The sequence below is a fragment of the Panthera pardus genome, unplaced genomic scaffold (assembly GCF_024362965.1).
Source record: "Panthera pardus isolate Hobbes unplaced genomic scaffold, ASM2436296v1 HiC_scaffold_8, whole genome shotgun sequence".
Classification (NCBI taxonomy): Eukaryota; Metazoa; Chordata; class Mammalia; order Carnivora; family Felidae; genus Panthera; species Panthera pardus.
In genome coordinates, this window is record NW_026527013.1 from 52899162 (window position 1) to 53011636 (window position 112475).

Consider the following 112475-nt stretch of genomic DNA (forward strand, 5'->3'; position numbering starts at 1 on the left):
CTGCTCCTTCTGCTGCTTCTTTCTCACCCCAGCTCTAGAAAGCTCTCTGCTTTTAACAACTCATGTAATTAGATTGGTTCCACCAGACAGTCTCCCTATTTTAAGATCTGTACGTTTAACTACGTCTGCAAAGTCTTTTTGCCATGTAACATAGCATAGTCACGTGTCTTTGGGATTAGGCCATTGACATCTTTGGGAGCCGTTCTGCCTTCCACAGTTTCTTTTGTTCCTTTATGCAGCGAGTATTTATTAGCTTTGTAGCAGATACCATCAGGTGCTGTCAGTGCATGGCCAGCCCAGCTCCCCACCGCCGGCACCCACATCAGCTGGCTGCAAGCTTTTTCCAGATGCCAGAGTGACTTCGTGGAGTCCATAGAGTAGGACAGAAGTGCTGGGGACCTCACACCCACCCAGGAGCAACCCTCAACCTATGGCTGGTGCAATTAGTGGCTAAGCCCCAACTCCATCACTCTTCAGATGGGGTAACTCGGAGGGGTGCATCTATACTGGCTTCAGACAGGTTTCATCTCCAGCTGTCCACACTGGTAACTTAACAGAGCAGTTTCCTGGGTTCCCCCTTTTTCTGCTCACTCCTTATTGCCTACCTCCGATCTTGCCAAACAAACTATTTCTGCTGGTCCCTCATCTCAGGGTCCCCTTCTGGGGCAACCAAGACAAGCACTTGCAACATGACAGACACTACTCTAGGCAGTTTTAATATCTCTGTTTTACAGATGGGGAAACTGAATCACAGAGGAGTGGTTTGCCCACACAGGTAGCATCTGGCAGTCAGGATTCGAACCCAGGCAGTCTGGTTACAGGGTCCCTGCTCTTATTAGACCATGCTGGCTTTTCCCTCAGCCATAAGTTAAAACCATGTTCTCCATCTCATAGTGTCACTGAGGAATTAAATGAGATAGTGCCTGTAAAGGCTCCATTGTAACAATGGCACACAGTGAGCACTCCGTAATTGGCAACCAGAAACAACACCACCACTGCTAATAGTGGTAGTAATAATTCCCTCAGACGCAACTCTGAGGCCAAAGGCTGGGCCAGTGGCTGGCCAGTTTAAAGGGGACCGGTCACTGTACAGGCAGATCCATTATCCGGCAGGGACTAAATAGCCTGGTTAAGTGCAGAGGAAGGTGGTAGGTGTTGTTATAGCAACTGATGAGTCTTTCTGTGTGCTCACAGCCAAGTGGGCGGTGGAGCAGGGGAGGAGAAGCTCCAGATAGGAAGCCAGCAAGGAAGCAAAGTGGGGGGGGGTGCAGACCAAGGGACATCCCCCCTCCTTGCCCCATCCTGGCCTGACAGCCGTGACTTCTATGCCCTGAGACTAGCAGGGCGCTAGGCAGGCTGCTTCCCTGCTGGGGCTGGGGGCACAGAGGTGCTCGGAGGCCAGGCACAGGGGAAAGCACAGGAGCCGTACCTTCAGGCCCTCAGCTCTGAGTAACCACGGGTAGTCAGTAAGCTTTGTGGAGCCAGGAAAGCAGGTCCCTCGCCCAGGGCGGAGTGAATGCTCTGGAAGCACTCTTCCGAGAATAGAATCTGGCAGCTTTGACAAGGGACCGGTCTGGTCCTTGTGGACGTGGGCAGAAGAGCTTGCTAATAATGCCTAATGGTGCAGCCACGTCCAAGCTGAGAAGCCAGACAACCTCTCTTCCCTCTCTCCCTCCCTCTGCCTGCTATGGTACTGATTCATATCTTTGCACTGTCATCCTCCACGAGTGGTGTGGCCTCCCTCCCATCTGTCAGTCCATCCATCCATCCATCCGTCTGACCACCCACGCACGTACTGAACTCTGCTGCATGCCAGGGAGTGAGCAAGGTGTGTGGGATTCAGCTGTAAACAAGAGAATCATGATGTTGACCTTCTCAAAACTCATAGACTTATGGGAGAGGCAGACAGACAGGCAGATGATGACCCCACAGAGAGGAGAGCACACAATGTAGGTGGTAGACCAGGGGTTCCCAGCTGATGGCCTGTGGGATGAGTTCATCCCATTGATCTGTTTTTAGAGTATTTTGAAAATAAGAACACTTAACATGAAATTCTTAGTTTTTAGTTTCTCATGAAAAATAAGGGGATCTGGTCCCTGAGGTTCATGGTGGCAGTTGCTAGAACCTAGCAGCAGAACCCCTCAAGTTCTCTCCAGCTCCCGCTGCTCCATGTTACCCTACACCTGGCCTAGCTCCTCCAGGCATTTCAATCAGCCTGCCAGAAACAGGGTCAAGAGGACTCAAGACAGCAAAAAAATACCTCAACCTCAAAGGTCTATCCTCTGAATAGCTAACAAGGCTGCGCCACGGTGGAAATCACAGCCCTTGCTCTGGTGATGCTATAGATGGAAATGTATACGCTGGGGAGAGATGGGGTGAAGGCTTCAGGGAGCACCATCCTAAACACAGGCTTGGGGACCCTCAGGCTGATATCACCAGGTGGGGGGCCCTGAGGACCATCAATAACCCGGCCAAGCCTCCAGCATAGGTGTCCTGGCTGCCGCATCTGCTTCTGTAGCTTTGCCCAATTCAGGGCATTCTCTAAGCTCATTTCACCCCCCAAGATGGTTCTGAGCTCTCACTCTAGGCATGTCTTATAGGAACTTGGATTAAGGAATTCACTGGAGATCTGTGCTTCAGCTAGGGGTCTTAGGATGCAAACAACAGAAAGGGACTCAAGCTAACATAAGCAAAAAGGAACTTAGTGGATTCATATCGGGGGATCAGAACTAAGAGAAGGCTGGAGAACTTGGCTGGGATGGAGGCAGGAGCCAAAGCAGTGCCAGAAGGTGAGGATGCTAGGACCTCCAGAGTGGGACTGTAGTGAGGGCAGTCTGGTCAGTGTGCCACCACCGATGAGTAAAGTCCAGCTACTTTCATGTCCTTGTCCTTCTGTTAGAGTTTCAGATTCCAAAGAGATATGATCAATGCGCTTGTTGATGGGTCCTCGGTCAACCTTCCAGGCAGGAGGAGGTTTCTCCCCCTCCCCCGCCTTCACTCCTATTAGCTATACCAAAGGGTAGAGGGAACTCCTCAAAAGAAAATTGTCAGGGATTGGAGTAAGACTTTTTTGATATGCCTAATTTTGTAGATTTGACTCGGGAAACATCCAACTACTTTACATGATTATAAAATAAAATTAAAGTTTAAAAAATCACTAAAAGTAAAAAATAAAATAAAACAAGCCTTGAAAAAACCATTGTTGGGGGACCTGGGTGGCTCAGTCAGTTAAGTGTCCAACTCTTCGTTTGGGTTCAGGTCATGATCTCACGTTTCATGAGACCAAGCCCCGTGTCAGACTCTGTGCTAACAGTGCAGAGCCTGCTTGACATTCTCTCTCCCTCTCTCTCTGCCCCTCCCCTGCTTGGTCTCTCTCTCGTTCTCTCTCTCGCAAATAAATCAACTTTGCGATAAACCACAAAGAGAACCATAAAAAAAAAAAAACTTTGCTGATATAACCACAAAGAGAAGAATTATGATTAAAGATAGAGTAATTTGACTGTACACCTCCAGTGGGATATACCTGAAGAGCCCTAAGGAGAGAAATGACTGCAAAAGACAAACGTGCTCAGTGCCTACCATGTGTCACCTTCATGGGAGATGCTAGGAAACACTGATAAATAAGGCAAACATCCCTACCCTGTGGAATCTGTTGTTTTGTGGCCTCTGCTATCTGCAACCTTTTCCAATATCATCCCAATCTCCTTAAAAATTTTTTTACTATAGGTGCGCCTGGGTGTCTCAGTCGGTTGAGCGTCCAACTTCGGCTCAGGCCATGATCTTGCGGTTCAAGTGTTTGAGCCCCACACTGGGCTCTGTGCTGACAACTTGGAGCCTGGAGCCTGCCTCAGATTCTCTGTCTCCCTCTCTCTCTGCCCTTCCCCTGCTCATGCTCTCTCTCTCTCTCTTTTTTTCCTCTCTCTCTCAAAAATAAATAAAAACATCAAAAATTTTAAAAAAATTTACTTATGGAAAATGTCAAACATATACACAAGTAGACAGAATAGCATAACAAGACCCATGTGTCCTTCACCTGGAACCCCCCATTATCATTCCTGTTTTGTTCCACCCCACCCCCCCTTTACTCTGTTACCTCCCATATTACGCTAAAGCAAATTCCAGATTCCATATTATTTCAACGTGCCTTCATAAATATTTCAGTATGTCTCCCCAAAAGATAATAACTCTCTAAAAGAATAAATAACCACAATACCATGATCACATGTAGAACAAATAACTCTCAGTAGCATCAAATCTTCAGTGTTCAGATGTCCAATTATCTCATAATCACTATAAAACATTTTGCAGATTGTTTGCTTCAACAGGATCAAATAAGGTACACACACTGTGATTGGTAGATATGTATGTTTCTAGAGACTCTATTAATTTATGGGTTTTCTATTACTTTTCCCCTTTAAAATGTATTTTAAAAAAAACTGGATTGCTTTTTCTGTAGAGTTCTCCAGAAAATCAGAGTTTGTGGATTTTGGAGACTGCATCAGCGTGGTGATATTCACACATTCCTCTGTCTTCTGAATTTCCTAGGAACTGGTAGTTGATCAGAGCTGTGGTGTCCAAGATAGTAGCTGCCAGCCACACGTGGCTGCTCAGTACTTGAATGTGGCTTGTCCAGGTTGAGATGTGTGTAAAAGGATGGAAAAGAGTTCACTGATCATTTTTTGTGTTGATTATATGTTGAAATGATAATATGTTGGGTTAAATAAGATCTATTATTAAAATTAATTCCACCTCTTTCTGTTTACTCTTTTTCAGCATACTTTCCAGAAAACTTAAAATTACATATGTGACCTGGGTAACTCGCATTTGTGTGTATTTCACTGAATAGTCCTGAGCTAAGGGCTTGATCAGATTTAGGTTCAATTTTCCAGCAATTTCAGGGCAATGCTGTGTTCTTCCATCTGGAGGCACTTAGTGCCTGCTGGCCTCCCTTTTTGTGATGCTTGCGGCCACTGACGCTCAAAGCCTGGTGCGTGAATCTACGAGCGGTTGCAAAATTCTGATATTCTCATGCTATTGTTTCATCTTTCTTTATTAGCTGCCATCTATAAAGAGAAACTTCTTGGGACACCTGGGTGTCTCAGTCAGTTAAGCGTCCGACTCTTGGTTTTGGTCAGGTCATGATCTCACAGTTCATGAACTCGAGCCCCACATTGGGCTCTGTGCTGACGGCTCAGAGCCTACTTGGGATTCTGTCTCCTCTCTCTCTGACCCTCCTCCCCCCTCTCAAAAATAAATAAATAAATAAATAAATTAATTAATTAATTAATATAAATTATACACACACACACATATTTAAGAGAGAGAGAGAAACTTCTTGTCATCTTAGGGAATTTAAGTCATCTCTTCAGAGAGGTTTCCCCTGACATCCCTGTATAGGGTAATTCATGGTAGTCCTTTTCATTGCCCTATTTGTCTCCTTCATGGCCCTTGTTACCGTATGCCATTATCACTGTATCTGCTTGCTTGCCCGGTGCTACAGGAGTATAAGCCCCAGGAGGGAAAGGACCAGTTCTGGTTTCCTCATCCATGAAATCCCAGTGTCCCACCCTAAGGAGGTGCTAGAGAAGGGTCTGTGGAATGAAGGGAGGGATTCTGAAATGGACAAAGCTCCAAATCATAACACAGGAAACCCGAGCTTGAATCCCAGCTCTGCCACAAGCTGAGGGTTGGTTCCAGCCTCTTCAGGCCTCAGTTACCTCCAATGGGGCAAGCAGGTGGGCAGTCCAGTCACTGGAGCACAGTTTCAGCCCTGATGGGCTCTCATTCTGCAAATCTGGCTTCTCCTCAGCTCATGCTTCTAGAGGCCTCTCTCCCACCAGGGCTGAGCTGGGGCCAGGTGGCAGATGATTAAAGCGACACCCCACAGCTAAGAAATCCAAAAGCTAATTAACTGCAGCCCAGCAGACTCAAAGGAAGCCAGTCTGGCCGCTGCACTGATGGTGGGTGGCATTAATACCTAATGGTCTATTCTAATCGCTGTCTTTCCTCAAGTTCCTCCTGTTTCCCAAAGCACTTTCAATCAAGCAAAGAGCATCCACAGAGTGAGTGCTTCTGAGCCCTGTCCCCTGGAGGAAAGAGGCCAGGAAACAGAAAGCCACCCCACCAGGAGCTAACAAGTAAGCTGGCCAGACAAGATGTAACATTCAGGGAGGGGGGAAAAAGCTATCAGGACAGGGTGAGGGTGTGCCACACCTCTCTAGTGTTTGTCCCTCACAGCATGCAGGGTCATTCATCTCCATGAATGGGATTATCCCGCCTGGACTTTGGGGAAACTGAGGCTCAAGATCAGGACCGCTTTGGCGAAGGTTATACAGGTAGTGAGTGGCAGGGGTGGGAAGGCAACCCACAGTGATCTATTCATTCACTGATGATAGTGAGGGGGCACCTGCTGTGTGCTGGACAGTATGCCATGCATGGGGACTACACAGACATCTTAGGGCAGGTTCCCGGGAAGGGGAGCCCCAGTCGGGATACTAATGTACATGTGGGGTGGGAGCTAAGTGAGGATGCGACCTTTGCAGGGAGGCCGGCTTTATTCTGGCCCTTCAAGGGTGCGTAGCTGAGCTGGTCCCACCTTGAGGCCAGGGGGCAGGATTTTGGACCTGTATCAGTCATGGGCCGCAGACCCTCCCAGGGGTGGAAGGCAGGACCTCGCAAGCAAGGGGGCTCCCATTTGGCTGAGGGAAATTCTCAGAAGAACTGGGAGGGACACCAAGGGGACACCCTATAGTAGGTAGTACAGGAGGTAAACACGGTTCCTACTTCCAGGGCCTTGCAGTTGCAAGGGACCGTTGTATCAAGGAACACCCCTAGACCTGCTGATGCCGCCCTGTAAAGATCCTTGCACTTATGCTTCTCATGGGAAGTAGAAGAGATTAACGGTCGTTATGACAATTTCGTGAGAACTACTATGTGCTGAGCACCGTTCTAAGCACTTGAGATAGAATAGTGGAGTGGGACACCGGGGTGGCTCAGTCAGTTAATGTCCAGCTTCAGCTCAGGTCATGAGCTCAGGGTTTGTGGGTTCAAGCCCCTCATCAGGCTCTGTGTTGACAGCTCAGAGCCTGGAGCCTGCTTCTGATTCTTTGTCTCCCTCCACCCCCTCTCTGCCCCTCCCCTGCTTGCACTTTGTCTCTCTCTCTCTCTCTCTTAAAAATAAATAAAATATTCTTTAAAACTTAAAAGAATAGTGCAGAGAAAAAAAAGTCAGAGCTTCTATTCTGATGGGGGATGGTGCCACCCTGCTACACAACTCTAGGAGGTGCCATTGTCCTATCACATTGAAGTCTGTGTGAATAGTGACTTCTGGAACTGTGCAGTGCACACCCTGTGCCACAGACCACAGCTACACCACTTGGGGGAAACAGATAATAATAAACAACATAGGGAAGTACAATATGTGTCACAGTAGATGGCGAAAAATGCTGAGGAACATAAAGCAGAGAATACAGAGAGGGTGTGGACATGTGGGAGGGTGCAATTTTATGCACTGCCAGGGACAAGCTCACCGAGAAGATTACTGCATCCGTCAGCATCCCAGCAGGGAACAGCTGGCACACCGAAGTGGGTCATTGGAGGAGAATTAGCGGAGGGACTATTTACCATGATGTGAGCAGGATGGGGAGAAACCAGGAACAGTGGAGTGAGACTACTATGACCCTGAGGCTGGCGGCAGCAGTAGGAGGAGGGGAGGGACACATGACAGAAGGCAGAGACTATATAGGGAGGGCACCTGACAGGGCCACCACCAGCCTTCAACAGTCACCTAGGAGGGAGCCCTGGGAATAAATACCTGACCTCGCTGCTTTTCATGGTGCCCTCTGTAGGCCAAACACAATGGAAGCCAGTGGGTGAAAGTTCTGTTGATTTAGTCCCTACAGTCAGCACCCAGGAGATGGAGCAGGGTGGAAGTCGGTAGAGAGTGGATCCAGGAGTGCAAACAGAAGCTACACAATGACATTAGAGCAGAGCCCTAAAGAGGATAAATTCCAGTGGACATCTGGGAAAGAGTATTCCAATCAGAGGGAAGAGCATGAGCAAAGGTCCTGCGGTGGAAGGGTGACTGGGGCGTCTATGCCACAGCAGACTGGCCTCTGGCTGGAGCGGAGTGAGGGCAGTGGATGAAATCAGAAGGTAACAGGAGGCTGGGTGGAGGCGATTGTCTAGGTGTTTGAGATGAGGAGCCCTGGGAGGGTGCTGAGCAGAGGAGGGGCCCTCTCTGGCTTCTGTCTTGACAGATTCCTCCAGCTCAGTGCAGAGTTGAGGTGCAGCAGGGCAGAGGTGGAGGCAGGGAGAGCAGAGAGGAGGCTCTGCATCAGCCCAGGTGAGAGACAGTGGAGGCTGGGACAGAGTGACAGGAGCAGAGGTGGTGACATGCGGTTGGATGTTGATTCTGTTTTGAAGGTAGAGCGACAGGCTCTTCTGATGGATTGGTTTGGGGGTCTGGGAGCAAAAGAACTTGTTAGTCTTGTCTGTTATCCTTCAGCAACTTATTCATAGCTGATGTGCACTCTTGCTAAGATGTAGTTTCAGGAAGGAGAAGCTACAATATCTACAAATTCCCTGTGAAGCTCTTCTGGGGGTTATTGTTGGTCAGGGGCAGGGGATAGAGCATAAGGGTAGTGTTGTGATTCTGCTTAAAAGTGATGTCTTTGTTTCTTAGAGTTATTTTCTGAAATGCTTGCAGTTGAAGCCATAAAAAGACTAGAATTTGCTGCCTAATAATATGGGAGTGGGCAAGGCTACAGAGAAAATGGGTTGCCACAAATTGGGAGTTACTGAAATTGGCTGGTGGCATGTGGGGTCAATTACACTATGCTCTCTATTTGTGTGTAGTTTTTAAAATTTTTTTTTAACATTTATTTATTTTTGAGAAACAGAGTGAGACAAAGTGTGAGCAGGGGAGGGGCAGAGAGAGAAGGAGAAACAGAATCTGAAGCAGGCTCCAGGTTCTGAGCAAGTGTTCAGCACAGAGCCCAATGCAGAGCTCGAACCCACAAAACGTGAAATCATGACCTGAGCCGAAGTCAGTCACTTAACCAACTGAGTCACCCTGGCGCCCCTTTCGTTTTTCTAAAATGAAAGGTTTTTTAAGATCTATACTGTGGATCCTTGTGATGGAACTGTTCTGTATCTTGACTATGGGGTGGGGGGGGGAGAGTCATATGAATCTACATAGAGGATAAATTTGCAAAGAACCAATTCTGCACGCACACACACACACACACACACACACATTAATGAATGCATCTAAAACTGTATAGTCAGAAGATTGTATCAATGTCAACATCCTGTCAATATCAATATTAGGCTATCCTTGTGAAAGGTGTTGCCATGGAGAGAAATCCGGGGAAGAGTATAACAGACCTCTCCACAGTATTTCTTAAAGCTGCATGTAAATCTACAATTATCTCAAAAAATTTTTCAAGTCCCCATAAAAGATTAGAGGAGAAATTAACAAGTGTTGGAAAGGTTGTGGAGAAATTGGAATGCTTGTAGATTGTTAATAGGAATGTGAAATAGTGCAGATGCTGTGGAAAACAGTAAGGTAATTCCTCAAAAAATTACACAGAGAATTACTATATGATCTAGCAACTTCACTTTTGGGAATATACCCAAATGAATCAAAAACAAGGACTTAAAGAGACACTTCTATACACATGTTCATGGCAGCATTATTCACAAAAGCCAAAAGGTGAAAACAATATATATCCATTGAATGGATAAATAAAATGTGGTAAATTCATGCAATAAAATATTATTCAGCCTTAAAAAGGAAGGAAATTCTGACACATGCTATAATATGGATGAACGTTGACAACACTGTGGTAACTGAGATAAGCCAATCACAAAAGGGCAAATATTGTATCATTCCACCTCTGTGAGGTCCCTAGAGGAGTCAAGGTCATAGAGACAACAAGTAGAACGGTGGGTGCCAGGGGCTGTGGGGTGGGGAATGGGGAATTCATGTTTAATGGGGACAGAGTTTCAGTCGGGGAAGATAAAGAGTTCTGGAGATGGATGGTGGTGATGGTTGCACAACAGCGTGAACATACTCAATGCCACTGAAATGTACACTTAAAAATGGTTGAAATGGCGAATTTTGTGTTATGTATTTTATAACAATTTAAAAAAGAGATGAGAGGAAAGCACGTTCATTGATGTTTCAAAAAAGGTAAAAATGGGTTATAATCAGATGTCAACAGATTCCCTCATTCTCTGACTAGAATGACATAATCAAAGGCAGAGGGAGCCATTGACAGATTCTTCTACGTGTCCTATGTTTCCATTAAAATGCCGTCAAAAGAATCCCAGGCAGTGCTCTTCCAGACAGTGGTGACATTCCCCAATATGGGAGTCACTAAAACAGTGAGAAATCAACCACCAAATGACCAACCAACACCTGTGTGCCAACCATACAAGAGGGGTCACCAGACTCTGATAACATATATTGGAGGCCCAAGCAACTGGTTAACTCCTACATATCCTTCAGATCCTAGCTCCAATGTCCCTTTGTCAAGGAAGTCTTCCCTGATTCCCTGGGATAGATGGTGCATCTCTATTTCAAGATCACTACGTATCCCAGTTTGCCCAAGATAGTCCCAGTTTATGACACTTGTCCAGGCATAATTATTAATAGCACTCACTTTCACTTACAGAAGGGTCCAGATTTAGATGGTAAATCAAATGGTCATCCACCCGTTGCAAACCTTTCTAGCATCCCTTAATTGTGACTAGTTCACTGGGTAATGTTGTCTCTCCAGCTGTGGTGTAAAAGCTCCCAGAGAGCAGGGACATGCCTGCCTTGTTCACTGCCAAAGTCTCACTGTCTCTCTGTTTATTAGGAGCTCGGTAATACTGATTGGATGAATGAATGTTTCCACTGCTTTGTGAGTGTCTGTGGTGGCCGTGGAGCTGCCCCTATAAGACTCCCTAAGAAGGGGCACCTGGGTGGCTGAATCGGTTAAGCATCTGACTCTTGGTTCCGCTTAGATGATTTCACAGTTTGTGAGTTTGAGTCCTGCATCCGACTCTGCACTGACAATGCAGAACCTGCTGGAAATTCCCTCTCTCTCTCTCTCTCTCTTTCTCTCTCTCTCAAAATAAATAAATAAGCTTAAAAGAATATTTAAAAATATTAAAAAATTTAAAAGGACTCCCTGCTAGGAAGAGTGTAATTGGCTGACCGCCTCCAGTGGCTGCCCCAGGTGGCTCCAGGACATGGTGGTGGTAAGAGAGCTTGGTCTTCCCTCCCAGTGGAGACCCTACAGTCAGCCAGTCTTTGCCCTGGGGCTCTCCATCGGCCTGGCCTCAGCTTTCTCAGTGCCACTAAAAGTCCAAGGCCTCTTCCTACTCAGCTTTCACGGGTGTCCGAATTGCACTTGGACATGAGGCTCTTCTGTTTCCTTCTGTTCCTCCTCCCCTTTATTATTCCTCACAAGCAGCTCCCCGCAAGGTCCTCTGCACACCTCTTGTCTTGGGGTCTGCTTCTCAGGGGACCTGGACTAGTGTTCCGTCACCATAAGACCATGAGGTGGTAACATGGGTCTGATTCTCTTCTCATGAAAACACACCCCCACCTCCTCTGGAAGGAGAGGAGCCGCTGCCCAGCCCACTCTCTCATTGCTCTTGTTCTGGCCAGAGCTGTTTTGCTTCCACAGATTTTTCTTTGCCATTTTCCACTTATTCTTCACCAATTAGCTCAAGAAAATGTCTCCATCCCTCTCCCTCCTTCCCTCTCTCTTTCTTTCTTTCTCTTTTTCTCTCTGGGTCTCAACCTTTGAGAGTTTCTCTCCAACTCTGACTTTAACTCCCTCTTTCAAACATTGGCTTTATGCACATGAGTTTCTCCCGTGACATAAGCTAAATCAAAACGAGTAAGAGTAAGATAAGAAGACCTGTACAACTTGCAAGGGCCTTGACAGTGTCCAGACGTTGTCATCAGCATCTCCACAAATGTCTCGTCTCCTCTAATTAAATCTGCCTTTCTCCAGCTGCAATATTCAAGATCAATTAAACAGATAAGGGGTGTTGATTCAATGGCTCTAGCTCCAGCAGCACACAAGCTTGGCTGCACATTAGAATCCCCTGGAAGCTTCTTAAAAACAGCAATGCCCGGGCCCCACTGCCAAAGGATTAAAATGCTGATGCCCGGGCCCCACTCCAGAAGGTTCAGATTTGATTGTTTGGAGGTGCATCCTGGGCCTCAGCTTCCCGAGGGATTGGATTGTGCAGTCGGGGTTAGGTACCACTGATACAAGAAGTTTCCCATGTGGGTTAGTTAATTCTGTCTGGTGGGTGCTGCTGTCTCATTTTGCAGGTGACGACACTGAGGCGCTGAGACTTGGAGACTCTGAGAGGCTCTGAGACTTGAAGGAGAATCCAAATGCTCTGATCTTTTGCTGGGAAGAGGGAGCATCAAACAGAGACGGGAGAAGGGCCAGCAACCTCCCTCTTTTCTCCCCCCAGTCTATCTCCACCCAAGCAATTCACCAGCTGTCATTTATGGTGTCATTCTCTACTATAAGACTGGAGGCCCTGTTGTTATAAGAGTTTTTCTTATGCAAACATCCTGTAACAGTTATTTATCTGATTACCCCCACCTCAGGGGTCAGAGTCTTATTGTCATGGATTTGACTATAGAGCCCAGCACTGTGCTTGGCCAAAAGTAAATGCTTTAAAAATGTTGAAAGATTATTTGGACATATGTTGAATGGGATGAATGGATAGATAGACAGATGGACAGATGTGAATGGATCGTGATAAGCAGATATACGGATTTGAATGAATGAATGGGCAGTAGATTGGATGGACGGATGAATGGATGGATGGACGGTTAGATGGGTAAATGACTGCAAGAATAAATTTGTCTATAGCCTGCCTTGTGTCACAAAGGATTTGAGATGCTCAAAAAGATTCAAGATACTTATAATAAAATTTAAAAGTAGAATTTTAGTGCAGTCTCTGTACCTGGCTTCACTCTAGGCATTAGAACGCATCTGTGAACAAGAGACAAAGATTCTTCCCCTTGTGACCCTTATATTTTGGCAGCATGAAACAGACAATAAACAATAAACATAACAAATGAATAAATTATATGGAGTATGTTAGAAGGCTAAGAGCTATTAGTGAGAGAAAAGAGCAGGGAAAGAGAGACTGGAAAAGCCAAAGAGGGGACACCATTCTAAACAGGGAGAGGAGGGAAGGACTCATGGAGAAAAGCAAAGACCTCTGAGCAAAGACCGGAATGAGATGAGGAAGGGAGCCCTGCAGGGACCTAGGGGGAGAGCATCCCAGGTGGGGGAGAGGGCCTGTGCAAAGGTTTTGAGTGGGAGTGTGCCTCTCTGTTTGAGGGATAATATCAGAGGCCAAGCACCTGGAGCAAAGTCAGTGGACGGGAGAGTAGGGGATCAGAGGTCACAGAGTGGCCAGATCACATAAGGCCTTGTTCATGATGGTGAGAACTTTGGTGTTTTTGCTGAGTGATGTGAGAGCCACAGGAGGGTGTTGAGCAGAGGAGGGATGTGACCTGGCTTAGATTTTAAAAGGATCCTTTGGGCCACTCTTTTAAATCAGTAGACCACCGGAGGTTGGACTCAAAGCAGCATGAGCAATGAGAGGGGCGCCTGGGTGACTCAGTGGGTTGAGCATCCAGCTTCACCTCAGGTCATGATCTCACTGTTCATGGGTTCGAGCCCCATGTCCGGTTCTGTGCTGACAGCTCGGAGCCTGGAGCCTGCTTCGGATTCTGTCTCCGTCTCTCTCTGCCCCTGCTCACGCTCTGTCTCTGTCTCTGTCTCTGTCTCTCTCTCAAAAAGTAAATAAACATTAAAAAAAAAAAGAAAGGGCAATGAGAAGTCAGCCAGCTAAGAGGGGATGGGGGCTCACACCAGAGCGGGGGCAGCAGAAGCGATGAGAGGTGGTTAGAGTGTGGGTATCTTCTGAGGTGAATCTAGCAGGAGCTCATGGCAGTTTGGGTATGGGTGTGAGAGGAAGAGAGGAATCAGCTTTGCTGCTGGCAGTTTTGGCCTGAGTAACTGCAAAAAAGCAGTGGCCACCAATCTAAATGGGGACAGTTGGGGTCAGGCCAGGATTTGGGGAGGGGCACAATCAGGAGCTCAGTTTTGGACATGAGAGGTTTCGATGTGCATGGGCATCCAGTGGAGATGTCAAACAGGCAGTCGAAATTCAAGAGAGGTCTAGGCTGCAGACATAAATGTGGAGTCACACACACACACACACACATAAATGGTATTTAAAGTGCTGACGTTGGGTGAGGTTAACAAGACAGTGATACAGAAGAGAAGAGCCTCGAGGACCAAGCTTGGTGTCATCCCAGCATCAAGAGGCTGTGGAGAAAAGAAAATCAGTGAAGGAGAAGGGGAGACCAGTGAGGTAGGGGGATGAGTGGGAGAGCACAGGGTCCTAGAAATCCGATAAGAGAAGGGAGCGGTCACCTGTGCCAACCCATGTAAGAGACGGAACTGAGGATTGGGCATGGATTTTGCCACGAGGAGGCCACTGGCCATCTTCACTAAAGGTGCACCCGTAGTGCAGCAGGAGTGGCCGCCTAATTGGGATGGGTTTATGAAGAAGGGGAGGGAGGTATCAGAAGGACTGAGGATAGACGGTTCCTTTGAGGAGTTTTGCCGCAAAGGAGAGCGGTAGCTTGTCACTTGGGGGTCCCCAGTGACCTTGTCTCCTGGTATTGGAGTCCTTGTATAGTCCCTTCCCCTGGATCTAGGCTGTTCCTGTGACTTTACCCAACAAAATGTGACAGAAGCCACGCTGTGCCATTTCTAGGCCTAAACCTTAAGACAGCCTGGAAGCTTCTGCCCTGCTGGACCCCAGGCAGCATGCTGTAAGAAGCCCACGCCACACGGCAGGCCACATGCAGGAGAGAATGGAGGCCCTGCGCTCAACAGGCCAAACCAAGCTCCAGCCTGCGGCTGGCACCAACCACAGGCCTTCTAAGATCTCAGCCCAGTGGAGCCTCTAGAAGGCTACAGCCCCAGCTGTATCACCACATGTCGCAGGTGAGCTGCCCGGCAGAGCCCTGTCAATCCACAGCACGGAGAGATAATAAAATAATGGTGATTGTTCAAAAAGCATTAAGTTAGGGGTGAATGGCTACACAGCAATAACTAACCCAAACAGGGAGACACATAAGAGTAGTTACGGGGGAAGAGGAGTCAAGATTTTCTTAATGGTGATGGCATCACGATTTTTTTTTATTGAGTTATAATTGACATACAATATCATATTCATTTCAAGTGTACAAGACAGTGCTTCGATATTATTATATATTACAAAATGATCACCATTATAGACCTAGCTACCATCTGTCACCATACAAAGTCATTATAATATTATTGGCTATACTCCCTATGCTCTACATGACATCCCTGTGACTTATTTATTTAATAAGTAGAATTTTGTACCTCTTAATCCCCTTCACCCGTTTCACCCCTCCTTCTGCCCCCTACCCTCTGGCCACCATCTGTTTGTTCTCTGTGCCTATGAGTCTGTTCTGGTTTTGTTTTGTTTTGTTTTGTTTTTTGTTTGTTTTGTTTTGTTTGTTCTCTTTCTTAGATCCCACATTTAAGTGAAAGCGTACTGTATTTGTCTTTCACCATCTGACTTATTTCACTGAGTATAGTCCCACTTGTTTATTTTTGCTTTTGTTTCTCTTATGTGTGGAGAGAGATCCAAAGAATGTTGCTAAGACTGATGTCAAAGAGATTACTGCATATGTTTTCTTGCAGGAATTTCATGGTTTTGGGTGTTACATTCAAGTCCTTAGTCCATTAAAAATTTTTTTTTGATGTTTATTTATTTCTGAGAGACAGAGACAGAGCATGAGTGAGGGAGGGGCAGAGAGAGAGAGGGAGACACAGAATCTGAAGCAGGCTCCAGGCTGCAAGCTGTCAGCACAGAACCCAGTTCAGGGCTCAAACTCACAAACTGCAAGATCATGACCTGAGCCAAAGTTGGACACTTAACCGACTGAGCCACCCAGGTGCCCCAAGCCCTTAGTCCATTTTGAGTTTATTTTTGTAGACGGTGTAAGATAGTGATTCAGTTTCACTCTTGTGCATGTAGCTGCCCAGATTTTTGTTGTTGTTTTAAAGATGGGAGAAATAATGACATGTTTGTATGCTGATGAGAATGATCCAGAAGAGGTTAAAAATGATGCTGTGGGAAAAGAGAGCAGATGAAGGGGGATGGGGCCCAGGGCACAAGAAGAGGTACACAGCTCATGGGCAGTTCACCTGTGGCAGCAAGTAGGAAGCCTGAGTACGTGGGTGGAGACGCTGGTAGGGAGGTCAGTGCATGGTGGGTGTGTGAACATTCTGACTGCTTTGATTTTGTCAGTGAATAGGAAGTGGAGAGTGTGGGCGGTGGGGGTTGGGGGGAGGCACTAAGGGTGTAGGGGAGCAGAGGAGTGAAACAGTAGTCTAACAGGGCTGGAGAGCCAATGGATAGACAGGTACAGCCCAATTGCCAGGCAGTACCAAGGGCTCTCTTGACATTCAAGGTCACGAATTTTGAAGTGAGCACAGTCAGAGCGGCTGTCCAGCTGCTGCTGCGTGGGGGGTGGACACAGCATTGGCTGAGAGTGGACATGACCAGAGCTGTGGCTCTGCCAAGCGAGTACGGAAAACACAAATAATAAATGAAGAAAAGCAATTCAGTGGGGAGAGCAATTCAGATCAAAAGCTCAAGACGGTGGGGTGGGGGGGTGCAAAATTAGAAAGCCAGACCCTGGAAGGGTGGGGGAAGGAGGGAGGGAGGGAGGAAGGGAGGAAAGAGAGAGAGAAAATAAAGAAGTAGTATGATCCTGTTTTAGATTGGTATTGTTAGGCAACTGCACCTGAGTGGGGATGAGGTTCAGGTCCGGTAAGGAACACATCTGGATAAGGAGTGAGATGGACAGCTGAAGCCCTTGCCCCAGCCAATCCCCTCCTCACCTCACAGTCCCCACCCTGCCCCAAGACAAATTGTCTCCTTTCGAATTTGGTTCCAGTTCTATTTGCTGTAGGATGGAGCTTCCTGTTTCCCTCCCTCCCTAGACTTCCCCTTCCCAGCTCATTAGGGACTGCACCCCAAGAGGCTTCTCTCCCCAGAACATCCTTAATAGCCAAATCCAGCGGGGAGAAGTATTTCCAGCAGGGCAGCAGGAAAACCAGCTTTTGGCTTCCAGTCTGGGAAAGTGAGGTGGCCAGCCATACGCAGCCTGGACCTAGTGACCTCTCGCTGGAGGCACATCTCAGAATTCTGGGAGGAGAACCAGATCTCGTCAGAAGATGGGGCCCCCTCCCTCTCCCACAGCTTTCTGTGTATCCTCAGAGTCAGCGGCTCTCCTGGTTCTCGGCGGTCACTTGTTAAAAAAATACAGATGACAGGGCCCCTACCAGAAACCGGCAGTAAGATCCAGGGATCCTTATTTCTCACAAGTTCTCCTAGTGATCCTAAGCCACAGCCAAGGTCAAAAACTACCAATCTGTCTCTTTGGGCCTCGGTTTCCCCATCTGTTATAAAAGTTAACCAAAAGGTCTAGAGGTGCTTTCCAGGCACACACGTGGTTTGAGCTCCACAACAGCCCAGAGGGTGTCATTATTTCCAGTTATGAGGTGGGAAGAAGGGGGGTTTAATAGAGGCAAAGGGATGAGGGATGGGCCACGGAATCTCTGAGGGTTTTTTCAGTGTTGGGGTTTGAGGAATCTGGGAGGGTCTGGGTGGGCTGGCGGAATCTGCCTCCCAATACCTAGGGCTGACTCAGGCTCTCACACACCCCAGAAGGTCAGGTGAGTCCTATGAGCACCAGGTGGGGCTTGTGCGTCCAAGGAAAATCACGTCACTGCACATGCGTAAGTGAGGTTCCCTCCCCTCCCCCACACCCTTTCTCTTCCTTACACCCCCCCCCCCCAGCTCCTCCCTGACCTGTTGCTGCCCAACCCATGACGTATTTTGGAACTCTCCACTGCCATCTCTTTACTCTTTCCTATGTCGGAGTGAGTGATTTCTGCCCAGCGTGGAGATGAGGTGAGTTGGAAAATTGGGAAAAGGTTCAGTCTGGCTGAGTCACTTCAAGGAGGAAGGTGGAGAGAGCAGTCTGAGCCAAATGCCACTGCTTCCATGTGCGTCTTCCGTCTTGACAGTAGACATTGAGAAGTGGTTGGCGAGGGGAGCCCCATGACGGCATTCTCGGTTAAGAAAAGTCACTCTGCTCCCGTGCTGATGGAAGGGAGAATGTATTGGAAGAAGCAAGCCGGGAGGTCTACGTATAATTATGGAGCTGTTGAAATCCTTCAGGTAACCCTGGCCTAGACCAGGGAGTGGGAGGAGGAGAAAGGACAGGAGGTGACCGCTATAGTGGCAGATGATTAGCCTGAGGGGGCGCTGGTTTTTGGCTTGAGAGTCTGAATGATTGTAGGTATTGTTCACTGAGAAGGGGAACACAAGAGGGAGGAGAACATGTTATCTTCAGAATTATGCACTGAGTCCCCCTGGAACATGGGACTTTGTAAAGGTACTGAAGTGCTAACATGTCCTCTTGGGTGAGATGTCTGGGAGACCGTTTCTGTCTTCATGGTGGGAGAGTGTCTGGTGTTCTGTCACTAAGGTTAAGGTCCCTATCAGCCCCACAAGAGCCCTCCCCACCAGAGAATGGGAAGAAATATTTTCAAATCATATATGTGATATGGGTCTAGTATCTAGATTCTATATAGAATTCTCACAAATCACTACTTAAAAGCAAGCAATTCAACTAAAACATGGACAAGGTATCTGAATAGACATTTTTCCACAGAAGCTATACAAATGGCTAATAAGCATATGAAAAGATGCTCAATATCGTTAGTCATTAGGGAAATGCAAATCAAAATCACAATGAGGTATCATTTCACACCCACTAGGACAGCTATATAAAAAACAAGACAAGTGTTGGCAAGGCTATGGAGACTTTGGAACCCTGCAACATCGCTGATGGGAGTGGAAAATAGTGCAGCTGTTCTGGAAAGCAGCTTGGTGGCTCCCCAAAAGTTAGGCATAGAATTACTATATGACCCAGCAGTTCCATTCCCACATGTGTACGCAAGAAAACAAAATACATATATTCACGCAAAAACTTGTACAAGAATGTTCATAGCAGCGTTATTCATAACAGCCCAAAAGAAGTAACAACCCAGTGCCCGTCAACTGATGAAAGGATACAGAAAAATGTGGAATATCCATACAGTAGAATATTATTCAGCCATAAAAAGGAAAGAAGTCCCACTATAGCATAGGTATATGCTTTCTTTGAAAGCGTCATGCTAAGTGAAAGAAGATGGTCACATTAGACAACATGTGGTAGAGTGGATTCCATATATATGAAAGTGCAGAAATCTATAGAGACAGAAAGTGGATTAGTGATTGCCAAGGAATGAGGGAAGGGGGAATCAGGAGATATGGAATTATTTTGGGGGGTAATGGTAGGTAGTGGCAATGGTTGCAAAATATTGTGGATATACTAAAACCACCCAAGAAGCAAAATAAGCCCTTCTTCCTGCTGTAGGCACTGTGGTTGGCCTTGGCCCCAGCTCCAAGATCTCTCACTCTGCACAACCCTTTGGCTGCAATTCTAACACTCAAATTCTTCAGCCAAGCCTCTTCCACACACCCAGACTTGCTCAATCTTTCCATTCCAACTATGCTCCCTTTTTGCCTTCACATCCCCAGGAGCCTCCCAGGGGCTCACCCCACCCCATTAGCCCTCCATGCCCCTTCCTCTCCACCAGGCCACCTCCCCATTTCAGAACCCGGCTCCCTGCTCACCTCTTCCTGGAACCTCCCCTAGAGGGTCCCCCAGTGGCCTCCCATCAGCCCTTTGCATTTGTAAAGATACCAAATTGCCAAGTCTTAACCTGGGCTCTGCCACTGAAAGCCTCTGTGACTCTTCGAGAATCATATAACCTTTTCTGGGTCTCACTGTCCCCATTTGTAAAATGTACATTGCCATGTGTCTTAGTCTGCTCAGACTTCCATGAAATACCCTGAACTGGGTGGCTTAAACAACATAAATTTATTTTCTCACCATTCTGGAGGCTGGAAGTCTGAGATCAGGGTGCCAGCATGGTCGGGTTCTGGTGACAGCTCTCTTCCTGGCATATAGATAAGCCACCTTCTTGCTGTCTTCACATGGCCTTTTCTCTGTGTTTGTGCATAGAAAGGACAGAGAGGGAGGAAGAGAAAGAGAGAGAAAAGGGGAAGGAAGAGGAAGAAGAGGAGGAGAAAGGAGGGAGGGAGGGAGAGATGGAGAGAGAGAAGGGAGGGAGAAAGAAAGGGAGAGAGACAAAGTTCTCCTTGGTGTCTCTTCTTATAAGGCCACTAATCCTATCATGAGGCCCCACCGTCAAGACCTCATCTAGCCCACATTACCTCCCAAAGGCCCCACCTCCAAGGGGTTAGGGTTTCAACAAACAAATTTGGTTCAGAGAGGGGAGACACAAACATTCAGTCCATAAATCCGTGCTTATTTGCTGAGTGAGAATCCATGGAATTCTGTAGGTTTAAGGCTTTATATATGCAACATGCCAGGCCCTTGTGAAGGGTTATTATTTTTCATCAATCCCATATAAGCATGTGTGTGTTTCTTGGCAAGTGAATACCATATGCCCTTCATAAGCATATGACCTCCAGTCTGGTGCTCAAGGGCAGGGGATGTGTCTGCTGCTTTTGAATGTTCTCTTAAACTATGAGAAACTACCAGGAGCCAGAATCCAAAATTCTTCTCTCCCTCCTGGGATCCTAGAGCCCTATTGCCTTGGGTCATACATATTTGAGTTTCTGACTCTCAGGCCTGACCATCAGGTTCTTAAGTGCAGGGGCTCTGCAGGGAGACACTTCACCACCCTACACCTCAGTTTTTTGTCTGTAAAACAAGGATAAGAGTACCCATCTCACAGCATTCCTGGGAGAGTTAAATGAAAAACCACATTGTAAGCTCTCAATAAATGTCAGTGATAAAGATGAATATGATGTATTGGTTACCTATTGCTGCATAATAAATCACCCCGACACTTAGTGACTCGAAACATCAATAATCATGTGTTCTCTCTCGTGGTTTTAGTGGATGAAGAATTCAGGAGTATCTTGGATGGGGAATTCTATCCCCAGGTTCCTCATGAGGCTGAGGCTTTAGTCATCTGCAGCCTTGACGGGGCTAAAGGATCCAGTTCCAAGTGGCTCACTCACATGTCCCCAAATTGGTGCTGGCTGTTGGGGTGGGTGGGTGGGGGCCTTGGTTCGTCTCCATATGGGCTTTCCCACAGAACTCCTTGAGTGTCCTTATAACATGGTAGCTGGCTTACCCAGTGAACCATCCAAGAATCCAAGGAGGAAGCTACAATACCTTTTATGATCTAGATTCAGAAGCCACATGCTGTCACTCCTGCAAGACTCTATGGGTCAATGCAGGCCAACCCTAATTTAATATGGGCTATGCACAAACATAAATACCAGGAGGTGAATGTCATTGGACCCATCTTGAAGACCCAACTACCACAGATGATGAGAGTATATTCCTTCATGTGAGATCAGGTGTCCAACAACTAGAAAGTAGCATAGCCAGGATTTGAATTCAAGTCTGTCTAGCTCAGACTACAAGATCTTAACCACTATCCTTTGTTGACATCCATTTTCTTCATGCAAACAATCACATACTCATTCAGCAAACCTTATCTAAGCACCCACTGTACTATGAGTGCACTAGATGTTGGCAATGCCCCTGTTCTCAAGGAGACCCAGTCTAGAGGGGGTGTGGATGGCAGAGCTGGATCCAGCTCCCAAGTCCTATGGCTTCTCATTCGCTGTTCTTTCTGTTCTGGGATACTTGCATCAGAGGGGAAAATGACTGAAGCCTCACAACTCTTTTGGCAGAAAGAGGTGGAGGGGAATTATAGAAAATGAACTGAATGTGAAACCAGGAGTTCTGGGTCTAGGTCTTTGACATTGATTTGTAGGATGCCTTTTTGATAAGTCCCCTCCCCTCTCTGGGCTCAATTCCAGAATTGCCTGTAAGGAACCTACGTGTGCAAATAGTCCATTCAGTGTCATTTATCAAGCACATACTATGGACCATATACTGGTCTCAGTGCTGGGAACACAGCGAGGAACAAGATAGAGTCCCTGCCTTCCAGCTCCTCACATTCCAATGTAGGCTGAGAGACAATAAACAAACCAACAAAGAAAAAGACCACTTGGGAAAGCCATGAGAACCATAAAGGGTGAAGTGATAGGCAGGGGGGCGCTACTTTATCCAAGGAAGGCTTCTCCAAAGGGTGGGAACTGAATACAGACTGAATGATGGTGAAGTGACCATGGAAAGATTATGGGGGGGGTGGGAGAGAGGATGAGGGTCCCAGGCAGAGGAACCATCGAGTGCAGAGGCCCCAGGACAAGAGATTGCTGTGTTTGCCTGCATCAAGGAGACTAGAGTGGCTGAAGGATAGTGAGCCCAGGGAGGAGGGCAGCAGATGAGGACACAGGGGTGCAAGGGTAGATGATGGGGACACTTGCAGACCTCAGAGAGATGTGTGCACTGAATTTTAAGTGGGGTAGAAAGCCTTTGGACGATTTTCAATAGAATGATCTAATATGTATCAAAAGGGCGCTCTACCTATTGTGTGGGAGTGGGTTGCTTGTCTCTCTAATATATTCTTTAACAAGTTTTTATTAACTTTTTTATTGTGGTAAAATATACACAACATAAAATTTACCATTTTAGTCACTTTTAAGTTTACAATTTAGTGGCGTTAAATACATATAAAATGTTGTGCAATCATCACCACTACCCATTTCTAGAACTTTTACATCGTCCCTAACAGAAACTCTACACCTATATTAAGCGTTTCAGGGGAGCCTATAGTCATGTGAAATCTTTCAGCTAAAAGTGACAAAAAGCCCAACTCAAGTAGAATTACCCCAAGAAGAGAAGCTGTTGTTTCACAAAAGCGAAAAGTATAGGTTAGTCTTCAGGCATGACTGGATCTAGGAGTCCAAGCAATATAATCAGGAAAAGGGCTCTCTTTCTTTTGGCTCTGTTTACTCAAGTGCTGGCTTTATTCTCAGGCAGGCTTTCCCTTCTTGGTGGCAAAGAGGGCTGTCAGCATCACCAGGCTTCCATTTCACCAGCTCAGCAACCCCAGGAGAAAAGACAGGATTGTTTCCCAAGAATTCCAGCAAAATTTCCAGGGCTAACTCTCATTGGATCAATCTGGGTCATGTGCCAATCCCTGAACCAATCACTGCATTCCACCAGAGAGCTCAAACATGCTGATTGGTCAGGGTCACATGTCCTACAGCTGAGAAGTGGAGTCACCCCCACTTTAGGTGCACAGCTGGAGGTTAGGAAGGAACTCAGTTTTTGCAGGAAAAGCAGGGTTCTGTCACAAGAGAAAGGGGGAAACAGGAGCTGGACAGGCAAAACAACATCAGGCCAACCACCACAACACTTAAAGATGTTACCTCCTCCGATCTTTTTCTCAGCAAATGGCTCCACCCTAGCATGAAAGGAAAAATCCTGACAGTCTCCATAACTATTTCCCCTTCCCCCCAGTATTACCAGTTGCCAAAGCGTTTTTCCTCAACCCCTGGAAGCTCTTCTCTCAACCCCAATCCCTTTTACCCCTGCCAGAACTCAGACCACATAGCCCCAGCTCTTGGATTATTGCAACCCCCTCTATACCACTGTCCTCTCTTCTTCCTTAGAGAGCTTTTCTAAAGTCCAAATCTGACCACAACTTTCAGGACCTTCTTTGAGCTCTCCTTCAGCTTATAAGGCTTAGTCAGGTCTGACTGCTGCATGCATCTGCAGTCTCATCCCCCACCACACCCCCACCCCAGTCAAATTCTCTTGGAATTCACCCAGTGCCTTTGCATGCTGTTCCTTGTGCCTGGAATGCCCTTATTGAATCTTCTGCTTCACCTTCAGTTCAAATCTTTTGAAGTTCAGTTGAGCCATCACTTGTCCCAGGAAGGCTTCCTTGGGAACTTCTGCATCCCCACAACCACCCCACACACAGTGTAGTTAATACCCCTCCTGGGTTCCCACAGAGTGCTATGTGCTTACCTCTTCATAGTGCCGAGGGTAGCATATTACTTTTGAAATAGTAGCCTGTGTGTGTTTTTAACTAAAATGAAATTTTAAAAACTGAGGTATGATTTACATATAGTAAAATGTACAAATACTGAAATTTTTATCTATACGCTTGCCTGTGCTGTATCTCTCTCTCTCTCTCAAAAATAAATAAACATTAAATTTTTTTTTTAAAAAACGGGGCACCTGAGTGGCTCAGTGAGTTAAGCATCCGACTTTGGCTCAAGTCATGATCTTGTAGTTCGTGGGTTCAAGCCCTCCATCGGGCTCTGTGCTGACAGCTCAGAGCCTGGAGCCTGCTTCAGATTTCTGTGTCTCCCTCTCTCTCTCTGCCCTTCCCTGGCTTATGCTCGCTCTCTGTCTCTCTATCAAAAAGAAATAAACATTTTTTAAAAACTTAAAAATTTTACCTTTGTATATACCTGTGTCACCATCCCAAAGATCGAAGTGTAGAATTGTTCTAACACCTGCTTCCATTGCCCCTTCTAGGTCAAAAACAGTCCCGTTCCCCACCTCTCCCCCAGAGGCAACCACTTGTAAAACCATAGATTAGGTTTGCCAGTTACTGAATTTCACATAAGTAGAATTATATAATATTCACCTTTTTTTTTTTTTTTTTTTTTTTGCATTTGGTTTCTCTTATTCAACATAATGATTTTTTTCTTCTGTGTTGTTGTGGGCAGCAATCATTCATCCACTTTGATTACTGTGTGGTATCCCATACTATGGATTTACCACACTATTTATTCAAACTCCTATTTGAGTAGATAGTTAGGTTGTCTCCGGCTTGGACTATTATGAATAAAGCTGTTAAGATTTACGTACAGTTTTTGTGGACATGTTTTCATTTCTCTCAGAGACATACCTATGAGTGGAATTTCTGGATCTCAGGCCAATCTTTGTTTATTAAAGTTGCCAAGCAGTTTTCCAAAGTACCTGTGCCATTTTGCATCTCCACCAGGTGTGTATGAGAGTTCCAGGGGCTCCACATCCTGGCCAACACTTGATGTTGTCACTTGTCTTAAGCTTAGCTGTTCTGATGGCAGATGTGGGGGAAGCTCCTTGGGTTGTTTTTCATTCTTGCTAATTTCTGTTACCCGGAAGTCTTATCTTAAGATATTGTCTCAAGGCTACTTCCTTTTTCTGGCTCTGCCAAAATAAAATAAAAAATAAAAAAATAAAACAAAATATTTTCTTAGCTTTTGAGTTTCTAAAGTCTAGGATCATGAGAGCAACAGGAAAAGGTTGTTGTATACTGATGACATGATGAATATGGGAAAATGCAGGGTATTGAGGAGCAAGTCTCCCCTCCCTGAAACTAGATAAGAGCTTCCAGATGTAAAAATGTGTTAAGGAAACCTAACTCAGAATTGAAGTAGGGAAGCCATGGTAGAAGCTTGTGTAGCACAGCAGGAAGAAGAAAGCTTTCCTCTGGATGGGCAAAGGAGGGTGCCCTTGCCTGTAGCCCAGGAGAGGCCCCCACTTCTTCAAACTCTCATTTTCCTCCAATGAACTTGGGTTCAAAACACCCCCCACCAACTCCATTTTTTCCTTTATAAAGAACACTCTCCTCCTTTGTTCTGGAGATTTGCTTATGGTCCCTTACAGTTCGCTTGTCCTGAATTACAATTCTCTGCTATTTCTGAATGAACTGGATTTGGCTGGCTGAATCACTTACCTTTTTCTTTTAAAAGGTTGACACAGACAAGAGTAGGAGAGAGAGCTGGAGCAGCAGCAAAGGGAGAGATGGGTGGTAAGAGCTCCTGAGGAAAGGGACACTTGAACCTGCCCCTTCTCTGGACATATCCGAGCTTGGAGTAAAGCCCTAGAATCTCCAGATAAGTTCAAAGAAATTGAACGTAGAAAAGCCTGTGCTTACAGACAAATGGCTGTGTTTGGCTGGGCTGAAGAACCTCAAATGTCTACCAGAGTTCTCTGTACCCCAGGGGCCATGGGAGCTGAGCAATGGGTCCTGTGCATTTGGAAGGACCCAGGAGCAGCTGAGGGAGGAAATGAGACTTAGGGACAAGAGATAACTTAGCAGTGCCCTGTGCAGGTGGTGACCTCTCCTCGGACAGGAACAAAGATGTCTTAACAGATGCCAGAGTGGATAAGTGATGACGCACCCCAGATGTCCCCGCAGCAGTCCTCGAACTGACCTACTACCCCCAGAGAAATAGGAAAAACCTAACTTACCTGAGATTGAGGATTTCTACCCAAAATGGGTGATCAGAGCAGAGACTGAGCTCACCTAATAAAAACTAAAGTTACCTTTCTTGCTCACCTGAGTTCATGAACTGAAATTGGACCACTGTTGTACTTTTCACACTGTATTATATTTGTCTCTTTATTTTCCTTTCCTCTTCTTGAGACTAAGCAGCTGGAGGTCAGGAATAAGGTCTGATTTGTCCTGGAATCAGCAACCTTCTGTGCCAGGACCTGGCACACAGTAGAGGCTCAGTGAAGACTTGTCAAATGCTGATTGTAAGCTCCTTGAGGGAAGGGAAGAGGAAGAGAGCTAAATAGTTGAGCACGTCCTCTGTATAAAGCCCTGTGCCATATTGTACACATTGGCCACCCTATAAGGTTAGACTATGATTACCTCATTTTACAGATAAGCATATAACAGCCAACATTTACTGAGTACTCACCATGTGCTAGGCATTGCTCTTAGCATTTTTCATGTTAACTCATGTTCTCCTCCCAACTTCCTCTACAACCCAATGAGGTTAATACCACTATTATCCTCATATTATAGACAGGGAAACTGAGGCATAGAGCAATGAAGTGACTTGCTAAAAGTTGTGATAGGATTTGAGTCCAGGCTGATTGATTCCAACACATATGCGCCCATCTCCAGCCCGTTCCATTACCCATTTCCAGCCCGGTGCTCATGCTCCCTGCATGGTATGCCTGAAACCGTCTTCCTTCTTAATCCCTGCCCATCCTACTGGTGAACTCTTCACACCTTTTACACCTCCTCTGACTTCCTTGATGCTCAAGAGTAGAAATATGCATTCCAACCTCCCTTTACTCCTTTGTTCCCATAGCACTTTATTTTTGGGATTTGTGTGAGTTAGGATTAGTTTATCTGTATGAAAGAGAAGATCCAAAATAACAGGGTGATAAGCAAAATAAGTTTCTTTTTCATGTAAAAGAAGTATGGAGATAGACAGTGCAAGACGGATAAAGTCACATGACCACACCTTGCTGGAAGGGAGGCTGGGAAATCCAGTCTTGTAGTTTGATATTGAAAGAATGGTTGTTAAGAGGCAAAGCACAGTCTCTACCATGTCACTGCTTTAGCATTTACCACATCATCCCTGGGATGGTGTCTTCAGATATCTTTCTGCACAGCTAGATTATCTTGAGGGCAGATTGTTGTCATCTTCACTCTCTTATCCCAAAGTCAAGCACATGTGGAGATGCTTGAGATAGAGGAATAAGTGACTAGGTGTTATTTCTTTCAATGCCCCAGGGGCCCATAACATGGTTCTCTGCTCACAGTAAGCCTCCAATAATTGTTCAACTGAAATGAATTTAAATGTTCTCGGCCTTAGTGTCCACATTTTTAAAATGGGTACAAATGACTTCAAAACTCACTCCTAGATTAGACATGGTCAGAGTCCACTGTATAAACTTTGAAAAATACCAGCTAAACATTAAAAAATGAAAACTTAGCCAGAGATAGATGCTGTATGTAGCTTTAAGTCTTCCAGTATTTCTTCTGACTAAACACATATACATGTTCTGCATATGAATAGAATCCTATGGTGCATACATTTCATAACTAGCCATTTTCACTTAAATAACGTATGACCCAACTTCTGTTTCTGCTCAAGACAAACTAGCTTGCAGAGAGCAATTCTCTCAATAAACAACTCGAAATCCTGGCTAGAACTGTCAAAAAGAACATGAAAATCTGTTAGAAGGCATCAGAGAGCTCTCCAGGAAGCCAAGACCTGAAGGATCAAGATCCCAGAATGAAAAGAAACACATAGAGGTGAGCCCAGTCTTCTGTGTGACTTCCCCCAGGCCTTTGCCAATTCCTAGGTAACTAGATGGGGAGACAGAAGCTGAGAAATGGAGAAGCAGTCATATGGGGCTGGAGGGGCAAAAAGAGTTTATGCTGAACCCATTTCTAGGCCATATGTGTTCTCCTGGAGTATATATGAACGTCCATTGGAGTTCACAGACATTTTCCATACGTAGAGTTTTTGGTCTCTGCAGTTTTTGGTTTGCAGCTTTACTGCCACTGCCAGGCTTAAGCTCCCCATTCATCTCCACGCATCCTAGCCAGAGAGAGAGAAAGACAGAGACAGAGAGAGACAGAGAGAGAGACAGAGAGAGAAAGGCAGATAGGTCAATTTAATCTCACTTCTGGTTTGTGATCTTTCAATGAATGAAAGTGCTTTTCTAAAAGGAAACCAAACACAGATCCTTTTATAACAGTTATTTGGGCATTTTCCCTAATTACCAAAGTAATACAAATTTACTAAAGAAATATTAGGTAATACAGATAAATAAACACCAAAAGCACCTATCAATTTTCCTCTTCTTCCCACTATGCCTAATGCAACTACTTTAGGGTTTTTTTTTTTATACACAAATAGGTATATTTTTTCACAAAGTGAGTTTATGCATACCTAGTCTTTTGTAACTTGCCCTTTTAACTTTACATAGCATAACCCATTTTCACGTAATTCCATAGTCTCTAATATTACCTTAACAGTTGTAGAATGGTCCATTCTTTCGATATACCATAATTTATGTAACCAGTTCCCTATAGTTAGATATTTGGATTATTTTCCATCTTCTCCTATTGTATACAACACTGCAATGAACATCTTTATGTATATCTTGGTGATATCTAAATGATTATTTGCTCAGGAAAAACAGGGTATGGAAAAATAGACCGAACTTTTTATTTATTTTTATTTATTTTTCATATAATTTATTGTCAAATTGGCTTACATACAACACCCAGTGCTCATCCCAACAAATGCCCTCTTCAATGCGCAACACCCATTTCCCCTCTCTCCACCCCCCATCCACCCTCAGTTTGTTCTCTGTATTTAAGAGTCTCTTGTGGTTTGCCTCCCTCTCTCTCTGTAATTATTTTTCCCCCTCCCCTTCCCCCATGGTCTTCTGTTAAGTTTCTCAAGTTCCACATATGAGTGAAAACATATATCTATCCTTCTCTGACTGACTTATTTCACTCATAGACTGAACTGTCTTAAATGTTTATTTAATTTTGGGAGAGAGAGGGGGACAGAATCCCACACAAACTCTACACTGTCAGCGCGGAGCCTGATGTGGGGCTCGAACTCATGAATCATGAGATCACGACCTGAACCAAAATCGGTGACTCAACCGAGTCACCCAGACACCCCTAGACCGAACATTTTTAAAGTCCTCAACATTTGCTTCCAAAGTGCCCTCCAGGAAGCCTGTATCAGTTCCCACTCCACCAGCAGTGTGCACTCCTAACCTATGTGCTTTACTTAAGTGGGGAAGGAAGGGGTAGGTCTTATTCCAGCTTGACATATGCCATTCTTGCTCACTTTCCTTTAAATAGATAAGCTTCACGGTGTGCCAGTCTAACGACATTTATAATGGAGAAGTCACACTAACTGTCCAAGGCCAGAAACTCTGGAACTGCATCTGGGCCAAGTTGAAAGGGTCAATTGCGATAACTCTAAATAACATGCTCGATACTTGGCTGTGAAGAACTAACATCTGTTCTCACAAACTGAACTGGAAGTATAACAAGAGAAGGGCCATCTTGCCTTCTTTGGGCAGCTATCTGAAAAATGACCAGTTGGAGCTCTCAGCACCTAGAGTGCAGAGTCCCTGGAGGAAATGGCTGAGTTCATAATGTGATGGGTGTGGGGAGCTGGACTGAGCACTCTTCCCAGGTCCCCTGGGCCATAGCTTGTTGCAGTCTGGGAGTCCAACATAAGTGGCATTCATTTCCTCTGGGTCTTAAAGGCTTTGTGATTTCTAGTGTCCCTGGGCAAATGCAAAGAAAATTCCTTTGGTTAGTGAGCGATATAACACTTTTCAGCTGTTACTTTAACTGGGATTTGTTTCAGTTCAAGGGACATGGGTTCTATGACTGGGTTCTGTGGCTGCCCAGCACTAATGCCCCAATGCCCCATTATCCTGCTAAGAGCACCCTGATTTGCTTTTAGGGAACCATCCCCCACACAATCCTAGTCCTTATAACTTTGGAGGGGCTGACCCCACTTCCTGACTCTAGCTATAGATATGTAACTCAGGCTTAGCCAATCAGAGCAATTGTGATAGGTTCAGGGCTGGACATGTGACCCAATCCAGGCCAATGGGGGTCAACCCTGGGATTTTTGCTGGAAGTTTTAAGGTAGTGATCTCTTTGCTTTGAGGTGGCTTAATTGGCCATTTCTGCTTTCCTGTGGAAAGACTCAGCCTGCTAATAAAACAGACACAAAAGAAAACAGTCAAGACATAGAGGGAAACAGATTCATGACAACTTCCTTTGAGCTTCTGGCACAGACTATGTCTGAATCCAAAATGTCTTCTTAAAATTTTCAGTTCAGAACTCTTTTTGGCTGAACCTGGTTATAATTGGGTTTATGTTACCTACAACCAAAAGAATCACCACTAAAACCCTGGGTATGACACAAGTATTGTTAGTCTCATGTAACAGATGAGGTCATTGAGGCTCAGAGAAGCAAAGTAAGCACTGAACTAACAAGTGGTAGAACAGATACTTTTCATTTACCCCTTCTTAATCCATACCTCTAATCTCTACTCAGGGGCTCAACGAGTCCCCCTTTTCTAGCTTTCTTCCACCAAGCACACAAGTATGAACAGGCTCATGGAGCTAGACTGATCTAGGTTCCAGACCTGGTTCAGCATCTTCTTAACTGTCTGCTCTTGGAATGACTTGCTAGCTGTATATGCTGAACTAGTTTCTTCCCCGATTTGTGCCTCAGTTTTCTCATCTGCAAAATAGGAAGCTAACAATATCTCCCTCACAGAATTGTTGCGAGGAGTAGGTATATCAGATTATGTCTAATGATCTGAGAGCCTGGCACATGGTAAATATGAGAAAGGGCTTACTATTATTTTTCTTCTGCTGCCTGTATGTTATTAGTAAGTTGGTTACCCACCTCTGTCTCACACACCCAGGATGTGGCCTGAGTTATGATCTATCAGTTCCAAATGCTGCAGCAAAACAAACAACACACACCCTGCCCGCCAGGGGCTTCAAATAATGTCTGACCTGCTCTTTCTAAAATGCTGATGTTTCTAAAAGTGGTGATCACTATGGGCTTAGTAGGCCTAACACCAGCCTGGGAAGTGAAACTTTGGAGAGGAATTTCAAGTAAGCAGACTTTTGCTGAATTGCAGAAAGGAGAGGGAATGGAAGTGGACCCAGACTTTTCCAAGCTCCCCCCAACCTCTTACTTCTGTCAGCCCCACAGCTGTAGGGGATAGACTGCATTTCTCTTAGAGTTTGTAACAGTTGCTACCCCAAGTGCTAACTCAATTCCTCCTAAAGGGGCATTAGTCTGGTAGAGTGTAAAATATGCCAGCCCTGGAGATTCACCAGGGAATGGAGGGGGGCTAACTGTGGATTCAGAGTGAGTTCTGGTTGAGGGGTATGCTAATGAATAGAAGTCTGGTTAGAGGAACAAAGGGGGAGTCCCTTGTCTCTCTGATTCATGAAGGTCAGAACTGGTACCCAGGGTGGTAACATGGCTTGTCAGCTATCCTGAACCCATAGTCTCCTATCTCTGGGCATCACCATCAACGCTTTAATCCCTACCTTGCAGAGAGGTTCAATGGTCTATGAACTACCATTTATGGAGTACTTGCTAAGTCTCTTATGTAAATGACCTCATAGGACTTTCCAGCAGTCCCAGGGAGACGAAGATTACAGCCCAATAACCGTGACCTTGGACCTTGTAACCAGGTTGCATAGAGTGGATTCCACACTAGCTGTGTGACCTTGAGCATGTTACTTAACCTAGACTCTGTACCTCAGTTTTCTCCTCTGTGAAATAGGAATAATAATAATTCTTACTTATTCAGGGTGTCATGAGGATTAAATGAGTAAGCACCTGTAGCTCTTAGAAGAGTACATGGCACTATGACAGCTGTTTTTATTAACTCTCATTTTGCACATGTGGACCCTGAGGCCAGAAAGAGGGATCATTAACATACCACACACAGCTTGTGAAGCTGGGTCTCAAACTAGCTTTAAGTGATCCCACAACTACTGAGTGGAATTGCCTTCTACTCAGAGGAAGCTAAAACCCTCACCATGCCCCCAACCCACATCCTACACCCCCCCCCCCCAACAAACAGGTATTTTCCTCTCTCCCTCTGAACTTGGGTGTCTCTTCTGAAGTGTTGAGATAAGATCTGAGGCCATAACTGCTTAGAGGTTCAAAAGTTTTCCCGGTGCTGAGGAAAGAAAACTTTGGCACTCCTCCCCAGTTTTGGAACTGAAGGCAGCCGGTAAGAATTCTCAGGCTCCCAGAGTCACGGGGCAGAGGCTCCGGGGGACCTGTAGAAAAACCACCCTCCACCCCCGCCCTTGCAGTCTCCCGTGGTCCCAACTCTAGGTTCAATCTAGCACAGGATGCCAATGGAAACATCTTCATTTTGAAACTTGAGCTCATCTGGAGGGGCTAAGGAGAAATAGATGAGGGGTGTGGCGTTCTAGACCTTGGCGGGGGTTGGGGGGTGGGGGTGTCTCTCTAGTTCGCCATGAAACCTCTAGGGTGGCGTCTCTGTCAATCTTACAGTTTCTGCATCTGTCTGGCTCTGTCCATCTGTTTCTATTTTGGCCTCTCCAGCAGGAATAAGTGGAGGTGGGGGCATCACTAGATGTCTGTCGTTCAGTCTGTCATTGACTTTGCCAAACATCATCTCTCTGACTTTCTAGCTCTGCTTCTTTGTCTGGACTTACCTATTTCCGCCCGTCCGTCCGCCCTCAGGTGAGTGTGGGCGGTGGGGAGTTCTCGCCAGGGTTCTGACCCTTCCGAAACCCTTCTCTCCAAACCCGAGGAGCTGTCACGCTGCGCGGAGACCGAGGCCGGGGTGCGCGGCAGGAGGCGGGAGAAGGTGTCCGAACCGAGCCACAGGCGCCCCCTCGCGCCCCCTCCCGGCGTGGGGGCGGCCCTGGGAGCGCGGAGCCGGAGGCGGGGGCGCCGCAGGCCCGCGGGCCCGGGTCTCCGCCTCCCTCCCCGGCTGGCCCCCCTCGGCGCGCCTCCTCCTCCGGAGCCCCGCCTCCGCAATCCGCGCCCCCGCCGCCGCCGCCGCCGCCGCCGCAGAGCATCGAGCAGCTTGGCCGCCGCGCCCGCCGCGCCACCAAACTTTCGCCGGAGCCGGCGCCGGTGAGTCAGAACGGAGCGCGGGCAGGGGCCGCAGCGGCGGGGCGAGGCTGTGCGCTGGCCGCTGGGGTCTGGGCATCCCTGCGGAGCAGCACGGACCTCGGGAGCCGGCGGGCGCAGGGTGGGCGCGCTTGGGGGCCCTAGGGACACCGGCGGCTCGGGGAGGGTCCCGCGGCGCGGCTCGCTGCACTGCACCCGCCCTCATACTCCGTTCTAGCGCCTCGCCCCGACGCGCAGACACCTGTGGCTTCCCCGGGGTTCGCCAGGGCGCGCGCCCAGAGCGTCTGCCTCCGGGTTCTGGGGCGGAGAGGGCGAGTCCCCAGCTTTTCCAGAGCTGCCCCTGGCGCTGAGTTCGATGCTAACCGCAGTCCCAGCCCGTCTGTGGAGTGCGTTATCTGTGCCAGGCACTGGGGTGCGTTATCTGTGCCAGGCACTGGGCATCCGGTGCCTGTTGGGATTCTCCCTGCAACGCCAGGAACCGGGTGTTATTACACCCATTTTAGAGAGGAGAAAACTGAGGCTTAGAGAGGGAAAGTTGTGCCAAGGAGGGCGACCAAGTCAAGGAGAGAACCAGGGTTTTGAGCCCCAGGAGGCCTGACTCAAACCACATAACCACACGCGGAGAAGCTCCTGGTTCAGCGTCACCGGGGTCCTCAATGGGAAGCATTGAGACCACCGCCAGAGGTCTTCGGCAAGCCCAGGAGGGACGGACCACCTCCTCATTGTACCGAGGGGAGGATCCTTTGGAAAAATGGGTGGCCATTACTGCTAGGGAGTGGATTTTGGTGGCCGAAGCGCATAGGGGTTGCTCTTTCAGGGCAAGAGTGAGCAGGGACCAAATTCTGGAAGTTGCTCTGGATTTTTCTGGAAGGAGCCACCGAAGTCAGGAGCAGACACTGGAGAGCAGCAGTTCTTTATGGATGTCGCTTTCTCCCCCTGGGTGACTGTCCCCCTCACACCCACCTCCCACCCCCCTCAGAAGACCCCTTCCAACGCCTTAATCTCTTTAAGGTGTCCTCTCTGCCTGGCAGCTGGTAGTGCAGAGATGCTGCGGGCAGAGTCGCTGTCCTCCGGCAGGGGGCTCCCACCTCAGACCTGGAGTCCGAAAAGAGGGGACAGTGCTTGTCCTGAGCCTGGCTGAAAGGTGCTGGGGAATTCCTTCTTTGGTGAGGGGTGGGCCACTGTGAGTGGAGCACAGATGGAGTGTATTTCCAGAACAGGAAAGAGAGGGGAGTTGGGGATCTGATATATGCCCATTCTTGGCAGTCAGGAACCAGCATGGACTGAGAGGGGGAGAGAGAGCACCAACTGTAGTGTCATTATGCATTATCCCATTTAGTTCTCACAGCAACCTTACAAGGTAGGCACTATTACTACTAACCTCATTGGACAGATGCTCTGTTGAGGCTCAGAGAGGTTAAGTGACTTGCCTGAGGTTGCCCAGCTGGTCCGTGGCAGAATTGGGATTTCAACACAAGTCTTACCTGACTCCTTCCAGATTATCAGTGAAACTCAGGCTGCAGATAGGTCCCTCCTTCTTGTGGCTGGCAGAAGCAGAGTTAAAGAATGGGGTCCCTAATGCCTGCGCACCATTCTCCTTTTTCTCTCATGGATGTCCTCGAGGGGACCTGCTGCTGGGTGGGTCCTCATTCACAGGAATCCCTGCCAACCCCATGTAAATACACTAATATGATTCAGGACTTGCTAGACCCTGCTATAAGCCCAAGGCCACCTGAGGCTACCTGGCTCTATCAAGAGGTATTGCCCCTGGTGGAGAGAGAATCTGTGGAGAGGGGAGGGAAAGCCTGGTACCGTTTTCCAGTGTGATGCAGAATCCTTCTAAGGCAAGAGTTGGCCCAGCACTCCCTGTCTGTGATTTCAGAGCTGGGTGGAGACTGGAGCAGCCTCAAGAGGCGCCTGCAGCCCGGGGGAGTTTGGGCAGTCCTGAGCTGGGAGTGGTCCCTCTTGGCCCTCAAGTGTCCAAGGAAGGAAGAACTTGTATGTGAACCTCCTGCCATTGGAGTCTGTCAGAATTCCATGTTTGCACTTTCCTTTTCACAGTGGAGTTGTGCCTGGTGGAAATGGAGTGGCCTTTTCATAACAAAGAGGAGGGAAGCATAGCAAACGCTGCAAAAGTGTGGATCCCGGGGCTGGCTCAAATTCCAGTGTTGTTTATGAGCTCTGTGGCCTTGGGCCAGTTGCTACGCCACTCTGTTCCTCAGTTTCCCCATTTCTAGAATAGGAATGTTCATAGCACCTCCCTCACTGGATTGCTGAGAGAATTGCGTTCAGATGCACCAAGTACTTACATGGTGCCATGTCATACATAAAAGTGCTGTTTAAACGTTAGTTGTCATGAGTGTTAGTATTAAAGTCAAACAGGCCCAGCTTTATATCCTGGATCTGCCGTCTGCAAGCTGCCTCACCAGTGCAATCCTCTTGCTTTCTCTCATCTGTCAAGTGGGAGACGTAAGTGGTTTGTCCCAGAAATCTTAGTGTGGTCTTCAGCTTTAAATAGCCTGAAGCCCGATGTCTCAGGGCAGACTTACTGAAACTTCTGGCACTCCACTAGGAACTCATAAAATGCTAAGCGTTCCCATAATTGTCACTGTTAGGGTGAAGCCCACTGCTTCAAGCAGTTGCTTGAACTTCATTCTCTGGCTTGGTTCCGTGGGCCATGGGTTTGGGGCAATTTTCTAGTGTCTGTGGGCAGGACAAAGGTTCTTCCTATCTTTCCTACCTTCCTATCTTCTGTCTTAAAATCCTCTCTTCACAACATTTCCCAGGCCCAAGCCTGAGCCTCTTGGTGGTTATGGGATGGCAGAGGGTCGGTTTGAAGTTCGCTTCATAAGATCTGCCCCAGCTGCCCTGTCCTCACTAAGGCAAAGGCCTCAATAGAACACACTACTCAAGCCTGTCCTGTTGACTTGGGATATTTTGTGTACCTTCCAGGTAAGTGGAGTGGACACATCCAGAGTTCCAAAATTTTTTGCCCTTAAAGACAGAAAGTGAGGTAAAGAAACAAAAACAAAAACAAACAAAAACAAAACAAACAAACAAAACCTCAGGGTTAGAACTCCAGCCCTAGACCTTTGAACTGAGTGACCTTGGGCATCAGTCTTTTTATCTGCAAAATGGTCTTTAATCGTATTTCCCAGTGTCTGGTTCTCAGGATTAATACCAAGACGGAAAAGCAGAGAAAAGAAGGAAAAAAGCAGATAGTACAAATGGCAAAGAATTACATGCAATTGTAAGTAATTCTCATTAGCATTCAGGCCAAGCCTTAGCAGTAATTGCTACTGATCCAAGACGTTTTATCTGAAAGATGTACCTGGCAGAGGGACCATTCAAGCCTCAGTCACCTGCTGCCCTCCCTTTCACAGTGACGCTGAGCATTTCTGAATCTCGGGATGTAATTGTAATAAAGCTCCCGTATCTTATTTATAAGTGACTCACTTCTGCCATTAATGATGGCAGAGGACTCAGGCACACACTCATTGGGAACAATGCCGCTGATGCTGTGGGGGGGGGGGGCAGGATGCCTCTCCTCTTTTATGCATTCATCTTTCCTGCTGTAATTCTCCAGTGATAATGCAGGAAGATCACATGGGCTGGGATCGAAGCTGACAGCTCTCAATTTGTGTAGCAGCTTGCATGGCAAGGCCCATTAAAACTTGCCTCTGCCAGCAGAATGGATGTTAGAAATCTTTACATCACAACAGAGAGGATGGAGTAGAGGAGATTGAGGAAGGCATCTCCAGGGAGTGATTAAAAGCATGGACTCTGGTGTTCAGCAGACCTGAGTTTGAATCTTCATTCTGCCAGCTCATTAGTTGTGGTATGACTTTTGGCTATCTTCCCACTATCCATTCTGATAGAGCAGGGACTGTGTCTGTCTCATTCACCATGGTATTCACAGCTCCTGGTGCATAGGAGGGGTTCATGAATGTCCAATGAATGAATAAATGGATCTATGAATGACAAGTTGCTTGCTTGAACCTCAGCTTTCTCATATGTCAAATGGAGTTAATATAGCACCCACCTTGTAGGTTGTTGTGAGGACTGAATAAGGAAATGTTACGCACAGAGTAAGCACTCAGCAATGCCCTTAATGAGAAATTGATGAGCAGAGGCTGGCCTTATCTGGGAGGGAGAACTTTTTCCCCCACACTCAGACCAGTAAGAGGCAATAATGCTGGTCATAAGAATCCCTGTATTTACATAGCACTCTATAAAGTGCTTTCATATCCATTGACCCCTAATAACTAGGAGGTGGAATATAAGCCCAGTTCACTCCGATCTGCTCCCTCTTTCTGCTGAGCTCTCTGTTGCTCCATTGGGGATGGGAAGGTGTAGTATTTAGTCTTCCATGAACATGGTATCTCTCTTCATTATTTAGGATAGCTTTAATTTCTTACAATATAGTTTCTTAATTTCCCTTGGTGGTCTTGCACATCTTTGGTTAGATATAGTCCTATTTATTTGATATTTTGCATGCTATTATAAATTAAATATATATATGTATATTTTTGCATTAATATTCTGTTGGTTACATTTTGGGAAAATATGTTAGCATCTTGTATATTGATTTGTATCTAGAAATCTTACTAATTAAAAAGATGTATTTGTAGATTCTTTTGGAAGAAGTGTTTATAGAATTGTAGAAGGTGCAGGTAACAGTTTTTCTTCCTTTCCGGTCCTTTCAGGGTTTTTCTTTTTTCTTTTTCTTTTCTCTTGCCTTACAGTCCTTAAGACTTCAGTATAAGAATGAATTAAAGAGGAAATACTGGGCATCTTGCCTTTTTTAACTCTTATGGAGCAGCTGTCCACATTTGACAATTAGGATAATGTTTACTCTAGGGTTTTGGTAGATAATTTTCATCAGATTAAAGAAGTTTCTTTCTATTCCCACTTTGCCACATGTTTATTTTTTTTTTTCTTTTTCTTCTTCTTCTTTGTTTTTGTCTTCTTCTTAGGTCATAAGTGGAAGTAGAGTTTTTGACATATTTTTTTTTCTACATCTGCTTAGGTAGTCACATGATTTTTCTTTTTCAGCCTGTTAACATGGTAATCCACAGTGATTTTTGCACTTCTGGAATAAACCCAACTTGGGTCATCCTGTAGTATCTTTATTGCTGGATTATTTCTGCTCACCTGTTATTGAGGATTTTAGCATCATGTTTTCATACGTGAGATCCACTGGTGATTTTCCTTTCTGGTGCTTACTTGTCAGGCTTTGGTGTCAAGGTTACACTGGCCTCATGAAACGAGGTGGGCAGTGTTTCTACTTGTTCAGTTCTCTAGAAGAGATTGTGCAAGCTGGGTGGTGTTCATGTGAGGAGTTTGGTGAACTCAGCAATGAGGACTCAGAGGGTGGAAGCTGAAGAGAAGGGTGGGGAGGACAGCTGGTTTCAGCTCTGTCCAAAGTGGAACTTTCTACCAGTGGGAGGTTCAGGCTGCCTCAGGTAGGGGTTCAGGGACTCTGAAGCCGGCTGTCCTGAGTGCTGTGGGGAGAACCTAGCCTTGGACACTGGGTAGGGTTGTTGCAACCAGGGATCCTGGATGGATGGAGTTCAGCCTAGGGCAAGAGTCTGATGCCTGTGAGCTCCCCTTGAGCGTCTTCCTGCTACTAAAATTGATGTGGCTGCAGATAGTGTGCTCACAATGAATTATTACTCCCTGGTGCCCACAGATGGAGGGACTTGCCTCCACGGACCATTCATCTTCCAGCTGGTGGGAGAGGCTTTCCCTCTCTGTGATATCCATTTACTTGGAATCCCCAATTAGGACCTGGGGTCACACCCCTCCTACTGGTTCTGCCCCTCCCCCTGTCCCACTGCAGGTAGCTAGATTTGGGCAAACTTCTCTGCCTATTCTTCCCTCAATCCTCTTTCACAGAAGCTCCAGGCACTGTCCTAATTTGGATCCTGTATCTTAATTCCCATAATAATGCTACAAGGTAGTTACTAATATCTCCATTATTCACATTAGGAAAACAAGGTTTTTGGTTGTCATTATTTGAATGGTTTCATATTTCACACTAAGTTATCCTTCTCTAAGCTGTTTGAATTTGAGTGTAAGATACAGATCTGACTTAATTTCCCTTTCCCATATTTAACCAGTTGCCCCCATCCTGTTTACTCCATCTTTCTTCCTTTCCTCACCTGTGTGCCCCCTGTATCAGATACCAAAGCACCCTGTATGGTCAGAGGCAGAGCCGCAGCACTGGGCACCTCCCAGGGGTGCCGTTTGCACGGTTTCCTGTCTTGGGCATCAGGGTGTGTGACCGGGAAATCCTGTCATTAGTAGCAGGTCTCTTTCCAGGCTGTCTATTCTGGTGTTGGACTTTCCACTGATTCAAGCGGCCAACCATCAGACAGGATCATGACAGTAAACGGTGGGGAAATGCCAACCAGGCACAGCACAGGTGGAGAAGAGCGGGGGAGGCTTGTACCATGTCACTTTGATGATTATCTGTGTACTGTACTTTTTAATAGCTGGCAAAGGCGTCTGCTTCCCCCTGGCTTCTTCTTCTTTTTCTCTTTTAAACTTTTCTAGGCAATTTTCACTCGGCTTATTCTTTCTGAGACCTTCGTTTATTTGCTAGCTGGCTTTTCTGTGTTCCTGGAGAAAACCATCATTAAATACATCCGTCGTACTGTCGCTCTCCCTGCCCTACACGAAACACTGTCCATCGCCAGCCCACACATGTGGTCTGGAACATCTGCCAATGACTGTTGATCCTGAGCCCATGATGGAAGCTTCATTTTCTTTCCTCTGTCCACGGCACCTAACTGCCTAACTGGATCCACCATAGTGGGCCTGACATGGGCCTCTGGCGGATCTAGTTTCCGCCTCCCTGGGGAAGGATGGTCTTAGGTCTTTAAAGTACTTCCCACGAGCTCCCCAGAGCACACTGGGGGGAAACCTGAATTCTGCATTTAAATCAGATCATCACCATCTCTTGAAAGCAAGTTCATGTGAGACAGAAAGAGATAAAATGTGGTTGTGTATGTACATTAAGTCATATAAATGATCCTCAGAATTCAGCGCAGGGTAAGAGCAAATATTCTAGGGCCAGATGATATAGGTTCGATTCTGGGTCCACCACTTTCCAGAGTGTGTCTGGGGCAAATCACCCCCCCATCTTTCCCTTGATCCCCTCAAGTATAGAGTGGGGTTAGTGACCATATTAACTTACAGCATCACTATGAGTAATGAACAAGTCATGAAGTTTGAAAGAATTAATATTTAAAAAGGATTTACCACAGTCTGGCAACTCATAAATGTTTATTAAGTACCAATTAATAAATATACTATATGGATTTCTTTTCCCCTAAGAAATTGGGAATCATTTTGTCGTGTTCCAAAACAAACCCCACTGGGTTTTAAAAGTTGAAATTGAGTTCATCCCATATATCAATTTCTGACTCCTTGTGTGATTGGTGCTTTCTGTGTGAAGATATGTTCTCAGATTAGACTGGAAGCTCCTTGAGGGTGCTTTGGGAATCTACTCCCGAAGCCAAGAGCACACTGTATACACTGTATGTTAGCTAACTTGACAATAAATTATATTTAAAAAATAAAAATAAAAAGTGCTAGGGGGCGCCTGGGTGGCTCCGATAGTTAAGTGTCCAACTTCGGCTCAGGTCATAATCTCACATTTCATGGGTTTGAGCCCACATAGGGCTGTGCTGACAGCTCAGAGCCTGGAGCCTGCTTTGGATTCTGGGTCTCTTTCTCTCTCTGCCCCTCCCCTGCTCTCTCTCTCTCCCCCCCCCCAAAAAATAAATAAACATATAAAAATAAAAAATAAAAAATTCTAGAACTCAGAGGCAGTGAGTTTAGTGCCAATAGTTGGGGTTTCACATCCTGGTTACCTCTCTGACCTCAGAGGAGGCATTTTAACCCCCCTGGCCTTGGTTTTCTTATCTGTAAAAGGGAATAATAATACTAGTAATAATAATTCTCACAGCATTATTGAGAGTCTCTTCTCCCAAACTTGCAGTGACTATGCCTTCTCATCACTGAGGACTCAGATATCCCTTCCTTAGAGAGGCCTTCCCTCACCACCTTGTTTGGGTCACCACCCCCCACCCCCACCCCAATCCAGTTCCTCACCATTGATTTTCTTATAGGTCCCCATCAGACTGCCAGCTCCAGGAGTGTCAGGATGTTATCTGCCTCGTTTACTGCTATACCTACAGTGACTCCATTGACTGGCACAAGTAGGTGTGCACTGAAAAACATATTGGATGAAGAAAGTGAGATCACAGCTAGAGCCGTAAAGACAAGGACATGCCCCAGTCATGCAGGTGGCAGTGAACACCATTGAGATGGCGAATGTCCCTGGTACTTTGTAGCATTCATACACCTAAAATTGCTTTTAGGCATTTCTAGAGTAGTAAGAAACACTGAACAAAGATGGGTTCTTTTCATGGTTGTAGCAGGAGCACAATCAATATTTGTCAGTCGTTTATTGATTGATTCTCACAGCACCCAACACTGGGCTTGACAGAGGCCATGAGAAACTCCATTGACAAGTTAGGAATGGAGGCAGGGTTTCTCTCGCTGTTCTCTCCTGTTGGGGCTAGAAGGGCCGATAAATAGCACTCCTTTGTCTGGCCTGACTTCAGGCCCAACTGAGAGTTGGCAACAGGAGGACAGCATGTCACCATTGGCACTAATTGGAGTGACCTTGGAGCAGTGGGGTGGGCTAATGCTGATGGCCAGAATTCAACGGGTGTCCCTGCCTGCCTGGGTGCTGGGCCCTGCAGAGGGCCCCTTCTCCCTCCTGGTGGGGAGCAGAGTCGGATACATGCTCCCTGCAGGTAGGCCAGCTCCTAAGGGAAGCAGAGAAGGGCATGAGTAACACTTGCCTTATTTCATCTCTCAAACTCCCTCATAAACATGTGGGAGATATCTCTGTGAGATAAGAATTAGTGTGCCCATGTTATAGATAAAAACAACTGAGGTCTGAGATGTTGACTAACTTATGCTAGAGTGGAACTGGGGAGACCAGTAAGGAGGCTATTGCGGTTGTCCAGATGAGACAGGATGATCTCTTGGACCAGAGGGCGGTGGCCGTGGGGAGGCGGGGACACTGTTTTGGAGCAAATGGATTAGGACAGACAGGTGGTTGAACGTGGGAAGTCTGGCCGGGGCACTACTTGGGGGTCAGTATTAAAGCGCCGCCATTGGGTAAACTCGTGGGTTTTTCTGCTTGCTTCTTGCGTTTAGGGTAGAATAGATGTAATCCTCCTGGGCAAAGATTATTCAGAGAATTAAGAATTCCACAGGCACCACATCAGCACATCTCAGAGGAACTGAAACTGATGATCGCTCACTTTTAATTGGAAGTGCTAGCTGGAGCGTGCTGGGAGAGAATGAAAACATACAGGGCTCAGGTTGGGGGCCAAGGGAAAAGACGCTTGGGTCTCTAAGAGGCCTTGTAAAGAAGTGGGTCCTTCACGGCCCCTCTCCCATTTCCTCCCTCCTTCAGAATTGACAGTTGCTGCCCCCACTGTCCTGTCATGTTCCCGGAGGCCCAGCTTGGGCTTAAGCCTTGCTCTCCCTCCCCAGGACCCCCTACTCAGCTTCCCTGCCCCCAGACAGCACCCTGATGTCCCCCCAAAGACTCTTTGCCAGGCACAAATCTGATCATGTCACTTCCTTGCTCAAAATCCAATGGCATCCTTTATAGCCATTAAGTAGAGTGAAACTCGAGTATCATCACTTGGAAAGATGGGAAAGATACATGGGAAATGTATCATTAAGTGAAAAGAGGATATGGCAGAATAGCTCTGACAACATAGGATGGCACAGTGTGGTAGTCAAAAGCATGGGCTCTGGGGTCACGCTGAGTTTGATCCCCAGCTCTGCCACTTGGTAGCTGTGTGACCGGGAGCAGGTTATTTTTCTAAAAAATTTATTTAGTGTGTATTTATTTTTGAGAGGGGGGAGAGAGCGCACAAGGGGGGACGGGCAGAGAGAGGGAGCCAGAGGATCTGAAGTGGGCTCTGTGCTGACAGTAGAGAGCCCAATGTGGGGCTTGAACCCATGAGCTGTGAGATCATGACCTGAGCTGCAGTCGGACGCTCAACCAACTGAGCCACCCAGGCGCCCCCAGGAGCAAACTCTTAATGCCTCTGTGCCTCAGACTCCTCATCTGAACAATGGGAACGAAAGCAGTACTCAGCTCCCATAGGGCTGAGAGGGCTACAGGTGGGCTTAGCCCAGTGCTTGGCTCCTAGCAGCACTCAGTAAATGCCAGTCATTATCATGGCCATAATTGTATATGTTCGCATGCATTTATAGGCACCTCTCTCTCTTTTCATCTTATTCTTCGGAACTCAGATTAGAAGTCTCCTCTTCCAGGGGTGCCTGGGTGGTTTGGTCGGTTAGGTGTCCAACTGTTGATTTTGGCTCAGGTCATGATCTCATGGTTGTGAGATCAAACCCTGTGTTGGGCTCCGAGCTGAGCATGGAGCCTGCTTAAGATTCTCCCTCTCCCTCTGCCCCTTCCTCCCATCTCTTTCTCTCTCTGTCTCTCTATCAAAAAAAAAAAAGTCTCTTCTTCCAGGAAGCCTTGCCTAAACACCCCTTTCCCCTCCACTTAAAGGCTAGGTTTGAACTCTTCTCTGGACTCACAGCACCCCCTGGTCTTACTTCTACTATGCATATTACTCCATACTGTAACCATCTCTGTCTACTCATGGCTGTAAGCGCCTAAGGACATGGCCTGTGGCTGGTTCCTCATTAGATTCCGGGTACCCATCACATTGGGAGGGACATAGGAAGCCCTCAGAAAATACTTGTTGGATGAATGAATGGGAGAATGGATGAATGTGAGCAGGGCTTTGAAACATAAGGTTTCAATGGGTGGAGGTGTAGAGGAAGGACATTTTGGGCAGAGGGAACAGCATGAGCAAAGGCACAAGAGGTGGAAAGATGCACTCTCCAGGAAGAGCAAGCAGGCTGGTCAGACCACATCGTAAAGTGTGACCAGAGTAACAGAAAGTCCTGAAGGTTGGGAGGTAGGTAGGGAGAATAAAAAATGTCTTGTGTAAACAAAAGGAAAGTCGATGCAATGAGGGTGGGCACAGAGAAGGAAGGGGTCTCTTGAGGGACATCATTTATACCCTGATCCTCCAGACTGGCTTAGGTGCCTTTGTGAGGCCGTGTATTCAGCATCATGTAAAATAAATACCTAGTTTATCTGTCTCTTTCCACCTCTAGACTGCACACCCCTCAGAGATGGAAATTTATGTTTTCTCTCTCTTTTTTCTAAGACTCTCCTTGCCCACGAAGATCAGCTATTTCCTCCCCCACACCTGCTTTCCTCTGCCACATAGGGCTCTAGATACGGTTTCTGTTGTGCCTTCCAGTATGTGGATCCTAGTACAAATCTCTCCAGGTTCTATGGGAGAAGAGGGTTTGTAGCTTCTCCCCTTAATAGAACCATTCATAGGACTCTGCTTCCTTCATGGGATTCTTGTATCAAGCCAGAAACAGAAGGGACTCTTGCAGTTCATTCCTCGGTCAGACGCGGACATCAGTCTTTTGACCAGAGGCCTGCAAAAGAAGAAGTTCTCAATTAAGTTCTTGGGGCTAAATGGGGTCCTTGCCAGATCCAAACAGGCAGTGCTGCCTGGGCCAGCAGCAGAGGTATGGGAAGATAAAAGCAGGAGTTGGAGTCTGTTTGGGGGGATTGTGCCCCTACTGTGTGCTGGGGATGTTGCAGTGGACAAACACACCCATTGCCTTTAAGGGATGGTGGAGAAGACGGATGCTGGACAAGTCACAGTGAAACAGGATGCAAGGTTCTCAGATGGGAAAGCGTAATGTTATGGGAGGCTCAGAGAGGCTAAGTGACTCACCCAAGGTTGCACAGCCAGGGTAGCCAAGCTGGCATTTGAACTGAGATCCTCTGACCTCTTTCCTTAGTGCCATGAAGCCCCTCGAGGTAACTGCCTAAAACATTTTTAGAAGTTGCTCAGTGTAATGCAATCCTGATTCTTTGCTGGGTACCTCAGGACGCATTCTTCCATTTGTGTCATCCATAAATATAGAAAGCATATCTTTCTAGGGGCAAGTTCCAGGCAAGGTAGCAGGAATAAGTCACAAAGCTAAACCCTGGGTTTCCTGTGTTAAGTCCTCACTAATACCCAGAGTTTTCACTGTTTTCTCTCTGTTACAAGCAGAAAAAACAGACAAGTAGGGAAGAAAACTCAAGGGAACATTTGGCTCCACGGATTGGAGCAGAGAGCTTGAATGAGGGACAGGGATTTGGACACCCGGGTCGCCCGTCAGTGCCGAGTTCCATAAGGGCGAGCTCACCATGGCTGTTCTGAACACTGAGGGCTTCCTCTGCGTCCCGGGTCGCTAGGGGAAACCAAGCATTTTCCTGATGAATGCATCTTAACTCCCTTTCATCCCAGACACAGAGCTCTGTGTTTGTGCACTAAATGTTACTTTGAAAACAGTGCAGTTGGGAGTGGATCTCGTCTTCTGGGCTTGTTGTTTTGTAATATTTCCCTCACACATCTTATTGGCCTCACCTAACACGAGGCACCGGTCATAATGGCATGCACTGAGCATTTACTCTGAGTTGGATGATGTGCTGAGCACTTTATATGTGTCACTTTATTTGGTCCTCTGAATAGCCTCGTGAGGTCAAGACTGTTGTTGCCCTGGGTCAGTGATGAGGAGCCCAGGATCACACAGCCAAAAAGTGGAGGAACTGGGATTCAAAGCCAGTCTAGAGCCATGACAGAGTTGGCCCCAGAACCCAGGTCTTGTGACCCCTGTGGGCACCACCTCTGGCTTTGGGCAGACCGTTCTCTTTCTGAGACTTCTCACATCAGTTCCAGACTCCAAGCCAGAGTTCCGTCCATGGGGTGTTTGCACACTGGCCCCATCTGCACTGGACAACTTACCCTTCCCCAGACACACCTCATGAGGTATGGTGCCACCAGCCTCCTGCTTCCCCTGCCCACTCAAGCCCTAAGTTCCCACTGAACTGTACACGTAAAACAAGTGAGTTTTATTCTAGGGATTTTTTTATTGTGATAAAATATGCATCCTAAAGCAAGTGAATCTTACGGTATATAAACTATGTCTCTACAGCTGTTCTAAAAAAAAGAAAGAAAGGAGTTAGGAATGCTGGTTCCATGGTGACTCTTCCAGGAAGGCTTCCCTGTTAGCAGGTTGTTTGGGGTTATAGGGACTAGAGATGCACCCTGTTTAACCTCAGTTAATGGGGTTTATTTTCTGTGTATAGCGGGATGTGAGAAAGACAAAACACAGGGTCACCACCATAGTGCCAGGCCCCACAGAGAGCTGGAGTGTTGTTTGGATCCACTGGAGACTCATTAGCCTATCCTGTCTCTACAGTAGTGTCCTCTGCTCTCTTCTCTAGGATGGAGACAACGAGGGGCCTGAGCTCCTTGCTGCTTACTCCTTGGCTTTGGCTCTTCCTGCTTATGCCAACTAATTCTTCTTTTTGCTCCACTGCACCTTTCATTCATTCAGTAAACATTTACTGAGCACTTACTGTGTACCAGGCCCTCCTCCAGGCGCTTGGGATACACCACAGACGAAGATTCCTGCCCAGGTGGGGCTTATAGTCTGCTTTCTGGATTCTGCTCACCCATGTGTCTGTTGTCCCTGGCTTCTGCTGGCCCGTGACGTGACATCTGTTGTGTTATCATTTCTGTGACCTCATAGCTTTTGATGTTTGTCCGTGATTTCTACCGACTATGGCTGCTTTGTATGTTTCACATTCTGCATTTTGAGAGGCAGTCTTCTAGTTCAGGTAGCCAGTATGTGGTTGTCCAGAAACTTTGCCCCAGGCCAGCCCACAGACAACCCGTGAATGCTGTCGAGGACCGTTCTGGGTGCTAAGGTAAAGGGATGAATGAGATGAAGGGTCCTGCCTTCTTAATACTTATGCTCTAGTGGAAGGACGGGCAAGGCGTAAATCAACAAATGAATATAAAATGCAGTGTTGACGAGCAGTAAGTGATAAGCAGGGTAGCAGATTGAGGGATGTCCATTTCCATAGGTAGGAGGGGTGGCATTCGAATTGAGTGAGGACCCGAAGCATGCTTATATCTGAGAAGGAAGCATTGTGGGCAGAGGAAACAGCAGGGCCCTGGGCTGGAAGTGGTTTGGAATGTTCTAGAAAGAGGGAGGAGGCCTGAGTAGCTAGAGCAGAGTATGCAAGGGCAAGTGTAGGGGATCGGGTCAGAGTCATGGGGCCAGACAGGCAAGGCCCTGTTGGCCACTGTGAGGACCTGGCTTTTGTCCAGAAGACTCCGGGAGCCTCCAGTGACATGATCAAATGTGCAGTAAAAAGCATCAACCTGGCTGCTGTGTGGACGATACACCGAAGGAAGGGAAGAGTAGTTCCAGGGAGGCTAATGCTGTCATACAAGCAAGGCCAGTGGTGGCCTAGACCAGGGTACAGTGTGGACACGAAGAGAAACAATGGGCTTCTGGGTCTCTTGTGAAGGTAGAACTGAGCGTAATGGTATACTTTCCTGATATACTTTCCCCCAGTCACCCAGGCGGACGCAAAGGTTGCCTCCTGTCTGCTCCTGAGGTGCTTACCTTGCGTGCCACTGACGAGTTTCCCGATCTATAATGAGAGGATGATAATCACACCTCCCTCCTGGGGTCATTATGAACGTGCAGGGCCCTAGCGGGGCCCATGGTGCAAAGTGGGTGCCCGGTGAGTGATGGCCATTATTGTCAGGAACACGGGAGGCGGGAAGCATGCAAGGGACCCCTCTGGGTTGGACTTCTCCCAGTGGACTTCAGGCAGCCCTGGTTCTGCTCTGACAGGCACCCTGGAGTCGGGACCTTTCAAGTTGAAAGTGGAGGGACAGACCCCTTTACTGAAATCCAAATAAGAGCCTGGGGCTTGCCCTAACTTATTTCAGTCCTCACGGCCCCTCAGAGCAATGGAACTCCACAGCCCCATTCTGCAGGGTCTCGGAGAGGTGAAGGGATTCACCCGAGGGCCTGTCGCAAGTGATGGGGTTTGGGCCTGAACAACTGATCCCTGGCCAAGAGTCAGGGTGGCATAGTGATGAAAGGCCAGGGCTTAGGGCCCACAGAAGTCTGAGTTTGAATCCTGGCTCTGCTCTGTATGGTCCTGAGCATGTCCCTTCCCCCTCTCTGTGCCTCAGTTTCCTTAGCTGTGAAAAATGGGACAACACTGGGCTCCTTGCTTGGTTGGGGTGAGGCCTAAGGGAGGTGCTGGATGTCAGGTCTTCAATGGGACCCACATAGAGCAGACATTCAACAGCTGAGACCTCTCCTATGTTGCCCCCAGGCCTGTGTCTCTGTGGCTCCTGCCTGGCATCCCTGCCAGCAGTTTGAAGTAGATGCCTCGTTGCCAGATGCTGTCATGGAAACCAAGAGATGGGGGAGTAGGAGAGGCCTGGAGGAGGTCTGGGGGGAGGGGACATCATTCCCTTGCTCACCCTCTGGCCCACCTCAGCCAGCTCATTACAGCAGTGATGGCTCAGAGGAACAGAGTGGGGGCGGGAAGCCAGGCTGTGATGGAGGAGACAAAGGCTGGCTGGGCTCAACTGGAAGCTTTGTTCCTGTAGGGAGTGTGGGACACAGGGCACCACCTGTGGGGCCACTCGAAGCCACCTCCCAGGCCCCCCAAGGCTTGAGCAGGCTAGAGCCAGGATGTGACTCACTCTGGAATCCCTTGTCTAGCCGTTCCTTCTGCTCCCTTCAAGAGGCAATACATTCATTGTCTTGCCCTTTGAAACAGCCTCCCCACAGCATCTCTGTCAAGTCAAAGCCGACAACCCTTCTGACTGTTTCTCTGAATTGATATCAAAAATCAGTTGCTCGCTGTCTTGCAGCAAGAACAGCTCCATTTGGAGACCGAGTCTCCCCATCCAGGTGTCCTTCAAAAATTAGATCCCTTTTGACACCTTGTCTCGAGGAAATGGTCCTCCTCCCCCTTCTCCATGCCCCAGCCCTCTGGAACTACATCCCACACCTCGCCTTCCCACAGCATGTGGATGCTGTTAGGGCTCCCCTCCCCTATTCAGAAGGCACACTTGGAGCTCTGCAGCTTTGCAGGAACTCGGGAGGAGGACCCCAGGGCTTGCAGTCATACAGAGCCGTGTTGGAATCCCTACTTGCTCTGCCGTTTACACACTGCGTGATGGGTCAGTGACCCCTGGGAGTCCCAGTTTTCTTACCGGTTCCAGGGGATTTGAGAGTAGGATCTGCCTCACGGGACTCAGTGAGTTGACCCAGGTAGAGCATCAGCAAACTGCATTACTGTGCTCGTCACTTCACACCTTTCTTTCAACTCAGGAGCAAGGAAGGAAGCAGAAAAAGACAACCCCTAGACACACTTTGTTTATAAAATTAAGCCCTTTCTCTTTAAGATGGATAGAATCTGCTAAAGGCTTTCCTTGGAGGAGATGTTCTCAGCTTTGGATCAGTGCGCCAGACATTTATTGCATACCTACTATGTGCCAGACTCTGTGCTAGGTTCTGAGGAAATAATGGGGGGGCAAGGCTTTGGAACCTGCAGCATGGTGGGGAAGGCAGACCCGTGTACAGTCAGTCTCCACGTGAGAAGATATGTGCTATGATCTAAATGGACACAAGGACTGCAGCTGCAAGGATGCCCGTGGGGTTATGGGGCGGGCGGGGGGGGGGCGCGGTGATACGTGATACTTATCTCAGCCTAAGGATGCAGTAGCATATTTTTCAAAGATAAGCAGGATGTAATTTAGCACAATCAGGTGAAATGAGCTCACAGGCAGAAGGTACAGCCTCAGCAGAGGGAAATAGCATCCCAACCAAATAGCATCGTGCGTCCAGGAAATCGGAAGGAGTTAGGGTTTGCCAGAGCATCAAGTCAAGCTCATGGGCAGGGGGTGGTTGGAGATGGACATGCCTAGAGAGTTAAGCAGGTCATTAGGGATTGACTCCCTTGGTCTAACCTAGAATCTTTTCATTGCAATGAAAGTTTCAGCATCCCTGGGAGACCAAGTGGGCGGGAAACTTTTTTTAATTTATTTTCCAGAAACTTGCACTTCGTGGAGTGGTCCCAGGACCAGCAGCAACTGCATAAGTTGGGAGTTTGTTAGAAATGGAGAACGTCAGGCCCCACTCCAGAGCTGCAGAATCGGACTCTGCGTTTTAACAAGGTGGCGCATATGCAGCTTACAGAGTGAGGTGACGCAGTGCCGAAAAGCACCCAGACATCACCTGCTCTGCTCCCAGCTCCCTAGTAAACGTGGGCTCGTGGCTCTTCAAGCAGTGCAGGACCTTCATTAGGCCTGTGTCATTGGTCTTAGATGAAGGCTAGCAAGGGCACTGCCCCAATGTTGGGATAGCCCTAAATGGGGATATGTCTGAACTGCTTTTACCATCTCCCTGGAGTCTCTTGCCTGGTCTCAAGCAGGATCGAGTGGGACATATTAATACAACTTTTTTACTTATTCGGCAAGGGGAAAGCTTTCTCTGTTCCTTGTTAACAACAGTCTCCAAAAGAAAAGATATTTGGGCAGGAGATGTGGCAGGTGCTGCTTACTTGGCCCCCTCCCTGAGATGGCTTGTCTTCAGGGACAGGGTGCCTAGACCTTGTGCGTGTCACTTTTATAGCTTCTTTGTTCATCCATGTGTTCTCTTGAGAAAGGGACAGTGGCTACAAAGTCTCTTGTATCTCCCAGGACCTTGAAAATCAGACCAAGTGATTTGGACTTCTACCAGAGCACGAGGGAGCCACTGAGGAGTTCCAAGGAAGGGAGTAACAAGATGAACACTGCTGGTTGAAAGACCACTCTGCCAGCAGGGAGGAACTGGCAAGAAGGGCTTGGAGACATCAGTGCAGAGGCTAGTGTTGTTGGAGTCCAAGTGAGAAAGATGAGGTCTGGGTCTGGCCAGTGGCCCTGTTGGTCACACTGCACCAGCCCATACTTTGCCTTGCTCAGTGGGTAATGTCACACAAATTCCAAGTTTGTAACCTATCTAGTCTCCAGGAGACAGAAGCAGCTGCTAAGTTTGAAGCAGTCAGTTAGAACTAGCTGAGAATAAAAATTGGAACCTTCTGCAGGTCATACGTGGCCAGTGAAGTCATCTATTTAGATCTGGACAGTTTAGGAACTGCTGGCCGGGCTCTCGACTTCCCTTGGGAACTCCCCCGAATTCTCACACCAGCCCCTGGGGTGGACGTGGAAGGGTCTGTTGAGGACTCAGGACCCCTGGGCCCAGCTGAGAAGGGGGAGGAGGAGAGAGAAACACAGCCTCAAAGTCCTTCTGTTGCCTTCGGTGAATCTCACTAGGGAGAAAGTGTTTCCCAAAGCCGCTCCGTGGAACCCTCAATAGAAGGAGGTTCCATGGTCGCATAAGTCTGGGAATGCGGCATATCACATCCCCTTCTTAGGGATTCACGATGCCCAGTAAAGCGTGAGGACTTCAGCTCAGACAGAACCTGGCTTTGAATCTCAGTTCCACCACTTCTTGGGTTGATTCAGTCTCATCTGCAAAATGGGAATAATGGCAGTACCAATGACATAAAGTTATCAGGAATATTTATGAGATAATGTGTAGCATCCGTCTTGTACATTAGGAAACACTAAATAAAGAGAAGCTTTAAAATTATGATATTTTAATAGTAGTAAATATTTGTATCAATAAATACAAATACAAATTATTACTGTCTTATTATTTTAACTTTAAAGGCTCTGAGAAATCCTGCAGTAGAATCTGCTTGACTTTGCTTAACCTAATGTTTCTGAACTTTATTTGATCTTGGAGTCTCCTTTTTCACGTAACATACAGGACTTTCTAAGAAATTCATGCTCTGTGGGACTCTGGGAAATACTGATTTTTGTGTTTAGGGAACAGTCTGGAGAAGTCAATGCCTCTGAACCAGGATCCAGTCTAAATATGGATCCTTGTGGGCATAAAGAGTTGTGTTTCATTCTCAGTGCCTTATCTATCTCCTTTTCCGCCTAAGATTGTCACTCAGGAAGAAAGGCATGAGCTAACCATGCCAGAGTTGTAGGGCTAGCAGTATGGGGTGAGGCTTGAGAGTCTGGCCCAGGCCTCAGAAAATCCTACTCATCCTTCAATAACCCACTCCAGTGTTAACTTTTCTCGGAAGACTTCCCACCTTGCCAAGGCAAAATTACTCGACCTTTCCCACTTGAGAAGGCCCATAGCCTCTGGAGCAAATGTCACACTCAACATGTACCACGTTTAACTATAGTTATCTGTTATGTAACTGTCTCCTCCCAGCTAAACCATGTACTTCTTCAGAGCAGGAATCCATGTGTGTTATCTCAGGACTCTCAGACAACACTTCATCAAGACCAGATTTCATTCATCACCTTCTCTGAATTCCTTATGACTCAGCCAAAGAGAGGAGGAGTGAAGAGATAGGTCTGGCTCTTCTGAGGCTGGCAGAGGACATCTCCACCCTGACAACTCTGCTGGTTCCCATTGCCTTGGGGGAAAGAATCATTTCCCTCCGATGGCCACATGCATGGTTCAAGACCTGCCCAGGGTCTCTGAGAATAGAAGCCAGGAAGCAGGAGATGAAAACTGGGGTTACTGAGAGGAATAAAGAGAAGAGAAGAGGATAGTGAAAGAGCAGAGAAACCCACAAAGGAATGGTGATAAGAAAAGCCAGCTCCCAGGGCCCACTCCAGAGTTTGTATGCCATGAACTGTAAACTTGGCTTGTGTAGAGCTAGGTGAGGGCTCTGAGGCTGCCTAACCTTGGGAGGACACAGCTGTCTCCAGCACTCTGAGGCTGGCATGGGCCTAGTGCAGAGGGGCCCTGGCTGATCCTGGATGCTCAGAGGCCAGAGCCAGAAGCTGGGAGGCAACACCTGGCTGTCCCCATAGCCTACAGACTCAGCTCAGGGCATGCCAGAGCCCCAATGGTAGTGAGACGAGTGAGGAAGGTGAGCTCAAAGCCAGCGTGGAAACGGGAGGAGTTTTGGGCAATAGAATGCTCCCCCCACCCACACCACCCAGGGCAACCATTCAGTAGCGTGTGAGGACTGATTCAGGCCTAGATCTAACATGGTCCCAGCAGGGGTGTCTTGGTTCCATGGTTCATATGGATCTCCCTTAGTGTCTGGAGATACCAGGATGCGGGTGTGGTTGAGACGTGAAACCTGGTCACATCTCAGAGTTCCAGCTGGGGAGGATCCTGTGGATAGGCGACAACAACAACATCATGATAAATCAGCTTCTGTTGTTACTGAGCACTTAATGTGTGCCCTGTCACAGTCAGCCTCATTTAACCTGCACTACAACCCGGGGGACAAGGCTATTTTACCCCGTTTTGCAGATAAGAAAGCTAAGGGCCAGCAGGGTTATACGAATTCCCCCGAGTCATATAACTTGTGAGTAGTAAACCTGGGTTTCAAATTAAGTCTTTCTGGTTCCCAAACCCTGGTTCCTATCCTTAGGCTATACTACCTGTCATCCCAAGGAAATGGGAAAGATTCCCAGTCGTATGGACTAGACCAGTGGGTTTGCATCCCTCAGACCCAGTGCTCTCTTTCATTACTAATAGTTCGTGATACCCTCTTTCCCATCCTAAAATGCAGTTCATACATGGACCGAGCAATCTACCTACAAATATTAAAAATGGTGGTGGTAACAGTAGCCATACACTAATCTTGTGGTAAAGGAGACATAAGAGGAAAGCCATTTATAATGCAATACTAATACATGTTTCACTCCATAAATGCTTGGGCACACCCACACTCAAAGATCTTCTGAAGCAGACACATGCCTGCAGTCACATCTAGAATCAGGTAAAGGCATGGGTACAAAGGTAGGCAGATACAGGCGTGTTGAGTCAGCAAGTCAAATGCCACCCGGTGACTCAGTCCATGGTAAAGCTCCAAACAAAACAATGCGTCACCTTCCCCGATGCATGATCAGGGCAGTATTAGACGATTCAGAGCAGATTGAAACCACGCAATGAATTCTTGTGTTTGTATGTAAATGGACGGAGGCGTTCTAGATTTAGATCGTTATAAACACGTGTCTCCACCTACACAGAGTCCAGGGAACATTTAAAAGTAGGCAGGACAAAGGACAGTGCTTGCTGTATGAGGCCTCACTCACTGCTGCCCGCTAAATGCCAGTTGTGCCCTCCAAATCATGGTGATGATTCAGAACACGCCCTCCATTTCCAGATGCTCCACAGCTGATACCTCCAGACGTCACCACCACCACCACCTGTTGAAAGCCATCTCCTAGGCTAGCACGGTGGGGTGATGGGGTCTAAGGTTTAGAGAGGTACATGGGCACCGTGATTCCCACCCCACCATGCTAGCTGTGTATTGCAGGCCTCTGGCTTCAGTTCCCGATGCCACCTGCTGGTGACACCTTCTGGTGTCCAGTGTCTCAAGTTGGCTCAGGACCTGGGCAGGATGAGCCTATATATAACCAAGTAGAAAAGAGAGAATAGAAATTAATGAATATTGAGTGTTTACTGTTAGCTAGGCCCAAGGTTATACTGTTAATGAGGGCTAAAGCCAAGATTCAGACAAGACTGACTCCAAAGGGGATGATCTCTGATTTTTTTTTTTTTTAACATTTATTCCTTTTTTGAGAGACAGAGGAGACAGTGTGAGCAGGGGGAGGACAGAGAGAGAGAGACACACACAGAATCCAAAGCAGGTTCCAGGCTCGAGCTATAAGCACAGAGCCTGACACGGGGCTCAAACTCACAAGCCGTGAGATGTGACCTGAGCCGAAGTCAGATGCTTAACCGACTGAGCCACCCAGGTGCCCCAAAGGGGATAATTTCTATTGTGCTTTTTAAAAACTAAGGTTACAATTTGGGAGATTAATGTAATGGGAGTGTTAAGGTAATGGTATATACTCCAGAGCACAGTATGGGGTCAAGTACAAACCCAGCCCTAGTCTCCATCAGCTGAGTAACTTTGAAATGGCACTTCCTTCACTTTTTTTTCCTGGTGAACTACTCATCCTTCAAAACCCAATTCAAACATTACCTCCTCTGTGAGTTATCCTCTGTGAGTTATCCCCTAGCTCCTCCAGGATGAGGGAGTAGTCCCTCCTTTGGGCTCTATGCCTCTATGCTCTCATCATTAACTCTTACCATGACACTTATCACCCTGTGTTGTGATTCCTGCTGTGTCTGTCTTTTCTACTTGATGATGAGCTCCTTGAGGGCAGAGACCTTGTCTGATTTGTTTTAACACCTCTGCTTCTTTCCCTCCACCCCCAGTGCCCAACACAGTGCCATCCAGGTCCATCACAGGCATGAAGAAGTAGAGAATTTATCTTTGAATCAATTCACTTTGCCTGCTAAGTTGCTCACAGAGCAGACCCTTCATGCTGGGTGAGTAAGTGGAGCAGGTCACAGTCACCTGGGATTTATGAGCTGTTTATGGCTTCTCTTTAAACACAGCAGCTTCTCAGTTGGCACAGATAGAGACAGGAGTCAGCCTGTCCCTGCAGCAATTCAGCCTCCCTCTGAAGAGATGTATCCAAAAGAGTGCCCTCTGTGGGGGTTCTTTCAGACACATCTGCTTCCTGCAGGCATCTCTGTTATTTTGGCCCCTCTACCCCCACACCAGAGCTTCCCGAAGCCGAGAAGAGGGGGCTGGCTTGCATTTAGATCCAGGCCTTGGAGGGAGGAGATGCTGTTCGCCTGTCCCGGCCAACATTCCTCGTCACGCAGCCTTCTGCCTCACGCGTACTTAGTTCCTCTTGTCTCCCCTGGGGTTCAGGTTCATGTCCTACCCAGACTGTGACCTCCGGGCACCGTCCTCCTTTCCTTCAGGACCCAGCTTGTCCTCCTCACACCGGTGGGCCATACGTTTGGTCCATTCCCCTGCCTCATCTATGGGCACGTCCCTGTTAAAGAAAGGTGCCAAGTTCATGGGCTTTGGGAAGAGACCTGGTTTCAAATCCCAGGTCCTTATTTCCTAGCTAGGTGCGTGCAGTGGACAATGTTGGTGTTCTACCCTATGTCCTTTACAGTTTCTCTGTGACCTTCCTCCAACTCATGGTGCTTTTGCCTCCAAAGGTACACACCATGACCCTTCTCTGAAGGGCTGCTCTTGGGCTATGAGCCATTTTGTCCACAAGTGCAGAGATCCAGAAGTGTCCGAGAATTTATACGTTCACTCCCATCCCCTCAGCCCTGGACCAAAGACTGTTGGGTGTGGGAATCTGGAAGCCCATCTTCCATGCCTTGGCTGGGCCACCCCTGGGCTGTGTCAGACACTTCAGAACTCCCGCGCAGGATACCTGCTCGGCTCCCTCTCCCTCACCCCCTTTCTGCTTTCTCCCCAGACCCTTCCCTTGGCACATCTCTCACTTATGAATCCTTCCCTCTGGCTCTGTTTCTGGGGAACCTGGCTTAAGACAGCGCCTCAGGTGGGTAACTCCACACTTCTGAGCCTCTGTGTTCTCTTCCGAAACTTGAGGCTAGTAGTGCCTATGCCTTAGGGATTAAATAAAATAGATGCAAGGTTCCTGGCCTATGGCATGTTGGAAGCTCACACATAGTTCCTTTTTTTTCTTTTCAGAAAGCCAGAGAGCATGCGTCTGGAGAGTGGGAGCCCCAACTTGTGTTTCAGGAAGTCTCTTTGCCTCCCTAGACCTCAGTTTCTTTTTCTTTCTGAATAGCTTTGTTAGGATATACTTCACAGACCACACAATTCACCCATTTAAAGTGCACAATTCAATGGCTTTTGGTATGTTTACAGAGATGTGCAACCATCACCATGATCTAATTTTAAAACATTTTTATCACCCCACAAAAAAGCCCTGACCCATTACAGTTACTCCCCATTTCCTCCCTCTTCCAGGCTCACCCCACAGCCCCTGGCAACCGCCAGTCCCCTTTCTGTCTCTATGGATTTGCCTCTTCTGGACATTTCCTGTAAGTGGAGTCATATAATGTGCGGTCTTTGGTGGCGTCGGCTTCTTTCATTGAGCATAATGTTTTCAAGGTCTGTTCATGTTGTGGCCGGGGTCAGAATTTCGTTCCTTGTGGTGGCTGAGTAATCGATTGTATGGAGGGTGCACACTTTATGTATCCATTCATCATTGGATGAACATTTGGGTTGTTTCCGCACTTGAGCTATTATGAATAACGCTGCTATGAACAACTTTTTAAAAAAATTTTTTTTAACGTTTTATTTATTTTTGAGAGAGAGAGAGAGAGAGAGAAAGCAAGCTGAGAAGGGGCAGAGAGAGAGGGAGACACAGAATCTGAAGCAGGCTCCAGGCTCTGAGCTGTCAGCACAGAGCCCGACATGGGGCTCAAACCCATGAGCTGTGAGATCATGACCTGAGCCGAAGTCAGGCGCTCAACTGAGAGAGCCACTCAGGCACCCCTGCTAGGAACAGGTTTTTATGTGGATATATGTTTTTATTTCTCTTGGCTACACACACACATGCACAAATTCCACTCCATGTATGTATATGTAGGAGTGGAATTTGTGTCATATGGTAACTGTGGGTTTGCTTAACTTTTTGAGGAATTGCCTATTTTTCAAAGAGGCTGTACTATTTTACAGTCTCATTGAAATGTATGAAGGTCTTAATTTCTCCCACATCCTCCACAACACCTACTTGTCTTTTTTATTTTAGCCTTGCCAGTGAGCGTGAAGTGATATTTCATTGTGGTTTTGAGTTGCATTGCCCTGACGGCTAATGATGTTGAGCATCTTTTCATGTCCTTATTGAGTATTTACAGATCTTCAGAAAAAGGTCCATTCAGAGTCTTTGCTTATTTTTACTTGGGTTATTTGCTTTTTTATCGTTGATTCGTAAAAGTTCTTTATATTTTCTGGATTATTAGCTCGTTATCAGGTATATGACGCCTCAGTTCCCTCATCTATAACTTGCTGTTCCCAGGTTATGATACAAAGTATGTAAGGTGCCTGACAAATACCGGGTAGCTGTTAGTTGTTATCATTAATAGAACGCTCTTTTATTTTTTTAATTTATATTCAAGGTAGTGAACATACTGTGTAGTCTTGACTTCAGGAGTAGAGCCTGGTGATTCATCTCTTACATAGGACACCCAGTGCGCATCCCAGAAAGTGCCCTCCTTAATTCCCGTCACTGATTTAACCCATCCCCCAACCACCTCCCTCCAGGAACCCTCAGTTTGTTTTCTCTATTGAAGAGTCTCTTATGCTTTTCCTTCCTCTCTGTTTGTATCTCATTTTTCCTTCCCTTCCCCTGTGTTCATCTGCTCAGTCTCTCAAATTGCACATAGGAGTGAAATCATGCGATGTCTGTCTTTCACTGACTGACTTATTTCCCTTGGCATAATCTCCTCTAGTTCCATCCATGTGGTTGTAGGTGGAAAGATTTCATTCTTTTTCATCACTGAGTAGTATTCCATTGTGTATGTATACCACATCCTCTTTATCCATTCATCAGTCGATGGACATCTGGGATTTGGGCTGTTTCCACAATTTGGCTATTGCGGATAGCGCTGCTGTAAACATTGGGGTGCAAGTGCCCCTTTGAATCAGCATTTTTGTATCCTTTGGATAAATTCCCAGTAGTACAATGGCTGGGTCGTAGGGTAGCTCTATTTTTAATTTTTGAGGAACCTCCATACTGTTTTCCAGAGTGGCTGCACCAGCTTGTATTCCCACCAGCAGTGCAAAAGGATTCCCCATTCTCCACATTCTCGCCAACATCTGTTGTCTCCTGAGTTGTTAATTTTAGCCGTTTCGGCCACTTTAGACAGGTGTGCGGTAGTATCTCAGTTCACAGGGCCAGATAGGCCTCCCGATAATATCCCATCTGTCCCTCTCCTCTATCAATTTCACAGATGAAGCAACTCATGCCAGAGAAGGAAAGTTACTTCCTCCTCTTGGATTCAGAAATGGCCTAAAGCATATCTGCAATGGAGCCCAGCTGTGTGACCTTGGGCAGGTTACTCCTCTCTGTGCACCCCCATGTTGTTATGTGTAAAAGGGAGGTGAAGGAGGGAGTGTAAGCTCACCTGCTCTGAGCAACTTCTATGTGGTAAGCATTGCCTGAAATGCTTCCAGGAACATCTTCTCGTTCAGTCTTCCCAACTTCCCAAAGTCATACGTGTTCCTGCATGCCCATTTACGTGTAGAAACTGATACTCAGAGAGATGAAGTCCCTCACCTGAGGGCTCACGTCTGGGAAGTGACAGCATCGGGATTTTCTAACCCCAATGTCTGTCTTCTCTTTTGCTGCCACAACGCGTGTCCTGGGGTACTCCATCCTGGGTTACCCCAGGAAGGGACTTTTTCCTTTTTTTCTTTGCTAATATCGATTGTGATTATATCAGACTTTCTAATAACCACAGAGGACACCTGAGGGAAAAGGAAAACGCACTTCCCACTCTGATCCTATCTGATGCTTTCATCATCTTTAGACTTGGAAGATTTTAGGGGCACCTGGGTGGCTCAGTCGGTTAAGCATCAGACTTCGGCTCAGGTCATGATCTCGCGGTCCGTGAGTTCGAGCCCCACGTTGGGCTCTGTGCTGACCGCTTAGAGCCTGGAGCCTATTTCAGATTCTGTGTCTCCCTCTCTCTGACCCTCCCCCGTTCATGCTCTGTCTCTCTCTGTCTCAAAAAGAAACGTTAAAAAAAAATTTAGACTTGCAAGATTTTGAATGTAGTCCAGGCCCAGCTGAGACCCACCTTTTTGAGGTGGTGGCCTGAGGAAGCCAGAAGTTTAACTATCCCCAAGGCCAACCCGAGCCTAGACTGTGCTGGCTTTGGGAGGTAAATATCCCTTGGGCCTCTCCTTGTAGAAATCAGGCAAGTCTGTGTTCTCACTGGGTGTGTGTATGGGGGGGGGGGGTCTCTTGGACAGGGGGGCTCAGATTCTAAAGCAGTGGTTCTTAGCCGAGAGTGATTTTGCCCCCACTGGGCTTTTTTCCCTACAGGTATTTTTGGTGGTTGTGACCTGGGGAGGGTTGGGAAGAGGTGCTACTGACCTTTCGAAGGTACAGGCCAGGGATGCTGCTAAACATCTTAGAGTGCCCAGGCAGCCCCCCCCAAAGAATTCTCCTGCCCCAAGGTGCCAGCAGTGCAGAGGCTGAGAAATTCTGTTCTAGGCAAATACAGCTGCAGGATCGGACCTGCTTTTCCCAGGGGCCCACAAGGGGCATGGGCACGTGTGTGTGTGTGCATGGGGGTGACTACTGCTAAGGAAGATCTTCTCTACTTGATTCCTAGGGATCCTTGTCTTGTCCTGCCCACCTTCCTATGTTCTGGGCTGGACGTTGCAAATAAACTTGTGATGAAGGCGGGTGGCAGGAAAGCTTGCTCTGTTGTTTTAAAGCACCCAGGATCCTGTTCCCCTTCTGGGAGGGGGCAGTTCCCTGCCGCTCAGAGAGGCAGATGATGAAATGGTTGGCTCATGTTTTGTGAAGCCTGGCGCCTCTTGAGGGCAGGCCCCGTGTCTCATTCATTGCTCTTTCTCCGGTGCCCAGCACAGTAAATGAGCGTAGCAGGACTTTGCTGAATGAAAACTGGTGGCCAGAGAAGATACTTCCTGGTGGTTTAAGAGCCACCCCAGTCTTAGCCTATGGCCAGCCTCCCACCTCCCAACTTTTACGACCAAGTCACATGTTAATATAATGGAAGCAACTAGCTATGGCAAATTCGTTGCATCTGACAGGCACAATTCTAAGTCGTTTACATACGTGAACTGAGTTCGTCTTCACACAACCTATGAGAGAGAGATTATTGCTATATTCCTACTTGATGGATGAAGAAAGTGAGACAGAGAGGGTAAGTAACTTGTTTGGAGTCACACAGCTCAAAAGCAACAGAGGCAGAATCTGAACACAGGTGGTCTAGCTCCATGCTCTTTATCACTGGATATTTTGCTCCCTTTCTTAAAAGCTGCCAGCAAAGCCCAGCCTGCCCTCCCCATCTCATGTTTCTGGGGCCACCTTTCTCCCAGACAGACATAAGAAGCTAACAAGTCAGGCATTACTAATGGGAGCGGAGGAAGCACTTTCCTAACGTACCCAGATATTGTTTTTGAAGCCCGAATGAGAGAATCAGACTAATTGTGGTAGGATAAATGGGCATGGGGTTCATCCTTGGGGCTTCTGGCTTTATTTTTCCACTGTTTTTAGCTGTTCTTAAAACAAATAATGCTCATAAGGAAAAACTGCCGATAGCTGCTCATTGGATAGCAGGCCCCAGTCATACACCCTCAGACAAAAACTTGGGGGATTGTGAGAAAAGTGAAGTGCCTCTGGGTACTAGCACTATAGAGTCAGATTGAGGGGGTCTGGAGTGTGAGCCTTATGAATGGGTATTTTTACCAAGCATCCCTGGAAATTCTGAAGTACAGCCAGAGAGGGCAGGAGTCTAGAGCATTGCCTGGGGGAGGAGTGGGGCTCAGAAACCTGCATTTTCAGTCACCGAGGAAGAAATCAACTCCTGCTTCTCATTGATGATGAAAGCATCATTCAAGTTTTGTCTCACAATTGCCTCCTCCGGGAAGCCTCTCCTGATTCATAGAGGCTAATTGCTCCTTCCCTGACCCCTGCACAGCACTTGGTACACCCATTACAGTTGATGTCACAGAGTAGTTATTTGTTTATTTGGCCCTTTTGAGTGAGAACTGTGTTTTCTCAGCTTCTGCACATCCAACACTGACTCCAGCGCTGGATATGAAGTTGGTGCTGGATGCGTGTTTATTTACTTATTTTTAATGTTTATTTATCAGGTGCACGGACGGCTCAGTGGTTAAGCTTCAGCTTAGGTCACGATCTCATGGTTCGTGGGTTTGAGCCCCAGGTGGGGCTCGGGTTCAGCTCTGTGCTGACCGCTCGTAACCCAGATCCTGCTTCGTATTCCCTCTCTCTGCCCCTCCCCCACTTGCTCTCTGTCTCTGTCTCTCAAAAAAATGAATAAACATTTAAAAAATGTTTTTTTATTTGTGAGAAAGTGTGAGAAAATGTGTGCTTGTGCACACGCGCACATGGAGGAGGAGCAGAGAAAGAGGGAGAGAGAGAAAATCCCAAGCAGGCTCCACGCTGTCAGCACAGAGCCCAGTGCGGGGTTCAAACCCACAAACCGTGAGATCACGACCTGAGCTGAAATCAGGAGTGGGACGCTCAACTGACGGAGCCCCCCCAGGCGCCCCTGGATGCGTGTTTATTGAACAAACAGGTGACCAAGCAGACAGGATACTTTGGCCCTTGTCGAGAGCTCCTGGTGGTCTGGCCTACAGACTGAGAAGACCTGAGTTCTAACTTTGTGACTCCCTATCATCTTGACTTTGGGCTACTCATGTGCTCAATGTGAGTCCTCGTTTGCTCATCTGGAAAATGGGAATAATATTAGTGCTTTGCTCTTGGGGAGCTCCGATGATACAGGAAACAGTGTGATGGTGGTTTGTAAACCCGAGGTGCCATGCTGATGTGGGGTGAAGGAGGAGGAGGATGTCCTTCTTGTTCTGGAATGTGGGCATTCTGAGAGATGCTGCTTATGGCAACTTCTGGGCTCTGAGCCTGACTTCCCCGGGTCACGGCACTCAGGGGAAGCAGATGGAAGTTCCAGATATGAGCACGTGTGACTCCCAGGGAGCAGATCACTGGGTTGTTTGGTATTATGTGGAAGCCTTGACCTCCAACCACCTTCCCTTGAGAGAGTTTTCCTGCTCTTTCTACCCACCTTGTGGGGCTCCTAAGGGGTCCCTAGACCCCTGCCAAGCAGGATCAGGCTGTAAATTAAGTTCTTTTTAGTGCTGCAACTCTAAGGTCAGACTTAGCATTCCAAAGGTCAGGCCCTTTCATCTTGCAAGGAACTTTCCCTTGAGAGTTCTATACCCTTGGGGTGTGCACAGCCAGAACTTCAGATTTATTAACCAGCTTTCAGAAAGCTGCACAGCTTGGCTCTGATAAATCAAAGTGATGGACATTGCTGGCCTGAGAACAAGGGACAGCAGCTCTGCCATGGTGGCGGTGCACTTAGTAGTCAAAACTGTGGCTTTTACTATCGCGCTTTTGTCCGTTACCAGATGACCGAATCCTGGAAGCATGACATAGGCATTATTATTATTATTATCATTTTGCAGAGAAGAAAACTGAGGCTGCGAGAGGTGAAATAACTTACCCAAGGGCAAACTGCTTCTCTCTTGAGAAAGCTGGGATCCAGCTCGGAGCTGGCTGATAACCATTCACTGCCCCTAAGTGGGTGAAGGGGAAGAAGAGGCTGACTTTTATGCCTGGGGTGTCCCCCTGTCTTGGGGGACCAGGATCTGGGGCCTCTCTGATCCCCCACCTCCAGGGTCAGGAGAGCATTAGCACCAGTTACAGGAAATAAAGTAGCACAGATTAGAAGATCTGGCTGTAGCCTCACCTGCACCACTGGTGTGCTTTGGTTAATGTGGTCATGCATGAAAGTGCCTGGCTCCAGAACAGGTAGGCAGCCTGACACACAGAAGAGCCTGGAAGTAGACCTGAATACTTAGGAGAATGTAATGTGTATGTAAGGTGGAACTGCAAATCCCTGGGGAAAAGATGCGTCACTCAGTGAATGGTGTTGGAACAGTTGGAGAGCTGCCTGGGAAATACTAAGTTGCACCTCAACTCACTCATTTCACCAGAATTAATTCCAGATTGATCAAAAACTTAAATGAAAAAAAAAAGATAAAATACCAGTATTTGAAGAAGATAAGAGATTTTTAAAATAAGCTCAAATTGGATGGAGATGGCCTTTCTAAGTACAATGTACAAAGATGCACCAAAAATGTTTGGTAAATTCCAACTTAAATGTCTTTATTATAATACTATAAGCAAAGTCAAAAGACAAATAAGTCACCTGGAAAAAATATTTGTAAACATATATCCCACACATGAGTTGATTTTCTTAATATATAAGGAGTCCTTACAACCAATAAGAGAAAGGTCAACCCCACAGAAAAAAAACAGTCAAAGAACATGAACAGAAAAGGGGGGATTACAAAAGGCATTTAATCATGTAAAATGATGCTCAGCCTCTCTTATTAGAAGGATTGTGAATTAAACTATGATCATATCACTCCAACTTACCAGAATGGCAAAGATTTAAAAGTTAGACAAGACATCCTGTTATCAAGGTCGTGCAGAAACAGACACCCTCAGAAGTTGCTAATACTGTGCAAAGGGCGCAGCCTACGGAGAGCACTTTGGATCTTACGAGATTTTAAATGCACAAATCCTTCGACTGAGCGATGCCACTTCCAGAAGTCCGTCCTACAGAGGACTAGCGCCCAGGTGAATCAGCGATTGTACGAGGAGAGTCTGAAGTGGCAAAAGCTTGGAAATAACCATAAATGCCCCCTATAAGATATTGGTTAAATAAAGGACCGTATAGCCATAGATGTCTTGCTCTGCAACTGTGGAAAAGAGTGACTCCAATTCATATGAAATGACATAGAATGCCTTTCAAAGGCCATTTGTTTAAAAGAAAGAAAGAAAGGGAAGGAGGGAGGGAGAAGGAAGGAGCAAAGAGTTTATGTCAACACTTCTGCTTCTGTGCACATAGTTTGGTGCAGGAGACACAGGATGTTAGTAACAGAAGTTACTTCTGTTACTTCTGGGAATAAGATCTCAGTGGCTGGGGGAATGGGCTTAGTTTTTTCCTTTCTTTTTTCTTTTTTGATTGAAGTACAATTAACACAGTGTTATAACAATTTCAGATGTAATGATTCAGCAGCTCTGTACATTTCTCAGTGCTTGTCAAGATAAGTGTACTCTTAATCCCCTTCGGCTGTTTTACCCCTCCCCCCACCCACCTCCTCTCTGGTAACCATCAGTTTGTTCTCTGTGTTTAAGAGCCTGTTTTTTTTGTGGGGTTTTTTGGTCTTTTTTCTTTGTATTGTTTCTTAAATTCCACATATGAGTGAAATCATTTATTATTTGTCTTTGCGTGAGTTATTTCACTTCGCATTATATTGTCTAGGTCCATCCATGTTGTTGCTAATGACAAGATATCATTCTTTTTTTATGGCTGTGTAATACTCTGTTGAGTGCGTGTGTATCTCACATCTTCTTTCTCCATTCATCTATCAGTGGACATAGGGTTGCTTCCCTATGTTGGCTATTGTAAATAATGCGGCAATAAACATAGGGGTGCATGGATCCTGTCGAATTAGTGATTTTGTTTTCTTTGGGTAAATAAACCAGTAGTAGAATTGCTGGACCATATGGTAGTTCTATTTTTAACTTTTTGAGGAACCTCCATACTGTTTTCCACAGTGGCTGCACCACTATGAATTCCCGCCAACAGTGCACAAGGGTTCCTTTTTCTCCACATCCTCACCAGCACTTGTTGTTTCTTGTGTTTTTTATTTTAACCATTCTGACAAGTGTAAAGTGATACCTCATTGTGGTTTTAATTTGCATTTCTCTGATGATGAGTGATGTTGAGCTTCTTTTCATGTGTCTATTGGCCATCTGGATGTCTTCTTTGGATAAGTGTCTGTTCATGTCTTCTGCCCATTTTTAATCAGATTTTTTGTTTTTTGGGTATTGAGTTGTATAAGTTATACATTTCGGACATTAACTTCTTATCAGAAATATCATTTGTAGATATTTTCTCCCATCCATTAGGTTGCTGTTTTGTTGACAAGCTTTTTATTTTGGTGTAGTCCCAACAGTTTAATTTTGTACTCTATTTTCTTTAGTATCATTTTTTTCTAACTCTGGGCACAGGTGTATTTATGTGTGTGTGTGTGTGTGTGTGTGTGTGTGTGTGTGTGTGTGTGTATGAACAAAGCAATGCAAAAACATCTGGCAAATAGGGGGTACTTAATGTATCAGTTTCCTTCCCCCTCACTGAACCTCAGTTTCCCCTTCTGCTAAACTGGAATGCTAAATTCCAGCACTGCCATTCTCTCTGGGTCATTGTGAGCAGCAAAGGCAAGAGTCAAAAGAGAGCATGCTTTGAAAGGGGCCCATTAGTCTACTAATGTAGAATATCAGTAGTAATAGTATCATTGCTGTTTAAGGGCATCCCACATGTAGCCCCAAATAGGGCCCAGCCTGTTTGCCCTCATGGCTGAAACTCTCCCTCTCTCAGCCTCAGTGTTTTCATCTGTAAAGTAGGCCCATCTAGAGCTCATGTTGGGGGATTCCTGACCCTGCAGGTCCAGAAGGCTTCCTGCTTGTTCCAGCAAGAGCCATCCTAGCTCCTCTCCTGCTCAGTTGACTAGAGGCCACCCCAGATCATGCGCTTATTAGCCTTCCATTCACCCTCAGGGTTATGTAATTCCAGACCTGGCTTCTTCCCAAACCTCAGGGTAGGGGGGATAGGAGGACCCAAAGGCCTGGAATGAATCAACCTCAGGGTCATTACCGTGAGCCCTGCTTGCCACTGAGGACAAAGATATCTTTTTCTTGTGGCAACAGAATGATCTTAGCAAACCAAAAGTCTTTTGTCTCCTGTGACACAAATGCGGGGAGCCCCTAGGAAACTGGGATAACCCATTTGGAAAGTCAACTGAAAATGTATCTTTAAAGTGTTTTTTTGCTGGCAACATGCAGGTGCCAGGTCTCCACAGTCCCCCCGGTTCACTTGTTTCCCCCATCCCTGGTGTCTGTGCCTGGGCTGCTGGCATAGAAAGTCCTTGTGACCCCTACTTGACCTATTCCTCTGCATGGAAGTAAGGTTCTTGGCTTAGTCATCTGCACCTTCCCATTCCTTCTGTCAGCCTGTGCTGCATGCTTGTTGACTTTAGAGATGAGTAAAGCAATGCCCAGAGAAGGGTGGTGAGTTATTCAAAGTCAACCAGTGGCAGGATGGCAGAGCCAGGACCAGAACACATTTGTGAGCCCAGAGGAGAATAGGGTGATAGGTGATTCCTTCCTGTGGGAAGGGATCTTTCTCGAGCCCCCTTCTACCACCTGGGGTAAGGGGATCAGCAGCAGCTCTCAGGAATCCTCTTGAGCAGATGTTCTGACATATTGTGACCCACAATTGTTCCTATGAGTGTTGGGCAAGAAGGAGGACTTTGCAGAGTTCCAGGGTTTGGGAAGAAGGGAAAAATGTGGGAGGAACATTGGTCTACTGTTGGTGTGTTTGGGGTCCATGGACAAGCCATACTGCCTCTCTGCATTGATTTCCATAGCTGTGATCCACCCACCTACCTCCAGGTGACCAAAGGGCCCAGAGGAAGGGCTTGAGAAGGGCTGGAAGCATTGCTGAGAGATGGAAACATCTCGTCATCTTGTCCTGGGTAGTCCTGTCCCCTCTTCTCTTTCTTCCTCTTCCAAGTGTGAACCAGGTGCCCCTAGTGTTTGCCCCCTAAACTAGTTTTAAGTTCAAAGGAGCTTAGACAAGAAATTATAATCTGGAGATGCCTGGGTGGCTCAGTTGGTTAAGTGTCGGACTCTTGACTTTGGCTCAGGTCATGATCTCACAATACATGAGTTCGAGCCCCACATTAGGCTCTACACTTATGGCATGGAGCCTGCTTTGGATTCTCTCTCTCTCTTCATCTATCTCTGCTCCTCCCCTACTTGTACTTCCCTCTCTCTCTCTCAAAATAAATAAAATAAACATTAAAAACATTTTTAAAGAAAATATATTCTGCAAAATGAATGTTGGAGGCTAGGGAGTCAGAGCAAAGGGGAATTAAGTACTCAGTTTAGGATGAGAAGGAACATCCAGGCTCAAGATCTCAAATTAGAATACAATATTTATGGAGAGACAAAAATGCATCTTTAAATATTACTTTGGGAGTGACCACCCCTTGATGTTGCATATAAAGAGGCCATTCATACCTGACACATCATTGCTATTTGCTCCCGCCAGCAAGAAGAACCCCTAACGTGAGGTGTCTGTTGTTTCACAAATATGTTAACTCAGAAACAAGATCAAAGTCATAAGAAGACATTCAAACAGAGAGGGATCTCCTCTGAGGTGCCCTCATTTTGGGGTTAAGAAGGGTGAAGCCCAAAGATGGGACGTCCCCTATTTTGATCACACAGTGCATTCCTGGTAGCTGCCCCAACTGTGCTTCAGACATTTCGCCCGAGCGTGTGCAGAAGTCCACAGAAGAAAATGCATGTCTGCTCTGCCTTTCCTCTGCTATAAGATCCTAAATGCTTCCCGAAGGCAGGGGTGGCATTGGACTTGTCCACTCGTCTCTGTCCCTTTGTGCATACATTCAGCAGAAACAAAGTATTTGCACATCAGTGATCTCTTCTGACCTTCACGGAAACCCTTTGAGTGAGCAGGCAGGTCTTGTTTCCATTGCACAGATGCCAGAGAGCGCTCAGCGAGGTGGGGTGTTTTGTCCAAGGTCACATGGCTCGTGTGTAACTGTAACCCAGATTCTTTACTGTCAGATAAATCTGCTGTCCTTCTGGATCCAGGGGACACCCTCAAGTTCATGTTGTAGACCAGCCCAATGATTAAGATCATGGCTCTGCATTCATACTCCAGTTACTGAAGCCTTCTGTGACTCACTTTCTTCATCTGTAAAATTAGGACGGTAATAGTACCCATCTGCCTCAAGAAGAAGTAAATAAATACATACAAAGCTCTTAGCATAGTGCTTGGGACATAGTTAGCACTCAGTGGATATTAGCCAGGCCACTAATGAGACACTTGGCATCAGTGGATGGGTAGTTTGGCAATTCTCAAAGGACCTTAGCAGTCCATGACATATAACAATTTGTTGTTTTTCTGAGACAGAAGTTAACTACTCACATGGAATGATATTATGATGATCTTAAAACATACACACATACTTTTTTCTGTGTGAAAAACGACCACTAGGGGAGTAAGAATAGTGTAAAGCCAGGTAATTGAGAGGAGAGACAGGCAGGAAGCATGTGTCTCTAGAATGACTGTGTGTAGGCAGAGAGCCAGGAGCCTTTCTGGAGCAGTACAGGAAGTTTCTGGGAAACCTTATGGATGTTGGCAGAAGGGTGTCATCCAAATGGCATTTAGCCAGGGCCCTGGAACACCCAGTCCTGCCTTGCAGGTCCCAAGGGGGGACGTAAGTACCCAGAGGACACTGAGCAAAATTTCAGTCTGCAACCCTGGCTCCAGAAACCCACCCACCTGGCCCCTGAGTGAGCATGACCAGACCAGACTGGAAGGGCCCCTTCCCTGGTCCTCACTCAAGCCCCAGTGTTACCACCCCAATAACGAGAAGAGACCCAGTTGTCTCCCATGCTGTCCCAAGAGCTGCCCCAGTCTGCTCACCTCAGGGCTCCTGAGGACAGGGCAGTGGGCCAGCTACGTGGAAAGAAGAGCTGGTCCTCAAATTTGTTGGTTTGATACTGGGTTGTCCAAGCACAAATGCAGATAGACAGGTGGTGTACGTTAGCGGGTTGGAGTAAAATTGGCCATGCCCCAAGTATGGTATTAATGAGGTGTTTTATGACAGTTGTTTTCCCTAGAAGTGATAGAGAGTGATATATGGTCCAGGGTGGTACAGTGCAGTCAGAGAATATGGGAGATGGAGGCAAACGGACCAACAGCCAGATCCCAACTTTGGCCCTGTGTAATACTATGCATTTGGACAAGCCATCTCATTTCCCCAAGCCTCAGCTTTTTCAACTGTAAAATAGGAACGATATCTCCTACCCTGCTTGTTGTAAGGATTATTGATGATATAGGCACTTGCTTGGTGATGGCCATCACATCGGGGCTCCTACTCTATGCTGGATGCTTACCCACCTTCTCCCTAGTATTCTGCAAATTTCACAACTTTTGGTATACCAATGCACTAATATTTACCTAATAACTTTCTAAGTCAACTCACTTTTTAGTTTAAGCAATGTAACCATGAAATTACAGGTTTGATACGCTTTTTTTCCTAACATGCCTTACAACATATGCATAACTATTAAAACAACACTTTTCTTTGTGTGAGACCAAAAAAAAAAAAAAAAAGGAAGGAAGGAAGGAAGGAAGGAGAAAAGAATCAGTGTGCTAAGCAACATTGGTATGCACACCACACTTGGGGACGCCCAAATGTCCAAATTTAATTCCCAAGCCGTCCTGTCGGGAGGAGGATTTGGGAGGAGAATGCCTCCCTTTTTCAAGATAAAGAAATGGATTTCCCGCTCAACAGCACACATCCAATCAGTACCTTTGAGAAGTCAGTTTGACATTCCTTCAAGACATTTTCTTTTTTTTTTTAAGTTTATTTATTTACTTTGAGACAGAGAAAGAGAGGGTGAGTGGAAGTGGGGTCAAAGAGAGAGGGAGAGAGAGACAGAATCCCAAGCAGGCTCCGCGCTGTCACTGCGGAGCCCGCGGATCTGGATGTGGGGCTCAACCTCACAAACCATGAGATCATGACCTGAGCAGAAGTCAGACGCTTAACCGACTGAGCCCCCCCAGCTGCCCCAAGACATTTTCTTGTTAAGAGGGATCTTTCAGACCCTCAATCTTCTTCTTGACTGTAACCAAAAAGAGAAAAACATGGTAGGGAGTGCTCCTTGGAACACGCAGCTTTCTGAGAGGTTGTTTTCCTTTTGAAAAGATTCATATTCATCTCAGTCCCTTGTAAATCAAACCTGAACCTCCAACGTGAGGGGAAAACGTAAGCAACTTTGAATGGGTTGACTGGACGGTGCCAGCTGTGGGTCTTCAAAGCCAATTTGTGCTTCCAGCCAAACCATATTTAGGCATATCTGCCATGAGATTCCTTGACAACCTCCCTGCTCCCCCCTCCCCACACCCCAGCCCACCTTCGCACTCATGGGTTAGCTAGAAATCCCCTCCACCTCAATGGAGGGCTTGGGGTGGTGGCCCTGTTGGACCTCAGGAATCTACATGTATTCATTGGAGCCAAGCCACCTTCACGACGGCGTGCCTTAAATTATGAGGTATCTGGAGACTCTAGTCCTGAGGCACTGCCCCTTGCCTGTGTAGTGCTGTCCCTCTTGTGAAAGCCTCAGTTCAGGGGTGCTGCAAGAGTTCTCTAGGACTCTCTGGGCTGCAAGAGACAGAAGCCACCTCAACCAAAGAACTCCTCATAAGGATACAGAGGCATCCCAAGGAAATTAGGGCAGGACTGCAACACAGCCTCAGGAAGGGCTGGAACCAGGAGCCACAGTGCATCAGAGCTCCCCGCCCCCTCCCCTGAAAGCCTTCCCTCTCCCAGTTACTTCCTGTGTGTCTCATTTATGCCCTGTTCTGAGCAGATCATCTGTCCCTGCTTCCAGCATCCTTGGGGCAGAACGTGGCCATCCACAGCCACCCAGAGAGAGAGAGAGAGAGAGAGACTGAAGTGCTCTGTCAGGCCTAATCCCACGCTCCCAAGGAAGGGACTATACAGTCCGGCCTTCCAATCTCTTCTCCTCCCTGAGCCAGTGATCTTTTCACAACGTAATCTGGTCATTGTCCTCCTCCCCCTGTGTTTGCCTGTGTTATGGGTTTTGGATGTTTATTTGTCTATTCCTGTTCAACCGCTCACTCCACCAGGATGGGGATAGGTCTGTTTATGCTCCTAGCACCTAGCAGTTGCCCCTCAATAACAGCAATGCTTCTGCTGGAGCCTTGAACCTAGTCATCCCTCAGAGCCTTTCGGAGCAGCCGAGTTTCAAGCCCGTATAAAATATTTGAGATGCTGCGCTTTTGGAAACTGTGTACAATGCCGTCATAGGAAATTATATCCCAAATCATAAGCAGCTGTTCAGCTCCTCAGAGTGTGGTCCATGGACCAGCAGCATCAGCATCTCCGGGGACCTTGTTAAAAATGCAGGATTTCAGACCCAACCCCAGCCCTACTCAGGAGGAATCTGTATTTTAACAAGTGTATTCACGTGCACATTAAGGTTTGAGGAGCGCTGGGTTAGGACATCCTTTCATACGTTCCTATATCCTCCCTTGATTTCTTTGCATTTGTAAGTGCTTCTTTAGTGTTGGACTTCCTTTGTAGCCTGTGAGCCTCCTGAGGACAGGCGTCCTGGCTGTTTTGCCCAGCTCCTTAACCTCAGTGCCTGGGGTGTGGCCTGGTATACATGGTCAAGGATGGTTTTTTCCCCCTGAAATTATCCCCCAGAAAAGGGTCCATATGACATCTTTCATATTCTAGAATACTCCATAAGTCATTTGTTTTGAACAATAAGCCCTGTCTGGAAGAGGCATATTAATGTTGAAAATGACCTCAGTGCTAGTTTGGATGTTTATAGAGGTCACTCAATGGGTTCAGTGAACAATGCGTAAGGAAATGCAACCCAATTTAGTCATCATTTCTGGAAAGTATGACTTCACGGTTGTAATCACTGGATATCACCGTACATGCCTTTTGAAGATCGTCTTAAAAAGTATTGCAGTATGCTGTTGTGTTGTAGGGTCGTGACATACATCCACTGAATTATTAAAAAAACAACAACAATAACAACAACAACAACAACAACAGACAGCTCATTGAAGACTTTCCTCGCAGCTGCACACTGTCGCTCATGCTACAGCATCGGGTCGTGAGTAGAAAGTCCCTGCCTTGCCTTTTCCCAACAGGTCATTGAAGGTGATCAGTTTTACTTCCTGACCTGGGAAATGGGGATGCTGTTCTCCACCTCTGCTTGCCTTTTGGCATCATGTATTCCACTAACTGGCTGAGGGCTGGGCTATCCAGCTATCTGCTGGGCCCTCACCTACCCTCAATACCCTCAGTCTTGTGCCCCTTGCACTACCTGTAGCCTCCGCTGTCTGTAGCACAGGGGATGTGGCGGCCGTGGGCTCAGCCTTCTGCAAAGCTGTGAGGTCATGAGAGCTGTGGCAGGGCCTGTGTGTCGTCACATTTTCTGTTCTTGCACACCCCTCCACCTTGCACTCCCTCTTGCCCTGTGCTTGTTCGCTGCCCCTCCCTACAAAGTCCCACCCAAATCCGCATCTGTTCCCCCCTCACTTTCTAATTCCTCATGCTCTAAACATTCACTCCCTCTGATCTTAGTCCCATTCCTCAGGGCCCTGCAGCCAGGATTTTAAGAAGGAACTAAGGGACAAAAGCGTATGAATAACTGTGAGACCCATCTCTTATTATTATCATAACTGCTGCAGTGGGTTGGACATCCAGTTTTGCCTGGCCTCTGGGTTGGGTGTGCAGGGGGATGGTGGTGCCATTCTCTGGGATGGACAAGGGGAGAATGGGGACTTTCTGTTGAAATGTCTGACTGAGCTGAGGAGGGAGATCCCCATCCCTGGGCCCACCCTTACAGCAAGAAAGTAAAAATATTCTGGGGGTGGGTGCAGCCATGGAGTTTGTGGTGGAAGGTGGGAGTGAAGGTTGTTTGGACCCACATTATAAGGGCTCTTTGTGGAATTCACACTTTAGACATGGGGAGCCAGTGAAGAGTCAGGATGGTGGCATGATCTGATTGACATCTTAGGAAAATCCCTCTAATAACAACATAGAGAAGGGATCGGGGGGTGGGGGGCAAGACTGGAGGCAGACAGACCAGTGAGGAGACATGGGCCACCTGAACTGAGGCAGTGATAGGAAAACAAAAGGTGAGAAGGGTGGATGTATCAGAAGTTTCCAAAACAGACACAGGGTGGCGAGGAAAGAAAGTTACTGAAGGTAACTTCCTGCTTTCCAGGTGCATGGCTGATAAGGTGGGGGGCCCAGTCCCTGAGGTAGGTGCCCTGGGAGGAGGTTTGGAAATGCCAAGTTTGAGTTGCACCTCCAAGAGAAATTGTCCAGGAGACATTTAAATATGTGGGTGGGCTGGGCAGACCTGGGCAGATTTAGGGGCCACCAGGATCAAAAGTGAGGGCAGGGATACAGAAGGCAAGGGCTGCTGTCCAGATGAGAGGCAATGGTGGCTCAGCCCAGAAACAGTGGCAAAATGACCCAGAGAAGTGGATGGAATTGAGAAACCTGTAGGAGGCAGAATGGACAGCACTCAGAGATGGTTGGAATGCCAGCGATGAACTGGAGGTGAAAGTCAGAGGTGGTTCCCCCTTTTCTAGTCACAGCATCTGAGAGGAGAGCAGTGCCACCCATGGGACAAGACGTAGTTTGTGGGGGCAAGATGATGACTTAGTTTGGGTTCTCCTCAAAGCAGAGCTTGAGGCAAGGATTTGGGTAAGCCATTTTTAAAGGAGGTGTTCCAGGTGGGAAGTGAGCCAGGCAAGGAGGCACGCTGATGAAAGTGTATTGTTGCACGGGTCGCTGCTGGGGGCGCCAGTGCCTCGGCCCACCTGGGAACTGATGACGGACTCTGGACCACACCTGACAATGGTCCCTGGTAGCTGGTTGAGCGTCGCTCCTGGGATGTTAACTCTCCAGCACTTCTATGCTGTTCCTTGTTGTGGGTGGAGAGAGAACTTTCTCTGGTGGTGTAGACAGCTGTCTCAGAGTAGACCAAGGAGGTGTGGGCAGGACACCAGAGGCGTTTGCTACAGGTCATGACACAGCTCAGATGGGTTGAGTCTCAGACATCTGAGACTTCCAGGTGGAGATGTCCCCAAACAGAAGATGATGACACTGCAGTAGGCATCAAGGATTCCTGACACTGTGCCCTGGAAGGGTGGTGGGTCTTTGTAAGTGTTTAGAGCCTGTAATTATCAGTGGTCTGGTTGGACCCCTCAGATGAACTCCTCTCCCACCCCTGGGGCTGGCTGAAAAGCCAGTGCTTTAGAGTGAACTGAGCTCTTTTCTCACAGAACAGTCATCAACTGTGAGTACATCCCTCCCTCCGTCTCTGTGTATTGAGAGTGCCACTTGTCAGTGGTTCCAAGAAGTGGGGCTCATTAGGCAGAGAGGAAGCTGGGGACCTGGAGAAGACAGGCTCATCTGAGAACAAACTAAGAGAGCTGGGGTGTGGTGGGGAGTGCCACCACGAGCACATCACCGAGCTAAGTGAGTAAGTGAGCAGAGAGTGAGTGGAAGGAGTGCCGGCCCAAGGGATGATGCCGTGTCCCCGGTCCTCACTGCACCCTCTCTAGCCACAGAACACAGGCAGGCATGGAACAGGTTCGCATTTCTTTTTCTTGCCCTTTGCAGCGGGACGATATGCTTCTCTCAGCACCACCCAGTAGAAATAGGATGCCAGCCACAAATGTAATCGGAAACATCCTAGTAGCCACAGTTTTCAAAGTAAAAAGAGACAGGTGCAATTCATTTCAATAGTAAATTTTATCTAACCCAATATCCAAAATACTATCATTTCAACATGTAACCAACATAAACAATTATGAATCAGATATTTTACATTTGGGGGTGTGGGGCTAAGTCTTCAAACCTGTGTGTATTTTACACTTAGAGCACATCTCAGTTCGGACCCACCACATTCAAGGACTCACTAGTCACATGTGGCTGTGACCACTTACTGGGTGGCCCCAGTCCAGCCTGTCTGCCTTAAAGAACCACGGAGAGGAGCCAGTTCAGCCCCACCCATCTCTCTCTGAGCATCTCTTCGTTGTAGGTTCTGATCATCATAATACAATAATTATGGTAATTGAGAATTACACTGTGGTGAGAGCTTTATGGACTTGACCTTATTTCAGCCACATGCCCTGCTACACATATATTATTATCCCTGTATTATGGGTGAAACAGTTCAGACTGAGTAGGGAATAGAACAGAGACATGGGCCCTGGTTCCAGCATTGAGGGGCCCGGGTTATCTTTTGTGCACAGATTGGAAGCCACTTCTGCACAAAGCCTTCCCAGAGCATTCCCCCGACACCAGCCACCATGAAGTCATTCCTCCCTCCCCTAGGCTCTTTGCTGTGTATCTTGATAAACCATGCTTATATCTTCTCTCTCTGCTGCTTGTGAGCTCCCCAAGAAAAGGGCTGTGTGGTGGTCATTTGTGTATCTCCCCCCACCCCCCAATTTTACTCTGCACATAGTAGGTGCTTGAAAATGGGGAATAAATGGAAAGACAAGTAAATTAATATTAATATTGCTTCTTCCTAATTCATAAGAGAGAAGGCGTTTCCCCTAAGCATTCCCCCTGGCTGATAGATGAGTAACTCATTTCCCTGCTCTGGGGCTCAGCTTTTCCATCTGTAAAATGAGAAGGTTAGATTAAATCTCTCACTCCAAGAAATTCCATGACTTGGTAGCATTTTATGTTAAGGGTCTGCTCTGTGCAGGGCTCTGCAATACAGATAAGAATTAGACAGGTTTCCTTCCATCGAGATACTCAGGGTCTAGGGTGGAGGTTCTGTACCTTTGTGGGGGGGACTAGATCTCTTTGATGGCCTCTCCCCAGGGTGATGCTCCTCCCCTCTTTGTATCTGTGGGCAGTTTTAGGGAATCCATTCAGTTTAGACAAAAGCCTCCAGAGGCCCACTCTTTCCTTCCAGCCTTGTCTGAGCTGGAGCTAGGGGCCACGGAAGCATACCGTGTTCCCCAGAGGAGACTTCAGTGCAGAAGGAGAGGCAGATGTGCAAATAAACCACTTGTCTCCAGCTGGAGAAGTGCTGAAACACGCAGGCCCTGGTGACTGCTGGAGCTGCTGGGGAATGCTGGGGAAAGGCCTGCTGGTTGTTAGGAGTTTGCTGGGTTCTCAAATGAAGAAGGCCTCTTGCAGGGAAAGCACACGGCACGTGCACATGCCCCGGGGTGTGAAAGGGTGCCGGCTTTTATGGACACTGAGTAACTATGCCTCTAGAACAAAGCAGAGATGAAACCGGGGAGATGGGGGTGGGAGGGGCAGGGCGGCAGAAAGGACAGAGAATGGCAAGCGGGAGAGGAGCCAAGGGGAGGTGGCCGAGTACTGGATACTTCGGGACATGCCGTAAGAGTGGGGATCAGGGCGGGAAGTCTCTACAGAGGTTCACAAGGACCTCAGGTCAGACGTGGGCCTTCCAAGAAATGGGCTGAAAAGTCAACACAACCTCAGACCCTGTGGGACAAGGGCTGTCTGTAAATTCAAGGTGTTTCCAAGGCTGTCGCTGCCCCCTGAGAAGGAGCCTTCCGGGCAGAAAGCTGTCCTAACCGGGCCTCATCATGGGCCTGCTGAGCTGCCAATAGGAAGCAGGTCTAGCTTGGAAAAATGAAAGCAGGGAGCTTTTCCCTTTGTGTGGTCCCATGGCGACTCTAACTCTGGCCCTGTACCGGCCTCCAGAGGCTGTGGTTAACATTTGGGGAAGTTAAAGGAAATCATTTTCTGGCTGCCCAGGCCCCGGCGGGCCTTCCTTTTTGCTAGAATTGCCTCAGCAAGGTGTCTCCACATGGCTCCCCTCACACCGGGCAGGCACCAGGCGGAGAGAGCGGAATGCCTTTGAGTCATTCAAAGCTGAGAGTGTGGGTTTTTCCTTAATATGTGTAGTAGTGTGGTAGATGGAGTTATTTCATGGTGGGGAGATGAAAAGGAACCTTTGGGAACAAATTAACTAGATCCTTTCTAAGGTTCCTTCCAGATTTAACACCCGGATCCTGTGTGGTGCCAGCCTCTAGGCTGTGTACCCTCTGCTGTCCCCTAACCAGACTGCTTTTTGAGCTAGCTATACAGATGCTTCTGACTGCTCCTTAATCAAAAGGAATGGGGGCAGGAGGTGATGGTCCATTGGGACCTATTGTGTGCCAAAAATTGTGGGGTTTTTCTGAAGTTGGTTTTTGTTTTTTTTTTTTTAAATTTTTGAGAGAGAGAGAGCATGAGCGGGCCAGGGGCAGACAGAGAAGGGGACAGAGGATCTGAATCTAGCTCTGCACTGACAGTGAGCCTGACGTGGTGCTCGAGCTCACGAACCACAAGATCATGCCCTGACACAAAGTCGGACGCTCAACTGACTGAGCCACCCGGGTGCCCCCCAATTTGTTTACAATAACATGACGTGAGGGAGGGGGTTATGATTCTCATTCGACAGATGCATTCACTGAGGCTCAGGGAGATGTGCACATTTAATATGAATACAGGACCCGTGTGATAAACCCTAAGCCAGGAGCTAGAGAAACAACAGAGAACACAATGTAAGTGTTGCCCACGCTCAGGGAGCTTATTGTCTAGTAGGGGAGAGAGAGACCCTAGTGAAACACCCCCACACATAAATGGTATTAGGAGAGTCAAGTCTGGGCTAGGGAAGACTTCCTGGAAGAGGTGACCCTTGAGTTCAGATTGGAAGCATGAGTAAGTATTAACGAAGCAGAGAGTCGGGAGCCGGATGATCAAGCAGAGGGAAAAGCACTTTCAAAGCCCTTGAGGCAGGAAGGAGCTTCGATCTTTCCCAGGGCTCAGAGGTATGTGTGGTTAGAGCATGGAGAGGGTCATAGAAGGCGATATTCACTGAATCCTGGGAGGAGTAGACGGGGATCAGCACCACATGACCTCCTGAGTCCAGAGTGAGCAAAGAGATTGCATGAGAAAGAGAGCAAACTAGATTCTAGGTTCTGTGCCTGTCATACCTGTGATCTCATTCAATCCTGGAAGCCACCCAGGGGTAAATATTTTCGCCATTCCATTTTATGCAGGAGAAAACTGAGGCTCAGAGAAGGCAAGTAAGCATGGCCCCACAGCTGGTCAGAGGTGGCGCTGGGCATCCTACCACATTCAGTTCCAAAGCCCAGGCCCTCCTCAGCTTCTCACCTCAAGGGCCTGGACACGGCAGCTGCCATCCCCACACCACCCGCCTGCCACGAGCCTCCTCTTCCAGGTGCAAGATTTCCCGCAGGGAGAGCCCGGGCACACGCCCCTCAGCCCCGTGTTTTTGGCTTCTGGCCTGCCTCTGTGGCATCCTTGCTTGGAATCAGACAGAGAAACTTGGGGTCTGGTAATTGTATTCCATTAAGCCTAATTAAGATGCAAATTTGTACAGTTAATGAAGAAGGCAATTTGGAGGCAGTTTGGCTGGTGACACAGGACCCTCCTCGGTGCCGCTCCTCTCAGTAGGTGGGTCTGAGGATATGGAAAATGTATGCACCGCCACTCACCAAGCTGCCTCTGGCCGCTCTCCAGGGATCAATCCTTTCTGCTGAAGAAGGACAACCCAGCCCAGGTAGAACACACTGTGCACAAACGACTCAGATCACATAATCCCTGACGCGGGATCACCTCGTTCTGGGCCCTTGGACCCCCACGCACAGGCTCTGCCCTGCCCAGGTCCCCTTATGTGGGTAGGAGGGCCAGAAGCAGTTTTCTGGAACCAGACTGCCTGGGTTCGAATCCTGACTCCACCCTCACCAGCTGTGTCTTTGGGCAAGTTTCTTAACCTGGCTGGGCCTCAGTTTCTTCCTGTATGAAATGGGACACAAATAGGTCGCTGTGAAGATGAAGTCAGATAATGCATGGAAAGCGCTTAGCAAGCCCCTGGCACGTGGATGTTGGCCACTGTGGGTAGCAGTTCTGCCCCCAAATCCTAGGCTCACAAACTTCTTTTTGCTGCCGTCAGAGGTCTCTCGCCTTGGAGTTGGACTTTACTCAGGTCCTGGATCCCCTGTCCCTGTGGTCCACCTGGCTGCAAAGCTAGAGTACACCCAGCCTCTGACTTTTGACATGGATTGCCACTTATGGTTGGCTGTTCTCCCATCCTTGGATACCAGAATTGGCCTCTGACCTGGACTTTCTTTCAGTACCTGATCCCACTCCTCCTACCACCTGGCTCCCCCTGCACCTGTGGCCAGATTCATTTATAAATACATTACTCAACTGAAATCATCATGATTATAGCTGATATTTGTGGAGGGCTCACTGGGTCAAGCTCTTTGCCTACAATCATGTTATTTTGTCCTCACAACAATTTATAGACGCAGAAGCTGAGACTCAGAGAGGTAGAGTGACTTGTCCAGGGTCACACGGCTGGTATGGTGGGGAACTGAGCTCAAACTATGTCTGTCTGGCTTTTTAAGCCTTTTGTCAAGCTACTCGAGAATTCCCAGGTGCCTGCCATGAGCCAGGCCCTATGCCCAGCACCTGGGGCAGAAAACACCGTCTGTAACTTCGAGGGCCTCGCAGACTTGTAGGAAAGAACAGACAGGAGGACAGACCATAACAGCAGGGTGAAGTCCTGTGGCAGAGGGAACCCATGGGGGGAGCACTTGGCTAGGGAGTTGAAGGATGGGTGGAAGTCTCTGGAGATTTGCAGTGGAAAGGGCATTCCTGGAGGTGGGGAACAGCAGGAGCAGTGGCATGGAGGTGTGAGATACTTGGGTGTATCGAAGTTTGGGGGTCAGGAGTTGGTAGGCAGGGAGTGGCAGTGGGAGGGGGAGCCAGGAAAGGCAGGTGGAAGCCAGATCACGCTGACCCTCAAAGGCCAGGCCAAGTCAGAACTTGGCAGAGGTTTAGAGTGACGTGTTCAAGACTCAGACAGACCTGGGCTTGAGTCTGAGTTTTTCCGCTCACTGGCTGTGTGACCTTAGACAAGACTTTACCTCTCTGAGCCTTGGTTTCTTGGTCTATAGAATGGAGGGGGGTGGTAATCAAAAGGCCTCCCTTCCAGATTTGTTGCAGGAAGATGCACAAATGATCAGGACCGTCTTTGCAAAGTGAACCTTCCATATGCACACACTGTTGCCCTCATTTGGGAGGCTAGGAGATAGGGAGCCACTGCAAGAGCCAGGGGACAGGGGTGGCCATCCCCTCATGTCCACTGGGTCTGTCTAGCCTGTGCCCTGACAGCTGTCAAGAGGGATGGGTTTTGTGGACCACCCAAACCAGATCAGTGGGTAGAGAAAAGGGGGAGGTTTCCTCATTCAGGAGTTTATTGTTTAAAGGTGAGAACAGTCTTTCCACATTGTACAGTGTATACAAGAGTGGGGCAAAGAAGAACTTAAAACTGTGTATTTCAGGGGTGCCTGGGTGGCTTAGTGGATTAAGCGTACAACTTCATCTCAGGTCATGATCTCATGGTTAGTGGGTTTGAGCCGACCCTCTAACCATGGGTCATGACTGTTGGGCTCCGTGCTAATGGAGTGGAGCCTGCTTGGGATTCTCTCTCTCCCTCTTTCTCTCTCTCTCCCCCCACCCCGCCCCTTCCCCGTATGCTCGCAGGCTCTCTCACTCTCAAAATAAATACACTTTAAAATATTTAAAAAATAAAATGGTATAAGGGTGTATATTACAAACTTTCAGATTCCCTTCACAATCTTTTCGCATCTGTTTCTTGTTGTACCCATTCTTCCCTTAACACTTTACCTTAAATGAATTTTATATTGACTTTTTTTTTGCTTAACTTTGTCCTGACACAATACTATTTATTAAATCAAAAGCTTAAAAAAAAATGTCACTTAAAATCCTACCGAGATAAAACTGGGGATTTTCAGGAAACTTTTCTCCCAGGATACACACTCATCCAATTTTGCATAATATGATTATACACTATTTTGTGCCCTTCTTAATTTGACAGCCATGAACATCTTCCCACATCAACAGAAAAAGCCACATCATTATTAACAGCTGCATTTTTTCTCAGTGTTCACATGAGCCAATATTTAACCAATCCCGTAATGATTGTTGTTTATATAGTTTCTGGTTTTCCAATAATAGAAACAACTCTGGTGAACACTTCTTTGTATGCTGTGGGATGACAGATTCTCAGAAGTAGGATTGCTGAGGAAAAGGATGTATATTTTAAAGACTTTGAGTACAAAAAAAATTACCAAACTGCACTCCTGGAAGAGAGCCCTAATTTATCCCACCACAGCTGTAAGAATGCCAGCTTCCTGCACATTCATCTGCCTTGGATTGCTCATGTTGATAGGAAAATAAAAAAAGCCCAATTAGGAAATACAGTTGACCCTTGAACAACACAGGTTTGAACTGCATGGGTCCACTCGCATATAGATTTTTTAACAGTATAAGACTGTAAATGTATTTTCTCTTCCTTATGGTTTTCTTCACATTTTCTTTTCTCTAGCTTACTATAAGAATACAGTATCTAATACATACATAAAATATGTGTTGATGGATTGTTTATGTTATCGGTAAGGCTTCCAGCTAATAGTAGGCCATTAATAGTTAAGTTTGGGGTGAGTCGAAAGTTATACATGGGTTTTTGACTGTACAGGGGGGTGGGGGGTTGGTCCCGTGACTCCCATGTTGTGCAAGGGTCAACTGTACTTAGCAAAGAGATTTGGAAATTGTTTATTTGTGATGGTAATTTTTTTGAGAGAGAGAGGACAAGCAAGGGAGAGAGGCAGAGGAAGAGAGAGAGAGAATCTTAAATAGGCTCCATGCTCAGTGTAGAGACCAACGTGGGGCTTGATCCCACGACCCTGGGATCATGACCTGAGCCAAAACCAAGAGTTGGATGTTCAACTAACTAAGCCACACAGGTGCCCGTGATGGTAATTTTTATGTAGAGGCTCTTTATTCTTTTCTCGGCACATCTGATCTGATAATAAAACTGCTTCTGGTCTGTTTGGTGGAATTAAATCTATCAGTAGTTTACAGTGTTTGCCTCTTAGCCCTGTGACTTCCAGAATCTCTTCTGTCTTAGCTCAGGCTGCCACAGCAAAGTACCATCGACTGGGCGAGTAAACAACAGACATTTACTTCTCACTGTTCTGGAGGGTAGGAAGCCCAGGACCAGAGTGTCAGTATGGTCAGGCTCTTGGCAAGGGCTTTCTTCCTGGCTTGCAGACAGCCTCCTTCTCACTGTGTCCTCTCATGGCAGAGAGAGGACCCTCTGGTGTCTTTTCCTCATCTTATAAAGGCACTAATCCTATCATGGGGTCTCTACTCTCACAACCTCCTCTAAACCTCATTATCTCCTAAAAGCTCCATGTCCAAATACCATCACATTGGAGTTAGGGCTTCAACATATGAATCGAGGGGACGCAAGCATTCAGTCCATGGCATCTTCCATGAAGACAAGTTTGGGAACCAGTGGGCTAGATCAGCACTTTCATGTGAGTTTTGTCTCTCCAGCGGTAGCCAATCAGCCCAGTTGTCTATTGAGTCTCTACTACATGCCAAGCTCTGTTCGGTATACTCTCTTTGTGTATTGTGTCAGTGGAACATCCCTACAGGGAAGTAATTATTAACTCCATTTTACAGAGGAAGATCCTGAGGCTCAGCTAGTAAGAGATGGAGCTCTGATTAGGAGGCTAACTCCAATTCCCTGCCCATTGTCACTCTGCTGCCTCCCCAGATAGACTGTAGACACGACTTGTGGAGGGTAGGGGTATGTCGTGCTTGTCTCTGGGTCCTATCCCAATGTCAACACAAGGTAGATAGAATCTAATCCAGCTCTTTATGGGTAGAGTGAAGACCTTAGCATTAGATGACTTGGGTTTGAATCCCCCCTCTGCCCTTACCAGCTCTGTGGCTTTGTCTTTGTCTTTACATCTCATAAATGGGGTTCATAATCTCTACTTTGAAAAACTGCTTTGAGGACAAAACCACAAATAATGTATGCACCTGGTACATAGTAACTACTAAATAAACTTCCTATTTTTGGTATATTCATTTAGTCCCCCAAAGACCCCTGGATCCAATGAATGGAGCACCATGGAGTTAGAGATAATTCCATGGACTCTCAGTATAATAACATCATTCATTCACTTATTCATTCACTCAGCAAATATTGATGCAGTGCCTGTTATGTGCCAAGCATCAAAATCCAGCGATGAACAAGATAAAAGGTCAGCTCCCAATGAGCTTACCTGCTAGGGGGATTGAGATAGAAGATAAAGTAGCAAGCAAATAAATCTATTTCAGTCGTGCTGGGTGCTATGAGGAAAAAAAGAAAGCAGGATAAGAGAAAATATCAAGCAAGCAAGTGAAGAGATTAGAAATAACAAAAGAGAAGGCTTGGGGAGGAGAATTCCTTAGACCAAACGGACAAGTAGGGACCAGACCAGAGATAAAAATGAACGCACATGGGAAATTTTTAATTAGCAAATTTGGTGCCTAAAGGAAGCAGCTAACAGAGCTCTCAAGCCAACGTTGTAAATCCTGAGGAAGGGGGTGCCAGCCAGGCGCTAGAGCTAGTGGCCCCCAATTGCAGTGATTATAATAATCACAGACGTTGCCCATTGAGCTCTTTTGTTTCCAGCTGCTAGGGGAGTACGTTATTGCCGCCACATCAATTCAGCACAATGAGAAATGAAATAGTATTTCATAATCAGGATGAGACCTTGTTTTACCTTTCACACCAGAGCAGGTCTGACACCCTCCCCAGTTCTGGCCGTAGGCAGGGCAGCTCCAGACCCCAGGGCGTGGGCCTCAGGACCCAAAGAGCAAACCGTGGGCAGTGTTGGAAGCTCAAGTCAGGATAATAAATGCAGAGCGCTGGGATGGACCTCAGCAAGGAGTGGGCTTTCAAGACTCTTCTCTGCTGAGATTTGCCTAGGAGAGTTCTCAGCCCTGCCAGGAACTAAAACATCCTTCTTGAGAAAGGATCTGGGGCCACTTCCTGTAAGCTTAGATGCATGCAGCTCCTGGCCTTGTTCCTATGGTTTGTGGCAGTGTTTCAGATCAGAATCATCCGGGACTCCTTATTTGAAATGCAGCTTCTGGGCCTCATGCCAGACCTCCTGGGTCCAGTTCCCCGAAACCTGCCTTTTGACAGGCTCCTCAATGGTTCCTGTGGCCTCCAGAGTTGGGGAATGGTTGGTTCGTAGGGGGGTACCCTTCAGGAGAATATTTGCAACCAGGATTGTCCTAGGACCACCAGAGCATGTGCCTGCTGCTGTCAGATGGCACTTGCCAGTCAGGCTCAGGGGCAGGGGCCTGGGCACATCCCCAGCACTGTATTTTTGCCTCAGAGAGAACTGCAGCAGGAACAAAGGCAGGAATTTCAGGACTTGGTCTCTGTCATGCTGTGAGGCAGTCTATGTGAGAAGGCTCTGACATACTTCTAATGAGAAGGAAAAAGAAAAAGCTTTGTATATATATATTCTGGAAGCAAATGTGTGACTTTCAAATGGATTGTTTTCCAGCCTGGACACAATTTTCATTTCTCTCTCGTGAGTCATTACAGAAGTTACCTTTTTTTCTCTGCTTCTTTCAAGCGAAGGACACGTTTCATGGAGGGGCTGAGACCACTCCAGGGACAGGCCTAGCAAGTTTACACTTTGCCGAGTCCAGTTAGAGGACCCACTGAGGCCATCACAGGACCTCACCAGTCCTGTGCTGTGGGGGCCACAGACTCTCCTGACAACCAAAGGGATGGTCATGCCATCCCTGTTAGATCGGGGTTGTTTTCAGGCTATATAGCTGCCATCATGCTGGGTTTAATGAGAAAATGTCCACAAGTACCTTTTGGCATTCATGCAAATAACAATCAGACCATATGGCATAGTAATGAAGAGCATGGGTTCTGGGAACCATCTTCCAGCAGCTTCTCATCTCACTCAAAGTCAAAACCAAAGTACCTACCACATCTGCAAGGCCCCATGTGAACTAATCCCTGCCACTCCTCTGCCTTCCTCTGTCACTCAGCTCCAGCCATACTGATATCCTTGGTGTTTATCAAACATGTGAAAGATGTGTCCACCCCAGGGCCTTTGCACAGGCTGTTCCCGCCTCCTGTGATGCTTTCTTCTAGACCTTTGCATAACTCATTCCCTCACTTCCTTAGGCCTCTGCCCAAGTGCCACCACATCACCCTGACCATCCTTTATACAATAGCACACTGACCCCAGCCATAATAACCTTCTTGTTTTCTCAGAGCATTTATCACTGCCTAATGTAGTATTTGTTTACTGTTTTGTTTTTTTGTTTTTTTATAAACTGGCTCTGCCCACCAGAATGGATGGGAACTTTGTCTGACTTGGTTACTGCTATTTTCCCAACATCTAGTATATGTCTAGTGTATTATAGACCCTTAATATTGATTGATTACTTGATTGAATGAATGCCTAGCTTTGTTTCTTGCTAACTGGGTGACCTTGAGCTTCTTAGCAGTTTCCAAGTCTATAAAACGGACATGATAATAGAGGCTTACATATTAAATGTAAGTCCTTTGCATGGCCAACACAATACAAGTGCTCCCTGGTGATAACTGACCTTAGACTATTATTACTTAGACCAAAAAATTAAGATAGAATGTACTAAAGAAAAGGAAAGAAGTGTGCAAAAGGCTGTCATGCTGAGAGATGACAGAGGTTCTGACCGGGTCAGGTGGTAGGAATCAGAAAAGCACCTCAGTAGGGGTAGCACTTGAGCTGGGCCTTTGGGTTGGGCAGGATCTCAGCAGGTCAGGAGGTCAGTACATTTTGTAGAATTGTGGTGCAACAAAAGGGAACTGCGTGAGCAAAGACACAGGAGGCAGAGAGTTCAGGGACTGGTCAGGCTTGCTTTTTTTTTTTTGTTAAAAAAAAACGCTTTTAAAGTAAGAAGTGAGGAGGTATTGTATACAATCAGATAAAAATTCAGGTTCTGCCTCCTGTCAGCTCTGTGTCCTGTGACATTACTTAACCTCTCTAAGCCCTGGTTTCCTTATCTGGAAAAGAAATTTTAAAAGTACTTAGCTCCTAGCATTGTGCTGGCCATTTAACAAGACAATGCGTATAATCCCCTAGCACCACACCTGGATTCTAGTAAGAGCTATAAATGTGAGTTGGTGGTCCTGGAAAGAAGCAGACCTGGGGGTAAGGAGCCCCGGGTGAAGTCTTCACCTCCACCCCTGACGTGCTTGGTGATTTTGCCAAAGTCGCTTGTCTGAGGTCCAGTGCCTCCTGATTCTCCTGAAAATCCTGTCCTCTGTAAGAACTATCACTGAGGCTGGTAGCTGCTTGCTGGGACCTGTGGCACTCGGGGCTGAACCTGCTCATACTTGTGTTTCCTCCAACAGAGCAGAGCCTCCCGTGGCCCCAGGAAGCAGCAGGCAGTGAGAGGTGTGGAGTCCCCAGTGCCTTCCTGTGCATGCCTGTAGCAGGTGAAAATGCACTGGAGACACAAGACGGAGACAGTAAATTGCTTCCTGTTGTCTTATGTTGGGAAAATAGTGCTGCTTTTACCCTTCTAGGCTTGGGCTGCCTCCCACAAGCCTTGTTTGCCTCTCCCACCTTTCTACTGCCTTTACCAGGCTGTGTGAGCTTAAAGAACAGACAAGTGGAGAGCAGTGACCCGGGAAGGGTTCCCTGCCTCTCATAGTCGTTTTTCCTAGCCAGTGTCCTTCACAATCCTGCTTCCTCAGAACAGGGAAAGACACACCCGACCCTTGATTCCTTGACTGTACTGAGAGGAGAGACTAAGTCAGATGGAGGAGTCACTGAGGTTGCTGCTCCCTGAATATCTGGACATGCGAAAAGGAGTTCGTAAGAAAATGTAAAATATAATTCAGTCAGTGCACTGGCGTCTACTAGACATTCACATTCAATCTACCTTGAATTCTCAGGAAGATTCTAAGAATCCCCTTCAACTGACAAATCCTTTCATGTTAGACACCTCCCCACCCCAGAATGCTGCAAGGAGTTGTTTGACCTGTTTCTCTGTTTCTCTCCCTTCCCTTCCCTTCCCTTCCCTTCCCTTCCCTTCCCTTCCCTTCCCTTCCCTTCCCTCCCTTCCTTTTTCTTTTTCTTTCTTTCTTTCTTTCTTTCTTTCTTTCTTTCTTTCTTTCTTTTCTTTCCTTCTTTTTCTTTCTTTCTTTCTTTCTTTCTTTCTTTCTCTCTTTCTCTCTTTCTCTCTCTTTGTTCCTTCCTTTCTTTTCTTTTTGCATTTGTTTTCTTTTCTTTCTTTCTCTCTTTTTCTTTCTGTCTTTCTTTCTGTCTTTCTTTCTCTTTCTCTCTTATTGTGGAAAAATGAACAGAACATAAAACTTATATTTTCACTATTTTTATGTGTATAGTTCAGCAACATTAAGTGTATTCACATTATCATGCAGCCATCACCACCATCCATCTCTAGAACCTTTTTCATCTTACAAAATTAAACCTCTGTACCCATCAAACAGTAACTTCCCATTCCCCCTTTCCCTAGCCTTGGCAGCCATCATTCGACTTTCTGTCTCCACAGATTTGCCCTAAGGATAGAATCGTACAATGTTTGTCTTTTGTGACTTGCTTTTTCACTTAGTACAATTTCCTCTAGGCTCATCTCGGTTGTAGTATGTATCAGAATTTCATTCCTTTTTGAGGCTGAATGATATTCCATTATATGCACAGACCACATTGTGTTTATTCATTCATCTGTTGGTGGATTGCTTCCACCCTTTGAGTGATGCCACTCTGAACATGATTATATCAGTTTCTCCTTCAAATTGTGCATTAATCCTTTATTCCAATTATTGTGTAGTTGTTCTGATGGCAGTTAGCTAACACCTCTCTTTAACATCTACACCCTGGGCTCAGGAACTGGGGGAATAGCAAAGCAGCAGGAGGCAAGGGTCAGGGTGGGGGTGAGGGACAGCCAGGGTTGGATCAAGACAAGGAACCAAAACATGCTGTATATTCACAGCTGTAACTTCCCTGGATTAGGAAGGTTCTCTTGGTAACCATTTATGAAGACTATGATTATTTCCTAGTGTCTGTGATTGTTTTCATAAGAAGCTAAGTGGTTCCCATGTTATTATAAAACCCAAGAGTTGTATGGAATTTTAACTGAAATACCAAAATCTAAGGCTATTTGCCTGTCATTCATCCATTTGTTCAACTTCCTCTGAGTTTACTTCTCTATTTAAATTGTTACAATCAGTGGAGGTTTTACTGAGTTCTGGCAAACAGAAAGAGGGGGAAAAATCAGTGGAAAAAAGTAGGATTGAAGCAGATTCCCATTTAGGAAAAAGATGGGAGGCTGACAAGAAAGTACAGTGGTTCAGGTTGCTGACTGCTGACACATTGTGTGGCCAGGGCCAAATTACATACATGTCCAGGCAGAGCAAGTGGTCCTCTATACCAGTGTGGTGTCAAGGCACTGGGAAGAATCCATCCTCCATCCTGAGTCAACTCCACCTCTCCCTTCCAATCAAGGTGCCTCACATTCCACCATTCAAGCACATTAGACATGCGATGATAGTTGTCCAAATGTGTCAGAAAGGGTTTTCCATTTTCAGAGCCACTCTCTAAAATGCAGATGTTCCTTCAAGAGAAGTCTGAATTTTATAGCCATAAGGACTTTTAGAGTTCCTCTAGCTCAATTGTTATCAAACTGTACTCTGAGGAATTTCTGGGCATACCAGGGCAAAGAAGGTCACAAGAGTCAAGCAGATAGGGCTCTGGGACCCCCATTCCTCCCCCACTAGTCAGAGCAATCTGCTTTTATCTGATTATAAACTTTTTATATATATATATAAGAACCAGTAGTTGAACTACCAAGGAAAGTGGTGTGGGATTTGAAAGCATCTGATCTAGTGCAACCCCTTTGTTTGACAGAGGAGGTCCAGAGAAGCTGAAAGTCACACAGCAAATTCATTCAACAAATATTTACCAAGCACCTACTATGAGCCAGACACACAGTAAATAAACATGAGTGGACAAATCCTGTGCCACAAAGAATGGGCTCTTCTCTTTAGGGTGGGTCCTCTGCAGATTTGCAGAGGATGGGGATTGGACACACGGGGAGCATCAGCAGGGAAGGGGACAGCCTTCCCCCCACCACAACGTGTGCCTGCCAGATTAGCCTCGTACCCCACATATGAGTGATGTCATCTCTCCTGTACATGCAAAAAGGAACAGGCATATGTTCTCCTTAGTGTATTGTTCCCCCACTGTATTGTTCCATCCTTGCTGATGCCCTACAATATGTGTACCTACTGTGTGCTGAGCAGTGCTGGCATATGAGGCTATAAAGCTGATGAGGGCATGGCTCCTGTTGCCAAGGAACCTCCTGCCTAACAGGAAAGAGAAAAGCTCCAGACAAATGACCACGCTGCAGAGTCAGCACCTAAACGCCAGCCTTGGCATTAGGAAGGGAAGAGACACATCTATCCAGGGGAATGGGTTCTCTCTTATCTTCCCAGATTTTTAGTTAGGAACTTGGATGTTGGAGTCTGGAAGCCCTGGATTCAAAGCCCAGCTGGGCCATGGAACCATGCAGTCTGGGCAAGGGACAGGAACAGAGTTTCATATGAAAAATGTGGGTGATAATGATAGTTCCTTCCTGATGGGGTTGCTGTGAGATTATACATGATGAACACTTAACCTCAATAGACGTAGCTCTTATTTCTAGGGTTTACAAATAAGGCAATGGTGGGAGAGAAACATTCCAGACAAAGGCACTGCCCAGATACAGCGCCCTGAGGGCAAAGCAGGCAGCCTTGAACAGGACACTCCATGTGCTGGTGCAAAGAGCCATGGAAAGGAAGGTGTGATGGCAAATGACACAGGAAGGTGGATCCAGTGGCAGTAGGGCCCTTCCCATCCCAGATTGAGGACATAGGCCCCCTAAAATCGTTTATTAGCTTTGATCATTTTCTTATAGAATCCTTGGGATTTTGTGTATGTAAGATCTTGTCATCTGCAAACAGAGAGGTTTTACTTCTTCAGGTCTGGATGCCTTTATTTCATTCTCATGCCTAATTGCTGGGCTGCCTTTAGCTCCTTTTATTTTTGGCTAGGTGAGAACCAGGCCTGGCAGGGTCAGAGAGAGGGACAGACTACCCTTTGGAGGGCTGGCCAGACAAGGGAGGGCACGCAGGCATAGCCCTGTGAGTGCCAGGGCAGACCTCTCAAGCCCCACTGTGACAAGTGCTCCCAGGCTAATGAGCAGAGGGGAGGACACAGGGAAATGCTTTTCTGTAGCACTCATAGCTGGAGCATATTTCTAGAGCATTCAGTAACTGGTTCTTGAGCAGCTCCCTGGTTCTTGGGGCTGAGGGCACAGAGATGACTCAGACTTAAATTTGGCACCCACGGTCTAATGAAAAAGTCTGATCAGTAATTAAGGTATTACAACCCAGCTTGACAAGGGTTACAACAGAGGTCTGTACAAAGTTCAGAAAAAACCTAGGGAAGGAAGCCAAGGAGCCCCGTCTAGTAGAACTCAGCCTTAAAGGAAGTGACATCAGAGCTGGTTGTAAAGAATTAATTGAGTGTATTGCCAGGTGGAGAAGAGAGGAACAGGCAGCCCAGGCAGAGAGAACAGCATTTGCAAAGGTATGAGGGTGTGCAAGAGCCAGGCCTGTGGAGACAAAGTGGAGTATCCAAGAGGGAAGTTGGGTCCCGATGGAAAAGGCTCTTGTGTGAGGTCAAAGGTTTTAACATGCAATGCGCCACACTGCCTGGCCCTCTCCCTCGGTTTCCAGAGTAGACTATGGTTTTGAGTACTTCTCTTTGGGGCTTCTGTGGTGCTGATCGGAGTAATGGGCAAAGAAGACAAGGCACCAAGAAAGCGAAGTGGATTTATATTAGAAGTGCAAGGTGCCCTTCAGCTAGGTCAGAGAGATTGGTGTGTGGAAGATAGAAAAAATGCGAAGAGGGAACAAATGCAAGCTACGGTTTTTGAAGGGAGAAAGGGAGATTTGCTGGCAAGCAGCTGACACAGGAAGTGGCACAGTAGGGTAATGGATGGGAGAAGAGGTGCTGTGGGAGTTGTTTTGTTTTGTTTTTGTTTTTGTTTTTGATTTTACCTCTCTTAGAATCTTTGGTAAATGTTTAAGTTATTTTCCAGCTGTTTTCTTCCTGGATGTTGGACTTGAATCTCTTCTGAATGCAGTACCATGGTTAGACTGGACACAAGACAGCCCAGTTTCATTTGGGTTGCCAAATGGGGAGGTGGGGGTTATCCTGTGTGTCCTATTTGTGGCCTGGCAGCCATGGCAAGCCATTAGAGTTTCATTGGGAGAAAGAGGTGATTGGATGTGTGGTTTTTTAGAAAGATTATGTGGCTTCTGGGTTGAGGGGACCCAGATCAGAATCAGGATGACTATTTAGGAAGCTGTTAAACAGTTGAGCAGAGATATTATCTACGTCTGAACCAGAGCAGCAGTGGCCCAAATGGCCATTATCTCTGCTTTTTAGCAATCTGTGGTGCAAATCTTAAAGCAGCTCTAAGTACGAGAGGCCAGCAGTTGGGAAGGAAATTCCCATTAACTGTGGGGTAGTTCAGATTTTAATACCCTACCCTAGGGCCTTAGATTTTCTTTGTGTAACTACACACCAGGAAGGAAGTTTATTTGAGTAGGACAGGGTTTCACCTGAGAGACTCACCTGTCACTTCTGCAGTGCTTGGAGACATCTAGACAGGACCACTTTCTTTTTGGTCTGTTGACTCACACATACACTCCAGGAAGTTTCTCTCTGGGAATTTATAGAGTCTGTCCTTACATTTGCAGAAGGAAGCAGCCACATGTAAGGTTTGCAGTCAGTCACTGGGGAGATGATTGCTGTTGGTACTGGCCAATTAACCAGCAGGACAGAAAGTTCTTGGATGAACAAGGACACAGCCCCAGCCTTCCCAAAGGCACATTGGAACAGGGGGAGAAGTGGGAGCCTTACTCATGTTTCCATCTCCAGCAGCTTGGCCTAGCATAACACCTGGTACTGCATCATTGCTTAATTAATAGTTCCTGAATATATTAATGAATTAGCATAACAAGAAGCCCTGAAAATGGTCACATTAGGTCAGGATTGTGATGTGTTAAAAAGAATTCATCCGGGGCGCCTGGGTGGCGCAGTCGGTTAAGCGTCCGACTTCAGCCAGGTCACGATCTCGCGGCCCGTGAGTTCGAGCCCCGCGTCAGGCTCTGGGCTGATGGCTCGGAGCCTGGAGCCTGTTTCCGATTCTGTGTCTCCCTCTCTCTCTCTGCCCCTCCCCCGTTCATGCTCTGTCTCTCTCTGTCCCAAAAATAAATAAAAAACGTTGAAAAAAAAAATTTAAAAAAAAAAAAAAAAAAAAAAAAAAAAAGAATTCATCCATTCACTCATTCATCATTTACTCAGCTCCTCCTGCCATTCAGCTTTGGATTAGGCAATGGTTCATAGTCTTGGCTGAATCTGAAGAGTTTTCAAAAATCCTGATACTCAGACCACACGCCAATCAAAATCAGAATCATTTGTGAGGGTGGGAACCAGACATTAGTGGTTTTTGGTTTGTTAAGTCTCCCTGTAGGATTCCAGTGTGCAGCCACAGTTAAGAACCTATGGGCTAGGTACTGGAATAATAGGTGAATATCATATTGTCCCTGCCCTTATAAGGATCAAAGTCTAAGTGAAGGATACCTGAATTAATTAATTAATTAATTCATTCATTCATTCATTCATTCATTCATTCTCTCACTCATCCATCCATCCATCCATCCATCCATCCATTAGAATACAGAACATTAAATGCCTTAATGGAGATATGGAAACAATACTGTGGAAATCCGCAGGAAGAAATGTTTACATGTGGCTAAAGGATATAAAAAAGCTTCAAAGAGGAAGGAAATTTTAACATGAGTTTTGTATGATAAATAGAAGTTCAGTGGTGCCTGGCTGACTCAGTCAGAAGAGAATGTGACTCTTGATCTCAGGGTCATGGGTTCAAGCCCCACATTGGGTGTAGAGATTACATAAACAAACAAACAAACTTTGAAAAGAGAAGTTCATCATCTTCCTTCCTTCCTCCATCCTTTTCTTCCTTCCTGTCTTCCTCCCTTCTTTTCTTCCCATCTTCTTTATCGACTTTCCATCCCTCTCTTTCTCCTTTTCATCCTCCTCACCTGGTTGTTGCAGGCAGGCTCTGAGGTAGGCCCCGAAGGAGAGAATAGTGTACGAAAATGAGGTCCCCGCTCTGAAGGTACATCCTCTTCCACAAGGAGGGAATAACATGTGTCGAGCTTGAAGGCTGAAAGAACTTGGGGTGTCTGGGGACAGTGGTTTCATTATTATTGGAGTATACAACATCATGCCAGCAGCCTAAAGAATTTGGACTTTTCCTTAAAGGCATTTAGGAGCGTAATGATGGTGTGATGAGATTTAAAACAGTGCTTACCACATTTTAGGTGGTACCTGAAGTGACTATAAATTGCACACCGTCACGGTGTTGATTAATATTGAGTCACGTTGGTTTTCATTTCTTCTGATTACTTGCAGGAGAGTCTCAATTTAGTAGAGGTAGATCTTTAATACCTATATTGCAAGTATTCATCTTTTTTTTTTTTTTAATGAAGAACCTTCCTCAAAATATCTGGCTAGAATTTAATCACATTGTTTTGTTGTCATCCTATTTATTTTAATATAAAGCTTCTAGTAAATGGCAAAAAAAAAAACCAACAAAAAACAAAAACAGAAGACTGGCTTTTCATATGTGGTAGTAAAATAAACTTGAGCTTTAAAAAAAAAGTGGATCTGTTAAAAATATACATCAAGTAAATGATGGTACAAAAAACACATTGATGCAGCAAAGATTATAATGGGAGTAGGTAAATCACAGAAGGAGAGATCCATCCAGTTCATCAGTTTTTCTCTTTATGGGTCACGCTTTTGGTGTCAAGTCTAAGAACTCTTTGCTTAGCCCTGGACCCTGAAGATTTCCTCTAATAAATTTTTCTAAAAGGTTTATGGTTTCATGTTTTACATTTAAGTCTGTGAACCACTTTGGGTTCAATTTCTTATGAAGTATGAGGTTCCGAGTGAGGGTCCATTTTCTTTTTTGCCTATGGATATCCAACTGGTCTAACTCCATCTGTTGAACACACCTTTTCTCCAGGTAAATTGATTTTGCACCTGTGTCAAAAATCTCCTGGGCATATTTGTGCAGGTGTGTTTCTTGGTTCTCTGTTCTGTTCCATTGGTCTGTGTCTACCCCTCCACCAATGCTATGGTCTTGATTATTGTAGCTATATAATCCGTCTTAATATCAGGTAGTCAGATTGCTCCCATTTTATTCTTCTTTTAAAAAATAATTTTACCTATTCCAGTTCCTTTGTCTTTCCCTATAAATTTTAGAATGGTCTCCTCTGTATCTACAAGGCATCTTGCTGAGATTTGGATAGGAATGCCATTAAATCTGTACATTGATTTGGGGAGAGTTGACACATTTACTATGCTGAATCTTCTAATCCGTGAGCACTGCGTATCTCCCCATTTATTTAGATCCTTTATTTCTTTCATCAGCATTCTGTAGTTTTTAGCATACAAGTTCTTCTTTTGGAAGAACTTATACAAATTCTTCTTTTGGAAGAACTTATACAAGTTCTTCTTTTGGATATGTATTGATTTCCTGTCATTCCGTAAGGGTATTGTCACCAAGTGTGAGATTCTGAGTTGACATTTCTTTTCCTTTGGCATCTGAAAATATTGCATCACTTCCTTTGCATCTCCATATTTTCTGGTGATAAATCTACTGTCTTTCTCATAGTCAGGTGTTTTTCTCTGGCTGCTTTTAAGACTTTTTCCTTTAGTTTTCCAAAGTTTAATGTGTCCTGGTGTGGGTTTTGAGAGAGGGTTATCCTGTTTGAGGTTTACCCAGCTTCTTGATTCTGTAGGTTTATGTCTCTTACCAAATGTAGGGAGTTTTCAGCCACTATTTATTCAGGTACGTTTTCATCCCCACTCTTTTTCTTGTCAACTTCCAGGACTATGACTACATGAATGTGAGGTCTTTTGTTATACAGTCCCACAGATCCCTGGGGCTCTGTTCTTTTTTTTTTTTTTTCTTCTAGACTGTTTTCCTTCTGATGTTCAGATTGGGTTGTTTCTATGTCTTCCAATTACTGATTCTTTCCTCTGTTTCCTCCATCCTGATGTTGAGCCCAACCATTGAGTTTTTATTTCAGTTACCAGATTTTTCAGTTCTAAAATTTCCATTTGGTTCTTTTTTTTCCTTCTTCTTCTGTTTCTTTGCCCAGATTTTCTATTTTTTCATGTGTTGCAAGCATGGTCCCATTTGCACATTGAAGCATTTTTATGATGGTTACTCTAAAACGTTTGTCGGCTCATCCTAGCATCCCTGTCATCTTGGCAGTGGTATCATGATTGCTTTAAAAAAAAATTTGATATAAAGTCTTCCCAGTTTTCCATATGAGAAATGATTTTCAACTAAAATGCATGCATTTTAGGGGTGCATTTGAGACTCTGGATCATATTAAGTTTTCTGTTTTATGAGACACCTCTTTGGCAGGGGAAGCAGGGGGCAGTGGGAGGAGGGTGTACTGCCTCATTACTTCCAGGTGGGGGTAGAAGTCCAGGTTCCCTGCTCAGCTTCTGTGACATCTGAAGAGGGAGGGTTCTTCATTACTTATGAGGCCGGGGAAGTTCTGGCTCCCTACCAGGCCTCCAGGAATAACTCCCTGGCTGGGAGGGGTAGAGGTGCCTCCTTACTGTTCCGCATGTGGCCTCCACTGACTCTGGAGGGATGGGGTACAGGGCCTGTCTCTGCCTGAGGAGGATGAAAGTCCCTCCGAGGGACTGTAGGACCACCACTCCAGCAGGAAGGTCAGGTTACTTTGTAGCCTGGCAAGGGGGGACATCTTGGCTCCACCCAGCCTCTGCTAGCCAGGATGGGAACGCGGCTCTGGTGTTTTCTGTGGTGTTTGGCTGCAAATAGAGCAATTTTCATCTAGAAGTTTTCTATTTTGCTAGGCTGCCCCTTTCCTGTCTTTTTAGCTCGAAGTCTCAGATATATAGGGCCAAACAAGAGCCCAGGGAACTCATACTGTGTCATTCTTTGGGTCCTGGGATTCCTAGCTGGTCTGCCTTTGCCTCTCCACCTTTTAGACTTGTCTTATGTTTAAGTATAATGTTCAGGGTTTTTCATTGTATTTGGCAGAAAAATAGGGAAAAGTGACTGTACTCAATCCCCCCTGAACCAGATGTGCCAGTATGTTTTAAGAGGTCTCCAGGTACCCAGGGTTGAGAACCACTGATATAGGCCATAAGCTTCATGAGGACTGGGGTTGTATCTATTCTTTACCTGTAATAACTTCTGTACCTGATGCCTCAGTAAGGATTTTTTGGATGGATGGATGGATAGGTGGAAGGAAGGGAGGATGGGTGGGTGGGTAGGTGGATGGGTGGGTGGATGGATGAATAAATGAATGCATATGAGAATGGAACGAGCAGCCAGAATGGTTCACTCTCACCAATGCCCCCATACACACATACCTCAGTCTAGCTAGACACAAGCCTGGCCCCAGCACCAGTAGGGGGCTTGGCCAGCAGGTGGCGCTGAGGAGCCCCAGGTGTGGTCCTGGGATGACTGCTGCAGTGAGGTCACTTGACTGAAGGAGACAGACATTAAAGAAACTCCCAATTACCTAGGAGCACTCTCTTATAAACATCTCATCTACTTCTCCTTTCTCTTCTGCCAGCTCTTTTATTTACCTCAATATCATAAATACTTCTTTTTTTCTCTCTCTCAAGAAGAGAACAGACTGGATAACTTTGATCATCGAAAGTGCCTTTCTCAAGGCTTAATCTCCAGGGATTTGGAACAAAAATAAAACATTATTCATCATGTCCTGAAATGATACGTGTGTGTATGCTGGGCCCGGTGGTGTGTGCAGTGTCTTTGTCTAATGTTAGCACAGATGTTCATAGTTCCAATTCCATGAAATCTTTATTTAAAGTGTCTATTCACTTCTCTCTTACTAGAGTGAAAAGGTGAGTGAGCTAGAGCAGGAGGTCTGAAGCCCACTCAAATATCCTAGAAGGTGGGTATCACTTGGGCCTTTAGCGAACTTGGTCTTCAGTCATTTTTGGACCTTAGTGCAGGGCACCAAGCCCCATAAACTCCAGAAATCTCTGTTTCCACACCATTAAAATGGAAGAAAAAAAAATGATCCCTTTATCATAAAGTCAGTGTGCGGATTCAGTGAAGCAACATGGAAACCCTCCTAGCCCAATGCTGGTATGTAGGAAACCTTTGAAATCTTACTTTTCTTTTTGTTCATTGCTTTTCAAGGCCAGAGAGTAAGAGAGAATGGAGCTGAGATTTTTATACTCCTCTGTTTACCATTTAGTGGTAATCATCCTTCAGTGTCCCATCCCTGGCCTCATTTCAGTATCCCAGCCTGTCCCACCAGGGGTAGGGCATGGGAAGCAGAGACAAACAAGTCCAACCTCCCAAAGTCTTAAGCCAAGTTATCAATGAGAGAAGATCACAGAGGCACAGGAGGAGAGGGGTGATGTCACTCAGTCACGTCCATTCCACTTCTAAGGATTAAGAAGTTATGTGTAACATTGTGCCCCTTCCACAAGAAACCACGAGATTTCTTTTATCTAAAACTCAGTTCCAGCTAAAGCTGTCTTTCTGTTAAGCAACTATTTTGCTTTCATGCAAACAACACTAGAATCTTGTAATTGATCCTGTTTTCTTCTTTGTTCTGGCTCCTGGGAAGCTCAGAGTCAAAACTGTGGCCCAACTCTAGTGGTCCGTTAGGATCCACCTTAGTTTCATCCTTAATTGCCTAACATTCTTTACTCCCCTTTAAAAAAAAATCCTAGTGCCTGGTAGGTATTTTTAGGGAGCAATACTAGTGTATGAAGATAGGTTTTTAAAACAGAGATATGGAAACCTAGACAGCCCCTTGCTTAAACTACTGAATTTTTTTTAATCAACTTTTTTGAGATATAATTTACATACTATGAAATTCACCCATTCTAAGTAAATCATACAATTCAATTATTGTTAGTAAATTTCCAGAGTTATACAATCATCATCAGAATTCAATTTTAGGGCATTGCCATGACTCTCAAAGATTCCTTCCTGTTTCCACGTCTAGTTTCGGGCAACCACTAATCTACTTTCTGTCTCTATGGATATCCTATTGTGGACTTTTTACGTGAGTGGAATCATACAGTGTGTTGCCTTTTGTGTCTACCTTCTTTAGGAGTTAGCATTTTGGTTTTGCAATTTATCCTTGCTATAGCATGCATCAGTACTTGTTTTTTTTTTTTTTAATTGACAACTAACATTCCATTGCATGGTTATACCGTCTTTTGATTATCCATTCACCAGTTGATGAAAATCTGGGTTGTTTCTACTTTTCGGCTATTATTAATAATGCTAGAAATAGTCACATGCAAATCTGTGTGTGGATCTCTTGAGTAGAAATCTCGGTGTGGAACCACTTGTTATTATGATAACTATGTTTAACTGTTTGAGAAACTACCAGACTTTTCCACAGTGGATGCACCATTTTACATTCCCACCAGCAGTATATGAGGATCCTAATTTCGCCAGAGTCTTATCATTATTATCTGTCTTTTAAAAGTATAGTCATCGAGTAGACGTGAAGTGGTGTCTCATTGTGATTTTGACTTGCATTTCCCTGATGACCAGTGGTGTGGAGCATCTTTCCACAAGCTTCTGAACCACTCCTGTACCTTCTTCAGTGAACTGTCTATTCAGATCCTTTGCCCATTTTTAAATTGGGTTATTTGTCTTATTGAGTTGGAAGAATTCTCCAAATATTCTGGATACATCAGACATACAATCTATCAGATATATGATGTACAAATATTTTCTCCCATTCTGTAGCTTTTTCCTTTCTTAGTGGTACCTTTTGAAACATAAGAGTTTTAAATTTTGACGAAGTCTATCTTAGCAATTTTTCTCTGTATGGGTTGTACCTCTGGTGTTGTATCTAAGAAATCTTCGGCTAACTCTAGGTCTCGAAGCTTTTCTCTTATGATTTCTTCTGATAGTTTTAAGAGGTTTAGCCGTTACATTTAGGACTAATGTCAGTTTGAGTTAGTTTTTGTGTGTGGTGTGAGGGAAAGGTCTAGATTCATTATTGTGCATGGAGAGGTCAGTTATTGCAGCACTGGAGCCATTTCATTTGTCCCCTGCCTTCTTCTCTCCCTTCCTCTACTTCAGCATGCCTGCAGATGAGCAACACTGCTCCTCAGTGGCAGCCGTGGCCCCCACTTTCTTGTCACTTCAGTTCATGAGACCAACAGACTCTCTTGGCTGTACAACCCCAGTCCCAGTTTTCCAGAAGAGAGAATGGGACTTGGCCCTTCCGGGTCAGAGGACATCCCCTAGTCCAAACACATGTCTAAGGATCAGATTTACCCTGCCAGGGGCCCACCCCTAGGTGGATGATGGTCCTCAGAGAAGGAAGCTGGTGAGCTGGGCAAATACCCCCACAAGGAGTCTATTCCAGGGTCATTTCTAGGGTCATTATCTTATATTTGGCATTCCGGATTCCCTATGAACTAGCTTGACATTTCCAGCTTGGGGCTCACACAGGTCATGCCCTCAGAATTTGTTTTTGCTTGACCTGCATTCAAGTGCTCAAGAAAACAAATAAAACAATTGAATAGTTGGCATTTTAAAACTAAAAGATTTCGTGTACAAATCCAGCTTTTATGCTTCATTTTAAAAATAGGCAGATCTGGGTCTACAGCAGTTGGTGGCATCTGAGCAAAGAATATACCCTCCAGGGTGCCCCAGTCCCCGCCACTCCCTCTTGCTCCACACACAGTCCCCTGTTCTTATTTTTTTAAATTTTTTATTGTTTATTATTTTTGAGAGAGAGAGACAGAGACTGAGAGCAAACAGGGAAGGGGCAGAGAGAGAGGGAGACACAATCAAAAGTAGGCTCCAGGCTCTGAGCTCTCAGGACAGAGCCCGACGTGGGGCTCGAACTCACAGACCGTGAGATCATGAGCTGAGCTGAAGTCAGACGCTTAACCGACTGAGCCACCCAGGTGCCCCTAGTCCCCCATTCTTATTAACTTTCCCTCCCTGACTCTGTGAGACATTTGAATATGTGCCTGCACCCCCAGAAAACTCTTCAGGGGTGCTCTCATCTGCCTCTTGCTTCTTATCCAGAGACTAACTCTTAACCCAGCACTGCCCTCGATTCGAAGTCAGACATGTTCCTGCAGCACTGAGTTCATAACAGGATTTTGCTATTTGCAGTCTGCTTTCTGCACCATGTGTCAGTAGCATTGACACCCAAGTCTGGGTGTTTTATGGAAATTATGCCTTGGCCAGATTCGGTGAGAATCTGCTGCACTTGGGGTACTTCATGCATGGCACCTCTCTTGTGTAATTGGAGCAAATAAATTAATATTCAGACTTACTTGACTAAAATAAGCATCCAGCGCCAAGGATCCCCAGCGAGTAAAACAGTTGGGAATAGGGAGTGGTGGGTGAGGCACTTTAGAATCCATCAAGAAAGGAATCCCAAACTCTCACTTTTCACTAAAGAAAATAAAAGCTGTGTTAAGAATGTGGAAGAGTTTCCTTTGAAAACACTTTTTTCCAGTGGAATACCTCTATTTTGTTTTGAAAAATGAATGCAGTTCGTTCCTGCTTTTTTCCCTGTTACAAAACTAAGATGCTCTCATTGTTGATATCTGGGGAAATGCCAGGAATAATCAACATCACCTCCCACCCAGAGGAAACCATTGTTAACATAACGTAATAGAGACTCACCCTCATTCTAAACCTGATAATAGAATCATCCTGCACAAACAACATCTGTTATAAATTTAATTTCATTATAAGCATTTTTCTGTATAACTAATGGTGCTCCATAAATGTGATTATCAATGACCGCATGATATTCTACTCTGTAGCCATCCCATAATGTATTTCATTTCCAAATGTTAGATTTATTTCCTCATACTGGCTATCATAAATGATGTTGCAGTAAGCATCCTTGTGTGTGAATCTGTACTCATCTTTTGGATTAGCATGAGAGAAATTTCTAATAATAAAGTTTCCAGGGGCGCCTGGGTGGCTCAGCCGGTTGAGCGTCCAGCTTCGGCTCAGGTCTTGATCTCACAGTTCATGAGTTTGAACCCGCATCAGGCTCTGTACTGGCAGCTCAGAGCCTGGAGCCTGCTTTGGAATCTGTGTCTCCCTCTGTCTCTGCTCCTCCCCAGCTCATGCTCTGTCTCTTTCTCTCTCTCTCTCCTTCAAAAATAAATAAAAACATTAAAAAAAAAGTTTCCAGCAAAAAGTAGAAAAGTTACATGAAAGGTATCAATATTCATCAATTAGCATAAATCTTACCTCAAATTTGTGTTGGTCTAGACATCCTCATGAAAAATATGCCCATGTCTTCTGTAGTTAGATCCTCCTTCCTGTGTCTCTTGCTGGCTCTCATCCATGTGGTTTTCCAGAGTCCATCCAACAAACTTCTTTTGAGATCTGTTATGTGCCGGCCTGATGCCAGCATGGGAGAATGGCAGTGAGTGAAAAGGTGTTGCCCCCGCCATGAAGGATGAGACGTACCCTTGATGGTGACCGGTGTCTCACTTTAGAAACAGAAATAGTGGACGCTTTCCATGTTCTAGACATGCTCCCTGTTTAGTTAGGGAGAATCAGCTAAAGAAAGAATAGTAAGCTAGGTGATGTAAAGGGAAGTGTTAGAAGCGATGTGGGGACACCCAAGGGGGTGCTTTAAGGCAAATGGTGCCCCAGAGGGGGGAAACAGCACAAGCAAAGGCATAGAGATGTAAAGACTCACCATTCCGGCAATTCCCTCCCAATTCTTCGAACTCAGCTCTGTACTTTCATTCTTTCTTCTCTTCATCCTTAAATTCTTCTGCCTTCCTCCTGGAGAACTTCTACTCATCCTTCAAAGCCCAGCTCACAGAACACTCCTTCTCCAGTGTTCTTCTTGGCATCCATACTCCACCTTGAGAGTGGCTGTTTCTCCTTCCTCTGTCCTGTCAGCTGCTTTGATCTTACCTCAGTCATCATTTTTGTCCCAGTTACATTCTAGAATTTTTAATGTTTCAAAATTTTTTTTTTAATTTTTGATACTGTTCATTTATCTTTTGTCTTTATTCTCACGTTAATTGACGAACTCCTTGAAGTCAGGGGTAGTGTATCAGTTAAGATTTAGTTTGGCTGTGTGTGATAGAAAACCTATGCTACCCAGAAGTGGAGAGCCCTGACTTATTTGGCAGCTCTTATAGTCATCAGAGACCTCAGCTCCATCCAAATTGCTGCTTCAATGTTCTCGTTTTTTGACTCTTCCTCATGGTCCCAACAAGGCTACTTAAGCCCTGTTCATCCTATCAACATTCTGTCCAGCTGGAAGAATGAAGGGCCAAAGAAAAGAATACATCCTCCCTTTAGGGCTGCTTTTTGTAAGTTGCAAACTACACTTCTGTTTCCATTTCATCGGAACTTAGTCACATGACCATACCTAGATACAAAGGAGTCTGGAAAATGTAGTCTGTACTCCAGGCAGCTGTGTATTCAGCTAAAAAATAGAAGTCTGTTACTAAATAGAGGAGAAATAATTATGGAAGACCATTGGCAGGTTTTGCCACAGTGAAAAACAAGGTCAAAGATGATTCCTCTGAGTCAAACTGGGCCAGCTCTGGGATCATTGTGTTACCCAGAAATGGAAGAAAACACAACAGCTACTATTGTTGAGTATGTCCTATATGTCAGGCACTGTACTAGGTGCTTCCACCCTATTTTAGAGATGAGGAAAATGGAGACTTGGTGCAGTGAAATATCTGGCCCAGCTAATTAGAGCAGAAACAAGATTAGAGCAGAGATTAGCTGGTTTACAAAGTTTAGGTTCTTAACCACTGGCCAATTCTTCCATCCAAGTGAGCTCCACGCCTTCTGTGAATCAGCATTGCTGAAATGGCTAGAAAAGTGGGAAGGTGAGGCCACTGGGAGCCTCATTTAATGTCTAGCATCTCTCCAAACCCACCAATTCCTCTTGCCTTCCCTTCCTATTAGCAGAGATCCCTACCTATTGGTCTCTTTTTATCTAAAACCAATATCTGCAAGTTCTACTTAGGTAAATAGTTGCCACTGAGAAAGGAGTATTTCTAATTTGGAGTGAGGTCCAGGACACCTCTTCTTGCATACCTCCCATGATGGGGGGCTTACTATATCAAGGCAATTCATTGCATTGCTTTCAGCGGAGAGCTGTATTCTTTGGCAGTTCGAGGTGCTTATTCTTCAGTTAGTTCTCAACTAAGGACCATTTTGCCTCCCAATGGATATCTGGCAATGTCTAGAGATATTTTGGTCTGTCATGACTGGGAATGGATGAGAGGGTGCTACTGGAATCTAGTGAGTAGAGGCCAGGGATGCTGCTAAACATCCAACAAAGCACAGGACAGTCCTTCACAGCAAATAATTATCCAGCTCAAAATGTCAACAGGACAAAGGTTGAGAAATAGACTAAGGTTTGAATCTTGACATCGCCAGTCTCTTCCTAGCTGTGTGACCCTGAGTAGGTTGCCTTGCCTCTCTGAGCCTGAGCTGTTTCCTCGTGTCTACCTTGGTGATCATCACATGCCCTCCCTATGTGCTTGTGGCAGGCATTTAATAACTGATATCTGAAAAGCCCAGAGCTTGGCTCCTTACCATCGTAGCTGCTCTCGTCAACATTCCCAGGATGTGGAAGGAACGTTGAATACCTTTGTTTATTTGCTGGCACATGGGCCTGATTAGATTACACTGTTTGTAATCTTTCTGGAAAAAGTCCCACTGCAGCTAATGGTTTTGGAATGGAGCCATTCCCTTAATTCAAAATTAATGGCTTGCTCGTGCACACAAGCCTCTTAGAGAGAAGGGATTCATTTCTGCTGATCCCCCAGTCCTCGTCACCTGGGAATTGTCAGAGCTTTCCCACCCCACTGTCTCAACGACCCTCCCAACAGCCCAGGGAGGTAATGATGCTTTCCCTACTTTAACAGGGAAAGTAATTGGAGACGTGGCTGTTGACCCAAGCTCTGCACAGCCCATCAAGTGGCAGAGCCCGGGTGAGAACTTTCTCCTTCCATCATCCGCTTCTTTAGGGACATAGTGCTATAAGGAAGCTACAGGTGCCCACCTTTCTCCCCCAATTGCCCTGTCCACAGTGCCTCCTCCAGCTTCTATTCCCTGTCCCCCAGAGCACACCCTCTAGCCTGCACCATCTCTGTAGGCTTGGCCTTGATCCCAGAGACGGGCACCTCAGAACCTGATGGGGTCTGGGCAGCCTGAAGGGAGCACGGATGGCCTCCTGTGTAGCATTAGGTGCAATGAGGATCCACGTCCCCGGATACTTCCCGCTCGCAGCCTGATGTCCCTTTGGCGTTTATAGAGAGAAAACCATTCAACCATCAGTTTTTCAAAATGCAGATGTCCGAGGGAAGGGAAAGCACCTTACATTAGTTATCTCACTGAGTAGGGCATGTTCAGGGATTGGGTAAGAGGAATGGAGATTAGGAATGGCATACGAGCCTGTGACCCAGGCAGCCACACAGGCCCTGTGCTCAGGAGGGCCCCCGTCTCGGTTTCATGTTCTGCTGTTGCCATCTTGAAATTCTTAATAATTTTTTAATTTTTAATTTTGCCCTGGGCCCTGAAAATTACATAGCCAGCCCTGAGTGAGACAGGAGGTCAGTGTTGATGTGGCTGCTCCTTCTACCCTCTGGGTGCCCACCCTGTGGGACCCACTTTTTAGGGTTCCCTCAGGCTTCATCCTCTTTCCCTGACACCCTCACCCCCACCCCGTATTCCTCAGGGGAGGCAGGTGCCAAGATAGGTCTGTAGTCAGCAGGTGGGTGCTCCATTTGCCTTTCCAGGAATCCTGCTCAATTCCATGGTTTCAGAGAACAAAGTGGATTTTCTTACTTCTGAAGCAGATCACTGAGCCGAAAGGAACTTTTCACCAGTAGATATCTGTTGAATGATTCGTAGCACCCTGCCCCTCACTCACTGGCTCATCCCTTTACCAAATATGCATTTATCTTTGGCTTCTATGTCTAAGCAAAATAACATGTCCAAGCTACAAAGGAGAACATGTGATAAAGAACTGTGCTTACAGAGATAGGAAGATAAATATATATAAATTTATATATATTTATATATATTACTTATATAAATATATATGTGATATTAATTTATATGTGTGTAAATTTATAAAAATATATTTATGTGAGATTAATTTATATGTGTGTAAATTTATATATATATAAATTTATATATATTTTTATATATGTGATATAGAACTGTGATATATGTGTGTGATATAGAACTGTGATATATATATGTGATAAAGAACTGTGCTCACAGAGATAGGAAGATAAATATATATATATAAATTTATATATTTATATATTATTTATATAAATATATATGTGATATTAATTTATATGTGTGTAAATTTATATAAATATATTTATGTGATATTAATTTATATGTGTGTAAATTTATATATATATAAATTTATATATATTTTATATATGTGATATAGAACTGTGGTATATGTGTGTGATATAGAACTGTGATATATATATGTGATAAAGAACTGTGCTTATAGAGATAGGAAGATAAATATATATATATAAATATATATGTGATATTAATTTATATGTGTGTAAATTTATATAAATATATTTATGTGATATTAATTTATGTGTGTAAATTTATATATATATAAATTTATATATTTATATATATTATTTATATAAATACATATGTGATATTAATTTTCCCCAACATTTTCTCACTCAAAATATTGATAGAAAAGTTGGAAGCAATGTACAGCGAACACCTATATATCTACCACCTAGGTTACAAATTAACATTTTGCTCTTTTTGCTTGATTATATGTCTGTTCATTTATCCGTTCTTCTAATCAGCTATCCATCCAACTTGTTTTTTTGATTCATTTCAAAGTAAGCTGCAGACCTCAGTAGATTTCACCCCTAAACACTTAATATGCAACACTAATTTCTTTCCGGGGTGCCTGGGTGGCTCCATCAGTTAAGTGGCGGACTTTTGATTTTGGCTTAGGTCATGGTCCCAGGGTTGTGGGATCGAGCCCCACATTAGCGTCCACGCTGAACATGGAGCCTTCTTGGGATTCTCTCTCCCTCTTCCTCTGTTCCTTCCCTGCTCACTCTCGCTCTCTCTCTCTCTCTCTCTCTCTCTCAAAAATTTTTTTTCCTTTTTTAGTCAAAAGGTAAAAAGTAATGATTTTTATATAAAAACAAATCATTTTCTGTCAAATACAATTATTGAATGACAAATAGTGTACACATAGTGAAAAGAAATTCTTGGTTCCCCTCTGTGTGCAATGAGGCAGAGAGAGAAATAAGAGAGAACTTTCCTCAAGGTAACAAGGAGAAAAGAGAAACATCTCTGTAACAGAGGGTGGTTGGAGCTACCTTGAGAATACCAAGCTGTGGGAATGTTTTAGGGAACAGCTTCCTGCTTCCTCCCAATCAAAACTGAAAATCTGAGATGAACTTCCTTAGCCTCTTTCCTCCTTGAGGTGGCTGCGGACTATTCCAGGGGGTGTGAACTTGGGCAGAACTGAAGGTGAAACTGCAAGGTCCTGGGTCTGGGATGTAGAAGTGGAGAAAGGTACAGGCTGATGCGGTGGATTTGGGGGTTATTATCCTCACAGAGCTGATGGCTGGGGTGGACGGGGTTGAGTGGGGAAGGCTCTCAGGCTGACAGGGGAGAGTGACAGGAGCAGAGAGCAGGACTGGGGCACAATAGAAGATGATGCTGTTCAGAAGAGGCACATTCAAAGAAGGTGGAGGGTTGCTCTGGCGGGCAGTTCAGAGCTGGAGGAGAATATAGAAAAGTACCCAAAGCAAGCCTCTCAACAGGGTACTTGGAAAAAGCCTGTAGCGATCACCTGTGCCATCTTTCACATTTGACCCGTGAGAAATTGCAGGCTGAGAGACCACTCTGAGTATTAGTGGCAGAGCTGGGGCAAAATTGGTGCTACCCAGATGGTGCTTTTCCAACAAAGTAACTCAAGGGTTCCTTCCACAAGGATCAAATGCCTTAAGGTCTTGCTTTTTATTTTTAAAAATATCACACAAATTTAGCTTTCTTCTCAAGAATTTGTCTGGCTTTGTCTTAATGTTACAGTAGTCTGTTTTTGCTAAATTACTGAGAGATATTTACACTCTGTTAGGGTTTCTAAGTTTTCTTCAGAATCATACTACTTTTTGATGAATATCAAAATCTCACAACCTCTTCCAGAAGTTTTAATTCCCTGCTTCCACCTCCCACCCCAATTAAGGATCACCAATAACAGTATACAATGTGTTTTCAGTGTAGCCTTACTAGCAAAGAAAGTGTTGTTACATATTACTTTGCACAGTTTATACAATGAAATTTTTTTCAAATATAAAAACAAAATAAGTAAAAAAAGATAAAATATGCTTTCTCAAACAACATAACTCCCTTCCCTTTTGAGAACCGTTAGTCTAAAGGGATGTGTAGATTTATTCCATGCTTTGGGCACCCTTGTAACCTCCCCCGTATCAGTTAGAGATGCTTTTGGCTGCAAGTAAAAACTCCCACAACAGTGACTTAAGCAAAGAAGACATTTCATTATTTCCCATTAATAACCAGTATGAAGGAAGAAGATTCCAGGGTTAGTTCAGCAGCTCAGTGATAATAGGACTCTGGGTTGGCATCACAGTGGTTTTCTTGGTATTTCCCTGATGGCCCCAAGATGACTGCCATAAGCCCCAAGCATCACCTCCTATAGGGAGAAGGGGGCAAGAAGCAAAACTTTTCTTTGTTTTGATCATTTGTCAGAGAGAAAGAAATTTCTAGAACCCTGGCTTTGCCATGAGACTTCCCCATCTACTTTCTTGGCCACAGTTGTGTCTTGTGCCCAATCCTAGACCAGCCACTGGCAAAGAGGAACTAGAGTGCCGTATCCAGCTCAGACCAGTCATGATGCAGCCCACCTTCCCAGAACACATGCCACATGGGACCTACACAAACTTTGCATTGCTTTTGCCCAACTCCCTCGCTAGAATGTAAACTCCATGGGGGCAGAGATTTTTGTTTTGTTCACTGCTATATTCCTAACACCCAGAACAATGCCAGGAATTCACTAGTCATTGAATGAGTGAAGAAATGAATGACTAAGGAAGGAAGGGGATTTGGACCGTAGGCTGTATCTGCTGCTCCCAACAGCATACAACCCCATTTAGATCAACTTGATGGTACCAAGTGACTCTACCGATCTCCAAGGCTCTGGCCTTAATCCTTGTGTCTTTCTTCCTAGGGAGGGAGCCCCAGCTGGAGGCTGCTCTTGTGCCAATGACCCTTCCCAATTCTTCCTGTGTCGTAGAAGACAAGATGTGCGAGGGGAATAAGACCACCATAGCCAACCCCCAACTGATGCCCCTGGTGGTGTTCCTGAGTGCCATCTCCTTGGTCACCGTGGGACTCAACCTGTTGGTCCTCTACGCTGTACGGAGTGAGCGGAAGCTACACACTGTGGGGAACCTGTACATTGTCAGCCTTTCTGTGGCAGACCTGATCGTGGGAGCTGTTGTCATGCCCATGAACATCCTCTACCTCCTCATGTCCAGGTGGTCCCTGGGCCACCCTCTCTGCCTCTTTTGGCTTTCCATGGACTATGTGGCCAGCACCGCATCAATTTTCAGTGTCTTCATCTTGTGCATCGATCGCTATCGCTCTGTCCAGCAGCCCCTCCGATATCTTAAGTATCGTACCAAGACCCGAGCATCAGCCACCATCTTGGGGGCCTGGTTTCTCTCCTTCCTGTGGGTTATTCCAATTCTGGGATGGCATCACTTTATGTCACCGGCCTCGGGACACCGGGAAGACAAGTGCGAAACAGACTTCTATGATGTCACCTGGTTCAAGATCATGACCGCCATCATCAACTTCTACCTGCCCACCTTGCTCATGCTCTGGTTCTATGCCAAGATCTACAAGGCTGTACGGCAGCACTGTCAGCACCGAGAGCTCATCAATGGATCCCTCCCTTCCTTCTCTGAAATTAAGCTGAAGCCAGAGAACCCCAAGGTGGGGGCCAAGAAACCAGGGAAGGAGTCTCCCTGGGAGGTTCTGAAAAGGAAATCAAAAGATGCCAGTGGTGAGCCTGTCATGAAGCCACCATCCCAAGACTCAGAGGAGATGAAATGCCCAGGTGTCTTCAGCCAAGAAGAGGACAGAGAAATGGACAAACTCCACTGCTTTCCACTTAACATTGTGCAGATGCAGACTGAGGCAGAGGGGAGTGGCAGGAGTTATGTAGCTATCAACCAGAGCCAGGGTCAGCTGGAAATAGATGAACAGAGCCTGAGAATGCGTGTGGCCAATGAGATATCAGAGGATCAAATCCTAGGTGATAGCCAATCCTTTTCCCGGACAGACTCAGACACGCCCCCAGAGTCAGCATCAGGGAAAAGCAAACCTAGAAGTGGGTCTAGCACAGGACTGGATTACATCAAGTACACTTGGAAGAGGCTCCGCTCACATTCCAGACAGTACGTGTCTGGGTTGCACATGAACCGAGAACGGAAGGCTGCCAAACAATTGGGTTTTATTATGGCGGCCTTCATCCTTTGCTGGATTCCTTACTTTATCTTCTTCATGGTCATTGCCTTCTGCAAAAGCTGTTGCAATGAGCATGTGCATATGTTCACCATCTGGCTTGGCTATATCAACTCCACGCTGAACCCCCTCATTTACCCCTTGTGCAATGAAAACTTCAAGAAGACATTCAAGAAAATTCTCCACATTCGCTCCTAAGGGAGGCTACAAGGGGATGCAACCAAAGTGACACTTAGGCTGTCCTTGAAGAAAATGGAGGATGAGGCCTGTGAGTTGCCAGGCACCTGGGCTTTCCAGAGTCAAAAGAATAGTCTTAAGGACTAGGTAGCTTGGAAGGTTCTTAGACCCATTGGCAGAATAGCACATGTTGGTGGTCAGCAGAGAGATTGTACTCTGAGTAGAAAGCAGGATATTTCCAAGAGAATCAGACCTGGATGAGTTCTCCTGCTCCTCAGGAAATGTGGGAGCCTCAGACTCTCACTGTCATTCAAGTTTTCAGACTTGAATTAATTGGAAACTGAAGGGACACGTAGGTAGAGTTTTACTGGAGAATTAGAACTCTCAAGCCTTCCTGGAATGGAGTTATATGACTGTGCAGAGACCTCACATATGCAGATAGATGCTGTCCCCTTCCAGGGATCACCTTGATAGGCATGACAGCTATTCCATTGTGACTGTCACTTCTCAGAACACCTCTCCTCTGAGCCTCCCCTACAGCTTTCTCCAGAACCAGTGTCTGAACCACCTTGGAAATTCTGCTTTATTATTTCTCACTCATGCACATCTTAGAGTTGATAGGAAATTTTTCAGCTTGTACATTTCCTTGTTTGCAACCCCAAATTCCTTTTGGCTATTAACAGAATAATGATAAAAGCTGCCTTCAAAAGAAAAAGAAAAGGTGTGTTTTTAATGGTTGCACAATGAAAGCATAAAAAAAGGGAATGGGGAGAAGAAAAATATATCTCTTGAGTGCTGGGCCAGGCTTACCCCCCTTAAGCTCCGTGACACTCCATAGCAGGTGGATGGTGTTACTAGAAGAGCAAATTGTGATGTAGCAAGGTGACGTAAAGTGCCCAACATCACACAGCTAGTAATGTGAGAGAGTTAGAATGAGAACCCTGTGGGGTTCTGGCTCATTGTAACACGTTTTCTCCAAAAGGCAAAAATTTGTCCTGTTAAGTATGTGCATGTGTGCGCGCACACACACACACACACAGACACACACAGAGACACACACACACACATGCACGCACAACTATTCCTAAGAGTGGTGACAATTCTCAAAAGGATATGCTGAGAGAAGGAAAAGCTGGCATAGAATATTCCTGAGGCGGCAGAAGGTGATACTTTGAAGGGACAGTGTGCATTTTTATTTGTGAGTTCTGCTGTATTCATTGAAGAAAAGTCATCATGTTCTTTTATACTCACACCTCTTTAGTAAAAACTAGCAAAGGCATGGGACGTACAGTTTTCCTTGGTGTTTACATTGCAATCTGGTTGTGATTTATATTTTAAAACTTAATGCTAAACTGTAATGTATGTAGCCAAATGGAGTGCATGTACAAGCTGGTATTTTGTGTCCTGTGTTCCTGTTCGCATGATGTTAAAAATGACAGATTTTTACCTGCCTAAAATATGATATTTGAAACTACCTTGTTATGAGTTTGATTTATTTAATTCTCCCTTTCTGAGTCTCTTGGACTGAGAAGATGTATTGAAACATGCTGTCAAATATTATAAGATATGATACAGGATTGCTCTTTGGTTTCTGGTCGCATATGTAAATGTCTTTAGGAAAGAACTTTTTATAACAAGCCTCACTGTCTGCTTGGCATCCCCCAGAGCTCTTCTTGGTCAAAATTGGGGGAGCTAATGAGACTTTTATCCTGGTTTTGAAAGCTGTAGTTGGTCTGTTTCTAGGTCAAAA

General features: G+C 46.1%; 2 protein-coding genes across 5 annotated transcripts; one reads left to right on the forward strand and one right to left on the reverse strand.

Moving 5' to 3' along the window:
* Positions 1 to 25102: 25102 nt before the first annotated feature.
* On the reverse strand, positions 25103 to 34309 carry LOC128775461 (uncharacterized). The gene is made up of 5 exons (XM_053896719.1): positions 34192 to 34309; positions 33123 to 33686; positions 31049 to 31146; positions 26445 to 26652; positions 25103 to 25309 (listed from the first exon to the last, which is right to left on the reverse strand). The coding sequence occupies exons 1-4, from the start codon at positions 34307 to 34309 to the stop codon at positions 26632 to 26634; spliced, it is 801 nt and encodes a 266-aa protein (XP_053752694.1). The 3' UTR covers positions 25103 to 25309; positions 26445 to 26631.
* Positions 33462 to 112199, forward strand: HRH1 (histamine receptor H1). Of its 4 annotated transcripts, XM_019428144.2 has the most exons (3): positions 33477 to 33549; positions 87213 to 87329; positions 109248 to 112199. In XM_019428144.2, the coding sequence occupies exons 2-3, from the start codon at positions 87284 to 87286 to the stop codon at positions 110744 to 110746; spliced, it is 1545 nt and encodes a 514-aa protein (XP_019283689.1). In that variant the 5' UTR covers positions 33477 to 33549; positions 87213 to 87283; the 3' UTR covers positions 110747 to 112199. The 4 variants fall into 4 exon arrangements, with proteins under 4 accessions (XP_019283690.1, XP_019283689.1, XP_053752737.1 ...); XM_019428145.2 differs by lacking the exon at positions 87213 to 87329 and having other exon boundaries at positions 33462 to 33549; XM_053896762.1 differs by lacking the exons at positions 33477 to 33549; positions 87213 to 87329 and adding an exon at positions 57114 to 57483.
* Positions 112200 to 112475: the final 276 nt, after the last annotated feature.

Bases quoted from the DNA above. Each gene is read 5' to 3' on its own strand.
- LOC128775461 (XM_053896719.1), bottom strand. From the start codon at position 34,309: ATGGCCACCCATTTTTCCAAAGGATCCTCCCCTCGGTACAATGAGGAG. The intron at 33,687-34,191 runs GTGACGCTGAAC...CGGTGTCCCTAG, and splicing joins GCTTCCCATTGAGGACCCCG to GGCCCCCAAGCGCGCCCACC. The intron at 31,147-33,122 runs GTAAGTCCAGAC...CCTATTTTGCAG, and splicing joins GGACGGACGGGCGGAAATAG to ATGAGAAAACTGAGGCACAA.
- HRH1 (XM_019428144.2), top strand. From the start codon at position 87,284: ATGCCTGTAGCAGGTGAAAATGCACTGGAGACACAAGACGGAGACA. The intron at 87,330-109,247 runs GTAAATTGCTTC...CTTTCTTCCTAG, and splicing joins GGAGACACAAGACGGAGACA to GGAGGGAGCCCCAGCTGGAG.